The sequence below is a fragment of the Lutra lutra genome, chromosome 4 (assembly GCF_902655055.1).
Source record: "Lutra lutra chromosome 4, mLutLut1.2, whole genome shotgun sequence".
Lineage (NCBI taxonomy): Eukaryota > Metazoa > Chordata > Mammalia > Carnivora > Mustelidae > Lutra > Lutra lutra.
Window position 1 is genome coordinate 121,930,136 of NC_062281.1, and position 121,896 is coordinate 122,052,031.

Here is a 121,896-nt window from a genome sequence, read left to right on the forward strand (position 1 = left end):
GAGAGCTTTTGTTATCACCTGTTCAAGGACTCATAGTGTCTAGCTTGTTATCACGGGATCTGATTAAACATCATCTTAGACAAGTTTCTGATTTTATAAGAGAAAAGTCAAACAATATGAATGAAACCACAGAATCCACTAGTCCCTTCTCATATATCGAGAAACTGTCCACCTAACAGAACACTAGAATGGTCACTTAAAGATATAGCTATAACACATTGAGATGTTGGGCACTGTCATTCAAGATGCAATATATAATTGGTGAACTAATGGCCATTGTACAGTGCTGTGTCCATAACAGCTAGCTAAAGTCCAGAAGTCCAGAACCAAAGGGTGGAGGTAGGAGTGCCCCAGTAACTTACTTGGCAATTTGTGCTCTACTGTCCACTACTTGAGTCTCTGCTGGACTAGAGCACCGGGTTCCCAGAGTGAGAGGTTAGCAGTAGTTCTACCAGGGATCACAGTAAGGTTCCACTAAATCTGAAACTATGGCTGCCACCTGATCATTTTGTGAATTTCATGCTAGTAGATCACCCAACAGGCAATTAAGCAGATTGCTCTGTTGCAGGTTTAAATGACCATGATTTTCATGCTGAATGGTACATAATGGAAGCCAGATAGAGTAGATCTAGAATTCAAAGGATTCATTGCGATACTCTTTGTGTTTCCATGACCTATTAAAATGCATTCACACCAGCCACAGCTTAATTTGAGCACAGGAACAGGTTTTATACTCCCTAGGAATAAAAATGCATGTTCCCCCTCCAGGAAAGCAACCTAGACCAGCAGAATTACTGACCAAATATAAACAAAATCTAGAATGGATAGTAGAGGGGGAGATAGTGAATATCAATCATGATTATGAAGTTAGTTGCAAGAGTGAGGACTGTATCTTATACTACTGTGTATGTATATATGTTGAAGAAGTCATGACTGGCCACCAAATTAAAGCAGCAATGATAGAAGAGAGTCAGCTTTATATGAGATATGAGAGGATCTGAACAGTGCAAAACATAGCTTTACAGATGCTGTTGGTGCCCCAACCATGGCCCCTTGTCACTCACCATTTATATATTCCCAGTGGAACTTTACCATATAACTGGAGACCCTCCCTCTGAAGATCTGCTCTTGACCTTCACGTGGGCCAGGCCAGAAGTGTTAGGGATTTATGGTCACAGGAGTGGTTCCCATCCAATAATGGAGGGAAGTACCCCACATTTCTCACCCATTTTAGAAGGGATTTGGAAGCAGATTTTACACTGTTTCCTGAAGTTATATCAGGAGATTTGAGCTCCTGGTCCCCAAAAGGGACCTGCAATATATGTTCCCATTTATTGGTTTCCTTCCCTTCTACTTCTCAATTTCTCATTCTCCCACCATGCTTCTTAGGATTACCTTCCAAATAAACTTGCTCTAAAATACTTCTCTTGGGAACTGCTTCTCGTGAAACAGCCTAAAAACCCCTTTATTCTTTATGAAATAGAAATAAAATTAACTAATCATGATCAGGATAAATTGAGACGTTTAAAGTATCCAGATCTTAGATGCCAATTAGTAAAAAAGAATGATTATGGTGATGATGGTGATGATGATAATTCCCCCAGCAAATACAGAAGCAGTACAATGAAGTGGTTCAGCATACTTCAATTTGAATCATAAGATCTACTTATTTGTAGCTCTGTGATTTTGGACAAGTTACTAAATCTCTTGTTGCCCTAGTTCTTGAAAAACTGGGGGCATATATTTGTTATGAGAATTAAAATAGGATAATCTATATAAAATAGTGAGCGCTATGTATGGATCATAGCACATATTTAATAAATAATGTCCTCATCATCATTCATTCTGTATTAAGATCCAAGAACTTTGTACTTTCTTGTGCATTAGTTTAAGTTCTCAGCTACTGAACCTACTATAAAAGCAATAAACTTGGTCCTATGTGTATCTATTATTTCAGGAAATTAAACTCAAAAAGTGTATATAGTTTCTCCCTGTTCCGCGTCTAAACTTCAGATTAATATCACTGTATTTCAAGCTGGGTAAAATACCATATACTTTGAAGATCTGGGAGCCAATTAAAGGCGGTGACACAGGAGTCTCCAGAACTCACCTAATCTCACAGATACACCTAATCTACAGCTACATATGGAAAAATTCCCTCTGAGAGAAATCCAAACTCCTACAAGTGGGCAAGTGAGGAAACACACACACACACACACACACACACACACACACGACACCTGGAAACAGGCAGGAGAAACTGAGATACAATCTTGCCATAAACCCCACCCCTAGTACAGCAATACACAATTGGGAGGGAACTCACAATTCCCAGATTCTCCTGGAGGAGCAAAGGGTTTAGACCCCACTAGTGCCCAACTTTTAATACTTCTACCTCAGAGTTGATGTCCAAAACATCTAGCTTTAAAAGCCAACAGTGCTTTGCATCCATGAGAACCACAAAGCTATAACAAACTCAGACAATTCTTAAATGGTTCAGGTGAACTCATCATGGCTAACTTCCAACATGGCTAACAAAAGGAAATGCACCAGTCTTTCCATGAAAGAATCCTATTTGCTTATTCTAAAGCTTGGGCCTTAGGGGCAAGCTTCTACCTTGAAACCCATCTAGAGGTTGATTACAATACTCTCCAGAGATTGCAGAGGGCAGTGGATGCCATCTTCACCCTCTCCCTCACTTCAAGTCACAGGTGTCTCCTAGAAACGGGCTTGTGTACTTGTCTGGTGCCCTAGTTTTTGCAGCTGCTGTCCAGGGGACACCCACTGATCACCTGGCTCCAGTGGCCAGCAGAGTTTAGATTCATAGGGCCCACAGAACTATTAAAAAAAAACAAGAAAAACTTCTTAAATGGATACCCTCCCACATGGCGTAGCACAGAGACAGCAGATAAGAATGCCCAGTCTTTCAATGAAAGAGGTCTATTTGATAATATTAAAAGCTGTAGCCTCAGGAGCAGATTTCTAATTTAACACACTTCAAGAAGCTCACTGCAATCCTCTAGAAAGCAGGAGGCAAGCAAGCACCATATTTGCCCTCTCACTCTTCACCCTGTCTCACGTCAGCACTGTTCTGAGAAAGGACCTTGTGCATTTGTCTGGCACCCTGGCTTTTGTGGCTGCCACCCCAGCAGTGGACAGATCGCTTAATAGTCTGGCTTTGGTAGCCAGTGAAGCTTATGTTCATGGAATCAACAGGATGGTAGCAAACAAAGAAACAGTTCTCAAGTGGCTATCCCATCAGAGCTCGGTGCAGAAGGAGCAGACAGAAACACTCATCTTCCAACATTCCCCTAAAAGAGGTCTACTTGCATACTTTAAAAGCTTCTGCTTGAGAGTTTGGCTTCCAATCAGACTGCATCTAGGTGCCAACTGAGAGCCTTCCCTTTGGGACACTGACAGGTCTTGGCACAACCTCAGCTACTGGGAGCCACTACCAAAAAAGATGCCTGCTTAGACAATCACAAAGATTTAAGCTGGGGAAGGCTTAAACAATAAAGTTTTCCTCTTACATGAGAAAACTCCTCAAAACTGGTATAGATGATGTTTTATCTAATGCATAAAAACCAACACAATGACTCAAGGAAAATGAAGAAATAGAGGAATATATTCCAAAATGAAAAAAATGATAATGTTTCAGAGAAAGAACTTAATGAAACAGAGATAAATGTGTGATTTATTTGATAAGGAGTTCAAAATAACTGTCAAGTTCAAAATAAATACTGAGGTCAAGAACAACATATAAACAAAATGAGAATTTCAAAAAAGAAATAGAAAATGTAAGAAAGTACCAAACAGAAATTACAGAGCTGAAAAAATATAATTGAAATAAAGAATTCAATAGAAGAATTCAAACAAGTTAAAGCAAAATAAAGAATTGGCATAAGACTTCTAGGGAATATGGCAGAGCAGGAGGGCCCTAAACTCATTTTTCCCAAGGATACAACTAGGTAACACTTGCATAAGACCAAACAATAAGAAAAGGACTCATAGACTGGCCAAAGTCCACAACCAAATGTAGGGAAGAGGCCACATCAAAAAGGGTAGGACAGGCAAAGATTTGGTGGGAACCTAAACCCCATAGGTCTGACCTCTGGAGGGAGGGAGCCACAGGTGTGAAGAGGTACAGAAAACAGAATATCACACCAGGGAGTCTGCAAGGGGAAGAAGAATCCCCAAAGCATTTTGTCTGGAATATCAAAGGGACCAAATTTTGTGAGTGCTTATAACTTGTGGGACTTAAAGCCCAGAACTTAAAAATCAGTGGGCTTGGCTCTGAGAGAGCCTGGAAGGTGATGAGAAGCTGAGCCCCATCCTTAAAAAGACAGTAGAGCAAACAGCCCACCTAGATACAGCTTGGAAACATCAGTCTGAAAGGCACCTGAGCTATGGGAGAGAGAGTTAGTTACTTACCTCAGAGTTCACTGAGGGACTTTTCCAGGAGCAAAGAAGCTGGCAGGCATTTCCCTCCCCCATCCTCATCATAAATACACAGTCACCTAGGGGAACCAGTGCAACACTGTCATTCTCTATCTAACTTGATTACACTGTGTCCCAACTCCTCTAGGCAGGTCTGCCTCAGTCCTGGTTTTGCAGATCCCCTCCCTCAGACAACCCATACAACTTTTTCCCAACACCGCATCTCCTGATATCCTAGGGAGAACATGTTTACTTTCTTAAAACTGCATCCTCCACACCTTCATGTTTTGCAGGCCAGAACTAGAAGGCCCTGGACTCCACAGTGGCTATGCTATCTGTCCACTGTTGGAGAAGGACAAGCACCACACTCAACTCCCCCCACGTACCAATGTGTGTTTTGTGGAACAGCCCCAGCACCCTCAGTGTCCACACAGCTTCATGTCCCCTGTTCAGGACAACTAATACCACCTAGTCAAAAGTGCACATCCCACCCACTATTTTCAGGAACAAGAGGCAGAGCTGAATTTCCTAACATACAGAAAGACACAGAATGTTTAGCAAAATGAGGATACAGAGGAATATGTCATAAATGAAAGAACAGACCAAAACCACAGCAAGAGACCTAAATGAAGCAGAGATAACTAATATTCCTGATAGAGAATTTAAAGTAATGATGATAAAGACATTCACTGGACTTGAGAAAAAGAGTAAAGAACATCCGTAAAAATCTTTAAGAAAGAGGTAGAAAACATTAAAAAAATCAATCAGAAATGAAGAACACAATAAATTAAATTAAATTATGCCTGATGGAGTAAATAGGCTGGAAGAAGGAGAGGAATGAATTAATGAATTAGAAGACAGAATGATGAAAAGTAATTAAAATGAACGAATGAGAGAAAAAAGAATTATGCAAAATGAAAATAGACTTAGGGAACTCAGTGATGCCATCAAGTGTATAACATTCATATTATAAGGGTCCCAGAAACAGAAAAGAGAGAAAAGGGGGCAGAAATTTTATTTGAAGAAATTACAGCTGAAAACTTCCCTAATCTGGGGACAGAAACAGATATCCATACCCAGGAGGCACAGAGACCACCCCTCCCAACAAAATCAGCTAAAGGAGGTCCATAAGAAGACACATAGTAATCAAAATGACAAAAGTAGTGGTAAAGAAAAAAATCTTTTTAAAGATTTACTATTTAGAGAAAGAGAAAAAATGCAAGTGAGAGGGAGGAACAGAGGGAAAGGGAGAGAGATTCTCAAGCAAACTCTGTCCTAAGTGCAGAGCAGGACACAGGGTTCAATCTCATGACCATGAGATCACAGCTTGAGCCAAAACCAAGAGTTGGATGCTTAACCAACTTCATCACCCAGGCACCCCCCAAAAAAGTTTTTAAAGCAGCAAGAGAAAAGAAGACTGCTATATGCAAGAAATCCCATAAGACAATCAGCTGATTTTTCAGCAGGGACTGTGCAAGTCAGAGAGGAGTGGTATTATATAGTCAAAGTGCTGAATGGGAAAGATCTATAGCCAAGAATACTCTATCCAAAGGGGGCAAGATGGCAGAGGAGTAGCGGACTGAAATGACATCAGGTTGCAGGAGTTCAGCTAGATAGTTATCAAACCATTCTGAACACCTACAAACTCAACAGAGATTGAAGAGAAGAAAGACAGCAATTCCAGGAACAGAAAACCAACCACTATCTGAAAGGTATAACATGTGAAGAAGTGAATCCAAAGCAACAGGAAGATAGACCATGGTGGGAAGGGCTGGCTTCTGGTAAGCGGTGGAGCAGCGCAACCCAAAATCAGAACTTTTAGAAGTCTGCTCCACTGAGGGACATCACTCCAGAGGCTAAGTGAGGGTGGAGCCCTCGCAGGGACAGTGGGTCTCAGGACCCACAGGGTCAATGAAAGATTTGGGGGTGTCTGTGTGTGGCAGAGTTCCCAGGTATCAGAGCTGGGAAGCTAACTACAGAGACAGAGCCAAGGAGTGAGCTCTCAGCTCGGGGTTACATTAAACCATGATCTGTAGCACTGTCAGGCCACTGCTCTTCGAGCAGGGACCCCACAATTGGCATATCCAGGGAGACTCACCTTCCTCCTCTGGAGGAATAGTATGGCAGGAACTGGGTTTGGAGAATCCAAATGGGGCTGTGAGCCAGAGACAGAAATGCTCCGTCAAAGGGCAGGTGAGCCCAGAGCACAGCCGGAGACCAGGGAGATGGGAGTGATTGACCCCTTTTCTCTGTGAGTGCACTGAGGAGTGGGGCCCCGAGCTCTTGGCTCCTCCAGGCTGGAGATTGGGAGGCCACCATTTTCATTCCTATCCTCCAGAGCTCTACAGAAAGCATTCAGGAAACAAAAACTCCCAAGAGTGAACCCAAGCAGATTTCTTAGCCAGGCCCCAGGCAAGAGTTGTGCAATTCCAATTTGGGCAAAGACATTTGAGAATCACTACAACAGGCCCCTCCCCCAGAAGATCAGCAAGAACATCCAGCCAAGACCAAGCTCACTGATCAAGGGGAACAGCAGAACTCCAGAGAAGAGGAAAGCAAAGCATGGAATTCATGGCTTTCTCCCCATGATACTTTAGTCTTGCAAAGTTAAATTAAATTTTTTTTATTTTATTTTTTTCTTATTCTATTTTTTTAACTTTTCCTCTTTCCTCTTTTAACGTTTAACTATTTATTTTAAAATTACATTTCTAAAAAAATTTTTTAAACCTTCATTATTATAGTCCTATTTTATCTTTCATGTATTTAACCTTATTTTATATATATATATATATATATATATATATATATATATATGGTTGTTTTTTTGTTCTAAAAAATTTTGGATATAATACTTGTAATAGATCAATATATACCCTAAATCTACCACAGGGCTTTGCTCTAGTCTCCAGTCTGAGCACAGTCTTTCTTCTTCTTTTTTTTTTTCTTCTTTCGTTTTCCAACCAACTTATCTTATAAATTCCCTTTTTAGAATTTTTTAAAATTTTCATCTTTACAGTCATATTCCATCCCTTCATTATGTTTACCCTTATTTTTGTATATATACATAAGTTTTTCTTTCTTAAAAATTCTGGGACATAGTTTCTTCTAAGAGACCAAAATAACCCAAAATCAAGTGGATGGCTCTGTTCTATTCACCAGTAATATATATACAATATATATAATTTTTTTTAAATTTCTTTTTACCCCTTTTCTTCTCCCCCTGGTTTGGAGTCTCTTCTGACTTAGTTAGCATATATTTTTCTGGAATCTTTGACACCCTTTTAGTATTCTATTCTCTCGTTCATATATTCTTATCTGGATAAAATGACAAGGCAGAAAAACTCACAACAACAACAACAAAAAAGAACAAGTGGCAGTACCAAAGGCTAGAGATCTAATCAATATGGACATTGGTAATATGTCAGATCTAGATGTTCAGAATGACGATTCTCAAGGTACTAGCTGGGCTCGAAAAAGGCAGGGAAGATATTAGAGAAAACCTGTCTGGAGAAATAAAAGTCCCTTTCTGGAGAAATAAAAGAACTAAAATCTAACCAAAATGAAATCAAAAAAGGTATTAATGTGATGCAATCAAGAATGGAGGCTCTTACAGCTAGGATAAATGAGGCAGAAGAGAGAATTAGTATTACAGAAGACCAAATGATGGGGAATAAAGAAGCTGAGGAAAAGAGAGACAAACAACTACTGGACCACTGGGGGAGAATTCGAAAGATAAGTGCTACCATAAGATGAAGCAATATTAGAATAATTGGGATTCCAAAAGAAGAAGAAAGAGAGGGACAGAAGGTATATTGGAGCAAATTACAGTAGAGAATTTCCCTAACATGGCAAAGGGAAGAAACATCAAAATCCAGGAGGCAGGGATAACCCTCCTCAAAATCAATAACAATAGGTCCAAACACCATCATCTAATAGTAAAATTTACTAGTCTAGTGACAGAGAAAATCTTGAAAGCAGCTTGAGATAAGAAGTCTGTGACCTGGCAGGCCAAAAAGAACTGGCATGATATATTCAGAGCACTAAATGAGAAACATATGCAGCCAAGAACACTATATCCAGCTAGGTTATCATTTAAAATAGAAGGAGAGTTAAAAAGCTTCCAGGACAAACAAAAATGAAAGAATTTGTAAACACCAAACCGGCCCTAAAGAAATATTGAAAAGGAGTCCTCTAAGCAAAGAGAGAGCCTAAAAGTAGTAGACCAGAAAGAACAGACCCAATATACAATAACAGTCACCTTACAGGCAATGTTACCCTGAATGTAAATGGCCCAATCAAAAGATGCAGGGTATCAGAATGGATAAAAAAAAATGCCCTAATCAAAAGACAAAGGGATCAGAATGGATAAAAAGACAAAACCCATCAATATGCTGTCTACAAGAGACTCATTTTAGACCCAAAGACACCTCCAGATTTAAAGTGAGGGGGTGGAAAACAATTTACCATGTGAATGGACATCAAAAGAAAGCTGGGGTGGCAATCCTTACATCAGATCAATTAGATTTTAAGCCAAAGACTATAATAATAGATGAGGAAGGACACTACATCATACTCAAAGGGTCTGTCCAATAAGAAGATCTAACAATTTTAAATATCTATGCCCCTAACATGGGAGCAGCCTAGTATATAAACCACTTAATAACAAAATCAAAGAAACATATCAACAATAATACAATAATAGTAGGGGTCTTTAACATCCCCCTCACTGAAATGGACAGATCATCCAGGCAAAAGATCAACAAGAAAATAAAGGCCTTAAATGACACACTGGACCAGATGGACATCACAGACATATTCAGAACATTCTCCACAATAGATCACATCCTGGGTCACAAATAAGGTCTCAACCGGTACCAAAAGACTAACAACATTCCCTCCATATTTTCAGACCACAATGCTCTGAAGCTAGAACTCAATCACAAGAGGAAAGTTGGAAAGAACTCAAACATGGAGGCTAAAGAGCATCCTACTAAAGAATAAGTTGGTCAACCAGGAAATTAAAGAAGAACTGAAAACATTCATGGAAACAAATGATAATGAAAACACAACTGTTCAAAATCTGTGGGACACAGCAAAGGCAATCCTGAGAGGAAAGTATATAGCAATACAAGCCTTTCTCAAGAAACAGAAAAGGTCTCACGTACACAACCTAACCCTACACCTAAAGGAGCTGGAGAAAGAACAGCAAAGAAAGCCTAAAGCCAGCAAAAGAGAAATCATAAAGATCAGAGCAGAAATCAATGAAATAGAAACCAAAAAACAACAGAATGAATCAACAAAACTAGGAGCTGGTTCTCTGAAAGAATTAATAAGATTGATAAGCCCCTGGCCAGACTTATCAAAAAGAAAAGACAAAGGACCTAAATTAATAAAATCATGAATAAAAGAGGAGAGATCACAATCAACCCCATAGAAATACAAACAATTACAGAACATATTATACGCAACTATACGCCAGCAAATTTGACATTCTGGAAGAAATGGATGCATTCCTAGAGATATATAAACTATCACAACTGAACCAGGAAGAAATAGAAAGCCTAAACAGACCCATAACCAGTAAGGAGATTGAAGCAGTCATCAAAAATCTCCCAAAAAGGGCCCAAGGCCAGACGGCTTCCCAGGAAAATTCTACCAAACATTTAAAGAAGAATTAATATCTATTCTCCTGAAACTGTTCCAAAAAATAGAAATGGAAGGAAAATTTCCAAACTCATTTTATGAGGCCAGCATTACCTTGATCCCAAAACCAGACAAAGACCCCATCAAAAAAGAAATTACAGACCAATATCCTTGATGAACATGGATGTGAAAATTATCACCAAAATACAAGCCAATAGGATCCAACAGTATATTAAAAGGATTATTTACCACGATCGAGTGGGATTTATACCTGGGCTGGAAGGTTGGTTCAACATCCACAAATTAATCAATGTGCTACAATAGATTAATAAAAGAAAGAACAAGAGTCATATGATACTCTCAATAGATGCTTAAAATGCACTTGACAAAGTACAGCATACTTTCTTGATCAAAACTCTTCAAAATGTAGGGATGGGGGTACATACCCCAATATCATCAAAGCCATCTATGAAAAACCCACAGTCAATATCATTCTCAATGGGGAAAAACTGAAAGCTTTTCACCTAAGGTCAAGAACATGACAGGGATATGCACTATCACCAATGCTATTCAACATAGTACTAGAAGTCCTAGCCTTGGCAATCAGACAACAAAATGAAATAAAGTGCATCTGAATTGGGAAAGAAGAAGTCAAACTCTCACTCCTTGCAGATGATATGTTACTTTAAGTGGAAAACCCAAAAGACTCCACTCCAAATCTGCTAGAACTTATACAGGAATTCAGGAAAGTGTCAGGATATAAAATCAATGCACAGAAATCAGTTGCATTTCTATATACCAACAACAAGACAGAAAAAAAGAGAAATTAAGGAGTCAATCCCATTTACAATTGCTCCCAAAACCATTAGATACCTGGGAATAAACTTAGCTAAAGAGGCAAAGAATCTGTACTCAGAAAACTATAAAGTACTCATGAGAGAAATTGAGGAAGACACAAAAAAAATGGAAAAATGTTTCATGTTCATGGATTGGAAGAACAAATATTGTGAAAATGTCTATGATACCTAAAGCAATCTACACATTTAATGCAATCCCTATCAAAATACCCTCAATTTTTTTCAAAGAAATTGAATAAATAATCCTAATATTTATGTGGAACAAGAAAAGACCTCGAATAGCCGGAGGAATGTTGAAAAAGAAAGCCAAATTTGGTGGCATCACAATTCCAGACTTCAAGCTCTATTAAAAAGCTGTCATCATCAAGACAGTATGGTACTGGCACAAAACAGACATATAGATCAATGGAACAAAATAGAGAGCCCAGAAATAGACCCTCAACTCTATGGTCAACTAATTTCTGACAAAGCAGGAAAGAATGTCCAATGGAAAAAAAGTCTCTTCAATAAATGGTGTTGGGAAAATTGGACAGCCACATGCATAGAAATGAAACTGGACCGTTTCCTTATACCACATACAAAATGGACTCCAAATGGATGAAAGACCTTGTGTGAGAAAGGAGTCCATCGAAATCCTTGAGGAGAACACAGGCAGCAACCTCTTTGACCTCAGCCACAGCAACTTCTTCCTAGAAACATTGCCAAAGGCAACAAAAGCAAGGGCAAAAATGAACTATTGGGATTTCTTCAAGATCAAAAGCTTTTGCACAGCAAAGGAAACAGTCAACCAAACCAAAAGACAACCAACATAATGGGAGGAGATATTTGAAAATGACATATCAGATAAAGAGCTAGTATCCAAAAATCTATAAAGAACTTATCAAACTCAACACCCAAAGAACAAATAACCCAATCAAGAAATGGGCAGAGGCCATGAACAGACATTTCTGCAAAGAAGACATCCAGATGGCCAACAGACACATGAAAAAGTGCTCCACATCACTCGGCATCAGGGAAATACAAATCAAAACCCCAATGAGATACCACCTCACACCAGTCAGAATGGCTAAAATTAACAAGTCAGGAAATGACAGATGCTGGTGAGGAGAGGAGAACCCTCCTACACTATTGGTGGGAATGCAAGCTGGTGCAGCCGCTCTGGAAAACACCATGGAGGTTCCTCAAAAAATTGAAAATAGAGCTACCCTACAACCCAGCAATCGCACTACTGGGTATTTACCCTAAAGATACAAATGTAGTGATCCAAAGGGGCACATGCACCCAAATGTTTATAGCAGCAATGTCCACAATAGCCAAACTCTGGCGAGAACTTAGATGTCCATCAACAGATGAATGGTAAAAAAAAGATGTGGTATACACACACACACACACTGGAATGCTATGCAGCCATCAAAAGAAATGAAATCTCGCCATTTACAATAACATGGATAGAACTAGAGGGTATTATGCTGAGCAAAATAAGTCAATCAGAGAAAAAGAATTATCATATGATCACCCTGATATGAGGAATTTGAAAGGCAAAGTGGGGAGTTTGGGGGATATGGAAGGAAAAAATGAAACAAGATGGGATCAGGAGGGACACAAACCATAAGAGACTCTTAATCTCACAAAACAAACTGAGGGTTGCCAGGGGGAGTGGGGTAGGGAGAGGGTGGTTGGGTTATGGACATTTGGGGAAGATATGTGCTGTGGTGAGTGCTGTGAATTGTGTAAGCCTGACGATTCACAGAACTGTACCCCTGGGGCAAATAATACATTATATGTTAATAAAAAAAAAAAAAAGAGGCTGCTTCCTCAAAAACAAACAAAAATGGTATATTCACAAAACTGAGACGTACTTTCAGGTTATATTCACTGTAACTGTGGACTTATTATGGTTCCTCAATGCCCTGAGGACCAGGTATGGAGTAGAAAAAAAAATTACAACTGATCTTAATCTCAAAAATTGCAAAATAATCTCTTCCACTAACAACATGCAGTTTCTGAGAATTCAGGCCAAACATCAAGCCATCCACCAGAAAACACTCAGGAAATTACTGTTGACAAGTCACTGAGCTTGCCTTGTGGTCTGAGTTTCTGTAGTGAGGTTTTGAAGACTTTTCCTACTTTCAGCTTCTGTTTCACATTCTTATCCTCTGGCCTCTGAGGGCCTGGGGGAGGGGTGATTGTAAGAAATCCCCAGGACTGGGAAAGAAATGGATCAGAAACCAACACACTGAAACGAGGGACAAAGAACTCTTAGCACATTCTCAGGGAAGCAGCTTTCTTACCAGCTCTAAAGGATCTCTGCTACTGATTTTACAGTTAAGGTAATACTGGGGCAAGGGTCAAAATGTTTTCAAAACTTTTTCTCCAGGATAGGGTGCAGCCAAGCGTGATGTGGACCATTAGACACTGTTCAAGACTAAATTGTGATGTTCTTAGACAAGTAACAGAATTCACTGGGCCCCAGCTATATATCCTTACTGCTGAATCAGACACAAGCATGAGTGGGGACTAAACCAACAATCTGAAATGTCTAACACTGTTTTCCTTTGTCACCTTGAGATCTATGGAGATCATAACTACCACTTAAGTTACCTTTGTTTTTGATAAAACCTGGTTAAGTTATTTGAAACTACAGACTGACAGTTTGAAGAACTGCAACTGTATTGTTTTTATGAGAAAGAGCAATGAATGAAATATAAGGTAAATAGCTTGCTTACATTGTTAAAAATAGAAAAAAAAAGTGAAACTCAGAGTAAACAATGAAAAGGTTTAATGAAAACAGCTATATGTTTGTAGTCATAGTCTTAAATCTAGTAAGAGGATTTCCTCCTTTAGAAATAGCCCTGGATAAATTAATTTTTATTTTCTGGCACACACTCATTCCTTAAGGCTTCTTGTAGTAGATTCTGTTTCTCCTCTATTGTCTCTACTATAATGAATCATTTAATTCGAGTTGTCCAACTTGACCAATCAATACTGTCCAGTAATTTTGTTTGCTCCTTAGAGCTCATAATTTTGAATTTCTTACCATGACACATGCTTCATGCATCTTCTTGTTTGATTTCCATTTATCTCCTTGCTAAAAGACTTTCCTCCTCTTCCAAACTCAAATGAAAAACAATGCAAAACAAAGCAAAAGCAAACAGTAATAACAAACAAAACCGACTAGAATTGTATGACTGATAACAGAGATGATTTCCTCCAGAAACATCATCACTAGCACTTCTGAATCTTTTCTCCTGTATTTCTTGGCATTTTCCTTCTTTATGCTTTTTTTCCCTTTTTCTTCAGCTCTCTTTTCTGAGCTATAATTTAGACTGGTATAAATAAATATTATTCACCTCTATTTTTTTTCACAAATAAGCTAAGAGTATTGAGTAGAAATGCCAATGTCACACAAATAGCCAGTTGTAGGGCTAGTGTTGGAAATCAGGTCTGCCTTACTTCAAAACCAAATGTGTATTTGTGCATGGGTATTGATCCATTCTTGCATTTTTTAAGGTTTTATTTTACTTTATTTTATTTTATTTTATTTTACTTATTTATTCGAGAGAGAGCAAAAGTGAGAGACATCACAGAGGAAAGGGAGAAGCAGACTCACTGCTGAGCAGAGAGCCCAATGTGGGGCTTGATCCCAGGACCTTGGGATCATGACCTGAACCAAAGGCAGATGCTTAACTGAATGAGCCACCCAGGCACTCCTTTTGCATTTTTTTAATTTATTTACAAAGTTTATGAGGCTCTAAGAGAGTTAAGAAGAATGCATCTCAGAGCACACATCACAGGCTGGGCTAGGAAAGGTAGAGCAACAGTTAATTATATATGGGAGTGTTCATGTTGAATCTGCAGAGATGTTTTAGAGACTGGGCTCTCCCAAAAGCATTAAAGAGGTCACCCAGATAACATTTGGGACAATGTATAAAATACTTCTATTAATATAAATATATAGTGCTCATGTTACTCTTTAGGAGGTCTGAAAATTCAGACCAATTAGTTCCCTCTCCCATTAGTGACATCATCCTAAAGTATAAGATCTTGTAAGCCTCCAATATCTGCAAACAGATTTGGATTGTGTTTCTTCTGTTTTTTTCCAGCTAATTGTTGTAAATGATCACTGCCAGTTCCCCATATCTTTGTAATCTAAAAATGATGATGACCCCTGCTCTATATAAATCAGGCAACCAGAAATCTATAAATGTATAGTACCAATACTGTATTGGAGATGCATTAGAATGGAAATAGACTTGGCATTTCAGTCTATAAAACCATGGAATCTCTCCTTGGGTTTGGGTTGGCCTGGGCATCTCGTGGCTCCTGTGTCCATGGTACTGTGCCATTTGCAAAGGATCACCTGTGATCTGTTCTCAAGCAGTCTGTTTTTATTTGTCACCTGAATAATCTGCAATGCATTCTCTATGAGGAAGAGGGCAGAATGGGTCTTTTTAATTTTTTAAAAAACAGTTTCTACCACTGGCTTATAAGGGAATCCATAACTTTTTATTGTAAGAGTTTAATGAAAGAAGTAGTCAAGCAGATATTGGATTTTTAACTTCTGTAGTAAATAATCACTTATAAAATGGAAGAAAATTGCTCTTATAATAAGGCAAGGCAGAAAAACAAACATTTGCTTGAGTCTCAACCTAAAAATGCTTTATCAGCCACACTTCAAGTTACAGGAATTGATGCCCAGAAGTCAATGGCCAAGTATTATTTACAAAGGTGTTTTCACTCACTCTCTCATTCATAAAATAATCACGCATTAAAGTTTTTTCAAGAAGGTACTACTACCACTATACAAAAAATTCATTAAAATTACAGCTGTAAGAGGTGCCTGGGTAGTTCAGTTGGTTAAGCATCTGACTCTTGGTTTCAATTCAGGTCATGATCTCAGAATCCTGAGATGGAGCCCATGTTGGGCTGTGCTGGGCATGGAGCCTGCTTGAGATTTTCTGCCTCGTTTTCTGCCCCTCCCTGGTTTGTGCACACCCCTTCTCTCTATAAATAAATAAATAAATAAATAAATAAATAAATAAATAAAATATTTTTTAAAAAGTACAGCTATAAGAAGTAAACAATTATGATTTGCTAGATTATGCTACATAATGACCTGGCAAGATTTAGTCTAGTTTGACTAGACATAGCCCTACCTACATTCGAGGAAGCAAGTTGATAATGGGTAAAAGCAAGAAGTGTAATATAACAAATGGTGGTCATAACGATTACATCTAAGGATTTAGGGAGATTAAAAACAAGAGAACACAAGCAAGCCAAAAACCAAAGGGGGAAGAGTCAGATTTAAACTAGCAATAGATAAAACTCAGGAAATGGATTTCCTTATGCCTACCAAATACTTAAGAACCAGTGGGGTAGCCTATAATAGTCCTCAGAAGGGCCTAGAACTTATTTTATTATGACCTTCTTTGCTGTCCTTTTTTCAAAAATTTCTTCAGAAACTTTGGCCGTTGTGGGAAGTAGTACCAGGTTCAGGAAGCAAAATGATTTTCATTTCTATAAAACTGGAAAATTAAATCTGCCTTATCTCTTCCCTTGCAGACAAAGTCACACTGTAGACATGACACCAAAGATCCACATGCCGGCCCCAATGTGCCTCATTGAGAACATCAGAGGGCAACTGGTAGCTAATTAGGAAGCTCTGGAGGTCCTGTCAGCCAACAAGAATCCTCTTGTGGTGGTGGCTATTGTGGGCCTCTACCACACAGGCAAATCCTACCTGATGAACAAGCTGGCTGGGAAGAACAAGAGTAGCACCAGCATAACTCTGCTGACTCCATTCCGTCCACCCACACTGCCAGCATTGAGTGTAGTGATGCAAGGAGAGAAAGTTAGAGACAGGGAGTAATACTGAAAGCTAATGTTTGGGCCACAGGTGGCTTTGTTTCTGGGAAACAAAGGAAGAGGTCTGTTCCTGACATATCACCTATTTTTCTTCTCTTAGTTTCTCCCTGGAAAAAGCATATTTCCCAATCTTCAGGAGGAAGACATCAATAAAATAACTTCTATACATGCTGTTATAAACTACTAAAATTTTAGTGTGACATTCTTGTAAAAAGGAAAAACATCACATTTACAACCTATGGTATTTGATACTTTCATTTTCCCATTCCTCTATTCTAATTCAGATCAATACTGGTTATACTTTTTGATGTGTCCTCATCTTGCACTCCTTAAACCCTAGCTCAGTTGTCAAGAAGGTCTCCAACTTCCAGATCCCCTCCTCTGTTACTATCTCTCCTATTCCCGATGTAGGCTTCTCTATTGGAATCTCAGTACAGTCTCACACCAAGGTATTTGGATACCATAGCTCTTCTTGACACAGAGGGTCTAGGATATGTTGAAAAGGTAAGGAATAAGAATGCCTTTTGATTCCTCCTTACTTCTGAACATTCTTTACACAGTAGGTTTGTTTTTGTTTTTCTGAATTTGTACTTCTTTGAAAGACTATACATTTTTTCCCTATTTTTAATAGTCAAAATTTGGAAATCTGAGATGAGAAAAATGTATTTATAAACCAAAATCATGACTGGGACAAGATACTAATATAGAGCTGGCAGTTAACTGAAATGCAGAAAAGATGGTACAAGTAAAACCACTGTCACAAGTCTGATCCTGCAGAGAAGAGTGATTAGTAGTAAGCTCCATGTCAGAGGATCTTGGGTTCGAATAAGGGCTATGGCACTTGTAGCTCTCTGACTTTGACAAGTAAATCTTCCCAGATCTTTTATTTTCCTTTTGGTCCTATGCAACTTAGCATCTTCACAGTAAACACATGGGGTTTTTCCATTACTATGCTGGTATTTAACAACCAGCCCACTGTGTAGGGGTTAGGAGGATTGTAGCACTTGCCAGTTTTCTAACAAACAAACAAAAAAATCAAAAGACCTCAAATACATGCAAGTTAAAGAACATTCTATAAAAGAATGAATGGGGGGGCGCCTGGGTGGTTCAGTGGGTTAAAGCCTCTGCCTTCGGCTCAGGTCATGATCCCAGGGTCCTGGGTTCGAGCCCCACATCGGGCTCTCTGCTCTGCGGGGAGCCTGCTTCCTCCTCTCTCTCTCTCTGCCTGCCTCTCTGCCTACTTGTGATCTCTGTCAAATAAATTTTAAAAATCTTAAAAAAAAAAAATGAATGGGTTAATCAGGAAATTAAAGAAGAAATTTTAAGAAATACATGAAAGCTAATGAAAATGAAAAAAAAGGAACCCAAAACCTGTAGGATACAGCAAAGGCAGTCCTAACAGGGAAGTACATTACAGTACAGGCCTACCTCAAGAAGCAAAAAGTCTCAAATATGCAACCTAAACTTATGCTTAAAGGAGCTAGAAAAGGAAGAGCAAGTACAGCCTGAAGCCAGCAGAAGAAGGGAAATAATAAAGATTGGAGTCAAAATCAATGATATAGAAACAAACCAGTAGAACAGAGTAACAAAACTAAGAGCTGCCTCTTCAAAAGAATTAATGAAATTGATAACCCCTTACGTATCAAAAAGAAATGAGAAAGGACCCAAACAGATAAAATCACAAATGACAGAAGAGAGATCATAAGCAGCACCACAGAAGTACAATTACAAGAGAATACTATGAAAAATTATATGCCAACAAAGCAGATGATCTGAAAGAAATGGACAAATTCCTAGAAACTTACAAACTATGCAAGCTGAAACTGAAAACCAAAACCGGAACAAAGTGCATATTTGAACAGACCTATAACCAGCAAGGAAATTGAATCAGTAATCAAAAATGTCTGGGCTGGATGGCTTCCCAGGGGAATTCCACCAGACATTTAAAGAAAGGATACTACCTATTCTTCTCAAACTGTTCCAGAGACTAGAAATGGAAGGAGAACTTCCGGATCCATTCTACAAAGCCACCATTACCTTGATTCCAAAGACCCCACTTTTTTTAAAAAGGACAATTACAGGCCTATATCTCTGATGAACGTGGATTCAAAAAGTCTCAATAAAATACTAGCAAATAGAATCCAACAGTACATTAAAAGAATTATTCACCACGATCAAGTGGGATTTAGGCCTGGGCTGCAGGGCAGGTTCCATATTCCCAAATCAATCAACATGATACATCACATTAATAAAAGAAAAGATAAGAACTACATGATCCTCTCAATAGATGCAGAAAAAGCATTTGACAGAATACAGCATCCACTCTTGATAAAAACCCTCAACCAAGGAAGGATAGAAGAACACACCTCAACATCATAAAGGCCCTATATGAAAAACCATCAGCTAATATCATCCTCAATGGGGAAAAACTGAAAGCCTTTCCCCTATGGTCAGGAACAAGACAAGGATGTCCACTCTCACCATTACTATTTAACACAGTACTGCAAGTCTTAGCCTCAGCAATGAGAAAACACAAAGACATAAAAGCCATCTGAATAGGCAAGGAAGAAGTCAAACTTTCACTGTTTGCAGACGATATGATACTCTATGTAGAAAACCCAAAGGACTGCACCAAACATTGTTAGAAGTGATACATGAATTCAGCAAAGTAGCAGGATATAAAATCAATGTGCAGAAATATGCTGCACATCTCTATACCAATAAAAAGAAGTAGAAAAAGAAACCAAGGAATTAACCTCCTTTGCTACTGCACCCAGAACAACAAGATGTAGGAGTAAACCTAACTAAAGAGGTAAACTAGGTATTTACCCAAAGGATACAAAAATACAGATTTAAAGGAATACTTACATCCCAATGTTTATAATAGTATTATCTCAACAATAGCCAAACTATGGAGAGAGCCCAAATGCCAATCAACTGATGAATCGATAAAGAAGATGTGGTGTATATATAAACAATGGAATATTACCCAGCCATCCAAAAGAATGAAATCTTGCCATTTGCAATGGTATGGATAGAGCTAGAGTATATGTATTATAGTAAGTGAAATAAGACAGAGAAAGGCAAATACCATGTGATTTCATTCATATGTGAAATTTAAGAAGGAAAACAGATGAACATATGGGAGGGAGGGAAAAGAGAGAGAGAGAAACCGTTAAAGACTCTTAGAGAACAAACTGAGGGTTGATGGTTGGACGTGGTGGGGGATGGGCTAGATGGTTGTTGAGTATCAAAGAGGGGACTTTTTGTGATGAGCACTGGATGTTGTTTGTAAGTGATGTCTCACTGAATTCTACTCCCCAAACCAGTATTACACTGTATGTTAACTAAGTAAATTTAAATTTTAAAAGCAAGCTACAGGATTCAGGAGAAGAAGAAGGAGGAAGAGGGGATGGAGGGGGAGGAGGAGGAGGAAGAGAAAGAAGGAAGGAAGGAAGAAGAAAGAAACAAAGAAAAGCTACAGGATATCATTATGGGTGTTATATTGGCATACTGGTTGTAGTCACTTCCCAAGTGCTCAGCATGCCACGTGCATGTCTCAGATGGGGCAATCAGAATAGAAAACCTGCATATAACTTCCTCAACACCTGATGAACTTTGCCTAGGATAAGATACCAGGCAGACCTTCTGAGTCCTGTTTTATTTATGAGGGATTTAAACTGAGAGTCATGTAAGGACATAGGCCTTAATTTATTTACACTTGACTAAAGTAGAGGTTACACAACAGAAGAACTGCTATTAAACTGGCATTATATTGAGTACTTTGCTTTTAGCTTAACCATTCATCAATATTCCTTGACATTTTCCCCATTTTCACTCACTTGCTATGTGTCTTGAAGTGTTTTCTGTTCCTGTTGTAAAAAGTCTAATTTTCAACTGCTTATAGTTGTGTGGTATGGTAGAGTTAAAGTCTCTATGCCTACTTGGGTTACATTCAAGCATTTATACATTGTCTAAACTATCATTGAACTCTTTAAGTGTTCACAATGTAGAAATCCAGGCCAAAGGTTTTCATGGTTTTAGAAAAGTCAGTAAACATACAGTTTTCAAGCATTTCACAATGCCTCTCATTAACGGGTATAAATACACTGTCTAGTTAGTTACATATAACACTGTGTTGGATATACATATATATGTATATATATACTGTTCTGCAAATATATACTGTGTCCATTTTACATTTCACATATACTGTGTAGTTACATATACATACTATGTCAAGTCTTTATGAATATACACATACATCATATACACACACACACAGAGTGTAGTAATCATTCAAGCTGAAGTTCATTAGGTGATACATTAGACCATCTTCAAAACTATAATGATTTTTAAAACAGAAATATCTTTCCAGAAGTGCTTTTCTTTAACCAAAGTGGGAAAATGTGTTTTATATATATACATATATATATAGATGTGTGTATACATACTTCTGTGATAATAAAAATAATTTAGTTATTGAAAAGAAATTCACAATATACATAATTATACATAAAAGTATAAAAGAAATGTAACCTCTAATCCTTTGAAACTAGCAAAACAATGTGTGGAATACACTTTGTTATAAAACATATTGCTGAGCTAGAAACACTGTTAATTTTCGATTGTATATTCTTCTGGGAATACATATTTGTTTATATATTATTGATATATAAGGCTTTCTTTTCAGGAACAGAACATTATACACACCATGAATTATTCTTAGTTGTCATTTCCAAATTTATCTACAATCAATAAATTTATTGGAAAGCAGTTTGAACGATGCAGATGCAGTTCACTCAATTCAGAAATTCAGTTCTTCTGTGTACAAAGTTCACAAAATATTGAATTGTCCCTGAAACTCTTTTTAGTTCACTGGAATAAAATGATAGATGGTATTGGTCATTAGAAAAAGCAGCTGATTTCTCAGCATTAGACCAATTTGAAAGTTGCCCCGCCCTACTGTCACTTTCAGTTTCAGCTATATTAATAGAAAATAAAGTTTTAAACTTTGTCTTGAAATTGGAACTGCTTTTACATTCATGGAGAAATGAGTAACTCTAGATCTTATCAACTACAAAAAAGTTATCAAACAGAAATTTAAGGTGACAAGAGGAAAGACACACAGAATCATTGAGTCCTTGAGAAGTATCTCCCAGATTAGAGTGGAATATAGTTACAAACTCTTTTGAAACACTGATCGGTCATTTTAGGGTCAGAGACTATTTTCTCTTGAGTTCGGTAAGAATTCTAATTCATATCAGGCTTTAAATTGTCCATTGATTCCCCCAAGTGTCCCAATTTTATTAGATAACTTTGACATAGAAGAGGCAGCAGTTCAAAGCATGTTTATTTTCTTTTGCTTTGTGATTAAGACCAATAATTAAAGATTTCAAGGGGTCTTTATATTAATATAAGGACTTCTAACAGAAAATTTTTTAACTTCTCAATTAAAATACAACATAGAAACTGTAAAATGCTCAGCTAAAAAGTGCATAGTCAGTGAAATATCACAAAATGAACATATCTCTATAATTATTACCCAGATCCAGAAAACAAAGACCCTTTTTCCAAGAAAGGTAACATTCACAGGTTACAGGACATGAATACATCTTTGATAGGCCATTTTTTAAACCTATCACAGTAGTCCAGTCTGAATGGGCGCTTATGATATTATAGTATCTATATGATAAACACTTCTACTATGATTATTCTGCTGTGTTGGGTAGGTTCATACATGTCCACTGGATGTATAATTAGGAGTGAAATGGGCAGGCAAGTGGCCACTTAGGTTCAACTTTAGTAGATAATTCCAAACATCATTTCAAAATGACTTTAAATCCTCCTCAAAATTACAATGATTTCTGAAAGGAATCTATTTAAAGTCCCATCCGCTCCCCCCAAGCCAAACTTACAAACAAAACTCATAGGTGTCCATAGTTGGCCCTAACTCTTTGTCTTTCTAGGACATGTGCCCTCCATTCTTAGAAAATAGACCCCAACTACAAAACATATTCTTCTCTAGCCTGACCACAACCCACAACCCTCAACAGAGGGTTCAAAAAGACAGAGCCCTCAAAAAACCAGCCACCTCCTTCTCTACCTGGCCAAGAGTGGACCCCCTCCCCACACCCCAGCCATGGGCAGAGTTGCAACCCTCTCACATCCTGCAAACCCCCTTAAAAGGCCCAGCCTAACAGAAACTCAGGGCGCACATCTCTCTTGATGTTGGCCTTTCTCCTCCCTTAGAGAGAGAATAAACTCTTGTCTTGCTTGTTGCTCTACTCTTTGTGCAATTCTTCACCACCCGTGTCACCGGCCACCCTAACGTCTTGTGAAACAGAAGTAGCCTTTCAGGAGTAGTATTTTCAGGCCATAACAATGTGTGTGTTTAGTTAGCCTATTCATAGTAACTATATCTGTTTACAAATGATATATTCCTGCAAAAACAGCAAAGTAAGGTGTGGAATACGTTTTGTAATAAATACATATTTGTGATTCAACAGGCTGTGGATGGAGAAGATGCTTGGTTGCAGAGAAGGAGAAGAGGAAAAGACAGAAAGGAAAGAGAAGGAAAAAGAAGGAAAGGCTGTGATTCTGCCAAACTTCTCTGAAACACGCTGGGCATGCCATCTCAGCAGAAAGTGGCATCACTATAAAAATAACAGCTCTCCTCAGATACAAGGGGTTGATGCTGCTCTCCTTCAAGTTTGGTCATTGCTCCCACAATGGGAAGGATTCCCACATTGGAGAAGGATTTTTTCCTAAGTAGCTGGTCCAATCAGTGATCTAACTCTGGCCTTGAGGTTCTGGAGGGTGCATCTCAATTAATATGGGAAAGCCCATCTAACTACCAGACTCCAGGATGTCCCAAGACCTTGAACTCTTCAAAGAGCCCTCGGGGGAGACTTAGATCAAGGAATTCAGAGCCTGTATACTTCCTAATATGAGCCCTTTTCTTAGGTTACACTGTATCTATCAACTCTGTTGGTTTTGAGGGACTTGGAGCTATAATAATGACAAACAGGCAAAATGCAACTCAATCGCTTTTAATAGTGGGTTTTAGCCAATAGGATGCCCCAGTCATAAACTGGAAAATTCCTTCACCTAAAATGAACTATTTTTGAAAAGCTTTGGAAATATATTATGGGTACATTCAACTTTACAGCAATCTACTCACACACAATATTCATCATCTAGAAACCAAGGTCACCAGCCAAATTACCTAACTATTGTTTTAATTTCACAGTTTGGACCTTGGGACAAAGATGAAGATGTTATTTCCAGTTGGCCTTACTTCAAGGCACTAAATCTGTTCCTGGGTCAGGGCAAGCTGAGAAAAGACCCAGAGTCCAAGCAGCACCTGCAGTACCCATTGTAGTCACCATCAATGATATGTCATGAAGAGAATATACAGAGTTAGGGGTGAAAGAGGAAAAAAGGGTACAGTCGGTCAAACAAGGAACAAGGAACTGGAGTGCCTCTTAGAGAGTGACGTAAAAGATCCTTTTATCTTTTTCATATTTACAAATAGGTGATACCATATTTGGAAGGAAGCTTATTTTGTTCTCTAAGTGTCCATTCTACAAATAGGAAATCCTCCTAAATTTTCATCTTAGTGATCTGCTATTCAGCTCCTGTAAGGCTGTTGCTGATAAAACACTGGCTGCAGAGAGAAGGAATCCTCATTATTGCTCCCTACATGGCCTCTGTTGTCACTCACTGTTTGGTGGCCTCCTACCCCCCTGAAAATTTCATCTCTCCACTAGGTCTTCTCTGACACTACCCAGTAAGAAGGAGGAAGGGAGCCTCATGATCACGCAGTAAGAGTGAGTCTGAATTCCTAAAGCATATTCTGACACCCATTCAGGCAGTGGGTAAGCAGTACCTCTTCACAGCCAGGAGAGGGCAGAAGTCTACACCTCTCCTCTTAAGGGAGGCTGGAGGTTAGGCCACAGATTTTACTGTGCTGTCTGGTTGGAATAAAGCCCCTTGTCTAGAATTTTCGTTGTCTTGCCAGCCTGCCTCTTTCCTAGGCCTCTGGCCAAAGAAAATGTGCTTTGATGAGGTTGTTGTTTGGAAGCTTCCAAACAAGTTGCTATTTCTGGGTTGTCAGGTTTTCCAGCACCAAAACTGCTACACATCTAATTTGCCTCCTCTTTCCCTTCCAGAATTTTCTAAGGTTTGTTATGTATACAATAGTCAGGGCGATTAGTGGTACTTAATGGGAGGAATAGGGAAAGCATTTCTACTTTATCTTTCTGGAAACGGAAGTCTTCAACACTGAATATTTCCAATTTAAGGTAAAATGGGAAGAAAAAAGAAAAGGGGGCAGGAAAAAAGATATATCTTGACCCCATATTCCAATCACAACACAATCTTTTGCTCCTTTTCAAATCAGTATTTTGACAAATTGCACCTCTTCTGTTTTTGAAAATTATGAAATATGATATATGCATAAGAATGCATAGAATATAAAATGTAAAATACACAATAGAATTTTAAAGATTTTGTTTATTTATTTATTTGTCAGAGAAAGAGAGAGATTGGGAGAGCATGAGCAGGCAGAGGTAGAGAGAGAAGCTGAGCAAGGAGCCCCATGTGGGACTCGATCCCAGGATTCTGGGATCGTGACCTGAGCCGAAAGCAGCAGTTTAACCGACTGAGCCACCCAGTCATCCCCACAATATAATTTTAAAACAAACACCTAATTATAGAAATTTAACATTCCTAAAAACCTAAAGGTGCATTCCTAAAATCCTGACAAACTTGCTAAGAGCCAACCAATATCACCAGCTTCACATTCCTTTCTAGGATCTTATCATGGACACCTGAGTCCTAAATAATATAGTTTAGTTTGGCCTGCTTTCAAACTGTAAATGCAATTACATTGTATGTATTATGTTGTGTCTTGATCATTTGTTCAACAGATATTTGTAAAATTCATCTAGTCCATTGTGTGTATTGTAAACTATAAATATTGAGCTATACAAGAACAATAATTTATTCATTCTATTATTGATAGGTATTTGGATTTTCAGGTTTATCTTTTATGAAATATTATTAAGGATTTGTTGAATATACGTATAAAATTCCCTTGTGTAATAAAGTCAGAAGTGGAATTCCTAAGTCATAGAGGATTTGCATCTAGTCTTTCTAGATCGGGTTTAACATCATTCCAGTCTCTCTTACAATCTACCTACTTATCAGCAGAATAGAATTGTACTTCACATCAGACATCAGAACTTTTAACTTCTCTTAACATGATGACTGTATGACATATCTCAATATGTCATTGAGATATTAATCTGCATTTTCCTCACACAAATCAGATAGAATATCTTTCCATACACTTGCTTGCTAGTTCTTAGTCCTTTTTTGTGAAATGGCTGTTGATGTCTATATACTGGGTTGTCTGTCTTTTCCTTGATTTGTATGACTTTTTTTCCAGTTTCCATCTTTATTTTTTTATTGTGTTATGCTAGTCACCATAAAATATATCATTAGTTTTTGATGCAGTGTTCCAAGATTCATTGTTTATGTACGACACCCAGTGCTCCACGCAATACATGCCCTCCTTAATACCCACCACCAGGCAATTTGTACGATTTCATAATTTATTCTGGACACGAGTTTTTGTTGGCTCAATAATTTGAAAATGTCATTTCTCTTTCGGTGACTTGTGTCATTAACTCTTCTTATGGTGTTTTTCATGAAAAGAATTTTTAATGTTCATATCATCTAATAACATTTTATTTTATGGGTAGTGGAGCCTGTGTGTGTGTGTGTGTGTGTGTGTGTGTGTGTGTGTGTGTTCTGTAAGAATTATTTTTCTTGTACTAAAATATTTATCATTTTCCCTTCCATATTTAGGTCCATAATCCACTGAGAATTTTTTTCCCCATGTGGTGGGAAGTATAAGAGTAAAATATTTTTCTGGAGGATCACTCATTTTCTCATCAATTTCCCCACCCTTGTGAAGGGTTACTCTGTCATCTCTTGCTATTTGTTTTAAAGATTTTAAGTATACCCAACATGGGGATCAAACTTACAACCCTGAGATCAAGAGTCACATGTCTATGGACTGAGCAAGCCAGACACCCCCAGGGTTACCTCTGCCATAAGTTAAATATCAATATATAAGTATACCTTTTCAGGGATTCTCTCTTTTGGTCTATTTATTAATCCAAGTACAAATATTACAACATATTACTAAAATTTTAATAAGTTTTTATTACTGTTCTAACCAATCCTTCTAAAATGTACTTCAAAAGTACATTTGACTTTCCTTGACCATTTGTGTTTCTATATACATTGCAAAATCATTTTATACACCAAGCAATGGTTTGTATTTTCACTGGGTTTAAACTGAATCCATTAAAAAAATATTTCTATCAGCTTTACTCTGAAATCAACATTTTATTCATTTGGAAATTTTTTAACTGGGTAAAGAATTTTGGGTTGCCATTAGTTTTTTCTCAGTACTTAAGAGATGTTTTTCTACTTTCTCTAATTTGCACGGCTTCCAGAAAGAAATCCCTCACATTCTTCATTTGTTTCTCTGTATGTAATGTTTGTGTTTCTCCAGCAGCCTTCAAGATTTTTTCTTTATATTTAGATTTCATTACTCTGTCTACAGTGTGCCTAGTTGTGTTTTTCTTTGTGTTTATCCTGTTTGGGTTTCCCTGAACTTCTGGATCTGTGGGTAACTGTCTTTCAGTAATTCTGGAAAGTTATCCGTCATGTTCTCTTTCCTTTCCATTTCTTTTGAAGTACATGATTACTGATATTGTGCTTTTCATTTTTAGCATCTCCTTCTAACTCTATCAGTAGTTTCCATTTCTCCACTGACTATACACATGTGATTGTATGTGCTTTTCACTTCCCCCATTAGATCCCTTTATCCAATGATCATAGTGTTTTAAAGATCCTGTCTGATTGTTCCAACACTTGATCTATCTGTTTCTGGTCCTTGTTTTATCTCTTCACAATGGATAGTTTTACTTTATTTTTCTGTATATCTCATTTTTTTTTTAAATTGAATGCTAGGCATTGTTTCAAAAATAGTTGAGATTGAGATATTAATATTTACCTGGAAATAGGACCTCTTTTATGTTACAATGTTTGTGGCAAGCATTGATTCAATGAGTTGTAGTTCAGTTAGCTCTGGGTTTTGCTTTGCTTTTTCTATAGCTACCTTCAGTGTACCAGAAGCCTCAAATTTCTCCAGTGGAGTTCTGCTACTACATTGTTCTTTATAAAAGGCCTGACATGCCAGAATGTTTGTCTTGGTGTTGCTATTCCTCTCCCAGTTTTAGCAGCCCTGACATATCTATGTCACAAGGGTCTTTTTCTTTAGGCTCTTGTTCCTACCCCAGTGATAGGCTGCTGGGACTTGTAACCTGGTTCAAGATAACCTGGTTATCTCCACTCTACGGGTATTGCTGTGCAACCACAAATGATGGAATGCTCAGGTGGCCCGTCCAGCCCAAGGGGCTCCCTCATGTCTCATGCCCCCCACCAAACTTGCGTGATGGAGGCCACTTTTATGGTCTTTCAGCTAACCTTGTGTAGCAAGATATTACAAAATGAGACTCTTCATGTCTGTTTATTTTCATTGGCCCAAGGCTGAATACAGTAGGTGCCAAAAAGCCCACAATTTCTAATACAAGATACTAAAATCATTTTTTCTGGAGTTCAACTAATAGAATGTGAAAACACTTCAATTAAATGAAGCCTCATTAACCTCTGTCAGTTTGGGAAACCATTTTGACAATTCTTATTTTACCAATAATAGACTCCTGTGACTAAGATTTATTGAATATAATTTTAAAAGATATTCTTCTTTGCAACAATTACAAACCATAGAATCTGCAAGAAAGTTCAAATTTATTTTTACTTTCATTACTAAATAATAATTTTAAAAAATCTTGTTTATAGTCCAAAAAAAAACTACCTAGCTATAGATTCCTTTTTTTCCTAGAGTGACATCTTTATAACCCCATTAAGAAAATGAAAAACAAAGACATAAGTGGGAGTACACTTCTTTGATCCAGTTAGGAGAGAAAAGACTGTCCTTACTCATATGCCTACCCACCTTGTACCTTAATGTCTATGTCTCAGCTTGGGTTCAATGCTCCAAATGGCCAAGTTTAGTGTCAGGACCCATTAAAAATCTGTCTCTGATATTGTTGCATGTACAATTATAATATGTACTTCATTTCTAAGTATTATATGGTTGTATTTTGCAAGATGAGTTCATACAACCCAGCTAGAGATATTTTTCTAACTACATTTCCAGCTTTCATCCTATCTCTTTGATGAAATTGGAGTCATCCTCCAAAATTCAGCATAAATGGTACCTTCTTGTGACGCCATCTATAATTTTTCTAAGTATAATTAATTGTTGCTTTTTTTTAAAGATTTTATCCATTTATTTGACAGACAGAGACCACAAGTAGGCAGAGAAGCAGGCAGAGAGAGAGGAGGAAGCAGGCTCCCTGCCGAGCAGAGAGCCCGATGCAGGACTCGATCCCAGGACCCTGGGACCATGACCTGAGCCGAAGGCAGAGGCCTCAACCCACTAAGCCACCCAGGTGCCCCTTAATTGTTGCTTTTAAAGAGACTCAAATATTTCATTTGTAACATTATATTAACACTGACCACTTCTCATTTTATTTACAGTATCTGCTCCTTCAAGGTATAGTCTCACCAAGAGCGAGAACTTTGCTTTGGTTCATTTTTAAATATCCATTAGCAATGGGTCCCATCTTGAATTATATGCTTTAGTAAAATGTGCCCTCAACTGTTGCAGGAAGAAAAAACAAACCCTCATTGCCCAATCTGAATAATCCCAAGTATAAATAGACAACTGAAAACAAACCAATAATCTAATTTCACAATGATATTACATAAGAAGGGTACATTTTAACATTTAATATTAGGCAGGATAGTATATAAACTCATTTTAAGGTCAACTTTCCAATAAAAATGTGATTAATAGCACTATACATCAAAGGAAAAAGATTTTAAAGCTTCAATATGAAATTCTACTTACACATGGGTTACACTATTATGACACAAGTTTGTCATATTAGGAACTTAAGAAGGGTATGGAAGTGAATCTCTAATATGTAAACATTGGTACTTATTTTTTGTCTCATTGTAGTCAGAGTCAATTTCACAAAAATATATTGGCGAAATTGGGTAAGATTCTTAATATCTTCTCAATTCACTCTGAACATTCTGGACATAGGAAAAGAGCTGATGAACCAGACAGTACATTGTTCTAGCAAAACAGTTCCTACCTGTATTCATTCAGAAGATGAGATATCATAAAAAAAACTAATTTAACTTCAATTCTTGTTCTATTGCTCAGCATAAGGGAATAAAATTTTAAGGTGTATTAAAATGGTTCATCTGTGTGCCTCAACTTTATATGCCAGAATTATTGCTCATACTGAAATTCAAATATGATAGGAAGTGCTCTAACAGAACTAAAACTTGGAAACTAAGATAAAATGTTTGTAGCATTTGTCAGCTTCAAAAAAAAAATGTTGCTTATGATTCATTTGCTCATTTTATTTTTTTATTTGCTCATTTTAAACATTTACTTTTGAGTTTTTATTATTTTATTCAAAGCTGAACCCTAAATTATATAAACTTCAAGATAGCAAAACCCCCATGTACGCTAGAATAAGCAGAGCAAAAATCGAGAAAAATATGCAACATAGTTATTATCTCTGGACTGTTATACTAGTCTTTCTGTTTTTTTATAGTGTTCATTGATTCATTAGCTGGGTACAATACCCAGTGCTCATCAGATCATGCGCCCTCCTTAAAGCCCATCACCCAGTTACCCCATTTCCCCACTCCCTTCCTTCTGCATCCCTCAATTTGTTTCCCTTTTTTTAAAAAGCTGCCTTTTTTTTTTTTTTAAGATTTTATTTATTTGAGCCTGAGTTCCCCGCTGAGCAGGGAGCCTGATGCAGGGCTCCATCCCAGGAGCACAAAGGCAGATGCTTACACAACCTAGCCACGCAGGTGCCCCATAATACTAGTCTTACACATAAAATATGTAACTTACATTATAATACTATAATGTTTATATAAATATTTTTAATATAAAAGAATACTCATGCTAACTACAAGAGTACTTTTTTTTTTTTTAAAGATTTTATTTATTTATTTGACAGAGATCACAGGTAGGCAGAGAGGCAGGCAGAGAGAGGAAGGGAAGCAGGCTCCCTGCCGAGCAGAGAGCCCCATGCGGGGCTCGATCCCAGGACCTTGGGATCATGACCCGAGCCGAAGGCAGAGGCTTTAACCCGCTGAGCCACCCAGGCGCCCCACAAGAGTACTTTTTTAAAAATGAGTGAGAAAGGGAAGAAAAAATAAGAAATAAGTAAACATTACAAAACACACACACAAACTGATTCAAGCAAACCCCAAAGCTTTCCCCTGAGGAGGATGCACCCCGGGAGACAGGCAGCCTCAGGCCCCCGCTGCCGCCACACTCCCGCCGCACTCCCGCCGCGGGCTCAGTTTCCCTGACCAAGGCCACGGAGCCGACTGCGCATGCGGCGCCGGCCAAGTTTGGGCGCCGGGACAGCGGAGGCGCAGGAACGCACGCCCCTCTCCTGCCTCAGTGAAACAGGCGAAATCCCCCGCAGTTAGCGCCGCAAACACTGTGCGTGTACTTTCGATTACGGTGCTCCGCATCCCCCACCCACGGCGGCATGGCTGTAATATCCCGCAGCTCTCCCGCTTCCAAAGGGAACAGGCAGCTTCCTGAGAAGCCAGACGCAGGCGGAGCGCCAGAGGGGAGAGGGAGAGCGCCGAGAACTTGTGCCCTGACTGCAGCGCCCTCCGCATGTCAACTTCGCTCCTAAACTTGGTTTTGCGCGGCCGTTTCGGCTTCGAAAACAGCACGGGCCGAAGGGCAGGGCAGCAGGAAGGCGGCGGGAGGCCGGCGCGGGGACTTAGCTCCCGCCGCTCAGCGTGTCCCCTGGACCAGGGCGCCCACTGGACAACAACGCTCATGCCTCGTCCCGGAAGGCGCCGCAGCCCCTCAGGCGTCACCGGGATCCCGGCACGGGAGAAGCACCTATGCCCACCGCCTGGGCTGCGGAAGGGGACTGAAGCCTTCCTCGGACTGGGTGGGGTCGCCCCTCCCTGGGGCGTGTCCTGACTGCCCCCTGCCAGGTGCTGGGAAAACAGCCGGGATGGCCCTTGTGTCACTGGCTACTTAAATCCCAGATTTTTTTCTGGCTTATTTTGTATTAAGTGCATTTAATTCCATAGATTCTAAAAAGCTGTATTACATAGAGCAATTCGGTCTCGTTTACATTAACCAACTGTTAAAAATATGAAATTTACTTGTATTTATTTATCAGGTACTTTTTATTTTTTTTTTTTTAAGATTTTATGTATTTATTTGACAGTGCGAGAGAGAGACAGAGAAGAAGCAGGCAGAGTGGCAGGCAGAGGAGGAGAGAGAAGCAGCCTCGCTGCCGGGAGCCCGATGCAGGCCTCCATCCCAGGATGCTGGGATCATGACGTGCCGAAGGCAACCGCTTAACCGACTGAGCCACCCAGGCATCCCTATCAGGTACTTTTTAAATGGTCCATGCACAAACCACATCAGAATGACCTGTAGCAGTTGTTGCAAATATGGATCTGGAACATCTTAATCACTCTAGATTCTTCTTATGGACAATAACTTTTGGAAACTGTTGACTGTCTACAGATCTAATAGAATTTCCTCATTCTACTTGTTTAATTTGGAATTAAAACTTCTTTTCTTGGCTGTCTCAGCCCTCCTTTGCAGGAAAAACAAAAACCAAGCAAACAACCAACCAAATAAAACCAAACCTACAATTTTGTAAGCTCATTTACTCCTTCCCAAAGCTTTTTAAAATATTAACTCTAAGAATTCAGCAATTCTTCCTGCTTATAACACACCAAGAAAGGATTCATATTTTACTCTATACTGCTCCTCAAGAGCTGACATAAAATAAGATATATTATTCAGAGGAAGTCTGAGGAACCAATGTATTTTCCTGACAAAAGGATTTTTAGTTTATCTAGATTTCTTGGTACTTTACAGCTTCTAGGGGCTTATTGACACATATGAACTCATGGCCTCACGTGCTTGTTGGAGAAATAGTATATTGATTCTGGGAATTTAAAATAACTTACTGAGAAACTACTTGTCATTAACCAGTAATGAATCAAGAAGGAATAACTGTTTCACCCATACTATTGATGAAAACATTGAGGCTTGCAGAGATAAGATCCTTTTTCAAGCTCTCATAGGAATGATTTGAACTGAACATTTGAACTCTTGACAGCCTGACGCCAGAATGTGTTGGGACAGCCCTAGATGGCACTGGTTTCCCCTTGCCTGACATCCTCCAAGGATGCCCTCCCAGTCAGCCCTTGCTGATGACTGCTCCTGCCTGATCTTCTTTTGACAGGATGTGCCCTATCCTTCCTTACTTGGAGAGAGCCAAATTCTTTATCTCTTCTCTCAAGATCACTTCTCCATCCAAACTGCCTCCAAAGCCCTCAGATTTACTAAATCTCAGCAAGCTCACAGATCACCTTCATGTTGTCTCTCTCTTAGAATACTCTTCGTATAATTTCAACACCCAATATGCTGTATCATCATTTCCTGCTCATTTTCTGCAGAGCACTTCCCACCACCTTACATACACATATTTCTGGTTTCTTGATGGTTCATGAGGCAGGAATTTGTATTCTTTTTTCTTTTTCCTATTTTTCTTTTTGAGAATCCCAGATACTGAACATCTAAAACAATGCCCAGTACATAGTGAATACTCAGTTTGTCTTTGTTGATGTAATACATATTGGTAAACCTAATGATATATCTAGTCCTTCTATGTGAACTTTCTGAGTATATTTAATATTACCGATCACTGCCTCATTCTTGATATGCACTCATCCTAGGCTTCTGAGGCATGTTCTCCTAGAACTCCTAGGACCTTCTCCAACCACTCCTCAGTTTCCCTCATGTCTTATTCTGTTTGCAGTAATACTCAAAATATGAGTGTTCTCAAGGTTCCATCATCAGTCCTTTGCTTTTCTCATTCTAACTTTATGCATCCTCTGGGCAAAGTCTTATAAGGACATCCCTACAGTTTCCATGCATAAACTGCAGTCTTACAGATATACAATGAATATGTACCTAACTCCCAGGAAGAACTTTTTCCTGAGCTCCACATCTGTTCAAAGTAGCAATGTTTATTTGGTATCCTGTATGAACTGAGAATTGGCTTCTCATCTACTGAGATGAGAACTTACTATCAGAAGATACAAATGAGCAGGATAAACTGTGAATAATGCTTTTCTAGCAGGAGTTACATGCATTCAGGGTTATACAATTCCATTTGAATGTTCTATGAGTCTACAATTAGTTACACATGTCCAGAAAAAAATCAACATCTGCTGAAAAGACACTGCTGTGATTATGTTTGTTACTTTTTGACATCAACTTAGTTATTCAAGTGAAAAACCTAGGGATCATTTAGATACCTTCTAATCATCTTAATCCTTTAAATCATTCTATATGCTGTTACTTTTCAATTTTAACTGTCTTTACTAATTTGCTCCTTTTAGAAAATTTTCTTGGTTCAGTCTTCCTTCAGTGATATTAGATGATCCTTTTTTGAGTATAGTTAACACACAATGTTACATTAGTTTCAGGTGAACAACTTAGTGATTTGACAAGTTTATACATTATGCTGTGTTCACCACCAGTGTGACAACCATCTGTCCTGTTACATGCCTATTACATATCATTGACTGTATTCCTTATGCTGTGCCTTTTATTCTGACTTATTTATTCCATAACTGGAAGCCTTTATCTCTCTCTCCATTTGAACTTTCCTTCTTTTTTATTTAGGCACTATTCTGTACCTATATCTATCATGCTGCTTTCTCTACTCAGGGTGCAATGATGTATTGTCTATCTGCATCAATACAAAATAAGTTCTAGAATTATCCATGGTTGCTGTGGAAGACACTAGGATTTATCTTGAGCATTCACTCTCTCCTTTTCTCATTGAAAAAGAACACTTGATTTTTACCTGGGTGCATGACATACAATTTGCATTTACAATTAGAAATTAGAATTTCTAATTTAAGTAGAATAGGAAATTACAGTTAGAGATACTAAACACCCTGGGCTTCTTTGCAGATAATCTTGCCATGACAAGTAATTCTAGTAAATAATTATAATGAGATGTTATTATGCATAATCAATCACCTAGGAAATGTGCTTAGAGGGAGGAAACATTGTCTCTTTTTCCCTATACTCTTCTGCTGAGTGCAAGGTACACGTGAGGGTAAGAAAATTTTACCCATGAGGTGGCATGTTAAACAACAGCTAAGCAGCATACAAAAGGAACTAGGGCCTCTATGCTAATAAAGCACAACCAGGGGGTTTCAACTCTTTTAAGAGTCAGGAGGAGAAAACACATTAGGCCACCCAGACCAGCTGAATGGGTGCAGACTACACATACATTGGACTCAAAAGTGGGGGGAGCTGGGGATTGCGAACGGAACAAGTGTCAACAAGGGCTAATCACAGGAGCAAGCACTTAGGGGTATAAAGTATTGACCTAATTCCAAGACCTAACCTACAGAAAAGCACATATTCTCCCTGAAGGCGAAGCAGGAGGAATCAGATCTTAACCCCAGTATAAGGCAGGGTTGGCTGACAAGGGTTTCATCCAATAAAACAAGCCTAGGACCTAATCAGAAAGTAGGTCCAATCAGTCTGATCAGACCAATCAGAAAGTAGGACCATATCAGGCAGCCAGTTCAAATGAGGACTCACTATGGCCAATTTAAAGCTACTGCCTCAAGAAGCCCATACAGGATATGGGCTATCTATGCCCTGGAAGCTACGGAGGTGAGTGGGGATGGGCTAGAGTTCTGCAGGTATGAAGGGCCCTGGAGTTCCAAGGTTGGCTGATGGGAGGCTTACTACACGTGTGCAGGCTTTCCACCACAGCACTGGAACAGTGCAAGTGCAGGGAGGAGTCAGGTCTTGGGAACCGGTTTTGGGGGGTGCAAGGCATCTGCTTAATCCCACGCACTAGGTACCCAAAGATGAATATCACTGCTGAATATCCCAGGTAGTCCTAGTTCCAGGAGAAGCCTGGGTCGCCATCAGGCAAGAAGGTCACACAGGGACTGATGCCAGTTGAAAGCTGCTCACTCACAATAATTTTCTTGGGGTGGACTTTCTCTAACTGAGACTGTGCAGGTATTTGGGGATCAGCCTAAGCAGCACAAACATGGAAGGCTCAGGCTGTCCAAAGCCAGACAATGTATTGCACAGTTCACATGCTTGTGCCCTTGCAGGACAGGGTAGCCAGAGGCCTGGCATAGAGTAAGCATCCGGATATGCTGGGTCACAGAAATGGGTTTTTTTTGCGGGGGGGGGGGGGCACTAGGTATTTACCTCATTCCAAATCTTAAACTACACAAATGTGCATATTCTCTTGGAAGGCAGACCTGGAGGAATCTGGCCCTCTTGCCATGATATCCTCCAATACAAGACACCTGGAACCCTTGATTGGTTGGAGAAGCCCAGGATCCCACCCAGCAGCAAATCCAAATAGGGACTGACTGTCACCAGTTTAAAGCCCCCACTCAGGAAGATTTGTGGTGAGCCAGTTTCCTCCACCCTGAAGCCTATGCAGGTGATTAGGAACTGGCCCAAGTCTCTCAGGCCTGGAGGGCCTCGCTGCCCAAGGCTGGCTGGCAGAGTGTGTACTGTTCAGGCATGGGTGAACAGGTCAGAGTAGCCTGGGACATGGATCAGTCAAGTGGAGGGAAAGGCTGGGTCACAGCTCTTAGGTATTTAAGGAATCTGCCTAATTCCTAGCTCTTACCTACACAAATGAACCTATTCCCCCTGAAGACAATACTGGAGGATACCATACTGCTGACTTGCCAATATCATCCAATAAATTACACCTTGGAGCTCTGGTGGGAGAAGCCTGGTATACAATCAACAGCAGGTCTAAATGGAAGTAGCCTACTTGCCGCTAATGGAAGTAGCCTACTTGCTGCTGCCACCTCAGAGTGGAACCTTTTGAAATATGGGCTCCTTATATTCTGGAAGGTATACAAGGTTTTAGGCCTGGGCCCCAGATCCCCAGCCCCGGTAAGCCCCAGCTGCCCAGGGTTTACTGAAGGGCTGTGTATTACACATGCGCTTATACCTCATTTCGGGATTATCAGCGATGTGGAACATGGCAAGGGTTGAGAGAGGCTGATCACAGGAGCAGGACCTTGGGTAAACAAGCATCTGCCCAGTGATGAGCCCTAAACTAGCCACTGACTAATATTCTCCATGAAGGCAAAATCTGAGGTTATTGGCAGGGAGGGACTGGGCTGATTCATCCTGGTTTCCTTCAACAGGAAACACCTGGGAGCCCTGATAATGGGAGAAGCCTGGGACCAAATTAGACCACAAGTTCAAATGAAGACTAACTGTTGCCAGTTTAAAGCTCCACCTCAGATTAATTTTCAGTAGGTGTGCTCCCTCCAGCGTGGAGTCTATACAGGTTGTTAGTCACACACTCCACAGGTCTGGAGGGACCCTGATTCCCAAAGCCATAGGTAGAATGTGTACTGGGCTCCTTCCTGTTGGAAGGCCAGGGTAGCCAGGGACCTGGAACAGGTCAGGTATCTGGAGAAGCTGAGTCCTAGGAGCAGAATCTTGGAGGAGCAAGGAATCTGCCTATTCATAAACTCTGACATACCCAATGGGTAATACTACCCCGAAGACGCAACAGGAGATATTACTTTGACTCTCTTGCAAGGGAGTTGAGCGGACTGGCCATAGTATCCTTCAAAAAGTGACACCTGGGTGCCTTGGGCATAGGTAATGCCAAGCTGGGTAACTTCAATTTCTAAAGGTCAACTTGTATCATATCATATAACCTAATCGTGACATGAAAATCGAACAAATTCCCAGGGATCATGTAAAGTCTTTCCCTGATTTAACCTGGAGTCTGATAACTAGTGTTCGATACAGAGTCAACAGTTCTTTTTTTTTTTTTTTTTTTTTTTAATTTTTTTTTATTTTTTCAGCATAACAGTATTCATTATTTTTGCACCACACCCAGTGCTCCATGCAATCTGTGCCCTCCACAATACCCACCACCTGGTGCCCCAACCTCCCACCCCCCACCCCTTCAAAATTCCCAGATCGTTTTTCAGAGTCCATAGTCTCTCATGGTTCACCTCCCCTTCCAATTTCCCTCAACTCCCCTCTCCATCTCCCCTTGTCCTCCATGCTATTTGTTATGCTCCACAAATAAGTGAAACCATATGATAATTGACTCTCTCTGCTTGACTTATTTCACTCAGCATAATCTCTTCCAGTCCCGTCCATGTTGCTACAAAACTTGGGTATTCATCCTTTCTTTCTTTCTTTCTTTTTTTTTTTTTTTTTTTTTTTACAGCTTTATAAACATATATTTTTATCCCCAGGGGTACAGGCATGCGAATCGCCAGGTTTACACACCCCACAACCACAGCACCTACCCTCCCCAATATCCACAACCCCACGCCCTCTCCCAACCCCCTCCCCCCATCAACCCTCAGTTTGTTTTGTGAGATTAAGAGTCACTTATGGTTTGTCTCCCTCCCAATCCCATCTTGTTTCATTTACTCTTCTCCTACCCCCTCGACCCCCCATGTTGCATCTCCTCTCCCTCATATCAGGGAGATCATATGATAGTTGTCTTTCTCCGATTGACTTATTTCGCTAAGCATGATACCCTCTAGTTCCATCCACGTCGTCGCAAATGGCAAGATTTCATTTCTTTTGATGGCTGCATAGTATTCCATTGTGTATATATACCACATCTTCTTTATCCATTCGTCTGTAGATGGACATCTAGGTTCTTTCCATAGTTTGGCTATTGTAGACATTGCTGCTATAAACATTCGGGTGCATGTGCCCCTTCGGATCACTATGTTTGTATCTTTAGGGTAAATACCCAGCAGTGCAATTGCAGGGTCATAGGGTAGTTCTATTTTCAACATTTTGAGGAACCTCCATGCTGTTTTCCAGAGTGGTTGCACCAGCTTGCATTCCCACCAACAGTGTAGGAGGGTTCCCCTTTCTCCGCATCCTCGCCAGCATCTGTCATTTCCTGACTTGTTAATTTTAGCCATTCTGACTGGTGTGAGGTGATATCTCATAGTGGTTTTGATTTGTATTTCCCTGATGCCGAGTGATATGGAGCACTTTTTCATGTGTCTGTTGGCCATCTGGATGTCTTCTTTGCAGAAATGTCTGTTCATGTCCTCTGCCCATTTCTTGATTGGATTATTTGTTCTTTGGGTGTTGAGTTTGCTAAGTTCTTTATAGATTTTGGACACTAGCCCTTTATCTGATATGTCATTTGCAAATATCTTCTCCCATTCTGTCAGTTGTCTTTTGGTTTTGTTCACTGTTTCCTTTGCTGTGCAAAAGCTTTTGATCTTGATAAAATCCCAATAGTTCATTTTTGCCCTTGCTTCCCTTGCCTTTGGTGATGTTCCTAGGAAGATGTTGCTGCGGCTGACGTCGAAGAGGTTGCTGCCTGTGTTCTCCTCGAGGATTTTGATGGATTCCTTTCTCACATTGAGATCCTTCATCCATTTTGAGTCTATTTTCGTGTGTGGTGTAAGGAAATGACCCAATTTCATTTTTCTGCATGTGGCTGTCCAATTTTCCCAACACCATTTATTGAAGAGGCTGTCTTTGTTCCATTGGACATTCTTTCCTGCTTTGTCGAAGATGAGTTGACCATAGAGTTGAGGGTCCATTTCTGGGCTCTCTATTCTGTTCCATTGATCTATGTGTCTGTTTTTGTGCCAGTACCATGCTGTCTTGATGATGACAGCTTTGTAATAGAGCTTGAAGTCCGGAATTGTGATGCCACCAACTTTGGCTTTCTTTTTCAATATTCCTTTGGCTATTCGAGGTCTTTTCTGGTTCCATATAAATTTTAGGATTATTTGTTCCATTTCTTTGAAAAAAATGGATGTTACTTTGATAGGAATTGCATTAAATGTGTAGATTGCTTTAGGTAGCATAGACATTTTCACAATATTTATTCTTCCAATCCAGGAGCATGGAACATTTTTCCATTTCTTTGTGTCTTCCTCAATTTCTTTCATGAGTACTTTATAGTTTTCTGAGTATAGATTCTTAGTCTCTTTGGTTAGGTTTATTCCTAGGTATCTTATAGTTTTGGGTGCAATTGTAAATGGGATGGACTCCTTAATTTCTCTTTCTTCTGTCTTGTTGTTGGTGTAGAGAAATGCAACTGATTTCTGTGCATTGATTTTATATCCTGACACTTTACTGAATTCCTGAACAAGTTCTAGCAGTTTTGGAGTGGAGTCTTTTGGGTTTTCCACATAGAGTATCATATCATCTGCGAAGAGTGATAGTTTGACTTCTTCTTTGCCGATTTGGATGCCTTTAATTTCCTTTTGTTGTCTGATTGCTGAGGCTAGGACTTCTAGTACTATGTTGAATAGCAGTGGTGATAACGGACATCCCTGCCGTGTTCCTGACCTTAGCGGAAAAGCTTTCAGTTTTTCTCCATTGAGAATGATATTTGCGGTGGGTTTTTCATAGATGGCTTTGATAATATTGAGGTATGTGCCGTCTATCCCTACACTTTGAAGAGTTTTGATCAGGAAGGGATGCTGTACTTTGTCAAATGCTTTTTCAGCATCTATGGAGAGTATCATATGGTTCTTGTTCTTTCTTTTATTAATGTGTTGTATCACATTGATTGATTTGCGGATGTTGAACCAGCCTTGCAGCCCTGGGATAAATCCCACTTGGTCGTGGTGAATAATCCTTTTAATGTACTGTTGAATCCTATTGGCTAGTATTTTGGCGAGAATTTTTGCATCTGTGTTCATCAAGGATATTGGTCTGTAGTTCTCTTTTTTGTTGGGATCCTTGTCTGGTTTTGGGATCAAGGTGATGCTGGCCTCATAAAATGAGTTTGGAAGTTTTCCTTCTATTTCTATTTTGTGGAACAGTTTCAGGAGAATAGGAATTAGTTCTTCTTTAAATGTTTGGTAGAATTCCCCCGGGAAGCCGTCTGGCCCTGGGCTTTTGTTTGTTTGGAGATTTTTGATGACTGTTTCAATCTCCTTACTGCTTATGGGTCTGTTCAGGCTTTCTATTTCTTCCTGGTTCAGTTGTGGTAGTTTATATGTCTCTAGGAATGCATCCATTTCTTCCAGATTGTCAAATTTGTTGGCGTAGAGTTGCTCATAGTATGTTCTTATTATTGTCTGTATTTCTTTGGTGTTCGTTGTGATCTCTCCTCTTTCATTCATGATTTTATTTATTTGGGTCCTTTCTCTTTTCTTTTTGATAAGTCTGGCCAGGGGTTTATCAATCTTATTAATTCTTTCAAAGAACCAGCTCCTCGTTTCGTTGATTTGTTCTATTGTTTTTTTGGTTTCTATTTCATTGATTTCTGCTCTGATCTTTATGATTTCTCTTCTCCTGCTGGGTTTAGGGTTTCTTTCTTGTTCTTTCTCCAGCTCCTTTAGGTGTAGGGTTAGGTTGTGTACCTGAGATCTTTCTTGTTTCTTGAGAAAGGCTTGTACCGCTATATATTTTCCTCTCAGGACTGCCTTTGTTGTGTCCCACAGATTTTGAACCGTTGTGTTTTCATTATCATTTGTTTCCATAAATTTTTTCAATTCTTCTTTAATTTCCTGGTTGACCCATTCATTCTTTAGAAGGATGCTGTTTAGTCTCCATGTATTTGGGTTCTTTCCAAATTTCCTCTTGTGATTGAGTTCTAGCTTTAGAGCATTGTGGTCTGAAAATATGCAGGGAATGATCCCAATCTTTTGATACCGGTTGAGACTTGATTTAAGACCAAGAATGTGATCTATTCTGGAGATGTTCCATGTGCACTAGAGAAGAATGTGTATTCTGTTGCTTTGGGATGAAATGTTCTGAATATATCTGTGATGTCCATCTGGTCCAGTGTGTCATTTAAGGCCTTGATTTCCTTGTTGATCTTTTGCTTGGATGATCTGTCCATTTCAGTGAGGGGAGTGTTAAAATCCCCTACTATGATTGTATTCTTGTCGATGTGTTTCTTTGATTTTGTTATTAATTGGTTTATATAGTTGGCTGCTCCCACGTTAGGGGCATAGATATTTAAAATTGTTAGATCTTCTTGTTGGACAGTTCCTTTGAGTATGATATAGTGTCCTTCCTCATCTCTTATTATAGTCTTTGGCTTAAAATCTAATTGATCTGCTATAAGGATTGCCACTCCTGCTTTCTTCTGATGTCCATTAGCATGGTAAATTCTTTTCCACCCCCTCACTTTAAACCTGGAGGTGTCTTCGGGTTTAAGATGAGTTTCTTGTAGGCAACATATAGATGGTTTTTGTTTTTTTATCCATTCTGATACCCTGTGTCTTTTGATTGGGGCATTTAGCCCATTAACATTCAGGGTAAGTATTGAGAGATATGAATTTAGTGCCATTGTATTGCCTGTAAGGTGACTGTTATTGTATATTGTCTCTGTTTCTTTCTGATCTACTACTTTGAGGGTCTCTCTTTGCTTAGAGGACCCCTTTCAATATTTCCTGTAGAGCTGGTTTGGTATTTGCAAATTCTTTCAGTTTTTGTTTGTCCTGGAAGCTTTTAATCTCTCCGTCTATTTTCAATGATAGCCTAGCTGGATATAGTATTCTTGGCTGCATGTTTTTCTCATTTAGTACTCTGAATATATCATGCCAGCTCTTTCTGGCCTGCCAGGTCTCTGTAGATAAGTCTGCTGCCAATCTAATATTTTTACCATTGTACGTTACAGACTTCTTTTCCCGGGCTGCTTTCAGGATCTTTTCTTTGTCACTAAGACTTGTCAATTTTACTATTAGGTGACGGGGTGTGGACCTATTCGTATTGATTTTGAGGGGGGTTCTCTGAACCTCCTGAATTTTGATGCTTGTTCCCTTTGCCATATTGGGGAAATTCTCTCTAATAATTCTCTCCAATATACCTTCTGCTCCCCTCTCTGTTTCCTCTTCTTCTGGAATCCCAATTATTCTAATGTTGTTTCGTCTTATGGTGTCACTTATCTCTCGAATTCTCCCCTCGTGGTCCAGTAGCTGTTTGTCCCTCTTTTGCTCAGCTTCTTTATTCTCTGTCATTTGGTCTTCTATATCGCTAATTCTTTCTTCTGCCTCATTTATCCTAGCAGTGAGAGCCTCCATTTTTGATTGCACCTCATTAATAGCTTTTTTGATTTCAACTTGGTTAGATTTTAGTTCTTTTATTTCTCCAGAAAGGGCTTTTATCTCTCCCGAGAGGGTTGCTTTAATATCTTCCATGCCTTTTTCAAGCCCGGCTAGAACCTTGAGAATCGTCATTCTGAACTCTATATCTGACATATTACCAATGTCTGTATTGATTAGGTCCCTAGCCTTTGGTACTGCCTCTTGTTCTTTTTTTTGTTGTGAATTTTTCCGCCTTGTCATTTTGTCCAGATAAGAGTTTATGAAGGAGCAAGTAAAATACTAAAAGGGTGGCAACAACCCCAGGAAAATATGCTTTAGCGAAATCAGAAGAGATCCCGAATTGTGAGGGGGGAGAAAGGGGAAAAAAAGGGTTCAGAAAGAAAGAAAAAAAAAAAAAAAAAGAAACTATTAAAAAAAAGAAAGCCGATAAAGAAAAAATATAAAATAGGAAAAAAATATATATATTAGATAAATTATTTAAAAAACGTTAAAAAAAGAAAACGGTAAAAGTTAAAAAAAATTCAGCAGAAGAAGAGAAAAAAAAAATTGAAAAAGAAAAAAAAATTAAATTAACTGCAAGGCTAAAAAATCATGGGGAGAAAGCCATGAGTTCCGTGCTTTGCTTTCTTCTCCTCTGGAATTCCGCCGCTCTCCTTGGTAGGTGAACTTGGTCCTGGCTGGGTTACCCGTTGATCTTCTGGGGGAGGGGCCCGTTGTAGTGATTCTCAAGCGTCTTTGCCCCAGGCGGAGTTGCACCGCCCTTACCCGGGGCCGCGCTGAGTCATCCGCTCGGGTTCGCTTTCGGGAGCTTTTGTTCCATGAGCGCTTTCCGTAGAGTCCGGAGGACGGGAATAAAGATGGCGGCCTCCCGGTCTCCGGCCCGGAGGAGCCGAGAGCCCGGGGCCCCACTCCTCAGTGCGCCCTCAGAGAACAGCGCCCAAAGACTCCCGCCACCCTGGCCTCCGGCCACGCTCCGAGCTGACCGAGCCTGAGACCGGTTCAAGGCAACCCCGAGCTGAGAGCCACTCCTCGGCTCTGTCTCTGCAGCCGGCTTCCCCGTTCTAATACCGGTAAGCTCTGCGACACTCAGACACCCCCGATCCTTCTGCGACCCTGCGGGACCTGAGGCCGCGCTGACCCTGCCTGGGCTTCCAGTTAAGCCTCTGGAGCGATGTCCCTCAGCGGAACAGACTTTTAAAAGTCCTGATTTTGCTCCGTTGCTCCGCCGCTCGCTGGGAGCCGGCCCCTCCCCCCGCGGTCTATCTTCCCGTCGCTTTGGATTCACTTCTCCGCCAGTCCTACCTTGCAGAAAGTGGTTGATTTTCTGTTTCTGGAATTGCTGTTCTTCTTCTCTTCAATTTCCCGTTGGATTTGTAGGTGTTTACAATCTTTAGATAAGCTATTTAGCTGATCTCCCGCTACCCGAAGTAGTCTCAGCCTGCTACTTCTCCGCCATCTTGACTCCTCCTCCTTCTTTTTTTTTTTTAAGATTTTATTTATTTATTTGGCAGAGAGAGATTACAAGTAAGCAGAGAGGCAGGCAGAGAGAGAGAGAGGAGGAAGCAGTCTCCCTGCAGAGCAGAGAGCCCGATGCGGGGCTCGATCCCAGGACCCCGAGACCATGACCTGAGCCGAAGGCAGAGGCTTAACCCCCTGAGCCACCCAGGCGCCCCCAGAGTCACAGTTCTTAACTGTTACATGCATGTGCTCATGCTACCTCTGTGGAATTGAGAACCCTTTCTCTTTTATAGAACTGCTTAATAGGGGCGCCTGGGTGGCTCAGTGGGTTAAAGCCTCTACCTTTAGCTCAGGTCATGATCTCAGGGTCCTGGGATCAAGCCCCACATTGGGATCTCTGCTCAGTGGGGATCCTGCTTCCCCCTCTCTCTCTGCCTGCTTCTCTGCCTACTTGTGATCTCTTTCTGTCAAATAAATAAAATCTTAAAAAAAAAAGAACTGCTTAATAAAGTATCACTTAATGAAGGATTGAAAAAGAAGTCTGAGGAGTTGCATTTAGAGATATATTAACTAAAAGAAGAAACTGAAACAACTAAAAATAAAAGTGGTTATTAATTTCAAAGATCATAGATATGTCTGGCAGTGTGGTAATTGTTTCACTACCTGGTACTGCTAATCTGTTTGGTGTGGGGATAAAAATTTTCAGCTCACTGACAAGACAGGCTTATATTTCCTTGCATGGATATTACAAAATGAAGCATCTTTTGTTTTAAGAGCATAATACTGTAGCTCATTTTTGAAGTCTATGTGTCATACTAGTTTCATTCAACAAAAGTTCAAAAATAAATGATTCAAAAAATATTAGTACATTATAATTATTTTATTAATATTTTGGTATTTGGGCTAATTTCTCTTTTCATATTTCATACACATTTGTTCAGTGTATTCATGATGAAAGGATATACAAAGACTTTATTACAGAGTTCTATTCCTTATATAAATGTTCTAAATACAAGTTGTTAGAACCATCAACTTACAGACACCATATTCTAATCAAATGACTTACCTGTTTTTGTCCAATGGTCATAGTGTGAAAACAGTGTAGGGGAAACAATGCAGTGAACACTTTCAAATACGTTGGAATCAGAGGTATCTGGCTGACTCAGTAGATCATGAGTTTCTTGATCTTGGGATTGTAAGTCCAAGCCCCATGTTGGGTAGAGAGATTACTTAAAAATAAAATCTTTTTTAAAAATGTTGGATTTATCCTTTATTGGAATTTTATCCTTATGTTGGCACATCAGTATGGATTTGGTCAGGAAACAGAGTGACTACCATGCATTGATTATGCTTCATGTGGGAATTATGTTGATAAAGGAAACATAAATGATTCAGGGGAGCTAAGGTGTGAAGGTCTGATTGGGGAGACGTGGTGGGACAAAGAGTTACTAAGCATTGAGCCTGAAGCACTCATGCAGATAGAGAAGATTGAGCTTGTGGGAAAGTCCAAAAACCTGTACCCATCTGACTACCAACACAGGACTGGAGAGATCTGCGGAATAGCTGCTTCTGGCCAGCATTGCGAATGAAGCCCCAAATTGCCCTGGAATCATGGTATCCACTCTACTTCTGCCTTCCAAATAACCTTTGAAACTTGTATCTAGAGTATATAAAGAACTCTTACAGCTCAATAATAAAAAGATAAATTACCCAAGGAAAAGATGGGCAAAAAAATATGAATAAAGATTTCTCCAAAGAAGATATACATGTGGCCAACAAGCCCATGAGAAGATGCTCAGCATCATTAGCCATTAGGAAGACGTAAAATCAAAACCACAGTGAGGTACCACTTCACACCCACTAGGATGGTAAGAATAAAGAGGACACATTGTAACGTGTTGGTGAGGAAGGATGTAGAGCAGTTTTGACCTCCATACATCGCTAGTGAGAACGAGAGGTGGGACAGCCACTTTGGAAAACAGACTGGCAGCTTCTTAAAAGATTAGAGGTAAAATTCCCTTATGACCCAGCAATTCCATTTCTAGCTATATACTAAGTGTAACAAAGTGAGACCCTCAAGAACTTGTGTTGTACAATTCCATTTATGTAAGGTTAAGGTTGAAATACCTTTAGTTTGGCTTCAGTTTAGGATGATGAAAAAGTTCTAGAAATGGATAGTGGGGATGGTTGCATGACAATGTGAACGTACTTCATGCCACTGAATTATATATTTAAACATGGTTAAAATGGTAAGTTTTAGTTATATGTATTTTACCACAATGGAAAATTAAAGTATCTGTTTCACAGCTCTGTTGAGCCAGCAACATCTAAATGGTTTGTTCTGTAGTATTATCAGTTGAATTTATGATCACATGAATTTAAACTCATTTTGTGTTGTGTCAGTATCCAAGTTCATTGGCAAGGATTGCAAAGAAGCACACCTTGAGAGGCAGATGTTGATGTCACATTGCCCTCCTGGTAGCCAGGGTAGAAAAGGGGCTAGCCGAGGAGCTATAGCTTTAACAGCAATTAGTAATTTGACTTTTAAGAACGAGCTGCTTACTCTTATTTATCACTTCAGTGGACCAGTGCATGTGTAGAGGAAAAAAAAAAACAGTCAATATCAGTTGACAATATTGAAGGTATTTATGCTAAATATATGAAGATAATATGCTAAAAATAAAAACTGATCCGATTTCTAAACAGAGTAGGCCTCTAGCAGGTCATTAATGCAGTTTCCATTTTCCTCATACTCTAGGAAATGTAACACCAAGACAAAGGAGGTTGGGTTTGGCTGATGGCTCTCTAAATGTCCTCCCACTGCAGGAATTGTATGAAATGGTAAAATATAGTCCAAGGGCCGCACTCTCCTTCTACATTTGTTTTGTTTTGTTTTTTTTATTTTAAGGTTTTATTTATTTATTTATTTGACAGACAGAGATCACAAGTAGGCAGAGAGCAGGCGTAGAGGGAGAGAGGAAGAATCAGGCTCGCCGCTGAGCAGAAAGCCCTATGCGGGGCTCGATCCCAGGACCCTGAGATCATGACCTGAGCTGAAGGCAGAGGCTTCAAACCACTGAGCCACCCAGGTGCCCCTCTCCTTCTACATCTGTAGCATGATTATTAGAAACATATTCTGAAAGAGTAGTGGAAATGAATGAGAAGGTAGACCCTCCTGCTGAGCAAGGAGGCTTAATAGAACCCACAGCACTGAATGTGAAATTTCTGTTATAGTGTGAGCTCTTTATGGTGACAAGTACACAGGCACTTAGGTCTTCAGGTTTTGTATTAGATTCATTTTATTGTTATTATTGGGGTAGGAACACTCAACATGAAATCTACCCCCTTAACAAATCTTTAGATGCACAGTACATTACTACCAGCCATAAGCATGTTGGTTCTACATCAGATCTTTAGAATTGATTCATTTTGTAAAACTGAAACTTTATGTGTGTTAAGCAGCAACTCCCTGTGCCCCTCTTTTCTTAGATTCTGCTTTTTCCTTTGGGGTGGTTCTAAAAGACAACCCCCTCCCTCTTCAAATCTCTCAATTTTTGTTATGTGGACTCTGTCACTCAAGAAATGGTTAAAAAGGAGATATTAAGCTAGGGATAACATTTCCCCCTCATAAACCAGGCCTGATGAGGCTTTACAGTGAGAACTGCCTAACAGTGAGATCTAAAACCCAAGTCAAAATTTCAGAACTTCTCAACTTAAAGTGGACCAAACGTGAAAAGGAAGTACTTCTTGAGGTGTGGCCCAATGCCAGTGCACTTACCTATGTCTTCACACCAAAACAGATGCGGTGGGCCATGGAGGGTCACACCCACTAATTGTTGTGAAGGTGTTTTTCAGATTGGGTCTCTGGGACGAGGATGAGATGCTTTTTCACATCAGGCCCATTTATAAGTCACTGAATTGTCACCCTGGGAAGTCAGAGCAGTGTCTCTGAAGGGTCTCCCAGAAGGAAGAATAACCAGGTGCCTGGGGCCAGGGAGTGCTTGTTATTGTCATTGATGTGGTTCCAGGCTGATTCTCACCTCATTTAAGGTGAGGTGAGTGGAGGGAACTCACTGGATTGAACTTGTGTGGAATAAGGGAACAGGGAATTTTCTAGGGCTTCTCAGAAAGTGACATGAGAGATGCTTTGGACTGCCATAATCTCGTAATCATATAGTAGTAGCTATCCAGGCATTCCTCAAGGCTCTTTCTTCTCCTAAATATCTACCTCACTAATTAAAATCCTCTATAATTTTAGTTTTCCATGTATGCCCTGTATTCCAAAAGATCATCACTAAAATGAAGGTGTGCCCTCCCTCTAGTCATGTACTCTTTAGCTTGCTGGCGAGGGGACATGCTTATTATAGTCAACAGCCAAGCTAGATCATTGCCTTACTTTTTGCATAGTTCTGAATTCTATTCTTTTATTGTGTTTTGTGTGTGTGTGTGTTTGTGTGTGTGTGTGGTGAAAACACAATCAACCCTTCAAGAAATTTCAACTACACAATACAGTATTGTTAACCATAGTCACATTGTTGTATATTAGATCTCCAGAACTTATCTTACATAGCTGAAATGTACTCCTTGAGCAATATCTTCCCATTTCCTCCTCCCCCAGCTCTTGGCAACCGACATTCTACTCTCTGCTGCTATGATTTTACATTTTTGATTACACATATAAGTGAGATATTGCAGAATTTGCATTTCTGCATCTGGCCTATTTCCCTTGACATTATGTCCTCCAGGTTCAATCCACATTGTCACAAATGGCAGGAACGCCTTCTTTAAGGCTGAGTAATATTCCATTTCACTTATATGCCACATTTTCTTTATCCCTTTATTGATTGGTGGACATTTAGATTGTTCCCATATCTTGGCTATTGTGAATAATGCTTCAGTGAACACAGGGATGCAAATATCTCTTTGAGATCCTGATTTCATTTCCTTTGGATATATACCCAGGGGTTGGCTTGCTGGGTAATATAATAGTTCTGTTTTTAATTTTCTGAGGAACCTACCATTCACAGTAACAGTAAAAATAATAAAATACTGAGAAATAAACTTTGCCGAAGAGGTAAAAGATTTGTACACTGAAACTTATAAATCAGTGATGAAGGAAAATAAAGAAGACACAAATGGGAAAACATCTCACATTCAGGGATTAGAAGAATTAATATTGTTAAAAGGTCCATACTACCCAAAGTGATCTACATATTCAAAGCAATACCTATGCAAATTCTGGTGGTATTCTGTGCAGAAATAGAAAAATCACCCTAAAACCTGTGTAGAGTCACAAAAGACCCTGAATAATCAAAGCAATCTTGAGCAAGAACTAAGCTAACAGCATCACATCTCCTGATTTCAAAATATATTAAGAATCTACAATAATACGAACAGTATATACTGGCATAAAAGCCAACATTTAGGCTAATGTAATGGAATATGGAGGCTAGAAATAAACACATCTAAGGCCAAGTACTTTTCAACAAAAGTAGCAAGAATACACAATAGGGAAAGGATAGCCTCTGAAAACTGGATATCCACATACAGAAGGATGAAATTGGACACTTACCTCACATCATATGCAAAAATAAACTGAAAATGGATGAAAGACTGGGGCACCTGGGTGGCTCAGTTAGTTAAGCTTCTGCCTTCAGCTCAGGTCGTGATGCCAGGGTCCTGGGATAGAGCCCCACATGGAGCCCCACATCTGGCTCCCTGCTCAGGGGGAGACTGCTTCTTCCTCTGCCCTTCCCCCCTACTTGCACTCTCTCTTAATTTCTCTCTCTCTTAATAAAATCTCTTAAAAAGTGGATTAAAGACTTAAAAGCTGTGGTTTTTTGGATGCTCAACAACATCCAACATGCTTTTAGTTCGGGTTGATTTTTATAGTTAAATCACCATGCTGACCCTCTCTGATTCTAGAATTCTTTAAGCATGTGAATCTTGTTTCCTTTGTACACACATTTTTCTCAGTGGCAGAATTGCATTAAATAGATTTTTTAAACAGAAACTGCTTTAAATTTGTGTCCCTTCAGAAGAGCTAGATTATCCATAGCTTTGTAACCAAATGTTGTATAGTAGGATGTTAAAATGAGACTCTTCCTGTCTGAGAATTTCCATCAAATAAACAGTTTCTAAAATAACATCATTATTTTTGGAGTTAAAGTAGTATGACATGAAAAACCTTCATTTTAGCTAAATTGTCTCATTTATTTCCATAAATTCCATAAATAAATTTAGGAAACTATTCAACCATTCTTTCATTACCAGTATTATACTCTCATTATGACTTGTCTATAATTTTAAATTTAAACTTTAAGAGATTTTTTCCATAGCAATTACAAACCTGGGAAGTTAAAAGAAAAACTCCAAATTTATTTTCTTACATTATAAAATAATAATAACCTTACCATTTTTAAGGTAATACATACTTTATTTAAAATTGTAAAATATAAATGTTAAATTTAAAATATATAAAATGTTAAGTACAAATAATAAATAAAAATAATTTTTTAGATCTTTTGGGCAAAAATTACCAGCTTTAAATTCTTCATCTCCAGACTTGGCGTTTTTATAGCCTCCTCATGAACAAAAACAAAAGAGACAGAGAGAAGATTTTAACCAAGTTGGCTAAAGGATTGTCTTCATAGGACTTGAGTCATGTGCTCACCTTTTCTTCTATAAAACCTTTTTTTCTCAAGATATGCATGTCCCCTATACTTAGCCCAGCTAGGGTTTAAGTTTTGAAGCTACTATGTTCAATTTCAGGACTTAAAGACATCCATCTGTGATACTGTTGCACATACTTTTGAGTTAGACCATTAAGCTCTAAATTTTGTATTTTTATGCTTTACCTGGTACCCCCCCCCAAAAAAAAACCCCTCCAAATCCATCCTAGTATAAGCAGAGAAGAAAAGTGGAAGACAATGGAAAAAATATTAATGAATATCTCTGGACTATAAAATTAGGGATCTTATATATACACACATAAATATGTTTTTTTGTTATTGAAAAAAAAAACACGTTAATAATAAAAGTTCTTCCCAAAAAGGAGGGAAGAGAAAAGGAATGACTAAGTAAAGCAATTAAAAAAAAAAATCCTTCCTTCTTGACAAAAGGCTGTTGAGATAGTCTCATCCTACCACTATTTTGTTCACATTCACATCTGGTTCTCTAGATTTGTTGTGCTGGATCAAGAAGCCTACGACATTTATGGAAATTCCATCAATACTTCTTTGGAGATGAGCAGAGACAAGAAAGCAGGATAAATACTAATATCATACAAAGTAGACTTTAATAGACTACAAGAGACAAAAAAAAAGGTCATTATATTATGGTATTTAGATCAATACCTCAAGAAGATAAAACATTTGTAAATATATATGTACCCAACATCAGCGCTCCTAAATACATGAAGCAAGCATTGATAGAATTGAAGGAAGAAACAGACACATTTACATAACAATAGGAAAATCAATACCTCACTTTCCAAGAATGGATACAGTTACCAGACAGAAGATCAATAAGGAAAGAGGACTTGAGCAACATTAGAAGCCAACTGGACCTAACAAGCATATACAAAACTCTACACCCAACAGCAGAATGCACAGTTTTCTCAAGTGCAAATGGAATATTGTCCAGGGTAGACTTAATGTTAGGACACAAAATAAGTCTTAATACATTCAAATTATTGAAATCATGCTACCTATCCTTCACAGTGGAATGGAGCTAGAAAAAAAACTGGAAAGGAGGAGATAAAATTATCCCTATTTGAAGACAATATAATCTTATATGCAGAAAACCCTAAATGTTCACATACAAAAAAGTTATAATTAATGAATTCAGCAAAGTTGCAGGATATAAAATTAATACTCAAAATCAGTTGCATTTTTATAAGCTTACAATAAACAAATCATAAAGGAAGTTAAGAAACCAATTCCATTTACAATAGTACCAAAAACAGGGGCACCTGGGTGGCTCAGTTTGTTAAGTGTCTGCCTTGGCTCAGGTGGTGATCTCAGAGTTCTGGGATCAAACCCTGCATTGGGCTCTCTGCTCAGCAGGAAGTCTGCTTCTTTCTCTCTCTGCCTCTCCCTCTGCTCATACTCTCTCTCTCTCTCTCTCAAATTAATAAATAAAATCTTTTTTTAAAAATAGCACCAAAAACAATAAATTCTTAGGAATAAACTTAAACAAGGAAACTAAAGACTTATACATTCAAAAACTACAAAACATTGTTGAAAGAAAATAAGGAAGACATGGGGTGTCTGGGTGGCTCAGTTGGCTAAGTGTCTGCCTTTGGATCATGTCATGATCCCAGGGTCCTAGAATCAAGCCCCATGTCAGGCTCCCTGCTCACTGGAGAGTCTGCTTCTCCCTCTCCCTCTGCCCTTACCCTGCTTATGCTCTCTCTCACTCTCTCCCCCTTTCTCTCTTTTTCTCTCTCATAAATAAAACAAGGGTAAATTAAAGAAGATAAGAATAAATGGAAAGACATCTTGTGTATATGGATTATAAGACTTAGTGAAATAAACCAATCACAAAAAGACAAAATCTGTAATTCCACTTACACGGGATAGCTAGAGTAGTCAAGTTCATAGAAAGAAAATGTAGACTGGTGACTGCCAGGGACTGAGAGAGAGGAAAACTGGTAATTACTATTTATTGGGTAGAGGATTTCAGTTCTGCAAGATGAAAAGAGTTCTGGTGAACGCACAACAGTGTGAATATCCTTAACACTGTACTGTATACTTAAAAAATAGTTAAGATAGTTATGTTATATATATTTTACCACAATTAAAAATAAATGTTATTGCTTGCATTCCATCACATATCAAAGGAAATGGGTCTCTTTAAAATTGACAATTAGAAATTTGTTGTCTGATACCACATTCCATGTAACAGCTTTCTTAATTCAAGTCTGGTTTTAAGGAATTGTTTTTAATAGTATTATAAATAATGAATCTCTAATATCTCTTAGTACTTAGTTTTTACCATGTTATTTTCAAAGAGCCAATTTCACACAAACATATTAACAAAAATGTAATTAATATTCTCACTGTCTTTTCAGTTCACTCAGAACATTTTCGGCAGAGGAAAGCAGCCAATGAACCAAAGGCCATAGAGATTCCATGGCACAGCTCCTATCTATCCATCCAGAAGGCAACACATTGTAGTAAAAGAGTAATTGATTACATAGTCCAGTTCTGTAGCTCAATACCATGGAATGCCTTAAATTCATATTTTTTGTTATTTTTCCAGAGTTATTGCTCATACTAAAGTTCAGATATGAAAGAGAGTACCGTAATAGAAGAAAAATAATAGAAAAACATTTTTGTAGCATGTTAGGTTTTTACATTTTTTTGTTCCTATTTCTTTGCTCATTTTAAATAAATATCTACTTGTGAAATTTTCTTTGTATTTGAGTGAACCCTCAAAATGTATAAGCTTCAGTTTCCCAAAATCTGCATCCACCCTAGGGAGAAAAAAAATGGATAAACTGTGACTTAAAATGATAGTGATTATTTCTGAACTATAAAATAATAATTTCAAAATTATATATACATATCCCCTAATTTTATATGTATACATATGCATTTTATTGTTATTTTTAAAATACTTAAGTAATACCAAGAAGGGCTTTTTTTTTAATAAAAAAAAGAAAAAGGCAGTGAGAAAACATGTAACCAAGTAAAAACTTAAAACAGACAAAAACCTCTCCCTGACAAAGTACCCTAGAGAAAAGGTTGTTCAAATATTCTCAACCTACTTTGCTCACATTCATTCCCACTGCTCCGTATTTATTGGGGGTGCCAAGGAAACCTAAGCCAGCTGTGCAGGAGGAAGGGGTGCGGGAGAACCAAAGATGTCCAACTTCGCCTCATTCACACAGTATCCTGAAGTATTCACACAGGTATCCTGAAGGCTAGAAGTGAAAATCCACATAGATGGAACAGGAATAATGCCTCTCCTTTCGATTTCGGTCTCCATCCCGAACCTTCATGAAAAGCATGGCTGTAATATCCGGTTTGCTTTAAGTTCTAAAGAGAACAGACCCTCTCCGTAGAAGCCAGACGCGGGAGCGCGAAAGGATAGGCGAGGGCAGCTGAGAACGTGTCCCCTGACTGCAGCGCCCGCCCTAGGTAAGTTCACTGCTAAACTTGATCTTCCGTGCATATAGCCGCTAACTAACAGCAACAACAAATTCCCAAACGCAGACAGCAAAAGAACCGGGAGGGTGCTAGATGGTGTGTGCCTTTTGGGGCGCTTTGCTTTGGCGGCAAAGCCACGGCGCGCACGCACCGTGTTCCCGGAATGCGCGGCTCCTCCTCTGGCGTCCCCCCAGGTGTGCATAAAAAGCCCTGCACGGAAGGAGTGCATCCCACCGCACCCACAGAAAGGGAGATGAAGCCCCTTCTCAGACTGAAGAACCAAACCCCAGACCCCCGGTCATGTCGCAGAGGCCCTGCGTAGAGTCGGGTCGCTCCTTCCACTTCCCAATGCCCTTCCCCCTCAGACAGGTCCTGCCTGCGCCCTGCTGAGCTTTGGAAAAACAAAAAGATGATCCTTACCTTAGAGACAATTGGAATCTAAAATTTGGATTGTTGATTGTTCTTTTATTAATAACGTCCAATATTCTGAAAATACTACAAAGCTATATTACATGGAATAATTCATTGGCATTCTTCCTAATCGATTGTTAATCAACTGTTAAAAATAACTGTGTGACGGAACTATATGGTTTGTTCATCATACACTGTTTCCAAATGCACAATCCCCACAAATAATAACTGGCCGTATTTATTAAAAATATAGGTTTTGAGCATTTAACCATCAGTCCAGTTAACTCGTACAGACAGTACTTTAGGAAACCAATGATCATTTATCTGTATAGAATAGAACTATCTCATTCTACTTGTTTATTTTGGAGATAAAGGTTCTTGCTTTGCATGAAAAAAAATTTTTAAATCATTTTGTAATATCTCTTCCCCAAAACTTTTCAAAATATTAATTATGAGAACTCTACATTTCCTCCTCACACAGTATTACAAAGCTCAATTTTACTTCTAATCTCTTCTCCCACCCATCCATAGAAGAGAAATTGCACATAAGTCTGTTAAGAATCAGATTGATTTTTTTTTTAAGAAAAACTATTTTAGTTACCTTATTATTTCTTGGTATTCCCCGTTTACAGAACTTGTTGCTTCAATACTCCATGGTTTAACAGGCTCATTGTAGAAACAGGACATTAACTGTGGAAAATTTAATGTATTGGGAAGTTTTTGTTATTGCCCTGTACGGTAATGGATTAAGCAGGAATTACTTTTTTTTTTTTTTAACCCGTAACACTGATAAGAAAGTCAAGATTTACAGAGGTAGGTTCCTTTTTCAAGGTCTCCCAGGCAGTAAATGATTAGAACTCTTAAGTGTTGAACCACAACATTTTCCCTCCCAAATCAGTGCTAACATCTGGTCATGTCTCTCTTTTGCCCCTACCTGGCACTGTAATACCCTTCTAGTCAGTGGTTCATGCTGGTTCGGCTTCTGCCAACTCTGGCTTCTCATGGGACAATTTGCTTGCAGTAATCATTGTCTCCTTGACACCAGCTTTTATTCGTGGGAAAGAATTGTCACCATTTTTCCCAAACCAATTTTTTGCCTTCTGGAATTTCACCCTGAGATCATGAACTGAGCCAAAGGCAGACGCTTAACCCACTGAGCCACCCACGTGCTGCTTAGATACTTATTTTTAAGCAATACTTGCATAGCATTTATTAGGTGTCAAATATAATTTTAAATGTTCTGTATGTATGTATTCTGGGATGTTTTTATTCTACTGGCCCTACAATTTAGTTACTATAAGAATTCCCATTTCACAGATGAAAAAAACCGAGGCCCAGAGAGATATCTCTCCAGGAGTCCCACAGCTTGTAAAGATGGATCCAGTATTCGTGCCCTGGCAGTTGGGCTCCAAACACAGAGTATGATACTGTCTCTGTCAGTCATCCCTGTCTCTCCAGGATCTTCAATCTTTCTCTCTCTGTCTCACTCAATCTTATCTCTTTGCTCTCACTCTAATTTAATTCTGCTCTACATTTCCCAATCTCTTACTAACACCTTTGGCAAATCCCTTTTGTGTGCCTGAAAATGTATGCGTATTTGCCATGTAGTTAATCATCTTTGTTTCTCAGAAGAAACAAATGGACAATATTTTATATTCCCACAAAATGTGAAAAGCAAATATAATATTGAAAAGTTATGTAATGAGGCATTCTTTATCCAGAAATCATGCTTGATTACAGACTGATATTTCAATTAGTGTCTCAAACCAGCTAAGAAAATTGTAATTGTGTATCACCAACTGTCCCCAAATATACAGGATTATATTATCTAGAGCACTGAGTTCCGTTCTCTCTCTTGAAGGATGTGCTGAATTGTGCCCAATGAGCATTGATTTACTTGTGGGAATGCCCTCATAGGGGTACCTTTGTACATGAGAGCTCCTACCACTTTGGGTCCCATACTGCTTGAATGACTATTCAAGTAACCCCACCTAAGGCAGAGGGCTGGAAGCAGTGTGGGGACACGTGAATGTTACTAAGCATTATCTTGGACTAAAGGCACAGCAAATGTTCTTTGGCAGGTTTCTATCTTTTGGTATGATGGAATGTTCCATTCATTTAGACGAAAACAACCAAGGCAGAATCTAGCTCAGACGTGGGACTCTGTCAGATCTGGGAAGATCCTTAAACATCATTACAACTGGTTCTCTTTGTTGTAAACTTATAAATGAGAAATATTTTCCAGTTACATGAATGAATCCTGGACCCATATATTTCTTTAAGCGCAATGTATAGAGATCTTGCATGTTGAGACAAGCTGCATTATTATTTCTTCTCCCTTCTTTTATACTCACTCCCCCAACCAATCTGCTTCATGTTACTGCCCTTTCATGAAATCTGTCCTCATCACAGACACTGATTACCTTCATTTTGTCTCTTTCTTGGAATATTCTGTATATAATTCCACCCCCATTCCAATTCCAATTCCAATTCCAATTCCAATTCCAATTCCAATTCCAATTCCAACCCCTATCCATTGCTGTGTATTTCATTCCCTGCTTACTTTTCTCCAGACCACTCACTATCATCTAACACGTATCTTCGCTCATTTGTTTTGTTGATTACCTGACTGCCCCTACTAGTCTAGAACTCCACGAGGCAAGAGTTTCAGCCACTTGTTCACTTCTGGATACTGAGCACCTACAACAGTACAGCACAGCTGCACTCAATAAATATTTGCAGAACTGATGAGCCACCATATTGTCCTGGAACTCTTAGAAACTCTTCTGACTACTCTTCTCATCTATCTTTATGTTTCATTCTGCCTTACCCCCAACATACGGTTTTCTCAGGTCTCCATCTCCATCCTTTGCTTTCTTTGTTGTATTCATTTTATACATCTCCTGTATATGGTTATTTTAAGATTCATTTTAAGATTAATAAGATAAGAGATGAAAGGCTTCTGTCTCAAGCTTTGACACACTAATTAGGGTGCATAATTTACCCTTAGAAATGGTGTCTATATTCCATAAACAGAAAGCTGATAGGTGTATAGTTTGTATGACCAACAGAGGGGACTTTGGGCTCTTGTGTTATATTGAACAGCTCTTCTGGATTACAGGTCACCATGGCATCTGGACCCACCATGATGGCCCCCATCTGCCTGGTAGAAAACCAGAAAGAGCAGCTGACAGTAAATCCAGAAGCACTAGAGATTCTTAACAATATATCTCAGCCTGTGGTGGTGGTGGCCATTGCAGGGCTGTCTCGGACAGGAAAATCCTACTTGATGAACTGCCTGGCGGGACAGAACCATGGTGAGTGTTGTTCTGGGACCGGGGCCATTTGCTTGGAATCATTGATAGTGCAGGCTGGTCATGGCTCTTCTGTGTCATCTTAGGGAAGAGCCTAACTCCTCCCATTGAAGAAAAATTCTAATTCTCACCACCAAATCTACAACTTCAACCCAAACTTTCTACAAAATCTCATTCTTTTATCTACTAAGAAAGAAGAGTCTCCCAACCTTATCAATAGATCCCTTCTACTTGTCCTCTGGATCCCATCCACTCTCATGAACTTAGCTTCTGCTATGATCCCTTCCCTTCCTTTCTTTTGCATTACTTTTGCCCAAACTACACGATCATTCCCAGCAGCATAAAATTTTATTTTATAATATATAATATAATTATATATATAATATAATTATATATATAATATATATAATTATAATATATATATAATATATAATATAATATATAATATAATATAATCATATTCAAGAAAAATAGAGTAAAGGAAAAAAGAAGGAAAAGAAAGGAGGGAGGGAAAAACCTGTTATTCCCAAATCTCAAGGGAGCAAAGATTCATTTTTTTGTTCATAATAAATTTTGATAAATTACACTCCCTTTCTTTCTGTATTCAGTATTTTCTAATGAATGAACTATATCTCACACAGAAAAGTGTATAAAACAGCCATGTACTATAAATTTATTAAATGAAAAGTGATCACCTGCATTATCACTGCTCAGGTAAAGAAGTTTAACATTACCAATATCGAAAGCCCAAACCACTTCTCACATTCCCATCTGTGGTCACTAATATTTTTTCATTTTCATGGCACTTATTAAAAATGGTTTCACTGTCTATGTATTTCAAAAAAGTTTAATTTGATCTGATTTAAAGTTTATATAATTAGAATTATACTGTGTGCATTCTTTTGCATATCATTTTCTCATCAAGTTTATAAAAATCATCCACTTTCTTATATGTATATGCAATTTATTTATTTGAACTGCTTTATAGTATGCAATCATATGAAGATATCACAATTTTTCCCCATTTATTATTAATGGATGTTGATATTAGTCCCAGATTTTATTGTTTCTGAATTCAGCTATCATAAATGTTTTTGTGCTTATATTCTGGTGCTCAACCTTCCCCTGTTGATTATACACAGAAATGAACTTGCAAGATCACAGAGTATATTTGTTTTCAGCCTTTCCAGGTAATATCAAACAGTTTTTCAAACTTTAAGTACAATTTACATGATTACTAGCAGTCATGGAGATTTTTTCACACCCTTATCACCCTTTGGTAACTGTATAGTCATACGGCATATATCTCATTATAAGTCAATCTGAGAACTTTCTCACACTTATTTGGTGTTTGTATTTCCTATTTTGTTAGTGCAAATATTTTATTTCTCCTTTATTTCCTCCCCCCGACTTATTAAAATCTAAAATTTTTATTTAATCCAAAATATTCTTTTTTCTAAAGATTGATTTATTTAATTTAATTAATTTTTTTAAAGATTTTATTTATTTGACAGAGACAGATACAACAAGAGAGGGAACACAAGCAGGGGATTGGGAGAGAGAGAAGCAGGCTCCCTACCAAGCAAGGAGCCGGATGTGGGGCTCCATCCCAGGACTCCAGAATCATGACCTGAGCTGAAGGCAGATGCTTAATGACAAAGCCACGCAGGTGCCCCAAGATTTATTTATTTTAAAGAGAGAGAGTAGGAGGGGCAGAGGGAGAGGGAGAGAGAATCTCAAAATGACTCTGTCCTGAATGTGGAGCCTAAAGTAGGGCTCTATCCCATGACTATGAGATCACGACCTGAGCCAAAACCAAGAGTCATATGTTTAACCAACTGGGCCACCCAAGTGGCCCACAGTATTCTTTTTTTTTAATCATCTGTAATTAATCATGTAAAATGTGAGGAAAAAAAACCACTAATCAATTTTTTTTATTTATTTAATTTATTTAAATTTTGTTTGTTTTTTTAATTTTTTAATAAGCATATAATGTATTTTTATCCCAAGGGGTACAGGTCTGTGAATCGCCAGGTTTACACACTTCACAGCACTCACCATAGCACATATCCTCCCCAATGTCCATAACCCCACCCCCCTCTCCCGACCCCCCTCCCCACAGCAACCCTCAGTTTGTTTTGTGAGATTAAGAGTCATTTATGGTTTGTCTCCCTCCTGATCCCATCTTCTTTCATTTATTCTTTTCCTACCCCCAAACCCCCATGGTGCATCTCCACTTCCTCATATCAGGGAGATCATATGATAGTTGTCTTTTTCTGATTGACTTATTTCACTAAGCATGATACCCTCTAATTCCATCCACGTCGTCGCAAATGGCAAGATTTCATTTCTTTTGATGGCTGCATAGTATTCCCTTGTATATATATACCACATCTTCTTTATACATTCATCTGTTGATAGACATCTAGGTTCTTTCCATAGTTTGGCTATTGTAGACATTGCTGCTATAAACACTCGGGTGCATGTGCCCCTTCGGATCACTACATTTCTATCTTTAGGGTATATACCCAGTAGTGCGAATGCTAGGTCATAGGGTAGCTCTATTTTAAACTTTTTGAGGAACCTCCATGCTGTTTTCCAGAGTAGTTGCACCAGCTTGCATTCCCACCAACAGTGTAGGAGGGTTCCCCTTTATCCACATCCTCACCAGCATCTGTCATTTCCTGATTTGTTAATTTTAGCCATTCTGACTGGCATGAGGTGGTATCTCATTGTGGTTTTGATCTGTATTTCCCTGATGCCGAGTGATGTGGAGCACTTTTTCATGTGTCTGTTGGCCATCTGGATGTCTTCTTTGCAGAAATGTCTGTTCGTGTCCTCTGCCCATTTCTTGATTGGATTATTTGTTCTTTGGGTGTTGAGTTTGCTAAGTTCTTTATAGATTTTGGACACTAGCCCTTTATCTGATATGTCATTTGCAAATATCTTCTCCCATTCTGTCAGTTCTCTTTTGGTTTTGTTAACTGTTTCCTTTGCTGTGCAAAAGCTTTTGATCTTGATAAAATCCCAATAGTTCATTTTTGCCCTTGCTTCCCTTGCCTTTGGCGATGTTCCTAGGAAGATGTTGCTGCGGCTGAGGTCGAAGAGGTTGCTGCCTGTGTTCTCCTCAAGGATTTTGATGGATTACTTTCTCACATTGAGATCCTTCATTCATTTTGAGTCTATTTTCATGTGTGGTGTAAGGAAATGATCCAATTTCATTTTTCTGCATGTGGCTGTCCAATTTTCCCAACACCATTTATTGAAGAGGCTGCCTTTTTTCCATTGGACATTCTTACCCGCTTTGTCGAAGATTAGTTGACCATAGAGTTAAGGGTCTATTTCTGGGCTCTCTATTCTGTTCCATTGATCTATGTGTCTATTTTTGTGCCAGTACCATACTGTCTTGATGATGATAGCTTTGTAATAGAGCTTGAACTCCAGAATTGTGATGCCACCAACTTTGGCTTTCTATTTCAATATTCCTTTGGCTATTCAAGGTCTTTTCTTGTTCCATATAAATTTTAGGATTATTTGTTCCATTTCTTTGAAAAAGAATGGATAGGATTTTGATAGGGATTGCATTAAATGTGTAGATTGCTTTAGGTATCATAGACATTTTCACAATGTTTGTTCTTCCAATCCAGGAGCATGGAACATTTCCATTTCTTTGTGTCTTCCTCAATTTCTTTCATGAGTACTTTATAGTTTTCTGAGTATAGATTCTTTGCCTCTTTGGTTCAGTTTATTCCTAAGTACCTTATGGTTTTGGGTGCAATTGTAAATGGGATTGACTCCTTAATTTCTCTTTCTTCTGTCCTGTTGTTGTTGTAGAGAAATGGTTTCTGTGCATTGCTTTTATAACCTGACACTTTACTGAATTCCTGTACAAGTTCTAGCAGTTTTGGAGTGGAGTCTTTTGGGTTTTCCACATATAGTATCATATCATCCACAAAAAGTGATAGTTTGATTTCTTCTTTGCTGATTTGGATGCCTTTAGTTTCTTTTTGTTGTCTGATTGCTGAGGCTAGGTTTCCTAGTACTGTGTTGAATAGCAGTGGTGATAACGGACATCCCTGCCGTGTTCCTGACCTTAGTGGAAAAGCTTTCAGTTTTTCTCCATTGAGAATGATATTTGCGGTGGGTTTTTCATAGATGGCTTTGATAATATTGAGGTATGTGCCCTCTATCCCTATACTTTGAAGAGTTTTGATCAGGAAGGGATGCTGTACTTTGTCAAATGCTTTTTCAGCATCTATTGAGAGTTTCATATGGTTCTTGTTCTTTCTTTTATTAATGTATTGTATCACATTGATTGATTTGTGGATGTTGAACCAACCTTGCAGCCCAGGAATAAATCCCACTTGGTCGTGGTGAATAATCCTTTTAATGTACTGTTAGATCCTATTGGCTAGTATTTTGGTGAGAATTTTCGCATCTGTATTCATCAAGGATATTGGTCTGTAATTCTCTTTTTTGATGGGATCCTTGTCTGGTTTAGGGATCAAGGTGATGCTGGCCTCATAAAATGAGTTTGGAAGTTTTCCTTCCATTTCTATTTTTTGGAACAGTTTCAGGAGAATAGGAATTAGTTCTTCTTTAAATGTTTGGTAGAATTCCCCCGGGAAGCCGTCTGGCCCTGGGCTTTTGTTTGTTTGGAGATTTTTGATGACTGTTTCAATCTCCTTACTGGTTATGGGTCTGTTCGGGCTTTCTATTTCTTCCTGGTTCAGTTGTGGTAGTTTATATGTCTCTAGGAATGCATCCATTTCTTCCAGATTATCAAATTTGTTGGTGTAGAGTTGCTCATAGTATGTTCTTATAATTGTCTGTATTTCTTTGGTGTTGGTTGTGATCTCTCCTCTTTCATTCATGATTTTATTGATTTGTGTCCTTTCTCTTTTCTTTTTGATAAGTCTGGCCAGGGGTTTATCAATCTTATTAATTCTTTCAAAGAATCAGCTCCTAGTTTTGTTGATTTGCTCTATTGTTTTTTTGGTTTCTATTTCATTGATTTCTGCTCTGATCTTTATGATTTCTCTTCTCCTGCTGGGTTTAGGGTTTCTTTCTTGTTCTTTCTCCAGCTCCTTTAGGTGTAGGGTTAGGTTGTGTACCTGAGACCTTTCTTGTTTCTTGAGAAAGGCTTGTACCGCTATATATTTTCCTCTCAGGACTGCCTTTGTTGTGTCCCACAGATTCTGAACCGTTGTGTTTTCATTATCATTTGTTTCCATGAATTTTTTCAATTCTTCTTTAATTTCCTGGTTGACCCATTCATTCTTTAGAAGGAGGCTGTTTAGTCTCCATGTATTTGGGTTCTTTCCCAATTTCCTCTTGTGATTGAATTCTAGCTTCAGAGCATTGTGGTCTGAAAATATGCAGGGAATGATCCCAATCTTTTGATACTGGTTGAGACCTGATTTAGGACCCAGGATGTTATCTATTCTGGATAATGTTCCATGTGCACTAGAGAAGAATGTGTATTCTGTTGCTTTGGGATGAAATGTTCTGAATATATCTGTGATGTCCATCTGGTCCAGTGTGTCATTTAAGGCCTTTATTTCCTTGTTGATCTTTTGCTTGGATGATCTGTCCATTTCAGTGAGGGGAGTGTTGAAGGCCCCTACTATTATTGTATTATTGTTGATGTGTTTCTATGATTTTGCTATTAATTGGTTTATATAGTTGGCTGCTCCCATGTTAGGGGCATAGATATTTAAAATTGTTAGATCTTCTTGTTGGACAGACCCTTTTAGTATGATATAGTGTCCTTCCTCATCTCTTATTATAGTCTTTGGGTTAAAATCTAATTGATGTGATCTAAGGATTGCCACCCCAGATTTCCTTTGATGTCCATTAGCATGGTACATTGTTTTCCACCCTCTCACTTTAAATCTGGAGGTAACTTCGGGTCTAAAATGAGTTTCTTGTAGGCAGCGTATTGATGGTTTTTGTTTTTTTTTTCCATTCTGATACTCTGTGTCTTTTGAATGGGGCATTTAGCCCATTAACATTCAAGGTAATTATTGAGAGATATGAATTTAGTGCCATTGTATTGCCTGTAAGGTGACTGTTACTGTATATTGTCTCTGTTCCTTTCTGATCTACTACTTTTAGGCTCTCTCTTTGCTTAGAGGACCCCTTTCAATATTTCCTGTAGAGCTGGTTTGGTGTTTGCAAATTCTTTCAGTTTTTGTTTGTCCTGAAGGCTTTTTATTTCTCCTTCTATTTTCAATGATAGCCTAGCTGGATATAGTATTCTTGGCTGCATGTTTTTCTCGTTTAGTGCTCTGAATATATCATGCCAGTTCTTTCTGGCCTGCCAGGTCTCTGTGGATAAATCTGCTGCCAATCTAATATTTTTATCATTGTATGTTACAGACTTATTTTCCTGGGCTGCTTTCAGGATTTTCTCTTTCTTGCTAAGACTTGTAAATTTTACTGTTAGGTGACAGGGTGTGGACCTATTCTTGTTGATTTTGAGGGTAGTTCTCTGCACCTCCTGGATTTTGATGCTTGTTCCCTTTGCCATATTAGGGAAATTCTCTACAATAATTCTCTCCAATATACCTTCTGCTCCCTCTCTCTTCTTCTTCTGGAATCCTAATTATTCTAATTTTGTTTCGTCTTATGGTGTCACTTATCTCTCGAATTCTCCCCTCGTGGTCCAGTAGCTGTTTGTCTCTCTTTTGCTCAGATTCTTTATTGTCTGTCATTTGGTCTTCTATATCACTAATTCTTTCTTCTGCCTCATTTATCCTAGCAGTAAGAGCCTCCATTTTTTATTGCACCTCATTAATAGCTTTTTTTTATTTCAACTTGTTAGATTTTAGTTCTTTTATTTCTCCAGAAAGGGCTTTTATATCTCCAGAGAGGGTTTCTCTAATATCTTCCATACCTTTTTCGAGTCCAGCTAGAACCTTGAGAATCATCATTCTGAACTCTAGATCTGACATATTACCAATGTCCATATTGATTAAGTCCCTAGCCTTTGGTACTGCCTCTTGTTCTTTTTTTTGTGGTGAGTTTTTCCACCTTGTCATTTTGTCCAGATAAGAATATATGAAGGAGCAAATAAAATACTAAAAGGGTGGCAAAGACCCCAGGAAAATGTGCTTTAACCAAATCAGAAGAGACCCCAAATCGTGGGGGGGGGGGGGAGAAAGGGGATAAAAAGAAGTTTAGAAAAAAAAAATTAAAAAAAGAAAACAAATAAAGAAAAAATATGAAAAAGAAAAAAATATATGTATATATATATTCGACTGGTGACTTGAACAGGCCACCCACTTAATTTTGGGAGTATTTTGTTCTCTTAGAAGAAACTACCTCCCAAAATTTTGAAGAATGAAAAACATATATAAGGGTAAACACAATGAAGGGATGGAATATGCCTATAAAGATGGAAAAAGAAATTTTTTTTAAATTTCTAAAAAAGGAGTTGATAAAGTAAGTTGGTTGGGAGAATAAAGAAAAAGAAAGTGGAGAGAATTTGCTTGGGCTGGAGACTAGAACAAGCCCAGAGCTAGATTTAGGGTATATTTTGATCTATTAGAAGAAGTTGTACCCCAAATTTTTTAGAAGAAAAAACCTATGTGTATACAAAAAATAAAGTTACATACAATGAAAGATAAAATATCACTATAATGAAGGTTCAAAAAAGATTATTATTATTTTTTTATGAAAATGATTGTTAAGATAAACTAGTTAAAAAACGTTAAAAAAGGAAAAGTTAAAAGTTAAAAAAAATTTAGCAGAAGAAAAAAATTTTTTTTTAATTTAAATTAACTGCAAGACTAAAGAATCATGGGGAGAAAGCCCATGCTTTGCTTTCTCCTCCTCTGGAATTCTGCTGTTCTCCTGGGTAAGTGAACTTGTTCTTCGCTGGATTTCTTGTTGATCTGGGGGAGGGGCCTGTTGTAGTGATTCTCAAGTGTTTTTGCCCCAGGCAGAATTGCACCGCCCTTACCAGGGGTCAGCTAAGTAATCCACTCAGGTTCGCTTTCGGGAGCTTTTGTTCCCTAAATGCTTTCCATACAGTTCCGGAGGACAGGAATGAAAATGGTGGCCTCCCAATCTCTGTCCCGGAGGAGCCGAGAGCTCGGGGCCCAGCTCCTCAGTGCACCCTCAGAGAAAAGCACTCAATCACTCCTGTCTCCCTGGCCTCTGGCTGCGCTTGGAGAAAAGTGCTCAATCACGCTTGTCTCCCTGGCCTCCAGTTGTGCTCCGAGCTCACCCAGCCTGTGACCGGTTCAAGGTAACCCCGAGCTGAGAACTCACTCCTCGGCTCTGTCTCTGTAGCTGGATTCCCTGCTCTAATACCTGCGAGCTCTGTGACACTCAGATACCCCCTATCCTTCTGTGACCCTGCGGGACCTGGGGCCACACTGACCCTGCATGGGCTTCACCCCAGTTTAGCCTCTGGAGCGATGTCCCTCAGTGGGGCAGACTTTTACAAGTCCTGATTTAGTGCTCCATTGTTCTGCTGCTTGCCGGGAGCTGGTCCCCCCCGCCGCGTTCTATTTTCATTGCTTTGGATTCACTTCTCCGCCGGTCCTACCTTTCAGAAAGTGGTCAGTTTTCTGTTTCTAGAATTGCTGTTCTTCTTCTCTTTGATCTCCTATTGGATTTGTAGGTGTTTGCAATGGTTTGATAAGCTATCTAGCTGATCTCCTGCTACCTGATGTTGTCTCAGCCTGCTACTTCTCCCAAAACAATCAATTTAAAATCTCAGCCTTCCCTGCTCAGCAGGGAGGCTGCTTAAGATTCTCTCCCTCTCCCTCTGCCCCTTCCTCTCCTACTGTGTGAGCACATGCGTTCACATACGTTCTCTCTCTTTCTCTCTCTCTCAAATAAATAAACCTAAAATCTCAGCCCTTTCCTCTGTGGTTACAGCAACTTAGGAGAAGTCTACAGCATTTAGCATTTTAGCTGGCTCAGATACTGATATTGATAACATACTTTTTTTTTACTTGAAAACCAATGCTTAAAGACTTGATTAATTGTACACTTTTGAATCATCAGTGATAAGTGTCCCAGAAGTCTCAAGAAGTCTAAAGGTGGCTTCTAGGTCTTATACAATGTCCAACACTGTGCTAATTACTGACAAACATTCAGTTTTCCCTTCAATGTTACAGTCTTTATAAAAATAAATATAATAGGGTCAACGTAGCCTGTTGTTCAGAACAATGTGAATGTTCTTATTGTTTCCTGATATGGAGTTTTGTTTTTGTTGTTTAACTTAGTTTTTCCTTGTGGTTCTTACTGGTGCTTTAGGAAAATTTCTCCACTATTCTATAGGACTTTCTGTCTCTTTAGAACATGCAGCTTTTATTTTCAAATGTATTAATTCCTCTCTGGCCCAACACCACTAGAGGTTGAACCGCAGTACACTAAATTCTCAGGATCCCACATACCCATCCATTTCTCTCCCTCCTTCCTCCCTTTCTCCTTTCTTTCTCAGTCTATAGTTTCTCCTTCCTTCTTTCTCCCATTTTACTTTCCAATCTCCTATTAGTTTCTAAGCAAATATCGTGTCTTTATTTTTCTTTTAAGGAAAATTCTTGACTAATCAGAGAAGGACACTTCCTTGTCTGACCCAAATAAATTCATAAGTTTTATTTGAGGGATTCAATATTAGCTAGGGAGTTTCAACAATTCCTTTTTCTTTTCCACTCAAGATGACATCAATAATAACAAGGCAATTTCCCAGTGGACTGCATGGTCACGAGAGTCCATCCCTGCTCTAAATTTCTGGAAGCCTTCTAACTACTTCAGAATCTCAATTCTGAATTACTCCCCTATTCCAATATCATACCGATTTTTCTAAATATACTTTTGGTTTTATTACCATAAATCTCAAAAACTTAAGTGATTTTCTTATCTAACAAATGCAGTCTACTTATCTAGGCATTCAGAACTTCACATTATGGGTAACATGCTTACATTTCAACATTCAGTCCTCACTGCTCTCCTACTAGGCAACTGTTGGGACAGAATTGGATTCAAGTGACAGCTCAGTGCTATCCTTCCCATGTCAGTGTTTTCTCCATTTAGAGGCTCTTTCTTAACAATAACCCAGATAAGGAAAAGGAAACGCTATATGAAGTGTGAACCACAAACACAGAGTTCTTGTTTCAGTCTCCTTTCTAATTCTACTTATGGATGCATGCTTTTTCTTTCCTCTTAAGGGTCAACTAAAACTACACAGGTTGGTAGAGTTTACATTAATCTTTCACCTGACCTATTTGAACCTCTACAGGTTCAAGTTGAACAGGGGATCCAAAGCATTTCTTTAGAAAGTTCTTAATTTGAATTAACATTAGATTGTCACCAAAATGGAAAAAACTCTTCTCCCTGCTGGGCCCTTACTTTCTTACAAGTTTCACCACTGTAGCTCCTGGGCAACCTGTACTCTCCACTGTCTCTGTATGTTGTGGACTCCTCGCAGGTTTCCAACTGAACTCCACAGTGAGATCTGAAACCAAGGGCATCTGGATGTGGTGTGTGCCCCACTCCACCAAGAAGAACCACACCCTGATCCTTCTGGACACTGAGGGGCTGGGGGATGTGAAAAAGGTAAGGCAGGGAGTTGAGAACCCTTCTTTGCTCTTGCTTATGAATTCACCACCTCAATTCAACTTCTGTGACATATCTCCACAAATAGTGTAAATTATAGATAATGAGGTTAGATTCTCTTACCTTGAAATTTTTTTCCTTGAGAGCACACATATTTGGAGGCAAGATATTTATCTTATTTTTAATGCCGGGGTTAATGACACAATTTAAGCAGCTAAATCCAGGGCTCTCTGCTAAGTACTAGAGACACTGCAGTGAAGAAAAGTAAAGACCCAGAGGCCAGCTGGGGAGATATCAAGTACTTAGTTCAATCAGTACAGAGTGTCATGGATGCAACCTCGTTTTAAGTAAGGATTAGCTTTAAGCTTTCCTGGTGAAATAACATTTAAAATATCTAAATTGTAACTCATCAGGTCAATGGGACTACCAGTAAAAATCTATAGATTCGTGACCTTGAATATAGTAGTCTTGAAAATAGGGTTAAAACAAAGTAATCTATTTAAATAAACCCCAGAAAATCTTCAGCTGTTCCAAGAACATTCATAATGATTTTAGTCTAACTTGCTGGACTTTACAGATTAATTCTTCACCGACTTCTAAAAAGCATGATCTTGACCAGCAGAAAACAGTGCAAACAGGATACTTATAGGTGTGTTGTCTTTACAATCAGTACTTTTTCCTTATTTTATAGAAGTCTGAGTCTAGATTGTTGCTGCAGTAGATTATTTGATTCCAATACTGCTCCCCCCCCCAGAATAAGTAAAGGAGAAATTTAGAAATTCTGAATTTAAAAAATTTTTAATGTTTTAAAACTTCAGAAATTGTAAAGTGCTCAATAAAAAATAAAGTATAAAACAAAAACAGAAGAAAAACTAAACAATACGTATCAGACCTCATCAATTCATCTCACCGTGTTTGAATTTTAACAAGTTTATTCCTTCTTTGAATGTACCAGCAACTTTTCACACTAAACAACAGTAACAACAACAAGAAATCCTACTTACTTGTTACTTATTTTACACGGCCCCTAAGTTAATTCCCGATGAATTAGATCTACTCTAATTATCACCTCCCTCTGTCCCCCAAAAATGAAGAGGGACTCTTTTTTTTTTAATATTTATTTATTTGACAGAGAGACACAGCGAGAGAGGGAACACAAGCAGGGGGAGTGAGAGAGGGAGAAGCAGGCTTCCCACCAAGCCGGGAGCCCGATGCAGGGCTGGAGCCCAATGCAGGGCTCGATCCCAGAACCCCGGGATCATGACCTGAGCCGAAGGCAGACGCTTAACGATTGAGCCACCCAGGTGCCTGAAGAGGGACTCTTAATGGTGCAAAATGTCCTATTTTGGCCCAGACTTATTTCTTTTTATGTAATTGTTTTTGTTTAAAGGACCAAATCATATTATATTATTAATAACTGATGGCAGCAGAACAGTTTAATAAATTTAGAACATGTGGTATGATTTAGGTAGTGTGTAATTCTGCTTTCCTGGCCTTCAGTGCCACTCACATACTGTCCTGAGTCTCCTTCCCAGCCTTGTTGTCTACTCCCATACATTTACACATTGCTTCAGCCAAAGGGAATAATTCTATCTTTGTATGACTGTACTTTTCAATTCTGACTTGGCTTGTGTTAGTCTTTCTACCTGCATGATCTTTTCATTTCCACAAGTCCAAGTCCACAACTTCATCATTTCTTTAAAACCCAGCTATTTTAATTTTTTAAAATATTTTATTTGTTTATTTGAGAGAAAAAGAGAGCATGAGCAGGGGGAGGGCTGGAGGGAAATGGAGAAACACACCTGCTGCTAAGTATGAAGCCCGACACAGGGCTTGATCCCAGGACCCTGAGATCACGACCTGAGCTGAAAGCAAATGCTTAACCAACTAAGCCACCCAGGTGCCCCAACCCAGCTTTTTTTTTTTTTTTTTTTTTTTTACTTACTGCCATCATTTCACAGTCAGAAGTAATGTCTTGCTCAGAAGTCCCAGGACACTTTTTCCCCCCCCATTTTTGGGTTTGCCCCCTTTTTCTCTTATATTTTAGCTTTTGGCTCTGTTCCCGGCAGAGATCATTAACTTGGTTGCAGGTGTTATGTTTACTTATTTGTCAGCCAACCCAGAAAGTCAACTTCTTGAGGGCGGGGACTAGCATATGGAACTTTGCATCCACCTAAACAAATGCACCGCCTGGCATTTAGAAGAAACTCAAACAACAGCTGTTGAATTTAACTGAACAACATTATGCTTTTAATGTTGACCATGACACATCAAATTTGCTGTAGGAATAATTTCCTGTTTATTGGTGCATTCCTACTATGTTCCAGTCACTATGTTATGGAATGGAAATGCTAACAAGTAAATGAAGAGTGGACTCTCCAGTCTTTTGCTTTAATGTGCTTTCTAGGTTGACCCTAAGAATGACTCATGGATCTTTGCCCTGACGGTGCTTCTGAGCAGCACCTTGATCTACAACAGCATGGGCACCATCAACCACCAGGCCCTGGAGCAGCTACAGTATCCTTCCAGGGACCAAACCACCAAGTTTCATTGAGTTTACAGGAATGGCAATGGAGACCGTCATCTTTCTTGTGACTTAACTGTCATGGTTGAGGAGAAGGGAACATGAGACATAAGTTAATGTTTATAAAATTTGTTTTTAAATACAAGCTGAAAATTGTGGTGTAAATAATTTCTCCTTCCTTAGCTAAATTCTCAGCTATGTCACTGAACTAACACAGCTAATCAGGGCAAAATCCTCCTCAAACTCTGAGGAAGTGAAGGACTCCACTGAGTTTGTGAGTTTCTTTCCAGACTTTGTATGGACTGTTCGGGATTTCACCCTGGAGTTGAAGATAGGTGAAGCTCCAATCACCGAAGACGAGTACCTGGAGGATGCCTTGAAGCTGGTTCCAGAGCATGGTCTGGGCGGTGGAAGTTTCAACAGGGGGTTGGGATCAACTTGATAAGCCCTATCAGTCAGCACTTGAATTCAATTTTTGTTTAACATCGGATTGAGATGCATTCTTAATAGTGAGGGGTGATTGTTGAATGGCGTTTGGTGATTGTTTTTCATAGATTATTACTTGTGAAACTCCAGCTGCTGGAGCAATCTCATTGAGGAAATTTAAGGACCGATGTTGAACCGAATGATTTTAGACCAAATAGGTATTGTGAAACATTTTTCTAGGTTATAGTGCTGTAAATTCCTAAGCCCCACATACTTGGGCTCCTTATTGTGTGCTCCTCCTGTTCCATACTGACAGAAATAGCTCATCAGATGAGAAGCTGGTAAACCTAGAATCACAAGAAATAAAAGGACCTAAATTTTGTTATGGAAAAATAGACAAAACATAAAATTTACCATTTTAACCATTTTTTTTAGGTTTATAGCTATGTGGCAGTAAGAACATTCACATTGCTGTGGAATCATCACCACCCACCCACGCCAGAAGTTTTCATCTTCCCCATCTGAAATTCTCTACCCATTAAAAACTAACTCCCTGGGATGCTTTGGTGGTTCATTCATTATGCATCTGTCTTCAGCTCAAGTCATGATCCCAGGGTCCTGGGATCAAGTCCCACATTGGGCTCCGTGCTCAACGGGGAGTCTGCTCCTCCCTCTGCCTCTTCCCTTGGCTCATGCTCTCTCTCTCTATCTAATAAATAAATGAAATCTTACAGGAAAAAAAAACTAACTCCTTAATACCCCCCACCCACAGCCCTTGGCAACTGCCATTCCATTCTCTGTCTCCATATAGGTACCTCATACAAATGGAGTCATATGCTACTTGTCTTTTTGTGACTGGCTTATTTCACTAACCATAATGTCCTAAAGATTCATTCATGCTGTAGCATGTGTAGAATATCTTCCTTTCTAAGACTGAATAGTATTTTTTTTACATTTATATACCACATTTAAATGACCTAATTTTAAAAATATATTTCATGTTTCTATGAAATATTCTATGAATATTTTACTAGTGCCCAGATACTTACAAATTTCAGAGAAAGTACATTTACCTAGTAAATATCCAGGAGGAAAAATGTCCTTCTGGTAACACTTTCAGATTCACATTGATCTTCCTTATGATTTCACGTTCTTCTTTCTCACAGTCTTGTACATTATGTTACCACTTTAATATTATTAATTTACTACATGTAAATTTTACAGTTTATTTTTATTTTATTTTAACAAGGTGAATAACTGATGGCACTTGGAAGTAATACATACTTCTGTTTCATCATTCATGTATTCATTGTTTCAAAGAAATTTATTAAACATCTGACATACTCCCCAAATCATTCTGTGAAGCACTGTCAAGTCAGATATAGTTTGATATAGACAGTGTTAAGGTTTCCAATTACTTTTAAGTTAACCTTACCTTTGAGATGTTTCTGCTAAAAGAACTCCAAACATATTTATTTAATGTGATTTTTTTTTATCTGAATTTTAGATATTTTTTTCTTATCTTGATATTATTCACACTCCACCTGATATTTTAACAAGCAATATCTTACTCTTCTTTTGGCATTATTTTAGGGTCCATATTTCATATCTAATATGGGGACAGTCAAATCACAAATCACTCATTTGATAAACATTTAATGAATATGTCAACCACTAAACTCCATAACAGTACTAAGGAAACCAACCATAACTTGCTTCAGTTGGGACTGATGCCTCTCCTTCTCCCCTATTTTCTTGGCTCTGCTCCATGTAGAAATGGAATTTCCTTGCCGGTGGTGATGGCCCAAATTGATTTGAAATGATTGGGTTAAAGGAGATTTATAAGCATAGGAAATGTCATAATGCAAAGATGTCTGGAAATGAAAGTTCTGACTCCCTTACCTAAAGGCGACCTTTCAGTGATCAGTTTTTTTTCCACTTTTGCAGGCACAAATCCCAAAATCCAGAATTCCAACATGCCCAGAGAGTGTATCAGGCAGTTCTTTCCAAAACGGAAGTGCTTCGTCTTTGACCGGCCTACAAGTGACAGAAATCTCTTATTCCATCTTGAGAAGGTGCCAGAAGACAAGCTAGACAGTGCTTTCCAGGAGCAATCAAAGAAATTCTGTACCTATATTTTCAATCATACAAAGACCAAGACCCTAAGAGAGGGAATCACTGTCACTGGGAGCCGTGAGTCACCTTTGTCCCAAAGCATGTCTCTGTGTCAGTGTGTGGTGGAGCTTTGCTGAGAGCCTGGATTTGTCAGTAATTTTGTTTACATCTGTGTGTAACTATGGAGAAGCAGATGTTCATGGCCTGAAAAGAAATCCATGTGTGTTTACTCATTAAAGTCTCCCTGTGTGAGGGTCTGCTGAGACCTGATATACCTCAGGAACATAAGCCACCAATCCTAAGAAGACAAGATGGTGTTAAAAAGAGGACATCTGTATATTGAGAAATCCTATGGGGTAAATTCTTGTCTTGAAGGAGATAGCAGGTTATTTTGTAAATTTACATGAGTCAGGTCATAAATAGCAAGCTATGAGTTCCTGCAAGACCACTGAGAAACAGAATTATGTGTCATCTTATGTGTAGGGCAGGCTCCGTGGGCATGTAACTTACGCAGTCCTATAGTATCCTGTGTGGAGATGGGCCCATACTTGCTTTAAGATTCTCTATCCCTGTTTTGAATTCTCAATCATGTTCAACTAGGAGTTTACATTTTTGTTTTGTACCGAGGCACACACATTATGCAGATGGTCTTATTTGTGTCTATTACTTCACCTATGTAATCTATTCCTTTACATTCTCATGAATGGGAAACAATTTTTCCAGTACACAGGTGCATATTGTATAGTTGGTAATTTAAATTGTGCTGTGACAAAATGGAGAACAATAAAAGAAAGAACAGGAAAACAATAATGCTATTAAAAGGAATAGATTCCCAAAAGGAGAAAATAAAACTTCCTTGTAAATAAGGTGGGGTTTTTTTGTGATCTTAGAATGATGCTTCATAAAAACTATAAGCGACTGATTGAGACCTTACTATTTATGCTCAAATTCCCTGGCTTATATAGGGCTGGGGACTCTGTTGAAAGCCTATGTGGATGCCATCAAGAAAGGAGCAGTTCCTTGCTTGGAGAACGTGGTGACAACTCTGGCTCAGCGTGAGAACTCAGTGGCCGTGCAGAAGGCAGCTGACCACTACAGCGAGCAGATGGCCCAGCGACTGAGGCTCCCCACAGACACACTCCAGGAGCTGTTGGATGTACATGCACACTGTGAGAGGGAAGCCATCGCAGTGTTCATGGAGTACTCCTTTAAGGATGACAAGCGGGAATTCCAGAAAAAGCTGGTGGTAATGTGTCTTAGCATTTATCCTTCCTGATTTCTACCCTTCCAGATTCATGCTTAGAGTACATTTTTTTCCTACTCTGTGGCTCATCTAGCTCTCATGGTCAACAGAGCCTGGGTTCTTGTGAGTGACAGGGCTCTACCAGGTTACTGTTCACCTTTTTACTAAAAGATAGACATTTTATTAAATTTCTATTGCCACATTTGAAAAATTACCCTTAATTTATATAGGCTCACAATTCTGTAGGTCAAAAGGAGGCATAGGATGGCACCATACTCTGCTCAGAGACTGCTCACAGTCCACTCACAGAATGGAAACAAGATTTTGGCCAAAACAAGCTCTCAGCGGCAGGCTCTGGAGTGGCTCCAAGTTCATTCCTGTTGTTGACTGGATCAACTTCCTTTTTCTTTTTAATTTTTTCAGCCTAACAGTATTCATTATTTTTGCACCACATCCAGTGCTCCATGTAAACTGTGCCCTCTCTAATACCCATCACCTGGATCCCCCAACCTCCCACCCACCGCCCCTTCAAAACCCTCAAATTATTTTTCATAGTCCATAGTCTCTCATGGTTCACCTCCCCTTCCAATTTCCCTCAACTCCCTTCTCCTCTCCATCTCCCCTTGTCCTCCATGCTATTTGTTATGCTCCACAAATAAGTGAAACCATATGTTAATTGACTTTCTCTGCTTGACTTATTTCACTCAGCATAATCTCTTCCAGTCCTGTCCATGTTGCTACAAAAATTGGGTATTCATCCTTTCTGATGGAGGCATAATACTCCATAGTGTATATGGACCACATCTTCCTTATCCATTCGTCCGTTGAACGACTTCCTTTTGATTGTAGGACTCATGTTCCCTTTTTTGTTGGCTTTCTGACAGGGGGTGCTTCCAAGCTCCCAGAAGCATTTTTCATATACCTCCATGTTCTCCTTTCTGCTTCAAGCCAACAATGACGCATCAAATACTTTTCATGTTTTAGCTTTTTTGATTTCCTGAAGATAACTCTCAGAGCTCATGTTCTTATCTAAGACTTCTCCACCTCTATCCTCTAGTTATCTCCATTTCTTATTTTTTTTAAGATTTTATTTATTTATTTGACAGAGAAAGACACAGTGAGAGAGGGAACACACGCAGGAGGAGTGGGAAAGTGAGAAGCAGGCTTCCTGACAAGCAGGGAGCCCATTTGAGGGCTCAATCCCAAGACCATGGGATCATGAACTGAGCCGAAGGCAGACCCTTAATGACTGAGCCACCCAGGCACCCCTAGTTATCTCCATTTCTTTTTTTTTTTTTTATTTGACAGAGAGAGATCACAAGTAGACAGAGAGGCAGGCAGAGAGAGAGAGGGAAGCAGGCTCCCCGCTGAGCAGAGAGCCCGATGCGGGACTCGATCCCAGGACCCTGAGATCATGACCTGAGCCGAAGGCAGCAGCTCAACCCACTGAGCCACCCAGGTGCCCCTTATCTCCATTTCTTAAAGTCAACTTGTACCATATAATAAAGCCTAACTACTGTAATAAAATTTATCAAGTTCACTGAATCCAGGACTGTGGAAGGAGTATACATCAGAGGAAAAAAATCTTGGGGGACAATCTAATTCTTGGGGACAACTAATTAGCATGAGTACCTTCAGTGGAAATTTGTCTCAGTCTATGACCAGCCTAGGAGTGAAAAAACCTCTTTGTTCCTCTTGAAGACGTGCCAGAAAGTCTGCTGTATTATAATTTTCAAGAGCAGAGGAAATGTTTATTTCTTTTTCTTTACACACTCAAATTCTTATTAGAAGAATTTATGAAGAGTTCCAAACTCTGTTCAGAGTACACTTTAGTCTTTACCAGATGATTGAGTTGTTGGGAGGGCAGGGGTGTTGAATGTGCATTGTCATCCATAGCAACACAAATTCTCTGAGGAAACTCTATTTTCAGCCATAATTCAACTTTCTATTGCTGATCGTTAATGGTTGGGTCACTTTTAATCATACTACAGCAGAAAGAACCATGGAGTTCATGTCTTCCAACCCAAGGAAGTAAAAGGACTTTACACAGGTCACACCTAGAATTGGTCAGAACTAGGACTAAAAGTCTCTTGACTCCTGGTCTGCTCCATGTTCCAATCTACTCTTAGGTGATTGGGATGCTTTTTCTAAGAGAATGACATTGGACTTTCCCTTCTAAGAGCTTCTTTCTATTGGATTTCTCTACATTTCCCTGGCAGGACACCATTGAGAAAAAGAAGGAAGATTTCTTGCAGCAGAATGAAGATGCATCTTTCAAATATTGCCAGGCTATAATGAAGCAGCTTTCAGAGCCTCTGAAGAAAAGCATTTCAGAAAAAACTTTCTCTGTTCATGGAGGACATGATCTCTACTTACAAGCAAAGAGAAAGGTTGAACTTGACTATAAACTGGTGCCTAGGAAAGGAGTTAAGGTAAGGAATAAAGGGGAAAAGGTTGAACAGTAGAGTGGAATTCGGTGGTCTTTGTTGTTCCTCCTGAACATCTAAGACTCCAGCACCAATTACGGGAAAAAATCAAAAAGCAAGGCAGTAAGTCCGAATTTTCAGATTTTACATCTGCAATTAATTAGGTACTCCTCTAGATACCAGAAATTAAATTCCTCCCAAAGAAAGTATTTACAATCATGATTTCAGGTGACACAAAATACTTGATTCATTTATGAAACATGTGTTAATATTTGGCTAAGTCCCTGGGGAATGCAAGTATTAGAGACACAACTTGCTCTCAAGATGCTGAGGATTTTACCAGAGATACAGGCAAATAGTGAAGAGGATAGGGTATGATAAAGGTTATACTGGTATTCAAAGATACTAATGATGATGGTGATCATGATAAAAATGGTTAACACATTGAGACTAACTTTCTTTACTGCACATGGTCTTAGGTGCTTTTGTTGGATTATTAATTTAATCCTCAGGGTAATATTATAAATTAAGTATACTACTATCTACATTATGCATTTGATAAATGTGTTGAAAAAAAAAGTTAATAAGTCACCTAAGGTTATATGAACAGTAAGTGGTGGAGCCAGTAGGGCAAATCAGTATCTTGGTGGCCATTCAAAGCTCAGATTGCAGTTTAGGAAATTATACAGAAGGTAGTTCCTAGAAGTTTAAGATGAAGTATTTATAGATGTTTTGTTGAGAAAGGCTAGAATAGCTTCCAGGAAGAAGAAAAGAATATCCCAAAACAAGTAAGCAATAGGTATAATGTATTTGTAGAATTATGAATGTGAATGGCTATAACCTATGGTGGGGTTGGGGACAGTATCAGTGAGAAAGGGATCTCAAGAACTAGGAAGACTATGATGGAGTTTTCCCATTATCATCAATAGACTTGGAATGTATACTGTGGACATAGAAGGAAGGGAATTACTCAGGGATACACAATTTACTGGGTTATATTTGGAGTTTTATTGAACAATTATTTCGATAGCGAGAGATTAGATCTTTGTTGCCTGATGTGTATTTGCTCCTTGTTGGTTCCTCAGGCAAATGAGATCCTCCAGAACTTCCTACAGTCACAGGCAACAATAGAGGAATCCATCGTGCAGTTAGACACAGCCCTTAATAGAGGAGCCATGGCCATAGCAGGTACAGGGGAGGGTTTGGCTTGTGGTGGAATGGGTAGGTTCCTTCAGGGACTGCTGACAGATCTGACCAGAAGACCTTCTTGCAACAAAGAGTTTCCTCTTCTGCCACAGAACACATGTTCTGTTCAATCAAATCTGAAAATAACAAGACAAGTGGTAGTTGCACATCAGCAGCCAGGCAGAGCCTATATCTTCACACTGAGAAACCTGCCAGCAGTGTGGCCATTTGGTGAAATTACAAATTTCCCAGTCACCATTGCAAGGTCAGTTTAGTCTCTGAGCTTAGGAGGTCAGGTCTCACCTGTTCTTTTGTTCCCTTTAAAAACTTTCATGGGTCAGTGGAGCGGGCCAAAAAGGAGGCAGCTGAGAAAGAACAGGAGCAGCTAAAACAGAAAGAACATGAGCAACGGCAAAAAATGGAGGCTCAAGAGAGAAGCTTCAGTGAAAACCTGGGCCAGCTGGAAGAGAAGATAAAGAAGGAAAGAGAAAACTTTCGGGTAATGCTGGAAAGGATGTTGAAGCATTATCTGCAGGTAAGTATGGCCTGGATTCAGCCAGATTCTCATTCCTCAGGAAGAGAAGGATAAAATTTTAAGCAAAATTATGATCCAAGAGGGACATGCAAATGGCATATGATTTACTAAGTGCCTGAATCCATCTGTATCCTGCTGTAACCCTCAAAAGCATATTATTCCTGCCTTTTCTGCAGTGCTAGACTTCGGAGTATACAAATAACATCCCTTGGGGAAGTGGGTTGCTATTTGTGGTGTTCATGCAATGGTCCCATGAACCCCAATTGGGTTGAGTCTTAGTCTTCTAGTCCTATAGAGAACCATTAGAAAGACCTGAAATAAATCTATTTTGTCTTGAAAGTATCTGATTAGGTCTGATATGAAATGCAAGACACTAAAATTTCTAAAACTTGCTGCATTTGTTTCCAGACAAATGCAAGACACCAAAAGTTCCAAAACTTGCTCCATCTGTCTGAATATCATGGGATTACTATAAAATATAGAGGAACATCTTTCCTTGGTCCAACCTGGAGCTTGATAAGCAATGCTCTATATAGAATCAGCAGTTACCACTTTTTATTAGATGGTTGTGGCCATGCATCCTCAAGTGGAACTGAGAATGAATTAGAATTAAAACTGTACTCCTACCCAAAGAGCATTTTTTTAGCCATTTTTTTAGCCCATCATTTGGGCTAAAGTGCATAGTGGAGAAAGTTCTCAAGTCTGATCTAGCCCCAACACCTACCCATCCCAGAGAGAGGGTTGTGAGGACATCTTAGGAAGTTACAAACCATGGATACTCTCATTATCCAGATCAAAAAGTATGGACACATTGGACATCCCCCAAAGAACAATCTAAAGTGGTAGAAAAATAGACACCTATGTTTACTGTTGACTGTGTCTTGATAATTAGAGATCTTAAAAGATGGGCTCTTTTCCTTTTATAGGTCCAAGAAGAATTGCTTAATGAAAGATTTGGAAAGAAATCTGAGGAATTGAATAAGGAGATAAATCGACTAAAAAAAGAGATTGAGACAGCAAAAAAAAATGATTCACTATTGATTTCAAATGCAATTGAAGTGGCTGGGAAAGTATTAATTGTTGCACTACCTGAAATTTTTAAGCTATTCCATGAAGGGAAGACAGTTCTCAGTGAAAAAAATTAAATGGGCTTAGATTTCTTGTTAAGGATATTATAAAATGAGGCTTCTTTTGCATTAATAATGTAATACTGTGCTCATTTTTGAAATACATGTGTTATGCCATTTTCACACAACTTCATTTACTTTCACACAATTTTATTTATGCTTAAAAATAAAAAGTGATCACATGGGGTGCCTGGTGGCTCAATTGTTTAAGCATCCAACTCTTTATGTCAGCTCAGATCATGATCACACAGTCGTGAAATGGAGCCCTGTGTTGGGCTCTGCACTTAGCAGGGAGTCTGCTAGACATTCTCTCTCTCCCTCTGTCCCTCCCCCTGCTTGCATGCTCTCCCTCTTTCTCTGTCAAATACATAAATAAATCATAAAAAAATGGTTATAGAAAACATCAGCTCGTGGCATACAAAAGACAAACAAATTTTGATTGAATAAACTAATTTTTTAAGATTTTATTTATTTATTCATGTAAGAGAGAGCACTAGCAAGGGTGAGGGGCAGAGGGAGAGGGAAAAGCAGATACCCCCCCCTGCTGAGCAGGGAGCTCCATGCAGGGCTCCATCCCAGGACCCAAAGATCATGACCTGAGCCAAAGGCAGATGTTTAACTGATTGAACCAACCAGGCATCCCTAAACTTCACTTAAAGATATATTTTAAATGTTACTGAAAAACACAAAAATTTATAACAATAAATCAAAGTAAATATGCCAATCCTTATAAGACATATATGATATGTGTATATGTATAGTACATGTATATGTACATGACTTATACATGTACAAGTGTACATGTACATTTTTTGAAAGTAGACAAATTTGTTTTACAGTGTACATGAAAAAACTACAAGCAAAAATAGCCAATGCAATTCTATAAAGAGAAAAATAAGGAGGGGCAGGTATCTCTAATTATATGTTAAAACACCTCAATAATTAACATAGTGGTCCCGGCACCTGAATATTCAAACATCAATAAAATACTATTGAAAGTTTAGATTTCAACAAATATTCATGAAAGAAATTTATTATATAATAAATTTGACACTTCATGTTAGTGAAGGGAAAAGTGGTATTCCATAAATGGAATTTGGACTAGATGTAGCCATCTGGAAAACAAAACAAAAAAAAAGTTGGAGTTTACCTCTCTCCATAAACCAAAACAAATTTCAGATGTACTAAAGATTTTAAAAGGAAAATTAGATTATAAAAGATTAAAAAATGGTTTCATCATAGTAAAGTCCTTTGTCAGTGTGAAAATGATGATAAAAAGATTAACATATCCCCCTACATAAAAATAATGAGGTAATTCATAGAAAAGATAAAAACAAAGACAAACAGAAATATGGATATAAATTCACAATTTATATCCCAATGAGAATATTTCATTAAGCAATAAAGAGCTTATAAATCAATGAGGAAAGATAAACAACCCCACTGAAAATGTGCATAACTCTAAGTCGAAAATATAGTTTATCAAGTCTTCTAATAAGAACTATGTAAAGGAAAGCCCTCAGCTACCCGTTTCACTTCCCTGATTTGCAAGAAACAACACATTTGACAGAAGACTAGGTTATAAGAATAGGGAGAAGCAGGAGGGGTCTGCTCAGTAGAACAGGGAACTATGAAGCACAGAGATGCACCCATCTTGTTTTCTTTAGGATTTTTCAGTAAAGCCTGAAAATTCTAGCCCCTAATTTCTTTTCAAATAAAAATTCACTTAGAAAGTCTTCTGGAATAGGCTCCAAGTTCTAGTTCAAAATGATAATATGAGTAAAAGAGAAGGAAATTTTTCTTCGAGATCAATCGTATGGAATTCTTTCTAGCTGTCTAGTGCTTTTGATTCTGCAATGGCTAGAATGAATTCCTTCTGATTTTACAAGTTTCACATGTTTTATCTTGACTCTATGTTTTTGCACCACACATATGCTTGTTAACGTAACCCTGCTTTCTGGGGCGCCAAGATGGCCTCTGCCTTGGGCTCAGATCATGATCTCAGGGTCCTGGGATCGAGCCCTGCATCAGGCTCCTTGCTCAGCAGGGGGGTCTGCTTCTCCTTTGCCCCTTCCTCCACTAGTTATCTCTCTCTCTCTCACTCTCAAAAATAAATAAATAAATAGATAAATACATAAATACATAAACAAGCAAACAAATAAAAATCTTAAAAGAAAAAATAATCTTGGTTTCTTACTTGATGTTCTTTATACGGTAGCCTCTGTTCTTCCTTCAGATCTCCTATTTCCTGACTTCCCGAGACCAGATGATGTGACCCTTCTCTGTGCTGCCATTGTGCCTTGTCACTCCTACCATAGCACTTTTTATGTAGTTGTAAAATTAAAATGACCTATTTACAGCTGTCTCCTCCTCTGTCTGTTGCTCTTGGGTACTTAGTCTTCTTCATCTTATCTTTAGCTCCCACCACAGAGCCCACCTTATAATCACCCAGTGTTCAAAAAAATGTTGATTGAATAAATACATGAACTGCCATCCAACAGGGCCCCACTTTACCATGTCATAACTGGATTATCTGATCTCTGGGGTCTAGATATAAAAGATATAGCAGTTTCAATCCCTGGAAAAAGGCATAACTGACTTGAGCTACTGGACCTTCCATACATTATGTCTTATTCATACAAGGGTAAACGGGTCCTGTCCATTCTCCTAATCCATTCCATACTTTAAACTCCACAGACTTCATTATTTAGCCAACCCTTATGCCACAGAAAAGAGTGCTTCCTGTGTTAAATCACCAGCTCTGAAGATGATCCTTAGAGACGAGGGCAATTCACTGCCTCACTAACCACAGGAAGGCATAAATTGGAGTTAGCCTCTGAACACATAGAGCACACTGCTTATTCTGAAGTATTTTATTCTTTTTTTTTTTAAGATTTTATTCATTTATTTGAGAGAGTGAGAGAGAGAGAGAGAGAGAACGAACCTGGGAAAGGCAGGGGAAGAAGCAGACTCCCTGCTGAACAAGGAGCCCAATATGGGACTCGATTCCAGGACCCAGGATCATGACCTGAGCCCAAATCAGATGTTCAACCAACTGAGCCACCCAGGAGCCCCAATTTCTGAAGTACTTTAAAGTAAATTATCACTTTAATAAAATAATTTACCCCAATTCCAACCTACTGCTCTCATGGTTTGTCTCCTTCATTTGGTCACCAGGAAAAGGCATCCTTTTCATCCAGCAACTATATGAAAAGCTCCTGGCGTTTGTCCAAACCAGGGATTGGTACAATCTATTATCCCAAGAAGCCTTTTCTATCCAAACTATCTTACTATAAATAACTCAAATGTGTCCAGTTAAACCCTAATGTATGACAAAGTTTTTAATAGTCATTGCGTATTAAATAATTGTCTAACCAATAAATATCTAATCTAAAAGCACTAACCCACTACATAGAAGCTACTCAGAAAATGTCCTTTTCCCAGGAAAGGCTTGGGAGGGTATGCAGGAAATTCAGTTCCTTTATAAACAAAACTCACAGGAAAATTCAGCTCTTCCTAGAATTATGTTTGACTGCTCCCTATAAACAATAGACTTCACTTATCAGAAGAAAAAGCAAGTGATTTCTTAACATTAGTTCTATTTTCAAGTAGCCCTGCCCTTATTTTCCTTTCCAAACTCGCCTATAATAACAAGAAACAGAGTTTCAAAATTTGTCCTAAAACTGACACCAGACTTTACTTTCATAAAAAAGATGGAGATAAACTATAGGCTTAGTCATTAACAGATTGTTAATCACAAACAAGTAAGGAAGGCCACAGGAGAAACAAACACCACTGATGAGCTCTGGCTCAATTTTTCTCAGAATGGAGTTGAATATAGCCCCCAAGTCTATGGACACACTGGTGTCATTTTAGGTTCTGAGCCTACACTCTTGATGGTTTGGGTACAAATTTTAATTCTGGATAGAATGTAAAATTGTCCAGGGACAATAATTCTCTTTTGACCAAACTTTAGTCAGCCTTCTTTGAATTCTCTTCACAAGGAGGGCTTGACTTTGGGGCTTCATGTTTGTCTCTGCATTGTTCCATTTTAGCAAGAATTCTACTAAGTCAAGTTAGCCAGAACCTCTCACTCTTGATACATGTTCATCCTCAATATCTGATTGGGTTATCTTCCACCATCCCCCAGGTGATATCTGATCAAACTGGCCTACCTTTACCAAAAAACATGTAGTCAGTTAACCAAAATCCTCCCCAGCCCTGATTCCTCTTAGTAATTTTCTCTCTGCTGACCTCCCCTTTTCTGCCTCTTGGTAGTAAATTCCCACTTTTCCTTACATTTGGAGTTGAGCTCCATCTCTCTTACTACCACAAAATCCCACTGTACTGAACCTATACCTATCATGATGTCCCAATTGAATAAAATCTTTAGGACCATTTTAACAAATATCATGAACAATTTTTTCAAGCACTGTGATTCTGCAAGAGTCTAACTTCTATTAGTTGCCTGTGACATAAAAGAGGCAAAAGTTCTTGGGGCGCCTGGGTGGCTCAGTGGGTTAAGCCGCTGCCTTCGACTCAGGTCATGATCTCAGGGTCCTGGGATCGAGTCCCACATCGGGCTCTCTGCTCAGCAAGAAGCCTGCTTTCCTCTCTCTCTCTGCCTGCCTCTCCGCCTACTTGTGATCTCTCTCTCTGTCAAATAAATAAATAAAATCTTAAAAAAAAAAAAAAGTTCTGAACATGCTTGTTTGTTTTGACACAAAATATTTATAATTAAAGGACCCAAGTGGCCTTTTTATTATGATAAAGACTTTTGCCAGAAATTTTATTTTTACATTTTAAACTGTTCAATAGGAAGAAAACAACACTAACAATGTTCTTGAGGCTTTCTTATGCCCCTTTTTCTATCAGAGCTCTCCTCTCCTACTAAATGTTGCCCATTTTCCTGAATTTTAATTTTTAATTTTGGTAAACTACGCATAACAGAAGATTTCCCATTTTAACCATTTTAAAGTGTATACATCAGAAGTGTTAAGTCATTCACATCATTGTGCAAGGAATCTCCAGGATTCTTCACCTTACAACAATTCCACTTCTCCTACGCCCCAGCTCCTGACAATCATCAAGCCACTTTCCGTCTCTGTGGATTTGACTACCTCCTGTAAGTACCTCTTACAAGAGGAATCATACACTATTTGTCTTTTTGTTACTGGTTTATTTCACTTAAAATAATTTCCTTAAGATTCATTCCTGTTGTAACAGGTGTCAGAATTTCCTTCCTTCTTAAGGTTGAATAACACCATATTGTGGGTGTATACATACACACTTACTGTAATACATTTACTGTATTACACTCAGTTTGCTTCTACCTTTTTATTATTGTGAATAGTGCTACTGTGAGCATAGGTGTACAGATATCTTTTGAGATACTACATTCAATTATTTTGTGTATACACTCAGAACTGGAATTTGTAAATCATATAGTAATAATATTTTAAATTTTTTGAGAAGCCCCCCCACTGTTTTCCATAGCGGTTATACCATTTTACATTACCACCAACAGTGTACGAGGGTTCCCTTTTTTCCACATCCTCACCAGTGCTTATTATTTTTTGTCTTTTTGCTCAAAGCCACTCTGGCAGGTATGAAATGAAATCTCATTGTAGTTTTGATTTGCATTTCCCTGATGATGAGTGATGTTGAGCATCTTTCCATGTGCCTATTGGACATCTGTATGCCTTCCTTGGAAAATGTCCATTCAAGTCTTCTGCCCATTTTTTAATCAGGTTACTTGGCTTTTTCATATTTAGTTGTGTATGTTTTTTTTAATGAATTTGAATACTAACCCCTTATCAGATTTGCAAATATCTGTTCCCATTCAGTAGGCTGCCTTTTTGTTTGTTGATAGTTTCATTCACTCTGCAAAAGCTTTCTAGTCTGAAGTAATCCCATTTGTTTATTTTAGCTTTTGTTGCCTTTGCCTTGTCCATTGTTACAGTCTTTGTTTTAAAATTTATTTTGTCTTGGGGGCTCCTGAGTGGCTCAGTTGGTTGAGTGTCTGACTCCTGGTTTCACTTAGGTCATGATCTCCTGGGTGGTGGGATCAAGGCCCATGTCCCGCTCCACACTCAGTAAGGAGTTTCCTTGAGATTCTCTCCCTCCATCCCTCCCCCTACTCACGTGCTCTCTCTCAAATAAATAAATAACTAAATAAATCTTCAAGAACACTATTTTGTCTGATATGAGTATTGCTATTCCAACTATATTTTCATCTCCATTTGCATGGACTATCTTTTTCCATTCTTTTTAGTCTGTGTGTGTCTTTAAATCTGAAGAGAGTCTTTTGTTGGCAACATATAGGTGGGTCTTGTTTTTTATACACATAGCTACCCCATGTCTTTTGATTGAGTATTAAGTCTACTTAAATTTGAAGTAATTATTTTTTTTCCTTTTTTTTTCTTTTTTTTTTTTACCATTTAACTTGTTTTAATGTTTCTTCACAAATGGTGAAAAATACTAAAGTACAGACAAGGAATAATCATAATGTTGTGACCAACATTATAAATATGGAATTATAAATTTAAAACATTTTCTGGTTTAAAAAATAAATCTGGTAGTCAATGCAGCTCTGCGGGGTCTCTGCGTCTAGTAGGGCCGGTCTCTGCGTTCCTGACGGTGCTCGCCTTTATCCATTTTTCCAGGTCCTCCACACCCGCCTCTTCTTCCTCCCATCTGTTCCATCAAAGGTCCAGGGGGTCCGCCGGGGCCACCCCGTCTTCCTCCACCAAAGTCGCCTCGGTCCATGCCCCAGCCACCACGGAAGCCCCCTCTGTCTCCACCATGGCCACCTCTAAACATCCCACCAGGACCATCACAGTCCATGAGGCCACCTCTTCCGCCCCGCATTCCACCAGGGCCATCTCTGCCACGGTCACCGCCAGGAGGTGGAAAGGGTGGTGGAAGGAAGCCTTCAGGCTTCAGGGCCTTACACTGGTTGCATTCTGTTCTCCAGGCAAAGTTCTGGTTTCCACAACCCGGATTGGGGCACTGCCAGTCTCCAGCTCGGTGCTGGACATTTCCTCCTCCAGATGTGTTCCCTCGGGAACCCTGGGGCCCTCTTGGGGGAAAGCCACCTCTGTCTCCTCCACGGCCTCCCATGCGACCCATGGGGCCCCCAGGACCTCCTGGGCCCCCCGGACCTGCACGGAGGGGCGGCGGCATCCCTCTGCCCTCACGGGGCGGCATGCCACCCCGCAGGCTGTTCATTGGAGGCTTCTTCCGAGCAAGAGACACCTTAAGTTTGCTCCCTTGAAAGTCTTTCCCATCAAACCACTCCACAGCGGCCTTGGCAGTTGGTGGGTCTTCATAGGACACTGTAGCGTCACCTTTGGGCTTTCCTGTTTCCTTGTCCAAGTAGATATGGATCATGGGTTGTCCGGTTCTCTTGTTCATCTTAACAACTCCACACTGCTTAAAAAAGTCAGCCAGATCATCTAAAGTCACATTGTCATTTAAGCCTTGCACATAAATTGTACTGTTGTCAGAGTCTTCATCTGGATCTACAGGTGGGCCTAGATCAAGATCTGGTCCTTCATCCATGGGTCCACCAGGCTTATTGAAGCCACCTCGCTCTCCAGCGCCCATTCCACCGCGTCCTCCTCCCCGCCCACCTCTGCTCATGCCTCCACGATCAAATCCCCCTCTTCCCCTGCCCCGGTTATCAGGGCCACTCATGCTCCAGTTTTCTCCTGGTCCGGAAAATCCTCCAGACTCCTGCCCAAAAACACCCATGCTACTGGGGTGGTCCTGTCGGAATGAACTCTGCTGCCCGTAGCTGCTGCTCTGTTGGCTATATTGACTTGGAGCCTGGCTGTAGGATCCAGTTTGGGGGGGATAACTAGTGGGCGGCTGCTGCCCATAGCTGCTTTGTTGACCATAGCTACTCTGCTGTCCATAGCTGCTCGGCTGCCCATAGGTGTTCTGCTGAGAGTAACTGCTCTGATCATAACTAGTCGGCTGTGTAGAGGAGTAACTGGTAGGAGGATAAGATGGTGGTGCCATGACTGGCTGCATGGGGTAGTTCCCAGGTACCTGGGGATAACTGTAGTTACTCTGTCCATATCCTAGGCTGGGCTGGTTGTAACTCCCTGTGCTAGATTGAGGTTGACTAGTCTCAGCGGGTTTGTTACCATCCTGCGGTCTTGCAGGTGCGGTGGCTGCCGGCTGCTGCCCATAGGCTGGGTAAGCAGGTTGAGTGCCATAAGCAGACTGAGCTGCATAGCAGGCCTGGGTGGTAGTGACCGTAGCAGTGGTGGTATCATAAGCACCAGTGCCATACCCCTGGACAGGCTGGCTGTATGCCTGGGGGGCAGTTGGAGTAGTATAACCAGCAGGAGGCTGTCCATAAGAAGTTGCATAGGTGGTCTGCCCATAGGTAGCAGTGGTCTGAGCCTGGGTATAGCTGACATCAGTGGGCTGTCCATAGGTTCCATAACTTTGTTGCCCATATGCCTGGGTGGTCTGTGCATATCCTTGAGTGGGTTGGGCGGTGTATGCACTGTAGCCCTGCTGGGCTGCAGCTTGGCTGTATGTACTGTAATCCGTGGATGCCATTTTCTCTCCTTCCTTCTCGTTCTCTCAACATCCGTCTCCCTCTCTGAAGTAATTATTTATAAGTATTATCTATTGTAATTTAGAAAAATTTTTTCTGATTATTTTTGTAGTTCTCTGTTCCTTTCTTCTTCTCTTGGTTTCTTTCTTGTGGCTTGATGCCTTTCTTTATTGTTATTTTGGGTTTCCTTTTCTTTAATTTTTTTGTGCATCTATTGTAGGTTTTTGGTTTGTGGTTACCATGAAGTTCCTATCTATCTATCTATCTATCATCTATCTATCATCTATCTATCACAGTCTATTTTAATCTGATAGTTACTCAAGTTTGAATGCATTATAAAAGCACCTAATTTTTAAATCCTTTCCCAAGTTTCATGTTTTTAATGTTGTATTTTACATCTTTTTATTTATCCCTTAAGTACTTATTGTAGTTATAGTTACTTTTACTATTCTTTTTCTTTAAGCATTTTTTTTAAACTTTATTTTATTCTTTCAGTGTTCCAAGATTCACCGTTTATGGATCACACCCAGTGCTCCATGCAAACATGCCCTCCTTAATACCTACCACCAGGCTCACCCAACCTCTCAACCCCCTCCCCTCCAAAACCCTCAGTTTGTTTCTCAGAGTCCACAGTCTCTTATGGTTCATCTCTCCCTCTGATTTCCCCCAACACCCTTTTCCTCACCTTCCAATCTCCTCCATGTTATTCCTTATGCTCCACAAGTAAGTGAAACCATATGATAATTGACTCTCTCTGCTTGACTTATTTCACTCAGCATAATCTCCTCCAGTCCCGCCTATGTTGATACAAAAGTTGGGTATTCATCCTTTCTGATGGAGGCATAAAATTCCATTGTATATATGGACCATATATCTTCTTTATCCATTCATCTATTGAAGGGCATCTTGGTTTTCTCCACAGTTTGTTGACTGTGGCCATTGCCGCTATGAACACTGCAGTACAGGTGGCCCTTCTTTTCACTCCATCTGTATCTTTGGGGTAAATACCCAGTAGTGCAGTTGCAGGGTCATAGGGTAGCTCTCTTTTTAATTTTTTGAGGAATCTCCACACTGTTTTCCAAAGTGGCTGTACAAACTTGCATTACCACCAACAGTGTAAGAGGGTTCCCCTTTCTCCACATCCTCTCCAACATTTGTTGTTTACTGTCTTGTTAATTTTGGCCATTCTAACTGGTGTAAAGTGGTATCTCAATGTGGTTTTGATTGAATTTCCCTGACGCCTAACGATGATGAACATTTTTTCATATGTCTGTTAGCCATTTGTATGTCTTCTTTGGAGAAGTGTTTGTTCATGTCTTCTACCCATTTTTTGATGTGATTATCTGTTGTGTGTGTTGAGTTTGAGGAGTTCTTTATAGATCTTGGATACAGGCCCTTTGTCTGTAGTGTCATTTGCGAATATCTTCTCCCATTCCATGGGTTGCTTCTTTGTTTTGTTGACTATTTCCTTTGCTGTGCAGAAGCTTTTGATCTTGATGAAGTCCCAAAAGTTCATTTTCGCTTTTGTTTCCTTTGCCTTTGGAGACATGTCTTGAAAGAGGTTGCTGTGGCTGATGTCGAAGAGGTTACTGCCTAAGTTCTCCTCTAAGATTTTGATAGATTCCTGCCTCACATAGAGGTCTTTTATCCATTTCGAGTTTATCTTTGTGTATGGTGTAATGGTCAAGTTTCATTCTTCTATATGTAGCTGTCCAATTTTCCCACCACCACTTATTGAAGAGACTGTCTTTTTTCCACTGTATGTTTTTTCCTGCTTTGTCGAAGATTATTTGACCATAGAGTTGCTGGTCCATATCTGAGCTCTCTACTCTGTTCCACTAGTCTATGTGTCTGTTTTTGTGCCAGTACCATGCTGTCTTGGTGATTACAGCTTTGTAGTAAAGCTTGAAATCAGGCAACTCTTGGAATCATTCTCATATGACATCTTGTGAGAATGTGTGCATTCTCATTGTGTCAGGAGGCTGCAAAAATTCTAAATTTTCAGGGTACTTCCAATTCAGTCTTTTAAAAATCAGTAATTTTTAGTTGATTTCTTCTTACCTTTGTGCTATGTCAAAGATTTAAAACTTTATGCAGCATGTCTCTTCTAAAGAGATTGGTGTCTTGAGAACTCAGTTTACCTGTTTGCCATGTATTGTCAGTTCCTAGATGGGTAAAACATTATGAGTTTTTAGAATATTTGGTCCTTTCTGTAAGGCTTAGAGAAAAAGAAGAACTCATACCTTTGTTCACTTTATTAGTTACTACAATTTTATCAACCTATTAATCTTTGCCAAAGAGCAACATTTTGGATTCTTTGACTCTATTTCATATTTGTTTTCTATTTTATTAAATTCTTGCATTATTTTTTATTTTTCTTTCTTACATGTTTTGTCCACTTTCTAACTTCTTGAGATCAGTATTTAACTAATTCTTCCTTCATATATGAGTTTTTTTTTAATATTTTATTTATTTATTTGACAGAGATCACAAGTAGGCAGAGAGGCAGGCAGAGAGAGAGAGGAGGAAGCAGGCTCTCTGCTAAGCAGAGAGCCAGATGCGGGGCTTGATCCCAGGACCCTGAGATCATGACCTGAGCTGAAGGCAGAGGCTTAACCCACTGAGCCACCTAGGTGCCCCCATACTGAGTTTAATATGATGAATTTCACAATGAGAAGTGATTTACCCATACCCAATAAGTTTGATATAAGGATTATCAGTATTTTTCAGGTTAAAGTATTTTAGTCATTATCATAAGTCTTCTTAGACCCATAGTATTTTTTTAGAAGTGGAATTTTTAAATTATATTTGGGGATTTCCATTTATCCTTTCATTATAGTTTCTTAACATGTAACAAAGTAAACCATGCTTTGCTTGATTGAAATCCTTTGAGCCCAAAAAATATTTTTCTACCATATTTTAGCACAATTATCTAGATAGATAGTAAATAACTATTTGTTTAGTTTTGCTAATCATGATGCTCAAATCTTCAATATTACTGCATTTTACAGGTTCAATCTAGCAAATTGTCACAGTATTGTAAATGTTTCTTTATAACTGTAGTCTTCTCTATTCTTATAGTTATTCCCATTTTTGCTTATTTGAGTCTATATTTTGGAAAAAATTTTAAAAGTTAACAAAAATTAACAGCTTTAAATCCTCCTGAAAACTGGGATTTTCATTATTTTCTGCATCACTCTTCATCTCTAGGCATACTTTCTTTATTAATATATTTTTCATATGGTACTATATATTACACAATACATAGGTTTGCACATATTATAATATTCCTATTACTTCTCTGCTTTGCTCTCATCTAAACCATTGGCATTCAAAATGGTTATCAATACATTGAGGTCAATATCTACCATATTTGTTACTGTTTTCTGTTTGTTGCTCTTGTTTTTTGTTCCTATTTTTGCCTTCCTCTCTCTTTCTGCCTTTTTGTGGTTTTAACCTAGCTTTTTATGATTCTATTTTTCTCTCCTTTCTTTGCATATGGGTGTTTTTTCTTCACTTTTTAGCAGTTGCTCTAGAATTTTTTTTTTAAGATTTTATTTATTTATCTGAGAGAGGGAAAGAGAGAGGCATGTGGAGGGAGAAACAGGCTCCCTGCTCAGCAGAGAGCCCAACCTGGGGTTCGACCCCAGGACCCTAAAATCATGACTCAAGCCAAAGACACCCACTTTAACTAACTGAGCCACCTAGGCATCCCTGTTCTAGAGTTCATGATATATGTTTACAACTTATCCAAATCTCCTTTCAAATAATATTATATTTTACCACTTCACAAGTAGTGTACTTTAAAATAAGAAAATAAGCCCAATTCCTCCTCCCCATTCCTTGTGTTGCTGCTGTCATTCTCTTATGTACATAAGTATACATAGCATATATCTATATCTATATCCATATATATATAATGCATACCAAGATATATACATAAGCATATGTAACCAAATATATTGTTGGCACTGTAATTCTGAACAAACTGTTCTCTTAGATTAATTATGAATAAGAAAAATCAACACACGTCTTTTTCAGCTGAAAAAGGGCTAGTGCGTCCATAACTTTTTGTTTTTCACAATGTGTAGCAGAATGTTAAAATGAGACTTTTCCTAAGAACTTCAAATAAGTTCAGAAGCTGAATACACTAGGTACCAAATAAAAACATTTCTAAAACAACATGATAGACTATTATTTTTGGAGTTAAATGAATAGTACATGAAAAACACTTTGTCTTTGTTAAATAAAACTTCCTTAACCTCCACCAGTTTAGGAAAACATTTGTAATGATTCTTCCTTTGCCAATATTGTGCTCCTGTTACTTAGAGTTACAAAATATAATTATAAAAGATTTTTTGCTTTGAAGTAATTATAAACAAGGAAAACTTAAAGAAAGGCTCTAAATTTATTTTTTTCTTTCATTGCTAAATACTAATAAAAACATTTTTTCAAGATTTTATTTATTTATTTATTTGTCAGAGTGAAAAAGAGCACAAGCAGGGGGCGAGTGAGTGGCAGGTGGAGGGAGAGGGAGAAGCAGGTTCCTCACTGAGCAAGGAGACTAATGAGGGACTCCAGGACTCTGGGATCGTGACCTGAGCCAAAAGTAGACACTTAACCAACTGAGCCACCCAGGCGTCCCTAATAAAAACATTTTGCTATAAGAAATATTATATCGTGGGGCACCTGGGTGACTCAGTGGGTTAAGCCTCCACCTTCAGCTCAGGTCATGATCTCAGTGTCCTGGGATCGAGCCCTGCATCGGGCTCTCTACTCAGCTAGAAGCCTGCTTCCCCCTCTCTCTCTGCCTGCCTTTCTGTCTACTTGTGATCTCTGTCTCTCTGTGTCAAATAAATAAATAAATTTTTAAAAAAAGAAAAGAAATATTATATCATGAATAAGATTGAGAGCAGGAGCAAGTTGGATGTGTGCCATTAAAGAACTTACACCACACAAAGATGGTATAAAAAGAATGATGGGTTCAACTCTCAAAATGGTCAACTTTAATTTTAAAACTTAAAAAAAAAACTGGCACTATAACAGACTTTCAGCTCTAAATATTGTAAGATTCTACGGTATAAGATGAGTTCATGACGACTCATCTAGAGATTGTATTTTTCTCGCTGTTTTTACAGCTAACAGTGGCCATATGATTATGTTTGTATATGAAATAAGTATAGAAGTATAGTTTTGTCATTCGAAAGTCAGGGCCAGAGAACTTCGAGCTTATAATCCACCAGTCCCTTTTTTCCCTCCTATTGTACCATCACAGATGTAGCAGCCATCAATGTTTGACCTTGCAAACGAGTACATGCCTTAGTGGTGGAGAAGAAACCTGCACCTTGAATGATCTGGTGGAGCATTGTTTCCATACAAACTTACAGTGGAAGGACTCTAACATCTTTAAATTGTTCAATAGCCTCCCAAGTGATCTCTGTCTCCAGTATCCCCACTTTATAGTCTCTCTCCTGCTCAGAGGGATAGGTGATAACTCTAAACTTTAAAGCGTGTCTGATAACACTTAAGACTTCACCGGGTCTGACCCAGATCCCAGCTATCTTTCAACCTCATCCTCAATGCTATCAGGACCCTGGATGATTCTTAGTATTGCTCATTGTATATTTGCTAATTTATTTCCTTTGTTTTAAAATACATTTTGTCTAGTCTTTCCTCAATTAAATCTGAGTCATTCTTCAAGATCTAAAAGTAATGCTACCTCCTCTGTGAGGCCATCTAAATTCCTTCTGAATATAAACAATTGTTGCTTTTGCAGACAACCAAGTAGTTCATTTGTAACATTACTTAACACCCAACACATCTTATTTTATGTTACAATATTTACTCCAAAGATCCACCAGAAGAGAGAATTCAGATTTACTCTAAAAATACCCAATAGCAATGGGTTCTTTGTTTGGATTATATGTTTCAGTAGGAAAAAAAATACTGTTGTTCAATTTTAATAATATCAAGTAAAGGCAATTTTAAAAGGACATCCAGTTTCACTAGTGGTATAAGTAGGAGTATATTTTTATATACTATTAAGAAGACAATATATAAGTTCATATTGAAAGACAAATTGCCCATAAAACTGTAATTGATTTCAAAAGAATATGGTAGCATTACATTACATATGAAAGGAAAAGGGGGATTTAAAATTTTCAATGTGAAATTTTATTTTCTGATATTTTTAAACAGTTTTGTCATATTGGTGCTATAAATAGTTTTATAATTTAATAAAATTTAATTTTTTATAATTTAATAAAATTTTTGATAGCATATAGAAAGTGAGTCTATAACCATCGGCAGGTACTTAGTTTTTACACTGTTATTGCCAAAGAGCCTATTTCACACAAATACAGTGGTGAAGATGGAACTGACACTTAACGTCTTCTTAATCCACTCAGAAGTTTCTGAAAATATAGCATTTGCCAGCTTTTTAAAATGTGATGTTGGTTATGACTTCTTTGCTTATTTCTAATAAAAATTCACTGTTGACTTCGTATTTTTCTATTATTCAGAGCAAACCCCAGATTATATAAGCAATATGCCCCCCCCCCCCATCTGCCTCCATCGTAGAATAAACGGAGAAAAAAATAACTGCAAGAACTGGAATAAAGTACTGGTGATTATTTGGGGACGAGATACGTATTTTTATCGTTATGAAAGAATACTTACAGTAGTAGAGAGAGTAATTCTTTGAATGGGGGAAAAAGAAAAAAGAAAAGAGGAAAGAACAAGTAGAAGATAAAGAACAAAACAGAACAAAGCTGTGCACTGACGGGAAGACGTCCTGGGAGACAGGCAGCCTCAGGCCCCCGCTGCCGCCACACTCCCGCCGCACTCCCGCCGCGGGCTCAGTTTCCCTGACCAAGGCCACGGAGCCGACTGCGCATGCGGCGCCGGCCAAGTTTGGGCGCCGGGACAGCGGAGGCGCAGGAACGCACGCACCTGCCACGCACCTCGTCCCACACGCCCCTCTCCCGCCTCAGTGAAACAGGCGAAATCCCCCGCAGTTAGCGCCGCAAACACTGTGCGTGTACTTTCGATTACGGTGCTCCGCATCCCCCACCCACGGCGGCACGGCTGTAATATCCGGCAGCTCTCCCGCTTCCAAAGGGAACAGGCAGCTTCCTGAGAAGCCAGACGCAGGCGGAGCGCCAGAGGGGAGAGGGAGAGCGCCGAGAACTTGTGCCCTGACTGCAGCGCCCGCGCCACGTAAGTTCGCTCCTAAACTTGGTTTTGCGCGGCCGTTTCGGCTAACAAACAAGAACAGCACAGGCCCAAGCGCAGGGCAGCAGGAAGGCAGCGGGAGGCCGGCGCGGGGAGCTTAGCTCCCGCCGCTCAGCGTGTCCCGAGGACCGGGGCGCCCGCGGGGCGACCCCGGTCGCGCCGCGTCCCGGGAGGCGCCGCAGCCCCTCAGGCGTCACGGGGAGCCGGGCGCGGGAGAAGCACCGGTGCCTGCCGCCTGGGCTGCGGAAGGGGACTGAAGCCTTCCTCGGGCAGGATGGAGGCACCTTCCACTCCCGCCGTTCGTCCCCCAGGGGCGCTGGGTGGTGTCCTCCCTCCTGAGGCGTGTCCTGCCTACCCCCTGCTGGGCGCCGGGAAAACTGCCTGGATGGCCCTTGTGTCACTGACCACTAACATCCCGGAAGACGACTTCTTGTGTGTGTGTACTATTAACATGTAATATTCCGTAGAGACAGCAGTGGTGTATGGAGTTACTCAATCTCACGCTAATCGATTGTTAAAAATAATCCTAAGGTTTAAGCGTGTTTATCCTGCACTGTTTATAAATGTGTGTTCCATACACAAACTACATCAGAGTATCTTGTAGTATTTGTTGAAATATGGATTTGGGGCATTTTTAACCATCATGCGAGATGATTCTTATAGACCATAACTTTTGCAAACCATTGACTAACTCCGTCTAGTAGAACCATCTCATTCTATTTATATAATTTGGATTTAGAATCATCTTAGCTTGGATATCTCAGTCCTGCTTTGCAGCTAAAAAAGTAATAATAATAAGCTTTGTAATCCATATATTCCTCCCCAAAGGTTTTAAAAATATTGTCAAAGAAAAGAAATCTGCAATTTGTCCTACAGTACACCAGCAAAACTCTTGCTTTACTCCATATTTTTTAACTCTCTAGCACCTAATGAACTGATTTTTTTTTAAGAAAAGGATTTTTATTTAGCCTAGATTTTTGGTAATGTACACCTGATAGAATGTACTGACACAATAACTCATTGCCTCGGTTGCTAATTATAGAAACAGTATATTAGCTGTTGAAAATTAGAAGTAATTCATTGACATCTTATTCATTGTTAGTCTATACAGTTATGGATGAAGAAGGAATTATTATTTTACCCTTAATATTGATAAGAAAATCAAGGCTTGGGGCACCTGAGTGGCTCAATTGATTGGGCATCTGCCTTAAGCTCTGGTAATGATCCTGGGATCCTGGGTGAGTCCTGCATCAGGCTCCCTGCTGAGCAGGGAGTCTGGTTCTCCCTTTCCCTCTGCTCTCCCCCTCCCTCCCTTCCACCCCCTTCCGTTCTCCCACCCCCTCCAGCTCATAAATCTTAGAAAGAAACAAAATCAATCAAGGCTTACCCAGTCCCTTTTTCAAGGTTTCACAGACAGTAGGTGATTTGAACCTTCTAAGTTGAACCTGATAGCCTGACTCCAGATGCTGTGCTGGGACACCCAAAGATGGCTCTGTGCTCCTCCTGCGGGCTCCCCCTGCATCAGTGACCTCCATGTCAGCCCTTCGTGCTGTTCCTCTCTTGCCTGTTCTTCCTTCTCATGAGATGTACCCTTTCCTTGTTTGCATCCTTCCTTGTTTCCTTCGCAGTTACATTGACTCTTGGATGAGAGAAGTGTCACTATTTCTGTCCAAAATGGTCCTTCACATGCATTTGGAATTCTATCTCTTCTGTCTCCTCAGATACATACAATGCACCAGCCATGGTTTTAAGTTGTCATAACTGTCATGAATTATTTAATACTCCCAGTGACCTATAATGTAGTTACTATTAGTATTACCACCTTATGAGATTACTCACAGAGGCACAAAGAGACTATGTATTCTTTTTGTGGTCAAACAGCTAGTAAAGAATGGATCCAGTGTAGGAACCCAGGCAGTCAGGCTCTAAACACAGCATATTATGGTGCCTTTCTTCAGTTGTCACTCTTGTTCCTGCTCTAGTTTTATTTCTACTGGAGTTCACCCCCTCTATTACCAGTGCCTTCAGGCAGCTTTGTATTATAAGCTGAAAGGCCTGGGTATTTCCCATGCAGTTAATAATTTTTTGTTTCTCACAGGAAATAAATGGACAATGTCTAATTTCACAAAATGTAGAGACAAAATAGAAAGTTGAGAAGTATATGCAAAAGCTTTCTTTACCCTGAAGTTATTCTTAGTTGCTCTTTAGTATTACAAATGCTCTTTAGTATCTCAAATGAGGTAAGAGAGTTGTTATTACATGTCAGCAATAGTCTGTCCTGTATGATACAAGATTGTGCTTAAGTATTGTACAAACTTACAACAATGGCACAGGAAGCAGATGCTCAGTCGTGTGGAGGGAGCTCAGCTTTGACTTATAGGCTAAACTCTGGGGCACCTTTGAGCCTGACAGTGTCTTCCACTTGGGCTCCAGGACTGCCTCAGTCATTGTCAAAGAAACACCTCCTTGGATGGAAAGCTGGAAACAGTGGGAACACCACTGCTCAACACTGTCGTAGAAAAAATAAAGGGAGAGTCAAAGCTGCATGACTGATGCATTCATGTCTCATGAAATGCTCTACTCACTGAGAGGAAAATATTCAAACTTTCCCAGATATGGGACTCTGTCAGATCTGGGCAGAATCTTAAACATCCACACAACTGGCTCACTTCTCTGTAAGCCTATAAACAAAAATAAAACATTATAAAGCATAGAAATGTCCTTTTCTTCCAGTTTAATAAATTCTGGAACCGTATCTTTCTTGTCACTCTAAAGGTATTTCTATTTTGTTTTAAGAGAGAGCTCCATTCTTTGCCACTCTCCTCTCATGTTACTCAGGTATCCACCCAGGCTCTTTTCCCCAACAGTTCACTGTTTTCTTGGAGCTCACTGATGACCTCCATTATGTCTCTTTCTCAGGGAGACCATCACTGACTACCCTATGTATGAATTCAACCCTAACACCGCATATCCCTATGGCCTACTTATTTCACACCCTGATAATTTTTCTCTAGAATATTCATCATCATCTAACATTTCATACATTACATGTATCATATAATATGTATGTATATGTTTATATATATATATATAATTTATATACGTAATATATTTTGCTTATTAGAGGTCTTCTCCTAACAGATGAGAGCTCCATGAGGCAGGAATTTATATCTATTTTGTTCATTGCTGGGTATAGAGCACCTAGAATAATGCCCAGCACATGGCAGGTATACAACATGTATATAAGTTAAATTAATGATTATTCACAACCTAAGAATATGTTTAGTCCTTCTCTTATGTAAACTCCATATATTTAGTCTTTCTGGTCACTTCCTCCCTCTTGATACCCACACCACCTACCCTTCTGAGACACATAGGCTCTTGGAACTCATTTTATGTATTCACCGTGTGAGAGATATAAAAACATCATTGCTGTTTTGATGCATATACTACAATCTCTCATATCTTACTTTACCGATAGATCTTTCTCCTAGTTGCACATCAATTCAAATGAGCAAATGTTTATGTGGTGCCCAGTAGGTGCTGAGAATTGTGGAGGCCTTACCTTCACTGAACTTAGTGTTAAAAGATTCAAATGAACATGACAAAGTATGGGTTGAATGCTTACCAGCCTATAATGCTTTCATTCAGGTCTACACAATTCTATTTAATGTCTATGAGTATATCAGAACTAAATATTTCTAAAAATTTCAACATCCACGAAAAACAGACTTGTATTTTTCTTTTTGACATTTACCCAGGTGTCCAAGGTAAAAACCAAGGAGTCACTTTAGATGCCTCTTTCTCATTTTAATCTTCCAAGTCATCACACATGCTGTCTCTTCTTGTGTTTAACTCTCTCCTGTTGTCATAGTTACCAAATTGTATCTTTTGATTTCTTCTTTCAAGCTATATTAGAGCACCTTTCTTTTACTTGACACTATGCCATGCATATGTCTATCATGGTATTTCTCTACTTATGCTGCAATCGTGACTATTGCCTGTCTTCTCCAATATACCATAAGCTCTTGAAGTATAATTGTAGTAACTGAACTCTGAGCTGAAGGGATGTGTGGTCATCATGATCAGTTATCCACGAGATATCCTTAAAGGAAGGTGACCTAGCCTCCTTCCTCTTATCTTCTTCTGCTGGTTAGAAGGGACATGTGATGATAAGTCAACTTGTACCATGAAGTGGCATTGTTAAAAGATGGCTAAGCAAGAAATAAAAGGAAACTTTGTCCCTGATGACTTTGTGAATTATAATCTTTATCTTTGTAAACTTGTGACAAAGGGTAGTACACTTTCAGCTTTTTAAGCATCGGCTATCTAGGCTTTTCTGTTATTCGTAGAGGAACCAAAGCCTAGCTAATATAGATTCTAAGGCACTTTGAAGGTTGGAACTCTATCTTACTCATTTTTATATCCCCAGCATTGAACATGGCATCAGGCTCATCAATTATATAATGAATTAGATAGTGATTAGGTAATGAATTAGGTAATAAGTTAGACTGGATATCAAAGTTATGCCTTTTGTGGGGCACCTGGGTGGCTCAGTGGGTTAAGCCTCTGCCTTCGGCTCAGTTCATGATCTCAGGGTCCTGGGATCCAGCCCCACATTGGGCTCTCTGCTCAGCAGGGAGCCTGCTTCCCCTTCTCCCTCTGCCTGCCTCTCTGCCTACTTGTAATCTCTCTCTGCCAAATAAATAAATAAAATCTTTTTTAAAAAAAGAGTTATACCTTTTACAAAATGTAAGATGAACTGAAGTCTCCAGTGAGACACACACCCTGTAAATAGAGGGGTTGGTCTGGAAATAGATTGGTGGCTTGATGACTGTGCAGGAATAACAGCATCTGTTTAGATCACACTATGTATTATAATGACTTCATACCTAATGAGTCAATAGAGAACCCTGCAGTTTCCCCATCAAGAAACTTACCTATTTGTTAAAAGCGTGTTTGAGGAAATTAATTCTGATAGGTTAGATTTTGGAGTAGTTAGTGCAGTGAGATTGCTATTCAACTCTTGCTTTTGCCACTAACTGACCATAAAGCCTCTACCAATCCTTTAACTTAAATATCTGTATTATCATTACTTCATCCAGTAAGAAAAGATAAAATTCTTTAACTTCCAGGGATATTTTTAAGGAAAAAAAAAAGATATATACATATATCTCTTTTTTCCTTTAAAAAATTTTTAAAAGATTTTATCTATTTATTTGACAGAGAGATAGAGAGCACAAGTAGGCAGAGTGGCAGGCAGAGAGAAAAGGAGAAGCAGGCTCTCTGCCAATGCAGGGCTTGATCTCAGAACACTGAGATCATGACCTGAGCCAAAGACAGCTGCTTTAACTGACTGAGTCACCGAGGTACCCCACCTTAAAAAAATTTTTACCAAGGCTTTTTATGCAGAGGGATTCCTGAGCAAGAACATTATTTTTAGAGAACTGAATCACTGGAGACAAACGATACATATGTGCCATCATAGATACCGCTAGGGATTATGGGCATGTTAGAAGAAATCTGTGATCTACTGGTGGCAGGCTGTATACTTCTCCCTTAAAAACATACAAAAGTTAGGAAGTAGATATGCACATTCCTTGAATAACCATTAAAGATGACTTTGGGATCTTACATTCTACTGAGAGGCTCTTCTGCATTTCAGGTTACCATGGCATCTGGACCCACCATGACAGAACCCATTTGTCTAGTGGAAAACCACGGAGAGCAGTTGAATGTGAATCGAAAAGCGTTACAGATTCTTGACAAGATTTCTCAGCCTGTGATGGTGGTAGGCATTGTAGGGCAATATCGGACAGGAAAATCCTACCTGTTGAACCGCCTAGTAGGACAGAACCATGGTGAGTGTTGTCCTGGGACCGGAGTCATTTGCTTGGAACCAACGATACTGCAGATTGGTCATGCTCCTCTGATGTCATCTAAAGGAAGAGGCTGACTCTGCCCAATAAAGAAAACTTGTAATATTGACCATCTAATGAACAACCTCAACCCCATTTGTTCATAAAACCTCTTTTCTCCAATAATGAACAGCCATTTTCCACACCCTATTAGAGATCCAAGACTCCCTCCCCCAACTAATTCCTCTGGATCCCATCCACTCTTCTTAGAAACTCAGCTTCTACTACTACTTCCTTTCTTTCTCCTGTATCACTTCTGCCAAACCTGTAATGTCATTTCAAGAAGCTTCAAATTACTTTAATATTTACCACTTTTGTTAGAAGAGGAAAGGAAGAGAAAAAGGGGAAAATCTTTTTTATCCCATATGTCAATAGAGCTACCATTTTATTTTTCTGCTCCATGTCAAGGCAAAATTTTCATAAGTTATAACCCCTTCTCTCTCTTTTTTTAGCCTTTTCAAATATGTGAACTTTAACACATACAGAAGAGTGCCTAAAACACGGTGTACAATAAAATGAATAAAGTGAACACCTGTGTAATCATGGCTTGAGTCAAGAAATCATTGGTGGGGCATCTGGGTGGCTCAGTTGGTTAAATATCCAACTCTTGATCTCCACTCAGGTCTTCAGCTCAGGATCATGAGTTCAAGCCCTATGTTGGCTTGAGCCTGAGTAGGCTTTTATTTTAAGCCCTACTTACAATAAAAATTTTAAAAAAAGAAAAAGAAATCATTGTCAACACCCAAAGGCCCAAACCATACCCTCTCACACTCTCACTAGTGCTCACCAGTGTTTTGATTTTCATGATACTTATTCCTTTGCTTTTTAAAAATGGTTTTATAGTCTATGTTTGCATTTCTAAAACATACTTTATTTTGGACTGCTTTTAAAATTGATATAAATGGAATTTAATCAAGTTCTAGTCTCAGATCACAGCTCCAAATGTGAAAATTTGTCATTCTTTTCCATTCCTGGTCCCCAGCATTTACTCCTAGAACTTGTACCTCTCTTCCCACATAAAAGAATTCCACACCTAAAGAATCTTGATGGGGGCAGAGACTACCTCCATCCATAGAGGGAAGAACCTACTTTACCAGTCTTGCAGTTGGACATGACATGAAGCTTCAACAGTCATATGACCACCTGCAACTCTGACTCAAGACATGTGATGGACACACTGGGACAGTGCCCATGCATTGGGCACAGGTGGTCTGAGCAATGTCACAGTAGTGTCATGCAGCCATCAGGGACTGCAGAGATAGCAATCCTAACCTCAGTGTCCAGTATCCTCCCTCAGGCGAGTCAGTGCTGTGGACAGTAGCCAGACCCTGGCTCTGTGTGCACCTCCATTAAGGTCCAGTGTTGATTCTGCTACCGGCTGTGTAGCCTCAAACCTGTATTGTGGCTTTCCTGGAAATAAAACAAGGTCCCATTTAAAAAATTTTTTTTCTTTTCAATTTTTTATTTAAATTCTAGTTAACACACAGTGCTATATTGGTTTCTGGAGTAGAAGTCAGTGATTCATCACTCACATACAACATCCACTGCTCATCACGAGAAGTGCCCTCTTTAATATCCATTTCAATACCCATCACCTATCTAGCCCATCTTTAAGAGTCTCTTACGGTTTCTTTAAGAGTCTCTTATGGTTTGTTTTCCTCTCTCTTTTTTTTTTTCTCCCTCTCATATGTTCACCTGTTTTGTTTCTTTAAATTACACATGTGAGTGAAATTATATGGCATTTGTCTTTCTTTGACTGATTTATTTTACTTAGCATAATACATTCTTAGCTTCATCCATATCCTTGAAAATGGCAAGGAATGAAAGTTTGACTTCTTCCTAGCCCATACAGATGCCTTTTATTTCTTTGTGTTGTTTAGTTGCTGAGTGGCTAAGACTTCCAATACTATGTTAAATAATAATGGTAAGAGTGCACATCCTTGTCTTATTCCTGACTGAATGGGAAAGGCTCTCATTTTTTCCCTATCAAGGGATATTAGCTGTGGGTCATTCATATATGGCCTTTACAATATTGAAGTATGTCTCATCTTTATATACTTTACTGAGGGTTTTTATCAAGAAAGGATACTGTATTTTGTCGAATGCTTTTTTTTTTTGCATCTATTAACAGGATCATATGGTTCTTATCCTTTGTTTTATTAATGTGGTATATCACATCAGTTGATTTGTGAATACTGAACCAGTCCTGAAGCCCAGGAATAAATCCCGTTTGGTCATGGTGAATAATTCTTTTAATGTACTCTTGAATTCAATTTGCTAGTGTCATGTTGAAAATTTTTACATCCATGTTCATCAGGGATATTGGCCTGTAATTTTCCTTTTTAGGGGGGTCTTTGTCTGGTTTTGGAATCAAGGTAATGCTGATTACCTGGTAGAATGAGTTTGGAAGTTTTCTTAAATGGAGTTAAATTTTATGTATTTTTTGAGGTCTTCTTTTGCTCAACAAGAAGTTTTTAAGATTCATCCATTTTTTGTATGTACCTATAATTTATTTCAAGGCATTATAGTAACTTTTATCTTTTTTTTAAAAGATTTTATTTATTTATTTGACAGACAGAGATCACAATTAGGCAGAGAGGCAGATAGAGAGAGAGAGAGGAGGAAGCAGGCTCCCTGCTAAGCAGAGAGCCCAATGTGGGGCTCTATCCCAGGACCCTGGGATCATAACCTGAGCTGAAGGCAGAGGCTTTAACCCACTGAGCCACCCAGGTGCCCCGTAACTTTTATCTTTTATGAACAAAATTGTCTTAGATATTCTTGTAATTTTATCCTGATGTATAGGTACACAAACTTCTCATATAATATATCCTAAAGTGGAATTTCTACGTCACAGAGTATTTGTTTCTTTAGGACTTCCAGATAAAATCAGTGTCTTTTTCAACTCTCTGTTTAAGTTACATGTTTATTAACAGCAATTAAGAATTCTCACATCCAAAGAAAAATTTTTGACTTTTACTGTTATGATGACTACTTGGTTCTATGTCATGGGCCTCACTATAAGTAAGGTTGAGTATCCTTTCACATATTATTTGCCCTTTGTACTTCCTATTTTGTTAAATGCCTGTTGAAGTCTTTTTAAAAAATTGTAATTGGATTGTCTTGTTTAGTTCTTACTGATTTTTAGGAGAACCTGCCTCTGGCCCCATTAGTCATTAGTCATTTATTTCTATGTAGACCATGCAGCCCTGGTTTTCCAAATATCTTACCTCCTCTCTGGCTCAGCAGCAGTAGGTGCTGAACTTCAGTCCACTAAACTCTAAGCATCCCCATACATCCATATTGCTTTCTTCTCTTCTCTTGCAGGCTTCCTTCTGGGTTCCACAGTGAGGTCTAAAACCAAAGGTATTTGGATGTGGTGTGTACCCCACCCCTCCAAGCTGAACCACACCCTGGTCCTTCTGGACACTGAAGGTCTAGGTAATATAGAAAAGGTAAGGCAAAGTCATGGGGGAATCTTGACTCTACTTTTCATTTGCTACATTAATTCAAGCTCTATTACCTATTCTTAAAAACTCTAAACCCAAGTATGAAAATGAGAATATATTTCTCCATGAACTTACTTTTCTGGTCACCTCAAGTATTGGGGTATATAATAGCAACATCTTCTTACTCTTAACAGTTGGATAAACATACAGTTTAGTAAATACTTAACCAAACAGCTGAATTCCCGTGTTCTGTACTAAGTACTACAGATACTGCAGCAAATAGGGCAAATGCCTAGAGCTTAACTGCAAGAGACAACATGTACACAGTGTGATCAGTACGGGGAACCATGCGTAGATGTAGGCAACTAATCCAATCATATGGCTTCGAGAAAGCTTCCTGGAAGAAATAATATCTAAACTGTAACCCATGAAGTCAGTGGAACCTAGCAGTTCAAGTATATGAATGTGATGGATTTAGAAGTAGGGGATGTGGGGCACCTGGGTGGCTCAGTGGGTTAAGCCTCTGCCTTCGGCTCAGGTCATGATCCTAGGGTCTTGGGATCAAGCCCCACATCTGGCTCTCTGCTCAGCAGGAAATCTGCTTCCCTCCCCCACCCCACCCCCCGCCTGCCTCTCTGCCTAGTTGTGATCTCCGTCAAATAAATAAATAAAATCTTTAAAATAAAAAAAAAGAAGTAAAAGAAGTAGGAGATATGAAATAGGGTTTCAGTAAAGTAATTTATTTAAATCCTCTTCAGACGAAGTTTAGCTATGCCAGGAGCATTCATGAAGGGTTTTAGTTCAAGTCTCTGCTTTTAGAGATTACTTCTTCTCTGACTTATATAAGAGAATGACCTTGACCGACTGAAATTATCTTACCTGATATAATCTTACATATTTTCTCTTTATACTATTAAGTGAAACAAATTGTTTCTCCTTATTTTACATTACTCTGAGCCTATATTCAAAGTAGCATTGGTAAATATCTGGCTTCCATAAATGTGGGGAGAAAGTATTCAGAGATTCTGTGCTCAGCTTTAAAGCTCTTAACAGTAAATTCAGTATAAAAGCAAAATGATTCTCTTGATGTTGAAAACGATTGTTATTTGGCCCAAATCCTGCTTTAAAAAAAAAAAAAAAAGCAATCTACGTTGGATACTTTCAGGGACAATAAGGACTTGAGGAAATAGTTTTTTTCCCAAAAATATGAAAAAGTTTTCTAGTCTTCCAGATCAAATCTGATAAGCATAGAATCTAGATACTGCATTTGTACAAGGCAACAGGATACACTGTGTTGTAAACTGCTGATGGCAGCAGAACCAGTGGCTAACACTAAAATTGTGGAATGCTTTGAGATATCTGACTCTATTTTCCTGGTCTTCAAAGAATTTCAGGTCTTTCCCTGAATGTTGGTTCCAATTTTGCCCTCCATATCCAAGACCCCATAGTGACCCCATAGTCACTTCTTGCTCTGAAGTTGCACGATTCTTTTTTCCATGTGAGAGATTATAAGCTTGGTTGCCTTTATCTGCCCCTTCTTAAGTCATCTTAAGTACAGTAACTTTTGCATCCATACAGCCAAATGCAGTGTCTGACGTTTTGTAGGTGCCTAAAGAGTAGTTGTAGAATTTTTCTGAATAACATTTGTGTTGCAAATACAGATAATATGAAGAAAAATTTGATAGAGGAATAATTGCTCACATTATTGTATGTCTGCTGTATTCTAGGGACTGCATTAGACATTTTACCCATATTGACAATGTCATTTACTTCTTTTAATAGCTAAGACACTGAGGCCCTGAGAGGGTACTATGTTAACACTAAAAATGAGGTTGAATTTATTATTGTTTTCAAAACTTGTGTTCTTTGTCTTAGGATTTCAGGAATATATAGTAACAAAATAATAAATGAAAAACTGAATGAATGAATAAGTGAATGGGTGAATAAATAGCAGCCTTCTAAGTCCCTTGTCTAATGTGCTTTCTAGGTGGACCCCAAGAATGACTCATGGATCTTTGCCCTGACGGTGCTTCTGAGCAGCACCTTGATCTACAACAGCATGGGCACCATCAACCACCAGGCCCTGGAGCAGCTACAGTATCCTTCCAGGGACCCACCACCAAGTTTCATTGAGTTTATAGGAATTGCCATTCTCAACTGAGACTGTCATCTTTTCTGTGACTTAATTGTCATGGTTGCAGAAGGGAGTGAGAGGGACCCAGAATAAAAATTAGTGCTTATAACGTTTATTTCTATCTGAGATCTGGAAATTGTGATGTAAAGTACTTGTTCCTTAGCTAAGTTCCTAGCTATGTGACTGAACTATCACAGCTAATCAGGGCGAAGTCATCCTCAAAGTTCAGTGGGGTAGACGACTCTGCCAACTTTGTGAGTTTCTTTCCAGATTTTATTTGGGCTCTACGAGATTTCACACTGGAAATGAAGATAAATGGACTCTTCATAACTGAAGATGAGTACCTGGAGGATGCCTTGAAGCTGCTTCCAGGTCTCAGAGTATGGCTTAAATGGTGGCAGGTTTTTTAATGATGGGATCAACTGAGCCCTGTCATTCAGCATTTGACATAAATGTTTATTTGAATTTGGACTGAAGCCAGTGCTAATGGTGATTGGGCTTTGTGGGTTATTATTACTTTAAAGTCTTTAGCAATTGGAGCTTAAGCTCATTAAAAAAATTCGGGACCCAATATTAGATCAGATAATTTAATGCTAATTAATACCATGAAAAAATATTTCCAGATTTCAATCAGTGCTATAACTTCTTTTTTTTTCCCATGGTTATAAGTGTCATTTTTTAAAAAGATTTTATTTATTTATTTGACAGAGATCACAAGTAGGCAGAGAGGCAGGCAAGAGAGAGAGAGAGGGAAGAGAGAGAGAGGGAAGAAGGCTCCCTGCTGAGTCCCTGCTGCGGGACTCGATCCCAGGACCCTGAGATCATGACCTGAGCCGAAGGCAGCGGCTTAACCATTGAGACACCCAGGTGCCCCATTGCTATAACTTCTTGAGGCCCACATACTTTTGTGGCTTGTTAAGTGTTCTTCCTTTTTTTTAATTGGAAAAAGAAAAAATAGTTCATCAGATTGGAAATTGCTAAACAAAATCACATTGAAATCAATTACTTATTTTTAAAATGTATTTCAATAGTAATAATAATATAGTAATCAAAATGGTAGAATAGTATATTTTAATAGGGTTAGCTGATTAATAGATTATCTGATCTAATTTATCTGATTAATAGGTTATCTGATCTAATATTTGGGCCTGAATTTCTTTAGTGAGCTTAGCTCCAATTGCTAGAGATTTTAAAGTAATAAATAAAGTTATAATATTTAATAATTGTATATTACTAGCACCTGTAGAGTTATATTCTCCACAGAAAGGATATTTGCAATCTAAAAGGTCCAGAAAAAATGTTGACACATCTTTCCTGTAAAGCTGTCAGACCTTCATGTTACCTTCCTTATAACATCATCCTTTTCACTTTGTAGCCTTACACAATATTCTATTTTTATATTATAAATGTGTCACATGTATTTAGCAAAGTGGATAATAGAAAACATCTATAGGGATAGGGAACATCCATTTTTATTTATTCATTGAACAACTGATATGTGCTACAGAATTGCTCTGTAAACTCCTGTGAAGTCTGAATCGATCTAATATAGGGAAATGATGAGGTCTCAAATTACATTTAGATTAAAATATACTTTAGAGATTTCAGTTAAAGGAATCTCTAAACATATTTGTGGTGTGACATATTTTTGGCTTATGCTTATAAAAATTTTTCTTTATTGACCAGGATATCATCTATTTTCTTCCTGACATTTTCCCCAGCAAAGTGTTACCCTTTTGTTCTGGCATCACGTTAAGGCCCATATTTCATTTTTGACATGGAAAAGTACTTCTGACCTCTTTTTAAATTATAGTTGACACATAGTGTTGCATTAGTTACAGGTGTAGAAAATAGTGATTTGACAACTCTGTACATTATGCTGTGCTTACCACAAGTGTAGCTATCATCCGTCACCAAACAACACTGTAACAATATCATTGACTATATTCCATTCTATACCTTTCTTCCTCTGACTTCATTCCTTAACTGGAAGGCTGTACCTCCCACTCCCCTTCACCCATTTTACTCATCCCCCACCACCATCCTTTCTGCAACCACCAGTTTGTTCTCTGTATTTATGGCCCTCTAACTTTTTTTCTTAGTCATTCAATAAACATTAGATACGTAATCCATGGGACCCCATAAAAATGCTAGGGAAACCAGCATAAGTTTATTCACTTGTGCTGAATGCCTCCCATTCCTCTCCTGAAGTACTTCCCTGACTCTTAGCTCTGTTCAGAAAGGAATTTTCCTTGACTTTGGTAAATTGGCACAATTTCGATTTACAAAGCTCGTGATTAGAATAAAGGAGATTCACAGGCACAGGAACTGCCATAATGCAAAGGTGCCTGGAAATGAAAGTTCTGACTCCCTTACCTAAAGGCGACCTTTCAGTGATCAGTTTTTTTTCCACTTTTGCAGGCACAAATCCCAAAATCCAGAATTCCAACATGCCCAGAGAGTGTATCAGGCAGTTCTTTCCAAAACGGAAGTGCTTCGTCTTTGACCGGCCTACAAGTGACAGAAATCTCTTATTCCATCTTGAGAAGGTGCCAGAAGACAAGCTAGACAGTGCTTTCCAGGATCAATCAAAGAAATTCTGTACCTATATTTTCAATCATACAAAGACCAAGACCCTAAGAGAGGGAATCACTGTCACTGGGAGCCGTGAGTCACCTTTGTCCCAAAGCATGTCTCTGTGTCAGTGTGTGGTGGAGCTTTGCTGAGAGCCTGGATTTGTCAGTAATTTTGTTTACATCTGTGTGTAACTATGGAGAAGCAGATGTTCATGGCCTGAAAAGAAATCCATGTGTGTTTACTCATTAAAGTCTCCCTGTGTGAGGGTCTGCTGAGACCTGATATACCTCAGGAACATAAGCCACCAATCCTAAGAAGACAAGATGGTGTTAAAAAGAGGATATCTGTATATTGAGAAATCCTATGGGGTAAATTCTTGTCTTGAAGGAGATAGCAGGTTATTTTGTAAATTTACATGAGTCAGGTCATAAATAGCAAGCTATGAGTTCCTGCAAGACCACTGAGAAACAGAATTATGTGTCATCTTATGTGTAGGGCAGGCTCCGTGGGCATGTAACTTACACAGTCCTATGGTATCCTGTGTGGAGATGGACCCATACTTACTTTAAGATTCTCTATCCCTGTTTTGAATTCTCAATCATGTTCAACTAGGAGTTCACATTTTTGTTTTGTACCGAGGCACACACATTATGCAGCTGGTCTTGTTTGTGTCTGTTACTTCACCTATGTAATCTATTCCTTTACATTCTCATGAATGGGAAACCATTTTTCCAGTACACAGGTGCATATTGTATAGTTGGTAATTTAAATTGTGCTGTGACAAAATGGAGAACAATAAAAGAAAAAACAGGAAAACAATAATCCTGTTAGAAAGGAATAGATTCCCAAAAGGAGAAAAATAACATTTCCTTGTAAATAAGGTGGGGCTTTTTGTGATCTTAGAATGATGCTTCATAAAAACTATAAGCTACTGATTGAGACCTTGTTATTCATGCTCAAATTCCCTGGCTTATATAGGGCTGGGGACTCTGTTGAAAGCCTATGTGGATGCCATCAAGAAAGGAGCAGTTCCTTGCTTGGAGAACGTGGTGACAACTCTGGCTCAGCGTGAGAACTCAGTGGCCGTGCAGAAGGCAGCTGACCACTACAGAGAGCAGATGGCCCAGCGAGTGAGGCTCCCCACAGACACGCTTCAGGAGCTGTTGGATGTACATGCACACTGTGAGAGGGAAGCCATTGCAGTGTTCATGGAGTACTCCTTCAAAGACGACAAGCGGGAGTTCCAGAAAAAACTCATGGTAATTATCTTAGCATTTAGCACTCCTGATTTCTCTCCTTCGGAAATCATGCTTAGAGCCTATATATTTTTTATCAAATAGTTCATCTCTTCATCCTGGTTAAAGGAGCCTGGATTGGGGTACCTGGGTGGCTCAGTAGGTTAAGCCTCTACCTTCAGCTCGGGTCATGATCTCAGGGTCCAGAGATCGAGCCCCACATCGGGCTCTCTACTCAGTGGGGAGCCTGCTTCCCCCCTCTCTCTGCCTGTCTCTCTTCCTACTTGTGATTTCTGTCAAATAAATAAATAAAATCTTTAAAAAAACAAAGGAGCCTGGATTGTTGTGAGACAGAGCTATACAGGCTATAGATTACTATAGCCTTTTACTATAACATAGTATAACTATAACATAGCCTTTTACTATAACATAGACATTTTATTAATTTTCTGCTGCATTAAAAATTGCCATGAGGGGTGCCTGGGTGGCTCAATTGGTTAATCATCTGTCTTTGGCTCAGGTCATAATCCCAGGGTCCTGGGATCAAGCCCCAGGTCAGGCTCCCTGCTGAGCAGGGAGCTTGCTTCTCCCTCTGCCACTCCCCCTCCTTGTGCTCTCTCAATCTCCTCTGAGGAAACTCTACTTCAAGGCACAATTCAACTTTCTCTTTTTCATTGTTGATGGTTGGGTCACTGTTAATCATACTACAGCAGAAGTAAAATTGGAATTTATATCTTACAACCCCATCATTTTATAGATGATAAGCCTGAATCCAAGAGAGTTAATGGGCTTTTGACAAGTAACAAAGAGAATCAATCAGAACTAGGACTAAAAGTCTCTGGGGATGCTGGGGTACCTCAGTTGGTTGAGTGTCTGACTCTTGATTTTGGCTTAGGTAGTGATTTCAGGTTTGAGGAACTGAGCTCCCCACAGGGCTCTGTGTTCAGCGGGGAGGCTGCTAGAGATTCTTTCTCTCTCCTTCTCCCTCTGCCCCTTCTCCAACTTGCATGCATGTTCTTTCTCTCTCTGTCTCTCAAATAAATTTTTAAAAGAAAGAGAGAGAGAAAGAAAGAATGAACTAGGACTAAAAGACTCTTGACTCCTGGTCCATTCCATGTTCCAGTCTACTCATAGGTGATCATGATGCTTTTCCTAAGAGGATGACATTGGACTTTCCCTCCTAACAGCTCCTTTCTAATTGATTTCTCCATAATTTCCCCGGCAGGAGACCATAGAGGAAATAAAGGAAGATTTCTTGCTGCAGAATGAAGATGCATCTGTCCAGTATTGCCAGGCACAGCTTGAGCAACTTTCAGAGTCCTTGATGAAAAGCATTTCAAGAGGAACTTTCTGTGTTCCTGGAGGATATCATCTTTACTTAGAAGAAAAGGAAAAGGTTGAATGGGACTATAACCAAGTGCACAGGAAAGGGGTTAAGGTGAGGAGTAAAGAGAGAAGGGTGGTTGTCAAAATCCTAGAGTCAAAGGGTATTGCTTTTTCTGAAAATGTAAGATCATAGCACCAATTTAAGGGAGAAAGCAGAGCATGGCCATATCGCCACCCTTTTAGTTTTATCCACAATTAGTTATATGTTGTTGAAGAGATTAGAAATATTTCTTCCCAAGAAATGGTATAGAATTGGGAATTCTGGATTAAAGAGAACAATTTTTCTTTATCAAACAATGTGATCATTTCTTTGCTTAGTATAGAGGATACAAAGAGTAAAGATAACAGTCTTTGCTCCAAGATGTCTTCTTTATTTGAAGACAAATAATTGGGTAATTGTATGATTATCATACATTCATGAACAGATAGTGAAAATAATGGTAATGATTATGATGACAATAACAATGATTTTAATAAGGCTAACATATACCATGCATATAGTAAGTAACCCATAGATAGGTACTTTCGTTGGACTGCCAATTTAATGCTCAGAATATTATTATAATTTAGATACTATAGTTATGCAGTCAAGAAATGTGTTGTACAAAGAAGTAAACAAGTTGCCCAAAGTCGTACTACCAGCAAGTGGGAGAGCTGGTAGGGCAGCTCAGAGTAATTGGCTATCTTCAAAACTGGAAATGTGGCTTGGCAAAACACCCTGTAAGAGGAGTAGGAGATATAAGATGCAAGTATCCATAAATGTTATCCTAGTTAAGAAAGGGTAGATAAGCATCCTTTCTGTCAGAAAAGAGATTGAGCAAATGTTTGAGAAAACAGGGGTCCCTGTTTATACATGCACAGAAGTCTGGTTGGCTGTACCTGGGGTAGATAGTGGAAGGCCTCCCTGGAGAGAAAGATGGAGTGCTAGGAAGGAGGCCACAATAGAAGGTTTCAGGTATCCCAAAAGAAGTCAGAATTTATATTGGACCCATGGAAGGAAAGTTAGTAAAGGATATCTAAGCAAATACAAAACTTACAAGGCCAGATTTATGACTTCATAGAATGATAATTTCCCTGAAAAGACAAGATCTTTGTTACATGACATGTCTCTCCTTGTTTCTTCAGGCAAATGAAGTTCTCCAGCACTTCTTACAGAACCAGGTGGCAGTAGAGAACTCCATCCTTCAGGGAGATGTTGTCCTCACCTATCAGGAGAGGGCCCTAGCAGGTACAGGTGCAGGGTTGAGCTCATAGCTGGTTTCTGCACTAACTTCAGACATAGATGAGAGCAAAACCTTCCTGAAACAAAGAGCTTCCTCTCTTTCTGTGAAACAGCACTTCTAAGTATAACAATAGGAGCCGGCTTTTTAAATCTGTCAGCCAAGGAGGGTCATATCGATCACATTCTAAAATGTGCTCTTGGTAACCCACATAGTTCAGAGGTTTCTCAGCTACCTTTTCAGAGTCAGTTTGGTATCTCTACTGAGGAGGTGAGAATCAGATCTGACTTTTGTTTTCTTCTCTCTCTAAAACATTTGTGGAACAGCTGAGTCAGCTTTGAAGGAGGCAGCTGAGAAGGAAGTGGAGCTTCTAAGTCAGAAATACAAGGAGCAACAGCAAAAACTGGAGGCTCAAGAGAGAAGCTTCAAGGAAAATATAGAGCAACTGAGAGATAAGTTGGAGAGAGAAAGAGAAAGCCTTCAGATGGAGCAGGAAAAAATGTTGAATCACAAGCTGAAGGTATGTCTGCACAGAGCCTGGGCAGTGCCCAATGGACAATGCTATGGTTCCTCAGGAGAAGGGCCAAAACTAATAAAAATTATGATCCCAAGGAGAACCATAAAGACATGATTCATTGAAACCTCAGATCTGTCTGGACCCTGCTGAGGCCCTTAAACCCACAAACTCCAGTGCCTTATGTAGCGTGAGAATTTGTCATGTGCAATTAACATCCCTGAGACTGCTGGGCTGCTCTTTGTGGTGATTGTTAGGGTGATCTCATTGGGCCCCAGTTAAATAGGGCCTCAGTCCACTAGTCCTTAGGATTCTTGATTGAACCATCAAACAGACCTGTAAGAACTCCATCTTGTCTTAAAAGTATCAGATTAGACTTGAAATACAGGATTCCAAAAGCTCTAAAATGTATTACATTTGTTTCCAGATATGTGTGAGTTATCCTACAAAGCACAGAGGAAAGTTAATTCTTCAGCTCAACCTGGCACTTGATAAGCAGCAATCTAGAGGGGGGCAGCAGTTTCCATTATCTGTTAGATGTGTGTGTTCATGCTGCCTCAGTGGGACTGAAAAATAATTAGAATTAATCCTACATCACTCGGAAGGGCATCCTCATTGCTGGAACTCCTCTTAAGAGGGTAGTTCTCAGGTCTGACCTAGCCTGACCCCACTCCCCTCGTAGTGAGGTGGTGTTGAGGGACTCCTGGGAAGGTGTAAACCATGGATACTCCCACTCTCCAGGACAGACCCATCGAAAAGCTCTCTCAGGTGATAGAACAGTAGACACAGTGCTTCAGAGCTGAAACTGTTGAACTCAAAACCCTTACTTTTGGTAATAGAGGATTTTCAAAAGTGGACTCCTTCTCTTTTATAGATCCAAGAAGAACTTCTTAATGAAGGATTCCTACAGAAATCTGAGGACTTGCATACAGAGATACAGCTACTAAAAAAAGAGATTGCAGTGGGTAATGAAAATAAATATTCATTGGATCTATGGGTCTTTGATTTGATTGGTAAAGTATTAGGTGAAGAAATGCCAGATCCTAGTGAGTTACCTGGTGTGGGGATGAAGATTATGGGCTCAAAATTACATAGGCCCAGAATTCCTTGAGGGGTTTCTGCGATGCTCTGACTTACTTTGGAAGCATGTGTCATATTAGTTTCTTTAACATAAGTTTAAAGATAAACTGTGATTATCAATGATTACTAAGGTGTGACATACAAAAGTCAGACTTAATTTTGATCAAATTAAGGAAATAGTTAAACAAGATTGTAAAAGAGAAGTGTAAAAAAAATCCAGATTTGCAGTTGCAGCTAAACAAAATACTGCAAAATAAAATCATCAGACCTGATTGTTGCTTTCTTCTCTCTAAGGTTCTAAGCAGGCTAAGGAGGAGGCAGCTGGGAAGAAACTGGAGCTACTAAGACAGAAATACAAGGAGCAACAGCAAAAACTGGAGATTCAAGAGAGAAGCTTCAAGGAAAACTTAGCCCAACTGAGAGAGAAGTTGGAAAGAGAAAGTGAAAACTTTCAGGGGGAACAGGAAAAAACATTGAAGCACAAGCTAACGGTAAATCTGCACAGAGCCTGGGCAGTGCCCAAGGGACAATGCTGTGCTTTCTCAGGAGAAGGACCAAAACTAATAAAAGCCATGACCCCATGGGGAATCATAAAGACATATGATTCACTTAATGCCTCAGATTCATCTGGATCCTGCTGAGGTCCTTAAATCCACAAGACTCTAACCCTTTCTATAGTGTTAGTCTTTGAGGTGAACAAATGGCACCCCCAGATTGCTAGACTGCTGTTTGTAGTGACTATAGTATGCTTTCATAATGCCTGGAGTGAGTAGGACATTAGTCCTATAATCCTTAGGTTACTAGTACAACCATCAGATATATCTAAAATCGATCCTCTGGGTTTTGTGTATCAGATTATGCTTGATGGGAAATACAAAATCCAGAAAGCCCTATAACTTGATGCATTTGTTTCCAGATCTGTGTGAATTACTCTGTAAACTATAAGGAAACGGTATTCCTTATTTCAACATGCAACCTGATAGCCTGTTTTCTACACATTGTTAGCAATTCCCATTTTTGTAGATGGCAGCCATGCTGCCTGAAGTAGAACTGAGAATTAGTTAGAATCAAACCTACATTCTCTCCCAAAGGGCATCATTAGAACTGGAACACATGTCTGTGATAGTTCTCAGTCTTGACCTCGCCCCAACATCTCCCCACCCTCAGCAAGATGATCCTGAGCAAATCATAGGAAGTTATAAGCCACAGATAGTCTTACCATAAGGGTCAGAACATGGAAATACTGAAAAATTCCATAAAAGAGCACTAAAACAATAAAGAAGTGGATGGATATGCTTAGCTTAGCTACCAGTGTTAAATACAAAACCCAACTTGATAACTAGGAATTTTCAAAAGTGAACTCTCCCTCTTATAAGTCTAAGATAAAATGCTTATTAAAGGATTTAAAATTCTCAGGTTACAAACAAAATTGACTCAGAATTCCTGTTAGGAAATTATAAAATGAGGCTTCTTTTGTTATGCTGTGACTCATTTTTGAGATATATGTATCATGTTAGTTTCACTTAACAAAAGTTTAAAAAGTGATTACCTAAATATAGGAAGGCCTTACACAGACAAGACAAACTTACTATTGATTAAATTAATTCGAACAAGTGAGAAGCAGGTTAAAAGATGCAGTGGAAAAAAAGACCAAATTTGCAGTAACATCAAAATGATATGATACTGCAGAATAAACTTATCATGAAATATGTAAAGTTTATATGAAGAAAATTTTTAAGTGCTATATAAGATACGAACATTGACAGAAATTAAAATGTCAATATTATTTAACTTAATATGTGCATTTAATTTGATCCAAACACACATCAAACATAATTTTTCAGAAAGTAGAAAAATTAATTCTAAAGTTTTTATGGAAAGCCACAAACAAATATATCCAGTGCAATCCTGAAAAAGAGACAAATGAAAGGGAACTAGCTTTAGCCACATGTCAAAACACCCCAACAATTAGCACTGTGGTACTAACATCTGAATATTGTAACAACCACAAAACAGACTTGAAAAATCAGTGCAAAGTCATGAGAAAATTGAACAGATGATAATTTAGGTGTATTCTTTTGTGAAGGAACATGGAATATTCAGCAAATGGTGTTTGAACTATAGGTAGCCAACTAAAAAAAAAAGTTGAGGTCTCATTTGCAAGTAAATTTCTGATGGTTCAAAGATATAAACATGAAAAAGTATACCATAAAATTAAATAATAGGGGGCAGTTAAAAAAATAATATTGAAATAGGTAGAACTTTTCTAAGTATGACATAATGGGAATAAAATATATTTTGCTTTTTCTCTTTGAGTGTAGTTGACGCACAATGTTACATTAGTTTCGGTTATATAATATCATGATTTCTCAAGGGTTTTTTTTTTTTTTGAAGATTTTATTTATTTATTTGAGAGCAAGAGAGCACAAGAAGGGGAGAATCAGAGGGAGAAGCAGACTCCCTGCTGAGCAGAGAGTCTGATGCGGGGCTCAATCCCAGGACTCTAGGATCATGACCTGATCTGAAGTCAGTTGCTTAACCAACTGAGCCACCCAGGCATCCATGATTCTCAAGTCTATACATTGTGCTATACTTACCACAAGACTAGCAAGCATCTGTCACCATACATTGCTATTAAAATATCATGGACTATATTCCCTATGCTGTGCCTTTAATTCCCTTGACTTATTCATTCCATAACTGGAAGCTTGTATCTCCCACTCTTCACCCATTTTGTCCAATCCCCACCCCCTTCACTCTGGTAACTGTCAGTTTGTTTTCTGTATTTTACAGATCTGGTTCTGCTTTTTGTTTGTTTATTCATCTGTTTTTTTAGATTTTACTTAGGAGTGAAATAAAATCAAAACCTCCTTGAGATATTACCTCATACCTGTCAGAATGACTAGAATCAAAAAGACAAGAAATAACAAGCGTTGGCAAGGATATAGAGAAAAAAGAACTCTCATACACTGTTGGTGGGAATGTAAATTGCTACAACCATTATGGAAACAATATGGAGGTTCCTTAAAAAATTAAGAATAGAAACACCATATAATGCAATAATTCTACTTCAGAGTATTTACCCAAAGAAAACAAAAACACTAATTCAAAAAGATATATGCCCCACTATGTTTCTTGCAGCGTTATTTACAATAGTAAAGATATGGAAGCAATCTAAGCGTCCATTGATGAATGGTAAGGAAGTTGTGGTATACATATACAATGGCATATTACACAGCCATTAAAAAGGATGAAATAGCGCCATTTGAAACAACCTGGATGGACCTAGACAGTATTATGCTAAGTGAAATAAGTCAGACTGAGATAAAAGAAAATACTGATAAATTTGACTATCACCTATCTAAGAAAAAAATGTTCTTCATAGAAAACCATAAGCATATATATTGGCTAATTTGATTTAAATAAAACAAAACGTAAAAAAGAAAAACATGAGCAAAGTAAAAATACAAATGGCAAAATGAGGAATACATTTTAATATATATCAGAAAAAAATGATATAATTTCTTTAAGCCATTTTCTTTTTCTCACAGCTTCTTTAAAGTAGTGAGGAAAGAAACAGCCATGTCCCCAAAATGGACAAATATGTTAGAAGAAATGAAATATATTCAACTTTGCCAATAATAAGAGATGTGCAAAATAAAGTTATGAGGCTCCTGTTTCATCTTTAAGATTAGCAAAGAAAAACACCTTTGGTCCTAGGTTGCCAAGGATTTGTAGAAATAGAAAATCTCCCATATTTCTAGTAGGTGGAAATTGAAACAATTCTATATCAAAGTATTAAATGCACATACCTTTGATCCAGCAAGTTCAAATTTAGGAATTTAACTTATAATTGTCCATGTGCCAAATGTCATACATACTATATGTATATGTTGTAGCACTTGTGTATGGCAAAAAAAATCAGAAAAAAATACCTCTCTGTCGGGTACTGGTAATAGAAATCATGGGGCATTTGTACAAAAGAATATTCTAGAGTCACTTCAATGGAAGGGAAAACTCTATTTGTACTAATATGAGAAAATCTCCAGATTTAGCATAAAGTGAAAAAACAAAGATGCAGACAATATACGTAGTTGCTACAAGTAAATTTATATATAATGAGTAGATACATCTATTTTATCTGTCTCACAAAGAATACGGAATGAACTAATAACTATGGTCACACCGAGGATGGACCTGGGTAGCTGACATGAGGCTTGAGAGATGGCCAACTTTACATCATATATCCTCTTCCATGCCTCTTCCATTTTATAGAGTATATATTTTTATGTATTTAGAAATGAAGATGAAATTACTAAAATTAAAACTAAAATAATAATAGAAATAGAATGGGAATAGAAAGAAAAAATAAAAGAAATAGAAGGGAACAATTAATGACAGGATGGAAGCGTTTATACTCCTTGAAATAACATACTCAAGGCAATAGAAGTGCTGATTACAACAGGGAACTGGAAACCATAAGATAATGCATCCTAATCTTGTTTTAATTATGACCTTTCAGTATTCCAGTTTCTAATTTCTTTCCTTTTTTTTTTTTCTTCCCAGAGGTATAGTTGACATATGACATTATATTAGTTTTGGGTTTACAATATAATGACTCAACTTTTGTATACACTGGGAAATGATCACCACAAGTCTAGTTACCATGCATCACCATGCAAATTTATAATTCTTTTCCTTGTGATGAAAACTTAAGATTACTCTCTTAGTAACTTTGAAATGTGTATTACAATACTGAGGGCCATTTGTATGTCTTCTTTGGAGAAGTGTCTGTTCATGTCTTCTGCCCATTTCTTGACTGGGTTGTTTGTTTTTTTGGGTGTTGAGTTTGGTAAGTTCTTTATAAAGCTTGGATACCAGCCATTTATCTATTATGTCATTTGCAAATATCTTCTCCCATTCTGTAGGTTGGCTTTTAGTTTTGTTGACTGTTTCCTTTGCTGGAAAAAAGCTTTTTAGCTTGATGAAGTCCCAGTAGTTCATTTTTGCTTTTGTTTCCCTTGCCTTTAGAGCCATGTCTTGCAAGAAGTTGCTGCGGCCGAGGTCAAAGAGATGGCTGCCTGTGTTCTCCTCTAGGATTTTGATGGATTCCTGCCTCACATTTAGATGTTTCATCCATTTTGAGTTTATCTTTGTGTGTGATGTAAGAGAATGGTTCAGTTTCATTCTTCTGCATATGACTCTCCAATTTTCCCAACACCATTTATTGAAGAGACTGTCTCTCTCCCATTGGACATTCTTTCCAATATGTTCATCTTTCCAAGATAGGTTGAACATAGAGTTGAGGGTCCATTTCTGGGTTCTCTATTTTGTTCCATTGACCTATGTGTCTGTTTTTATGCCAGTACCATACTGTCTTGATGATTACAGCTTTGTAATACAGCTCGAAGTCCAGAACTGTGATGCCTCAAGCTGTGATTTTCTTTTTCAACATTCCTTTGGCTATTCAGGGTCTTTTCTGGTTCCATACAAATTTTAGGATTGTTCGTTCCAGCTCTGTGAAAAATATTGATGGTATTTTGATAGGGATTGCATTGAATGTGCAGATTGCTCTGGGAAGCATAGACACTTTAACAGTTTTTATTAATAGAGACATGAAAAAATGTTCCACATCACTTGCCATCGGGGAAATACAAATCAAACCATAATGAGGTACCACCTTACACCAGTTAGAATGGCCAAAATTAACAGGACAGGGAACAACAAATATTGGCAAGGATGTGGAGAAAGGGGGACCCTCTTACAAATGTTGGTGGGAATGCAAGCTGGTACAGCCACTCTGGAAAATAGTAGGGAGTTTCCTCAAGAAGTTAAAAATAGAGCTACCCTATAACCCAGCAATTGTGCTACTGAGTATTTACCCCAAAGATACAGATATAGTGAAAAGAAGGGGCCCAATGTTCATAGCAGACGTGTCGACAATAGCCA

The 121,896-nt window shown here is 38.9% G+C and overlaps 3 protein-coding genes across 4 annotated transcripts; 2 read left to right on the plus strand and 1 right to left on the minus strand.

Moving 5' to 3' along the window:
* Window positions 1–54,543: 54,543 nt before the first annotated feature.
* Window positions 54,544–80,702, plus strand: LOC125097491 (guanylate-binding protein 4-like). 2 transcript variants are annotated; one of them, XM_047725091.1, is made up of 12 exons: window positions 54,544–54,739; window positions 56,477–56,578; window positions 58,281–58,476; window positions 68,921–69,048; window positions 71,456–71,565; window positions 71,768–71,970; window positions 73,946–74,191; window positions 75,079–75,359; window positions 77,576–77,788; window positions 78,868–78,970; window positions 79,309–79,502; window positions 80,429–80,702. In XM_047725091.1, exons 2-12 carry the CDS (start codon window positions 56,477–56,479, stop codon window positions 80,645–80,647), a joined length of 1,995 nt encoding a protein of 664 aa, XP_047581047.1. In that variant the 5' UTR covers window positions 54,544–54,739; the 3' UTR covers window positions 80,648–80,702. The 2 variants fall into 2 exon arrangements, with proteins under 2 accessions (XP_047581047.1, XP_047581048.1); XM_047725092.1 differs by lacking the exon at window positions 56,477–56,578 and having other exon boundaries at window positions 54,587–54,739.
* A 6,359-nt stretch (window positions 80,703–87,061) lies between these two features.
* Window positions 87,062–89,252, minus strand: LOC125097492 (RNA-binding protein EWS-like). The gene has a single exon (XM_047725093.1). It carries the CDS (start codon window positions 89,204–89,206, stop codon window positions 87,239–87,241), a length of 1,968 nt encoding a protein of 655 aa, XP_047581049.1. The 5' UTR covers window positions 89,207–89,252; the 3' UTR covers window positions 87,062–87,238.
* Window positions 89,253–96,057: 6,805 nt separating this feature from the next.
* Window positions 96,058–121,044, plus strand: LOC125097366 (guanylate-binding protein 4-like). Its single transcript, XM_047724918.1, has 13 exons — window positions 96,058–96,422; window positions 102,103–102,298; window positions 105,680–105,807; window positions 107,789–107,898; window positions 108,111–108,307; window positions 110,357–110,602; window positions 111,491–111,771; window positions 112,973–113,185; window positions 114,259–114,361; window positions 114,680–114,873; window positions 115,742–115,880; window positions 116,242–116,438; window positions 120,979–121,044. Exons 2-13 carry the CDS (start codon window positions 102,109–102,111, stop codon window positions 121,042–121,044), a joined length of 2,064 nt encoding a protein of 687 aa, XP_047580874.1. The 5' UTR covers window positions 96,058–96,422; window positions 102,103–102,108.
* Window positions 121,045–121,896: the final 852 nt, after the last annotated feature.

Bases quoted from the DNA above. Each gene is read 5' to 3' on its own strand.
- LOC125097491 (XM_047725091.1), top strand. From the start codon at position 56,477: ATGAAAAAAACCGAGGCCCAGAGAGATATCTCTCCAGGAGTCCCACAG. The intron at 71,566-71,767 runs GTATCCTTCCAG...CTAAATTCTCAG, and splicing joins CAGGCCCTGGAGCAGCTACA to CTATGTCACTGAACTAACAC. The intron at 79,503-80,428 runs GTAAGTATGGCC...TTCCTTTTATAG, and splicing joins TGTTGAAGCATTATCTGCAG to GTCCAAGAAGAATTGCTTAA.
- LOC125097492 (XM_047725093.1), bottom strand. From the start codon at position 89,206: ATGGCATCCACGGATTACAGTACATACAGCCAAGCTGCAGCCCAGCAG.
- LOC125097366 (XM_047724918.1), top strand. From the start codon at position 102,109: ATGGCATCTGGACCCACCATGACAGAACCCATTTGTCTAGTGGAAAAC. The intron at 110,603-111,490 runs GTGAGTCACCTT...TGGCTTATATAG, and splicing joins AATCACTGTCACTGGGAGCC to GGCTGGGGACTCTGTTGAAA. The intron at 114,362-114,679 runs GTACAGGTGCAG...TTTGTGGAACAG, and splicing joins TCAGGAGAGGGCCCTAGCAG to CTGAGTCAGCTTTGAAGGAG.